This window comes from Vanessa tameamea, chromosome 23, assembly GCF_037043105.1.
Source record: "Vanessa tameamea isolate UH-Manoa-2023 chromosome 23, ilVanTame1 primary haplotype, whole genome shotgun sequence".
Taxonomy (NCBI): Eukaryota; Metazoa; Arthropoda; class Insecta; order Lepidoptera; family Nymphalidae; genus Vanessa; species Vanessa tameamea.
In genome coordinates, this window is record NC_087331.1 from 8,134,187 (window position 1) to 8,278,365 (window position 144,179).

The 144,179-nt window shown below is 33.2% G+C and overlaps 6 protein-coding genes and 1 long non-coding RNA gene across 10 annotated transcripts; 3 read left to right on the forward strand and 4 right to left on the reverse strand.

The window, feature by feature from the left end:
- Nucleotides 1–263: 263 nt before the first annotated feature.
- On the reverse strand, nucleotides 264–2,583 carry LOC135193981 (uncharacterized). The gene is made up of 3 exons (XR_010309533.1): nucleotides 2,293–2,583; nucleotides 849–1,024; nucleotides 264–492 (listed from the first exon to the last, which is right to left on the reverse strand). It is a non-coding gene; the product is annotated as an uncharacterized LOC135193981 (long non-coding RNA).
- A 1,006-nt stretch (nucleotides 2,584–3,589) lies between these two features.
- LOC113397782 (CUB and peptidase domain-containing protein 2-like) lies at nucleotides 3,590–25,686 on the forward strand. Of its 4 annotated transcripts, none has more exons than XM_026636242.2 (7): nucleotides 3,590–3,926; nucleotides 4,921–5,118; nucleotides 5,439–5,667; nucleotides 5,897–6,006; nucleotides 6,206–6,373; nucleotides 6,645–6,801; nucleotides 7,420–7,732. In XM_026636242.2, exons 1-7 carry the CDS (start codon nucleotides 3,675–3,677, stop codon nucleotides 7,641–7,643), a joined length of 1,338 nt encoding a protein of 445 aa, XP_026492027.2. In that variant the 5' UTR covers nucleotides 3,590–3,674; the 3' UTR covers nucleotides 7,644–7,732. The 4 variants fall into 4 exon arrangements, with proteins under 4 accessions (XP_026492027.2, XP_026492026.2, XP_026492025.2 ...); XM_026636241.2 differs by lacking the exon at nucleotides 7,420–7,732 and adding an exon at nucleotides 25,451–25,686 and having other exon boundaries at nucleotides 3,594–3,926; XM_026636240.2 differs by lacking the exons at nucleotides 6,645–6,801; nucleotides 7,420–7,732 and adding exons at nucleotides 24,834–24,990; nucleotides 25,451–25,686 and having other exon boundaries at nucleotides 3,603–3,926.
- Nucleotides 25,687–27,370: 1,684 nt separating this feature from the next.
- Nucleotides 27,371–34,555, reverse strand: LOC113397785 (chymotrypsin-like elastase family member 2A). The gene is made up of 8 exons (XM_064218591.1): nucleotides 34,408–34,555; nucleotides 33,160–33,431; nucleotides 31,686–31,865; nucleotides 30,859–31,090; nucleotides 29,316–29,425; nucleotides 28,365–28,532; nucleotides 27,774–27,930; nucleotides 27,371–27,600 (listed from the first exon to the last, which is right to left on the reverse strand). The coding sequence occupies exons 2-8, from the start codon at nucleotides 33,412–33,414 to the stop codon at nucleotides 27,386–27,388; spliced, it is 1,317 nt and encodes a 438-aa protein (XP_064074661.1). The 5' UTR covers nucleotides 33,415–33,431; nucleotides 34,408–34,555; the 3' UTR covers nucleotides 27,371–27,385.
- Nucleotides 34,556–41,391: 6,836 nt separating this feature from the next.
- On the forward strand, nucleotides 41,392–42,537 carry LOC113397786 (uncharacterized). The gene is made up of 3 exons (XM_026636246.2): nucleotides 41,392–41,689; nucleotides 41,822–41,992; nucleotides 42,346–42,537. Exons 1-3 carry the CDS (start codon nucleotides 41,441–41,443, stop codon nucleotides 42,388–42,390), a joined length of 465 nt encoding a protein of 154 aa, XP_026492031.2. The 5' UTR covers nucleotides 41,392–41,440; the 3' UTR covers nucleotides 42,391–42,537.
- Nucleotides 42,538–44,488: 1,951 nt separating this feature from the next.
- On the forward strand, nucleotides 44,489–49,608 carry LOC113397784 (chymotrypsin-like elastase family member 2A). The gene is made up of 7 exons (XM_026636243.2): nucleotides 44,489–44,795; nucleotides 45,547–45,723; nucleotides 46,158–46,371; nucleotides 46,905–47,014; nucleotides 48,373–48,552; nucleotides 48,770–48,926; nucleotides 49,361–49,608. The coding sequence occupies exons 1-7, from the start codon at nucleotides 44,535–44,537 to the stop codon at nucleotides 49,591–49,593; spliced, it is 1,332 nt and encodes a 443-aa protein (XP_026492028.2). The 5' UTR covers nucleotides 44,489–44,534; the 3' UTR covers nucleotides 49,594–49,608.
- Nucleotides 49,609–52,019: 2,411 nt separating this feature from the next.
- Nucleotides 52,020–59,745, reverse strand: LOC113403172 (chymotrypsin-like elastase family member 2A). The gene is made up of 8 exons (XM_064218590.1): nucleotides 59,500–59,745; nucleotides 58,729–59,000; nucleotides 57,206–57,385; nucleotides 56,661–56,892; nucleotides 55,546–55,655; nucleotides 53,734–53,901; nucleotides 53,124–53,280; nucleotides 52,020–52,303 (listed from the first exon to the last, which is right to left on the reverse strand). The coding sequence occupies exons 2-8, from the start codon at nucleotides 58,981–58,983 to the stop codon at nucleotides 52,080–52,082; spliced, it is 1,326 nt and encodes a 441-aa protein (XP_064074660.1). The 5' UTR covers nucleotides 58,984–59,000; nucleotides 59,500–59,745; the 3' UTR covers nucleotides 52,020–52,079.
- An 891-nt stretch (nucleotides 59,746–60,636) lies between these two features.
- On the reverse strand, nucleotides 60,637–61,845 carry LOC135193960 (ovalbumin-related protein X-like). The gene has a single exon (XM_064218579.1). It carries the CDS (start codon nucleotides 61,660–61,662, stop codon nucleotides 60,637–60,639), a length of 1,026 nt encoding a protein of 341 aa, XP_064074649.1. The 5' UTR covers nucleotides 61,663–61,845.
- Between the last annotated feature and the right edge of the window lie 82,334 nt (nucleotides 61,846–144,179).

Sequence of the window (144,179 nt, forward strand, 5' to 3'; positions counted from 1 at the left end):
CAATCACCTCGAGATATACACAAAACACCGAGTTTATTTTATTAGTTATTAGATCCGGCGGAATATTAGAACATTTTTACTTTCTAATAGTTAATCATTTCTATAATATGATTTTGTTCTGTACGCCTGAAAATAACTTAATAGCAATTACGTGCATAGCTTACGTATAAGATTTCGAAGTTTGATCGTGAAGGAAATTTAAAAAAAAAATTATTCATTTGAAAATAATAGTTATTTGAAATATAAAACTATTTAGAATTTACCTGTTAAAACTGAAAATTTTGAAATAAGGGTTCCACCACATATGTATTCAAGAGTATCCTTCTTGAGTTTGTACATTGTAATATGCCAAGGCCATTCACCGGATTTTGATGCGGATCCACTAACCAGTAGTTCTGTATATTTTGTATTTATTCTACGTCTTCCACAGAATTTGTCAGTCGCTTGAGGCCAAAATGCTTCAGTACCTGGTTGATATTTTTCAAAATATGACTGGAATGAAAAAAAAATTTAGTTGCTATATGTCTCCCTTCGATACTGTTTTTTTTAGGATAATTACTGATTAATGATTATTTTTAATTTCTTTAATTATTGATTTTTTTTTTGTGTCGGCCTCAAATCCAATGGTCTCGCGCCTAAACTCTCCAGCCATGTCGGATTAACATCTCATCGCATTAAATAAGAGAGAACTGAATTGAGTAAAACCGTTTAATTTACAAAATATTAAACCAGTTTTATCTGGAATGCTGGGAAATTAGAAAGAATGTCTAACATATACATAATAGTCTCATCTAACTCATTATTATAAACAAGAAAGTGATTTTAAGTCCAGATTATTTATTATGTACCCTGTTAGGATTAAAGCAGTTTTCTTTGCCATTGATTTTCAAACTTATCACGTAAGGTGGATGATGAGGTCGTAATTTTCCCTTAACACTGAAGGTAAAATTACGAGAATCTTCGAGTAAAATAAAATTATATATATTATTAATAAGATCTTTGTCGCCTGTAAATCTTGCATCACCTGTAACAAAAGTTTATAATTCAAATATTATACATATTTTTTTTTTATTGATTGGGTTCATTTTCAATTTTCTCATAATTTCAAATCCTAACGTTTGTTTCTAACGTGTTCACATCTCAACAAAAACACAAAAACGGACTTAGAGTACATAATACCTGCTCCTCCCTTGTTCACATTTGGCCGAAGCTGTCTTCGGAAACTAATGGTGTTGCCGGCCTTTAAGAAATGAGTAGGCTTTTCTCTCTCATACGAGAAAGCTCATATAAACATGTGTATTAAAAAAATTACATAGGTTGATTAAAACAAAAGATAACGTTGCAAGAAGATAGGTTGGGATCTAAGATGTTATGCCTTTTTAATTGAATTAGAAATACTCATCCTTCAAAATAGTTCTATAAAATGTTCCACGTTAGCATAAAAGTTCAAGTTTCCTGTTTATCTACAGTCGTATTCAAACATGTTTTATTATGTTATTTACTTCACTTGTTTTGATTTGACCTTGGAAGTTTAAATGTTATAATATCTAATTTCAGTATGAGATTTATAAAATCTGATGTATATGGAAAATTCGTTATTTACTAACATAATTCTTTTAAAATTACAACATCTTCCTTTTTTACTTATTTTGATAAAAAAGTTACTATAATGTTATTTTTTTTTATGACATCGGTAGGCGGACGAGCAAATGGGCCACCTGATGGTAAGTGGTCACCACCGCCCATAGACAATTGCGTTGTAAGAAATATTAACCATTACATACAATAGTTACATTGGCTTACTCACCCTTCAAACCGGAACACAACAATACTGATTACTACTGTTTGGCGATAGAATATCTGATGAGTGGGTGGTACCTACCCAGGCGGGCTTGCACAAAGCTTTACCACCAAGAAAATATACTATAGTAATATTGAGATAGCTATTTCCCAATTGAGTATTGAAATATGACGTCGTTGACAATACTGATTTTATAATTTTCCTTTTATAAGAAATTCTTGGACTTTTGGTCGTTAAAAATTAAATACTTACACTGACTTTAAAAATAATCGTCCGGCTAGAATAATATAATCATATCTCATTTAATATTCATTTGCTTAATTTTTGACGAAGGTTTACATTGTAAGACTTAGATGTGTCGGACGAAATTTTGACACAAGTTTCCACTAATCCGCATTGGCGTTGTCGAAAACGTACTAATCTTTTTCCTCGGTGGTGCATTCACAAACTTAATAAAGCAACTTTTAAATTGAAATACGAATTTTACATACCTATGAATGAGATTGTTCCAACAGAGTCTAGTTTTACTTTTATTTCTATTGAAGAATTTAATTTCTTATTAATCATGACTTTGTAGCCATTACCTAATCCGATATGAGATAACGACACAACTTTTCTATTGTTTTTGCAAAAATATTCTTCAAATTGTGGAAGTCCGTGACTCTGTGTGTTATTTACTTTATCAAAACGTAGCACAAACACAGTAATTAACAGTTTTAAGTTAAATTTCGACATTTTCATTCATTAACTATTAATTAATAATAAATAATTTTTAAGACACATTCATACGAAAAGTATGGTAAATTCGTATACATACGTATACGACTTTACCATTGGAAGTCTTTGTATAAAGTGATCAGAAGTATTGGCTCCTTGAAAAATTATCTCTCAATCCGTCACGTGTTTTTATAAAAAGTTTTGTTTAGGTATAGAGATTAAATTGGCGTGCTTTTTTTGTTCTTTATTTATTTAATACTTTGGAAACAAGTTCTGTTAAAATATTTTAAGCAAATTAAAAATAGCACTATATTAAACCAAATCAATTAGAAAAAGTCGCAATTTAAATGTATTTTTTTTTCTTCTCATTTATAAAAGAATATTTTAAAATATCGTTTTCCGTCTCGCATTTTTAAATTTTATCCGATAATTATTGTTTAAATATTGATAAATAACCAGTGTTTAATCTTTTTAATAAACCATAAGAAAAAAAAAAAAATTTTTTACTTAAATTTTTGCAGTTTAATTTTTGACTTGTTTTGAACAAAGCTATAAATCGTGATAACTTAAAAATGGTTCACTTTTGTATTATGCATATAGGGATTAAAATTGTCGCAAATAGTCACCCCTATTATCTCCTAACGGAAATAAATATATATTACTTTAAGTTGGTAGAGCTTTTGTGTAAGCTTATCTGGGTAGGCCATGCATTCATCATAAATTCTACCGCCAAACAGCAATAATTACTATTCTTGTATCAATTCTAAAGGGTGAGTGAGCCAGTGTAACTACAGGCCAAGGGATATCTTAGATCACGAGGATTGCCGATGTAAAGAATCGTTAAGAATTCCAATAGTTCCAGTATCAACAACTTAAAGATATTAGCAACTAAAACAATTATGTAAACATTCCATACAATTCAATTTTAGATAAAGCTACATTGCTACATAATATATATAAACAACTGTTACAAATAACGTACCGCACAGGTTTCTCGACGTAACACTAAGATCGACGACACACACCCGACGACGAATAAAAAACTTGTAATAATTTTCAATATGTGATTTGACCATAATATTAGTCATCGCGAAGACGTCACGACGTCAAGTCGTATAATTCTATTAAATATGTGTAGTGAATAAAATTAACAATAATGTGTTCGAAGTTAATAAAGTATTGTGTATTTTTAACAATTTTTACAATATGTGTTAAGTGTGTTAATAATACGCCTGTTCACGCTTATCGGCCACCGGAATACGAAGAGTATTTTTGTGAGAACAACACACAGATCAAATCAAGTTTTTTCCCAGGACTATCTTCTGGGTATAGAGTTGTAATAGATAAACAATTGGAAGCGGCAACGGAGATCAAAGTGAAGTTAGATTCTGGTGCAACCATTGTATTTGTAAGTTATACTGTTTCGATTTCGTCGTCATCCTTGACATTTATTTCGCTATTCGTCTAATTATAATAACACTACTAATATTATAAGAACGGAGATTATTAATTGCCTTCAAGCCTCTTTGTGAGGAGGGGAGTAGGCCTCTGCCATGTTGTCGGATAATAGCGGTCCGTTGAATTATTCTGACTAATATTATAAATGCGAAAGAAGTATTTTAATTGGTTTGTTTTTCTTTACGCATAAACGTGATCTATTAGATAACATCTTAGCTGGACTGTGACGTGGCCTTCGATCCCGACAGTTAGCTTGGCAATATAAAATTAATACATACGGTTTTGAATACGGCTCATCCAAGATTGTGACTGCACACCTTGGGAATGAAATGATCGCCTCCAGGCTGTTTCAAATAACTAAAATATAATTATTATTGTACATGCAAAATGGGAAAAAAAAAAATATCCCGCTGAGTTTCTTTCGCCGGTTCTTCTCAGGTCCGAGGTGCTAAATTCCGAACCGGTGGTAGATTTTTGACAATCAATAAGCAAGTGTAAACACTTCTATATTGAATAAAGATTTTTGATTTGATTTGATTTGTGCGTAAAAAAGTCAAAGCGTTTTTGTGTTAAGATTTTTTGTAGTTCAATACCGCGTTCGATTGCGATTCGATCGGATTTGATGGGAGTTTGTACTGTAATCTTGCACCGTGATCTGTTATCGTTCAAAATGTTTCCGGGGCCATGGTTTTAAGTCCAAGGTTGGGTATCTTCCGCTTATCACATTTTATACATTCAAACAGATTTTAATACTATACAATTCAATACTAAATTAAATTACGTAAATGGTCTTAACTATTTTTTTCCTAGGTTAGTTGACCCATGGCCTTCTGATAGCTTAGTCGATCTTCTGATCAGATCGGTAGAATCGTCATCATATTTTTTTCTTTATCTTTTTTTTTTTTTTTTGTGACATATTTAATATATATAATTATAATTTTTAGGGCGACAGCATATACAGTCCAACGAATTCTGCAAAATTTACTGAAAAAGATCTTATCTCTAATATTTATGGTTTTGTAATACGTAAAGATGTGCCTAATTTTACATTCGTAGTAAAGGGAAGACACGCTCCAGAACATCCGCCTTATATACTAAGTCTTAAAATTGATGGAGAAGAAAATTGTATTAATCCTAATAGGGTGAGTAATTTTACCTTTTATAAAATCTATCTTGAAAAATAGTTACACGAATTATTTGTTCTTTATGTTCTTAATTTTTGTTTTATAGGCACATTTTTTTTTCGAGATATATTAAAACGAAAATATCAAATCATATAACATCATTTTTTCTTTTATTTCCGACGGAATCAGGCGTTACAGATATTGAGGTTTATCATTAGGTCTTGCTTTTAAAATATTGTAATTTGTTAACGTTAAATCTATTTTGATATTTTGGAATAAAATATGATTTCTTGTCTTAATAAACATGTATAATAACATTAGTATATTATAAATTACAGACTTATTTTGGAAACAGACATCTAGAAATTGATCCATTTTGGCCTGAAGCTCCTGACAAGTTTTGTGGCAGACGGAAGATCAACAGAAAATATACCGAATTGATTGTCAGCGGTTCTGCTTCGAAGAGCGGTAATTGGCCCTGGCATGCTGCTATCTACAGAAACCATAGACTAAGTGTACAGTACATCTGTGGAGGGTCTCTGATATCAAAACTTCTGGTTCTAACAGGTATAAAATAAAGTTGTAAAAATTGAGTGTCTCATCTTATTGTCTTATAAATTGAAGTTTGCTATGTTTGTAGTAAATATATTCATGAATATTAAAAATCAAAGAGAAATATAAATATACAAATAACATGATAAACATTTTACTTGAGAGGAGAGAAATGTTACACCCTGTTTTGGCTCATTTACGGGATGTTACTTTACTGCTTCCTTGTTTGTTTATTTCGACACAGCTGCACATTGTGTAACAATCAACGAAGTACCAGTAAATCATGAATCCCTTGGAGTTGTTCTTGGAAAAACATCTCTCCTCACTAACGAAATAACTAGCCAAGAAAGAAAGGTTCGTGTTGTTCTTTTACATTAAAAAAAAATTGTCAATAATAAAATTGAATCCGAAATATGGCATATGATATTACTTATTTGCTCTACATTTTGCTGGGTATGTTACAAATTAAAAATATAAGACCACCCAAAGACTCAATTATATCTTCTTGTACACTTTGTGATAACATTTGACATAAAATCAAATAAAATTCCAGGTTTACCAAGTTATTGTTCACGATGACTTTAAAAAGAAAGCGTTGGACAATGACATAGCTTTACTAAAATTGAGTGCTGAGGCTATATTCAATAACTACGTTCAGCCAGCCTGTCTGTGGCTAGACGCTGTGTACGATCAACTGGATTCTTATGAAGTAACAGGAACGGTAAGCATTTATTGTGAATTTCTTTGACTTAATATTCAAAATCCAATTCTTTTTTGAAGTTTCCATCGCAACACGTTTCAAATATAGGAGCTATGATCTTATCTTTGTTGAATTCAAAAAGTTTATCACATCAGCCTCAGTATTTAGAAGTAATGTTATACATTTATTTTCTTATAATAGTCCAAAACATTTTTTCATTCATATTATGGAAAATTGTTATACTTCTGACGTCAAGACTAAAAACTAATCTGTACTTATCTTCGTTATTCAGGTAGTAGGATGGGGTATTGACCAATCAGATTCTTTGTCAAATGACCTTCACGAAGCAACGATACCAACAGTTCCAACTTTAACTTGCATTTTATATGATCCTATTTTCTACAGCAACATACTGAACGAGAAAAAATTCTGCGCTGGAAATGCCAACGGTGAGTGCAATTCTAAGTGCGTTCAGTTATCTGCTGTTAATAAGAGTATTATTGTTTATATTATTTTGCTATTTATAAATCCACTAACAAAATTTACCGTACCATTTTATTTTTATCTTTTCCTTTTTTTAAATGATTTAAAAATGGAGGAAGATTTATATAATGACGAAAAAAGTGTTTTTCAAATAACTTTGTGATTGTGCTTAAAAGATCGCAAGTTCTCTGCAATACAATGCCAAAATAATGAAATTTAATTTAACCTAATGTGAAAACACAAAATTATATATATTCAATTCGAAGCAAAAGTCGTGTCAAAATAAACAACTTGTTTTTTTTTTTTAATTCTTGTTGGTTATCGAATTTTCGAACAGGACTATATCGATTTGAATTTTATTCTAACACCCTTTTTGTCGGCTTGTATACTTGGCTAGATTCTCCGCAAGCGTCTTCATTTTAAGAAGTAACTTTTTTACTAATTCACATTCCAGTTTATAAACCATTCATTTTATTATCGTTTGTTTTATAATAAGTTGTTATTCGTAAATTATTTGGAATATATAATAAATTCAATGTTAAATTTAAAACATGATCAAATCTATCAAAATTTTTCGTATTCAGGAACTGCTGCGTGTAACGGAGACAGTGGAGGAGGTTTTGTCGTATTCGTTACTGATACTAAGGATTCTTCCTATAAAATCGACTATCAAACTGGAGCGTGGTACGTGAAGGGTATCGTGTCGGTCACCTTAGCCAGAAAAGATTCGTCAATATGTGAACCAAACGCGTACACCGTTTACACAGATGTAGCAAAATACAGGGACTGGATCCTGAAGTATATGTGATAAAATGCAATATTGTATAAATATTTTATAATATCGTATACCTAAAGTTTTTATTTATTTCCTTTTTTAAACATTTTACAAGTCCCATACTTTACATTTTTTACGCAAGATGTTTTATATTTTTTTATTTCTAGAATATACTTAGAGTTTCTTACGATATACGATAAATTTATTGGTCAAGGTAAAGTGCAAGTCTTCTTTTTACCAATCCACAAATAATAAAGAATTTTATTCATTTGAAAATAAAAGTGATTTTAAATATAATACTGGCTTGAAGTTACCTGTTATAAGGGAAAATTTTAAAATAAGGGTTTCACCACATACGAGTATGTATTCAAGAGTATCCTTCTTGAATTTGTATATTGCAATATACCAAGGTCATTCACCGGATTTTCGTGCGGAACCACTAACTTGTAGTTCTGTATGTTTTGTGTTTATTTTAAGTCTTCCACAGAATGTCGTAATCGTAGAATAGTGACCAATTTTACAGGGCAGCAATTTCAAATATTTTTTTGTAGTTTTTTTGACATAACTTTTTTTATTACTAAACCTGTTATGTTCAAATTTGGCATACATCTGATAGAAAGGAATCTTTCTGAAATGGAATGAAAAAAAAAACAAATTAATTAATAGTTTTGTAGAAAAATCACATGCTTCATTTTACTACGGAGTTAACGCAGTCGAACAGTACCATCCAAAGGTGTCCTACGTAAAGTTATTTTTGGTAGAACGGTGGATGTTTCGTTACGGCAATGTTCTATCAATTTACGAAAAAATATCTTGACTGATGTGTATATTTTAAAATATAATTTTAAATAACACCTTAGTAAGTTCCTATATATTAATATACCTTACATTACATTAGCAACCTGTAAATTTCCCACTGCTGGGCTAAGGCCTCCTCTCCCTTTGAGGAAAAGGTTTGGAGCATATTCCACCCCGCTGCTCCAATGCGGGTTGGTGGAATACACATGTGGCAGAATTTCATTGAAATTAGACACATGCAGGTTTCCTCACGATGTTTTCCTTCACCGCCGAGCACGAGATGAATTATAAACACAAATTAAGCACATGAAAATTCAGTGGTGCTTGCCTGGGTTTGAACCCGAAATCATCGTTTAAGATGCACGCGTTCTAACCATTGGGCCATCTCGGCTCGGCAATATACCTTACTAGGGTGTAATCTTTATTCATCAAAAAATAGTAATTTGACAAAAACATATTAAGTAGCATTGTTATTATATCACAATAATTCTTACAACTACAATCAGGTTATATGCAATGTAATATATTAAACAACATTTAAAAAAAAATATTCTTAAATAACGAGCTTACAAACAACTGAGACCAAATAGTGACACGTTTTTATAAGAATAAATGAAACAAAAAAGCTGAAAAACCAGTTACTCTGATTCATTGTTAGAACTCCTACTATCAAAATTACAGCACGCATGAGTTATTTTTTTTTAATGTGGTATTTATTTCGAGTTATAGCAGAATCAGAAATACTTATAAGGTCCTTGTATTTATATTATTAGAATGGGACCCTCGTGAACCTAAGATCGGGGTTTTGTAATTTATTTTCGAACGACAAGCGTGATTTTATTACTGTGAGATCCATCAACACAATTTTTTTTTGATTCTCATCGACGTAATTATTTATCTTTATTTTTAACCCAATTATTTTTTTTATCTGCTGCTTAAAACCCAAAACTAAAAACTAATTTACGGTTATGTTTATCTTCATAAGAATCGCCTGTCCATCTTTAACGTAATTCCATGACACACGTCGATAAAAAAAATCTATGAAATCATAAACAACTACTTCGCTTGTCCATGTTTGGTAATACCTCCATCGCACGTATAACAACAGCCCTTTGTGTGAACCATATCATATATAGTATAATTATAACACACCAGTTTTTGTTCATAATATTACTCTGTAATATGTAATATAATATATTTATAAATTGTTTCATTTATTTTTCTGAAAAGACGTTCTTAAAAAAGTCATGTATTATTTTGCATTAGGCGCTTCTGGGAAAATGGTGGGTGACTTTCTCTTCAAGAATTTAGGAACTCCATTTTTAATTTAAAAAATGTAACATTTGAAATAAACTTGAAATGAACATCTGTGATAACTAGTACCAGTACCAGTACCAGTCATTACACATATTTTTTGTGTAAAGCCATGAATAAGTCCAATTTAATTTATTTTTTGTTTAAAGAACGATTAACATACAATTATAAGATTACTTTTCTAAAACTCACTTTGTGCAAGCCCGTCTGGGTAGGTGGGTGGTACCTATTATACTCATCAGATATTTTACCGCCAAATAACAGTACACTGTATTGTTGTGTTCAGGTTCAGAAGGCTGAGTGAGCCAGTGTAATCACAGGCACAAGGGACATAACATCTTAGTTCCCAAGGTTGGTGGCGCATAGGTGATGTAAAGAATGGTTAATATTTCTTACAGCGCCTTTGTCTATGGGCGGTGGTGACCACTTGCCATCGGGTGGCCCATATGCTCGTCCGTCAACCAATGCCATACAAAAAAACAAATATGAAGAATATAAAAAAAAAGGATTTTTTCAAGCGAAAAAAGACGGAGGTTAAATTCATTACGAAGAATAAAGTGAGATTGGCCCATACGACACTTAGATACAAAATTGTATGCGTAATTGTATCGTCGGTTATAATTATTAATTACTCGTCAGTATCGAGTCTATACTCGTAGAAAGGCAGTACAGTTATTTACGTCTTGAAAATGAATATCTTGTCAATATATGACAGAGACTTAACCATTTCATTATAAATAAATAAATAAAAACAAGTTAATGTTAACATTCCATAGAAGGCTGACGCATCTTCACAAGGCGACTTTTTTATTATATCTGTAATTACAACAACCAATGACAATTGCGCGAATCCATCGCGAGCGGGAAGGGTCCTCAAGAAACTCCCGCGCATCGTACTAAGACGCATATATACATTCAAATCCGCCAGTGTGACTATATATCACAAAAACTACTGATTTTTTTTATGTTAATATTTTTTTCAACCGTCACTATTCTAAGATCATGGTGAGAATTTGTCAGGCGCTTAAACGTGTCTACTTAAATAAATTACTTATTAAAAAGTACTATGTCCAAAAAAATAAAAATTATACGTTGCAAGAAAATAAGGTGGGATCTACGATGTTATGCATTTTTTGTCTTTTTAATTTAATTAGAAATACATACTCATCCTTCCAAATCTATATATTTGGTAGGTAGGTTACTTATAGGGTGTAGACATCCCCTAAGAACAGATTTCACGAAACTCCACTCCCAGGGAGGTAAATCGGGAGTTGAAAGTTGGTGTTTCATAAATTTTCACGCGGGTAAAGCAGCAGGTTCAGCTAGTAGTTCTATAAATAATATATTACTTCTTGTTTATCTACAATCATTTTAAAACGTGTCTATATATGTTAGTTACGTTGTTTTAATTTGACCTTGAAAATGTAAATTTATTCAATCTGATGTATATGGAAAAACCACGCCGTTTACTGACTTTACTCTTTTAAAACCAGCTTCAGTTATAATCTTATTTTGATATTAAAACATTAGCTAAAATGTTATGGAATACTCTTATAGTATTAAGATAGCTGTCACCGAGTTGATTATTTAAATTTGACGTTATTGAAAATACTATTTTTTTTTTTTTTTTTATAAAAATTCTTGGACGTTTAGTTGTTAAAAATTAAATACTAACACTGACTTAAAAAAAAATGGTCCAGCTAGAACAATATAATCTTATCTCATTTAATATTAATTTGCTTGTATTAATCTTTTTCCTTGATGGTGCATTCACAAACTTGATAAAGCAACTTTTAAATTGAAATACGAATTTTACATACCTATGAATCGTGAGGAGGAGAAGATGGACCTGAGATCCAGAGCAGATTGGAAGATTGGCAACAGAATCAAGCAAAGCGGACGATTTATGTACCTACTCGTATTATTTTAAAATAGTTTTCGTGTTACTTTATTTTGTTGTTTGTGTTTTGTTGTTGATGATCGACTGAAACTGTATTTGATACGTGCTTGTATAATCAACAATAAAGTAAAAAAAAATAACAATAACAATAAATAAAAAAAAAACTGGTTAAGTGTATTAATTGCTCGAAAATTATTACAAAAAAACTACCAGGATTGCAGTGCGGAAAATGTAACAAGTGGTTACATGCGTCATATACCGGTCTAACTCCTGACCAACTAATAACCCTAAATTCCACTGAATCCATCAACTGGAAGTGTAGGGCATGCTCAGAACGAGTAAAATCCAGGCGCTTGTCATGCATCATGCCTGATATCGAGGATGAAGGCCACGATAACACTGACCACGAGTTCATTATCCCAGATAACAACATGACGCAGAAAATATTACGGGAAATAAGAAAAGAAATAACAGGCATTGTACAATCTGAATTGCAATTTAATATCAAGCACATGTGGCACAACACACGGCTCTATTATCGATCCTACGGAGTATCTGTTGTACGTAAACGACATGGTTAATATCATAGATGAGGACGCTGTATACCAGTTCGCGGATGACACATGTTTGGTAGTAGCCGAAAAAAACGTCAAACAAGCACACGACAGACTGCAATATAATTTTGATCAACTTTGTAAATGGGCTCACGATGTGGGTCTGATAATTAACGCACAAAAGACCAAGTTTATGCACATCCACCCGTCGCACAACAAGACAGATATCAGACCTACTATCGTGGCTCATAACCACTTTTGTTCGCACTCTCCATGTGGTCTGAATTGTTCGTGTGTGGAAATTGAACAAGTAAAAACTCATATGTATATAGGCTTAGTAATCGATGACGGATCCACCTGGGGTCCGCATGCATTACATATTTGTTCAAAGCTAAGATCGGTATTAAGCAAACTGAGTATATTAAAATATAAATTACCTTACAGTATATTACGACTTATGTATGTGGCCTTGGCTGACTCGGTCATCGGTTACAGTATTAGTAGCTATGGAAGATCTTGTAAGTCTAACTCAGAAAATATATACAACCTTCAATTAAGATTGCTTAAGACTATTGTACCTAAAAACATTCTTTTTCGACACAGGGACAGCTACGATCACCTATTTCAGTATTGTCAGGTCATGACTGTGTATGATTAATTTAAATTTTCGATTCTTACTGAAATTAAAAATTCAAACCTATTAAGCGAAAAATTCAGACCTACATGCTTGCGACAACTGTATAGTAAGCATAAATATAACTTACCTGGAACTAATAATAATTTGTATGGAAAGAGAACTGATGACTGCCTGGTGCCTGTCCTTATTAATGAACTGCCTAGGGAATTGCAGGAGTTGTATATAAGTGCCACGAAAACTAAATCACGCTTTAAAAAATATTTTTTACATAAAATAATTTAAGAAATAAAATCGCTCTCTGTACCCAGATAAACCCGTGAGGTTTTCGTGGTACTTAACGTGCAAAAAAAAAAAAAAGAAATGTGTAAATTACTATAATGTATTGGACAATAATAAAAAAAAAATGAAACTGGCGAATGTTGGCTTGAAAATCAGTAGAACGAAGACTGAATACATGTTCTGCGATTTCGGCGGTCTCTTCGATCTTGAAGCCATAGCGCTCTATGGCGTGGCCCTTCCAGTCTGCTCCGACTTCCGATATCTCGGTTCACTCATTCAAGGCGATGGCGAAATAGATCGAACGGTGAAGCACAGGATTAACACAGGGTGGATGAAATGGCGGCGGTTATACGATATTTATTGATATTGGAATCATAGGAGAACCAACCAAATACTACAAAAGTGCACACATACATATTGAAAAGCAATATTCTTAATAAGTAAAACGTAAGTACTGGCTTACTGTAAGGTTACTAATAAGTGTTTATACTGTATCAAAAATATATATAAATATAGCACTGCCTATCTTAATTTAAATAGCAAAGGAATAAATAAAAACATATAAAATAATGCAATCAACAGATAATAGATAATAAGCAGAAAAAGGACTATTTAAAACGTGACTGTGGAACCAGTTAAATACAATTTTAATTCAAAGGTAACTGAAATAAATCAATACTTTGATAATAATAAATATCTACTCGATAAAACTATAAAATGACTGACTGGCATATAAAGCAAAGCCGAGACCTGTCTTTCTTACAAGACGATAAGGTGCTCAGGAAATCCATTTGGGAAATGGGGGATGAAAGTTTATATGAAAATTCGTAATTACTGATGTTAGAGAAATTTAAATCGGTATTTAGACGTCTACTTATAAGTCTAAGCCAATAATAACAGTGTTTTTCAAAATTGATTCCATATGGGGCTAAAATATGGCGGGAGTCGAATTCAATGGGTATGGGCAGTTTAATGTTTAATGTTTATTTGGGCCTGTAATGACTCATAAAGATAAATAAAAAGCAACCCATATCATATCGTATACTAAGATAGACAGCGATGAATCAGGCAAAAGTGGATGTGTTAATTGCCTTATGAAAAGGACAATCAGTAACAAAAGTCAGTCTAGGGCATCTGAGGTTCACCGTTAACCAGATACTACTTTACAACAACAAATTTATAATACATGTATAAGAAAGTTGTAATGTTTTCATTTCCTTATATAAAAAAAAATGGAACAGGAAAATATAATTAGGTATAAGTTACATTTTGCAATCACCTTTTTATCACGTAACATTAACACGATGTTGATTATAATTGACATTTAAATGATAAATCATTTTGACTGACCCCAGAGGCAAAAAAAAAATTACTTGCAATAGTTCGGAATTCATTCCAAATAATTTATATTAAATAATAAGACAATAGAGCTAGTCCCTTTTTGAGGAGAAGGTTTGGAGCATATTCCACCACGCTGCTCCAATGCGGGTTGGTGGATACACATGTGGCAGAATTTCGTAGAAATTAGACACATGCTGGTTTCCTCACCATGTTTGCCTTCACCGCCGAGCACGAGATGAATTATAAACCAAAATTAAGCACATGAAAATTCAGTGGTGCTTGTCTGGGTTTGAACCCACAATCATCGGTTAAGATGCACGCGTTCTAACCACAGGGCCATCTCGGCTCGGCTCGGAACTTAAGGATGTAGTGTGTCTACTTGTTGATTAGACTGTTAAAATGATCTCTGTAGATCTTGGGCGTTTTATTGTTGTAAGCTTATACATACCTTCTAGTCTAGATGAATACTTTTTTTTTGGATAAAGTAACATTAAAATTTCTGATGAACATAATTATAATTATTCGTTGTAATTTTAACGATAATTTATTAAATATATATTTATATTCAAATCCTTATTAAATATTTTATAAAGTGTTATTATTTACAAATTTTGAAACGTTTTGAAAAAAAAGCAATCAGAAAACTATACATTTGTATAGATCATTAAAACAGAGGGTCTTTATACCAGGAAAGGCGGTTCAAATTTTCAATTGAGCGATATTTCATCCTGCTAGACCAACTGGTTTAGGCTGTACGTTGCGTTGAGCTTGGGTAGTACATGTTACCAAAAAATTGTAATCCAAAAGGAAATATTTAAGTGGTTCTGATTAACCCTAGAAAGATAACGTGCGCCTCAGAGGCGCCCGCGAAATACATATTTCGTCGCCATTTTGTTACCGACGCGCGTACAAACTTGTGTTTCCACGCCAATTCAGTCGTCGGTCAACATTCCCGTGAGACGGCCGCTTTTTTCGGTAAGTACCACAGTTTTGTTGTTAGAGCGATGCGTTGCACTCGGGAGGCGCATATTTATCTTTTGTGTAACTTTCGTCACTTTCATAGTGATTTTGTTTTTGTTATTTTTTACTTATTTTTTTACTGGTGAATACTTATTGTAATTAATTGTTTTTAGGAGCGTTTTAACATTATGGCGAGCAGAAGAGTGTTGGATGAAAGAGAAATTGTTTCTTTATTGAATGAAGAAGATGAAGGCGCAGATGACGGCAGTGACAGTGAGATTGAGGACCATGTAAGTGAAGACAATGTGCAAAGCGATACTGATGATGAGTACGTAGATGAAATAATGATCTATGAAAATTCGAATGATACTTTATCACAGAATGTCACTGAAAGTACTGGACATGACCAGCGCATAGTTATTCCGCCTAATAATGTGATCAGGGGCAAGAATAGGCATGTTTGGGCTACTCCGAAAGGAGAAAATAACAGAAGAACGTCTGCGATCAATATAGTTCATTCCAATAGAGGGCCTAGTCGCATGTGTCGAAATATTTTTGAACCACTTCCATGTTTTGAGTTATTTATAACTGAAGATATTATGCAAGAGCTCGTTCGATGGACTAATGTGGAGATATAAAAAAAACGCACTGATACTATGACTTGTTCGACATTCAAAGATACAAATCTTTCTGAAATGAAAGCTTTCTTTGCAATACTTACTCTCAGGCTGTTATGAAAAATAATCATTTATCAACCATAGAGTTGTTTGACAGTTCATTTACGGGCTCGAGATATGTGGCAGTAATGAGCAGAGATCGTTTTGATTTTATTGTCAGGTGTCTAAGAATGGATGACAAGACACTACGCCCTGCTCTTCGTCAGTAAGATCCATTTGCTCCAGTTCGAAAGGTTTGGGTTATGTTTATAGCTCAATGTAAAAAGAATTACACCGCAGGAACCAATGTCACCATTGATGAAAAATTTGATTGGGTTTCGAGGCAGATGTCCCTTTCGAATGTACATACCTATAAAACCTATTAAGTACGGCATAAAAATCCCAATGTGCGATAGTGGAACGCATTACATGATGAACGCTATGCCATATATTGGAAAAGCTACAAATACACATGGCTTACCGCAAGGCGAATATTTTTTGAAGGAGCTATCACGACCAATTCATGGCACCAATCGCAATATAACTTGTGACAATTGGTTCACCTCTATCCCTGCCACAAAGTCATTGCTTCTTGAACCATACAAATTGACTGTTGTAGGTACAGTAAGATCCAACAAAAGGGAAATTCCCGAAGAATTAAAAAACACTCGTTCTCGAAAAGTGGGTACGTCTATGTTCTGTTTCGATGAATGTTTAGCTCTTGTATCATACAAGCCGAAGCCGTCAAAGATGGTGTATATTTTGTCCTCTTGCGATGAAGGCGCCGTCATAAATTCTACAACTGGCAAATCAGATACGATTATGTTCTATAATCAGACTAAAGGCGGCGTCGACACATTTGACCAGATGTGTTCTTCGATGTCCTGTTCTAGAAAAACTAACAGATGGCCAATGACAATGTTTTACGGCATGTTAAACATAGCCTTTGTCAATTCCTATGTGATTTACACTTACAATGTTTTAACAAAAGGAGATAAACCATTGAATCGTAGAGAGTATATGAAGAAACTGAGCACTGAACTGACAGCACCCTGGATGAAAACTAGGTTGGAAATTCCTAATTTATCAAGAAGCTTGAGAGAAAGTATCGAGAATATCTTTCCACAAACTAACCGAGAAATGTCCGAAGAAGCTGATGAAGAGCCTCCAGCTAAAATTCGACGGTACTGTAGCTTATGTACAAAAAAAATAAAAGAATGTCCAAGATGACGTGCACAAAAAGTAAACAGACAGTGTGCGGAGAACATAAAATAGATGTTTGCAACAATTGTCTTTAACCGTTGGTTTTTCCAGTATTATTTTTTTATGTAAGATTATAATAATTTAGTTAATAAGAAAAAACAGTATAAAATTTCTACCTAAGTACAGAAGACTTCTAATTTTTGTTCTTTTTTTTGAAGGGTTTATAAAATCCTACAAATTTTAATATTTAAAAAAAAAAATAATAATAATACATATGTATTTTATTTACTTATTAATAATTCAACAATTTACAGTAGTTAATGAAATAAAAATAATAGACATTCGTAAAAAAATCGGCTATTAAAATAGTGCGCCTCTCAGGCGCATGTTTATCTTTTCAGTACAAAAAAATAACGTTATCTTTCTAGGGTTAATGTTTCCGACGTCACATCGGGAACACGGTTAGTTATGACTTAAAAATATTGTAATATTTCACAGTATTTTTAACATTGAGGCCTTAGCTATATACCAATAAGAATTAAAAATAGTAACCATGTAAATCGTGACTACGTAGAATGGTGGCAAGAATGCTAGCAGCCTTATGACCTATGGAAGCAAAGGCGAATTTTATATTTTTAATGAATATTTTTGCCCTACCGCTCCGAGGTCCATGTGTTTATACCGCAAATGGAAAAAAAGCAAAGGTAAATATTTGGATCGTTTGTTCGCGGTAGTTTATTCCGCGGCCGTTGCGGTTCTTAACATTGTTTCTCTGATATAAGACGGGGCCAGCGTGTGAACATATGTAACCCCACTAAGGCCCGTCCTCGTCCCCAGGGAAACATCAGACCATTAGGTATTTTACCATCATCACCAGTAATTCCACGAGGCGCTACAACAGCTGGAACGTCGATGGTGGTTTCATTGGATCTCCTTAGTCTTTTAGAACTGTTTGGACAAGAGAGGCCATGTAATCGAAAGAGTTCACCTTCTTTGCACACGGGCATCTGTGCTTAAAGCACAGCGTTGTTCCCAGTTAGAGACCAAATTTTTTGTTTAGTGATAATTAAGCTAGGTAATTTCCTGATTGGGCTCGTACGCATAATTTACATTTATTTTGGAACGATAAGACATTATTTTATAATAGCATACGCTATATCAGAAATTAAGATGCTCAATCTGTCGATATTGTCGATATGACTGTATTTTTTTTTTTTTTATTTATATAAAATTTAAAGTCATTGACTTTTATTCAAAGCAGGGTTAAGCTTGTATGTCTAGCAGAATAAAAATGTGTAGCATTTTTTTTTGGAACGTGAGGCCGCTTTAAGAAAATATTGTTTAAAATACACCACTTGAAGGGATTAAATTGAGGATGAAAGTTTGTAATTAAGTATGCCATTTCTGATATAAGAAATATGGAAATTGGTAAAGAAGATAAAGAGTTAGTTATCCTTACAGCGCAATGTCTAAGGGCGACGGTGACCAAAGTGTGTAATTGTGGTAAAAAACGACGTTCTACGTTGCAAAAAACTATTAAATTTACATTAGAAACATTACAAAAGTGTATAAACATTTTAGAATATCGTCGTAGCAAACCGGTTCTCCGAAAATCCCGAACAACATACAATAATCTAGACCTTTCAATAGATTTTTTTTTTTTAAATTTCTAATTGTCATATTAGGCGAATCCCTTCAGATAATCGTCAGATTATGAGACAGCACGTCTAGGGCATAAAGATGAACCATACATATCTTTATCTGATACGCTTGGGTATTTATATAGGATATTTTTTTTTGCGTATTCTAATAATGGCCCCGAGTTCACATCCAAATCGTCTGATTATTATATAAGAGCTTTTCTTAGGTTTGCTTAACATCCACTTCGAAAATCGGATGCGCTCGATTAATTTTTTTTTTCATTTTCTACCCTTACGTACGGCCATCCCCATCATGAAAACAGTCAGATTAATATACGTACTTTTTTAAAAATACGTAGGGCATGGATGATGTCAATACCTGAAGCGCTCGAGTATGTCCATATAACAGGTTTTTTTTTACATTTTTGGAAATCCATAGCCGCTTCCCCCCCCAATGAAAAAGTATATATTATATGACATTTTTTCTTTTTATCAACTAAGCTTCGCAGTCCAATACGTCTCGGTGACGCTCGAGTAAATCCCCCTCCCCTTCCATAATAATTCATGAGTAACACTGGTGACTTCGGCTTGTTCTACCTTTAATGTTCTAAGATTTACAAATATTATAGATATTTGAATTTTGGTAATATTTCAATAATATATTGTTTTATTATTATATTTGTATTAAACCGAGACTCAATAAAATTATGAAAACTTCCAAAATATGATTGGCTCGTAAATTTAGTAATCGCGAAGACGTCACGACGTTAAGTCGTCTTATTAAGTTAATTATGCGCAGCCAAGCATATAATTGATAATAATGTGTGTGAAGTTACTGAAGTATATTGTGCTTTTAACAACTTTAACAATATGTGTTACCGGTGTTGATGATACGCCTGATTGGCAATCAATGAAGCACAAGAAGTATTTTTGTGAAAACAATAGAGAAATTCATTCTACATTTTACCCTGGACTACATTATGGGTATAAAGTTATCATAGATAAAGAATTAGAAGCGGCAACCGAGATTAAAGTGAAATTAGATTCTGCGGGCACTATTGTTTTTGTAAGTCTATAACATATTGACGTATATAATAAAATGACTGGTGTCTCGGCGTATAAAATATTTATTCTGAGAGTTCAATACTTTCATGACTCTTTCAATGAATTTAAGCTTAAACAATTAGATTATCTCTTATCCAAAACCGTATACAAAGAATAATTTCATAGAATTGTTAATTAACTAAAATGGAATAATTATTTTTATTTAAAAGCTATTATAATATATCTTGTTAATTATGATTTTTTACTCAAGTACTTAAATAATTTATTACTGTAATATTATGTTATTAATATTATTATTAATGTACTTGTTTTTGATGTGTATGAAATGAAGGTGAAAAAAAGTAGAAAATTTTTGTTCACCTTTATTGTATTGAATTGTTTTAACATGTGAATTTTTAGTGTGTTTAATAATGAATAAATTAATAGTACAATATAACGCCACAATCCATTTCAAACACGTTAGATTTAAAATGTTTATAATATCAACTTAAATATTATATTGTATGTTATTCAAAATTGTTAAACGTTGGATCTATTTTTCAACTCGGTATATTTGCGCATATCTAAAACTCTGAGGAATAGTAAAGAAATGTCTTGGATATAATTTTTTTGAAAATGTATACAGCATCATAGGCTTTTTGAAAATTTTACATTCCCTACCCTGACATGGTTTTGAAAACCAAAGATTGACAAGTCCATTCGTTAGTCTCGCAAATTATAATGAAATTCTGGGAAATAATGACATAAATGGAAAACTCGAGGAAAACGCTAAACTAGTGGGTTAATCCAGAATTATTCGACGAAATACGAATGAGTCGAACAAAGTCTAAATTATTAGCACAAATTCACGTAATGTTCTTTCTTTTATTTCAATTATTTACAAAAGACTATCACTGAACCCTATAACCTAAGAGATCATAAAATTTAAAATTAGAACATAATGTTGTGAAGATAATCTCTCTCTTTCTCTCGAACAAAGAACGGGTAACGTATGAATCACAGACATAATCGTATAACTTAAAAATTTGAATCCGGTTATTATTATTTAATTATTATTTGTCATATATTATTACTGCCTACAATTTTGCCTTACTAGCCATCGAATCCTATACAATAATATAGACTGTTTACCCCATAGTTTCTGGTTTAGCCATCCACGCCGAGTTCAGAATTTCAATATCTGATAATCTTTGACATTGATGTCACTATAAATCACTAACATATATTATAATGAACTAAGACCTCACCTTGGACGGACACTGACACTGGGGTTTCGATGAGCATTTCGAGCGCCTCGTCCCTCGGATCTTCCTAAATCTGCCTGCCTAATCTCGAGGAACCGAGAGAGGAAAGTCGTCGGTACTGGTGTCGTACAATCGATGACCCTCTATGGAGCATGAGTTCAGTTACACAGACTGTCCACCGATGCAGGACTAAGATCCAAAGTTCACAGCGGAGAGTGGCCATCCGCTTGTGGGAGGATATCGCACGATTTTCAAAAGGCAGCTTTCCGCCTTTTGAAAATTTTGTGTAGTAGAACGGCATAAGCGCGCCTCTTCTGAGTGCGCTCGAGGCGTTCAAGCAGCAGGAACAATGGGGCCCTAGTGACGCGACGTGACCGTTTGAACAGTATTCTCATAGTATTCTATTGCTAATTGTAAAAGTTTTAATACAAGTAATTACAATTTTCAGGGGAAAAGTGTACGCAGTCCAGTAGAGAAAAAGAAATCGAAAAAAATCAAAGCAAAATTCACACAAAGGGACCTTAATTCTAATATTTATGGGTTTGTATTGCGTAAAGATGTGTCTAAGATTAAATTCGTAGTACAAGGAAGAGCCGCACCAGAACATCCGCCTTATGTACTAAGTATTAAAATTGATGGCGAAGAAAATTGTATTAATCCTAATAGGGTGAGTAATTTTTATCATTTTATGTTTGTTCAATTATTTTTTTCTTAAGTGTAAGAGAAGATTTATAGCCTATTTCAATGGAAGTAGGAAAAAAGATATACAAACCATAGATTTACATATTTTTAAGGCGATTTGCTAATAGCTCAGCAATATTGTGCACTGATAAGAGTTTATGATTAATAAATCTTTATATATAACACAACACTATTAGACTTAACTACTTATTTCCACTTTAATTTTACTACCAAAATTTCCATTTTAATTATTCGCAAATCCATTGTGAATATCATTGATTTATTATGAATTCCAATTTATGAAAGTTGATTCAATTTTAAACTGCTGGAACAAAATATGATTTATAGTTTAAGGAATATGTATAATGTCTTATAAATTATATTAAAATTACAGACGTATTTTGGAAATAAAGAACTAGCGATTGATACATTTTGGGCTGAAGCTCCCGACGAGTTTTGTGGCAGGCGGAAGGTCAACAGAGAATCTACCGAATTGATTGTCAGCGGTTCTACTTCGAAAATCGGTAACTGGCCCTGGCATACAGCAATATACAGAAACCATAGACTAAGTATGCAGTACATCTGTGGAGGGACTCTGATATCAAAACTTTTGGTTTTAACAGGTATGACTTGATATAAAAAACTCTAAGCAACACCTTGATTACATTCAAAATGAAATATCTCCTTTTATTTATAATTAATATAAGATCATGTTTGTGTGCAATAAATATATTCATTAATTTACAAATAAAAATACATTCATTTTAAACCCTTATACTGTCCAGTATAAGGGTTTAAAATGAATTTATTTTTGATCGAATATTGCCGGCTATTTTGTATTTATAAATATTTCGTATCGAGAAAGGCAAATGTCGTGGTAAAACTTCTACTAGTCAGACAGAATTCTGCTATGTACACAAAATTATGTATTCATGAAAACGCACTGGAGCGACAAAGCTCTATATTTTGTAAGTTCCAAAACTTTTACTTAATAGGCGAGAAGTCCTTCGCCCAGCCGGAGGTCATTTACTTATTTAAACTTTGCTTTTTCCTTGTTTGCTTATTCGACACAGCTGCACATTGTGTAACAATCAACGCAGAACCAGTAAATCATGAATCTCTTGGAGTCGTTTTTGGGAAAACATCTCTCCTCACCAATGAAATAACTAGTCAAGAACGAAAGGTTCGTGTTATTATTTCTTAATTTGAAAATATGGTCATCGAGAAGTGTAAATATAATAAAGATCATTATAAATTGAGTCTGGGCAATTTCAAATTCCGAGATGGCCCAGTGGTTAGAACGCGTGCATCTTAACCGATGATTTCGGGTTCAAACCCAGGCAGGCACCACTGAATTTTCATGTGCTTAATTTGTGTTTATAATTCATCTCGTGCTCGGCGGTGAAGGAAAAAATCGTGAGGAAACCTGCATGTGTCTAATTTCAACGAAATTCTGCCACATGTGTATTCCACCATCCGCATTGGAGCAGCCTGGTGGAATATGCTCCATATCTTCTCCTCAACGGGAGAGGAGGCCTTAGCCCAGCAGTGGAAAATTTACAGGCTGATTATGTTATATTTATGTAATTTCAAATTCTGTTAACATCAAAAGTATTTTATCTTTTAACTTCAAAATAAAGCATTTCATATTGTCAATGTTTATTATACCACCGTTTCGAAACGGCAATAAACTCCTATAGTTCATCTTTTCAATAACCAGATTTATAATTATGTTAGTATTTACAATTATTGTTCTCGATGTCCTATGTTGGAAAACGAGCCTTTTAATGAATAAAAACATTTGTAGATTAATTTCGTTGTCAAATTTTCTTTGATACATTGTTGTTAATCTTTCTTTCAAGCTTAAATATAAAAGACGTATCATTTGAAAACAAGATAATGTTGCAAGTTTTATTACTAAAATAAGGTACATCGTTTACATATATTAAAAACAACAGAGGTCCTAAAATTGAACCCTTTTGATCATCATTGAATTAATTATAAAAAAGAAATATATTTATTTATATTTTCTCTCGTAATGTTCAACAATTCTAAATCGTATAATGTACCTAGAATCATACATACGTTACATTTCATATTTTTTTTGTAAAATGCTTGTTTGTTTAATAAAAAAACAATGAAAAAAACTATCCAAAGATTAATTCGTATTGTAAACGACGCAATCTTCATCATGGTAGTAAAAACATTTTTAACATATAAACTTAATAAAATTCCAGGTTTACCGAGTTATTGTTCACGATGAATTTAAAAAGAAAACGTTGGACAATGACATAGCTTTACTAAAATTAAGTACTGAAGCTATATTCAGTAACTACATTCAGCCAGCTTGTGTGTGGCTTGACAATGCGTACGACCAACTGGATTCGTATGAAGTAACAGGAACGGTAAGCTTTTATTGAAAATTTATTTAGATCGAAATAACGCAATTATCGTTAGAATTATTAATAGTTTTATTTACAGCATCAATAATCTCCTCTTAATTGAATGAAAATATTCCATAATTGTAACTTTCCTATAAATGCCCAAAACATTTCTGTAAAAACGACACATTGTGGGAAATTTATTTAACGTCAAAACAACATTATCATTGAATAAACTTATTTCAAAATCAAAATATACTTATTTATATTCGAGTAGACTTTTGAATCGTCATTTAACAAACTATTTTAAGTAAAGCTACCACCGGTTCGGAATGTAGTTTCTAACGAGAAGAAACGGCAAGAAACTCAGTAGTTACTCTTTTTCAACATCTAAAAATACAGTCATGTTAGTTAAATATAATTATATATATATGTTATATATCCTGCCTGGAAGTCAACAAGCATTAACTCCACGCTTTTTTATCATCTATATAATCTTGTATCGAATAATATGCCTTCTTTACCGATGTATTTTTTACAAATGAATTTATATTTATTATCGTTATTCAGGTTGTAGGATGGGGTATTGACCAATCAGATTCACTAGCGAATGACCTTCACGAAGCAACAATACCAATAGTCTCAACTCTAACCTGCTTTTCGTATAATCCTGTTTTCTACAGCAACATATTGAACGAGAGAAAATTCTGCGCGGGAAATGCTAACGGTGAGATGAAAATTTAATACTTTCGGTTTGCGTTTTTTTAATTTTCTTCTATAAATAACCTGATGGGACCAATATTTCTCGTCTGTTGTATTATCTATCTTTTATCTTTTAGATGACACTTGCTTTAGTACCTATAATAATCAGTTTCATACTAGCACGCAAATTTATTTTTAATATTTAATAATATTTTTGACCTTACATTTTGTAATAATAATATTAGTACCCAGTTTAATTTAAAAATAAATATGTTTTATTAAGTATGCTTTTCTTCGAAAAATCAATTCAATATTTAAAGCAATAATAAATATTGGAAAAAAAATATCCCTTTTTTGTAGCCATTATCATGTCTTTTATATCTCGAACATTTAAATATTAACTTAATTCATTATTTAAATATGATATAAAAATTACAATATTTAAATAAACTTTGAATCATTATAAAATGTGTCTTTTTATTTAGGTACTGCTGCGTGTAACGGAGACAGTGGCGGAGGTTTTGTCGTATTCGTTAGTGATACTAAGGATTCTTCCTTAAAAATCGACTATCAAACTGGAGCGTGGTACGTGAAGGGTATCGTGTCGGTCACCTTAGCCAGAAAAGATTCGTCAATATGTGAACCAAACGCCTACACCGTTTACACAGATGTAGCAAAATACAGAGACTGGATCCTGAAGTATATGAATTGTAATTGAATATTTCGTATACTCGTATTATATTGCTATTTTTTTTATTAATTTCCGTGATGTTTTAATACAGTTCACAAATTCATCCATTATTCATGTAAACTCCTTAGTTGATAATAAATATTGATGTTGCGTTGGTTTATTTGTTGTTTTAATTTTATCATACCCTTTAATTTTCACCCGCGCGTCCATTCCCTTGCCATGTCCAAGGCCTTCAGAATGCGCGAACTTATTTATATGCTTGTATCTAAAATGTCCGGAAATATTCTATTTAAGTGTTTGAATTAAAAACTGAGTAAAAAAATCTAAAAAAAAATCAAATTTATGGCCGCAGCGACTATATTTGTATTTTTCCAGCCATCTAGCGCCGTCGTCTTGCAGTAGGATATAAACTTACGCTCTATTTTAGATACCCCTCCTACGTATAGATGACGCTACTTACCAAAACAAAACGAAGTATTTTAATGAGAGTGATCAATTATAATTCTTTTAGCTTAAATAATTTTACTAAAAATGTTGTGATTTTCACTTCTGTTATTTGATCTCAGTACATCTTTTTTGTATTGCTAATATTATACGAATGGTTCTGAAGAAATGAGATATGATAGATATGATAATAAAAATGATAATGAGCCCAAAGCGTTGTTAAGTTTTATTAGTACTCCGTCCCTAAATACATGTATGTATGTTTAAGGTCCATCGTATTATATTATATTTAATAATTGTATCCTTATTGTATTTCTTCGACTTAGGAACCATATTAAGGTAATCCCAATTTTAAATCATGAAGTTCTTCAGATCCTATAATTATAGACCCAACTCTGTTTTACTTACTCTTAGTTTGATGGTAGCTTTACATTCAATTCAGCACTGTAACTTCCAAACTTTTTATATGAGCCTATTTGAATGGCTTTGTAAATTTTTTACTAAAAACACACACACAAATTGCTACGTTAAAAAATACCGGTCGCTTAAAAAAATATTTTTAGTCTGGCTAGAGATGTTATGCGATTTATCTTAAGCATTTGATTATGTGCCACATGAAACAATTATATGAAACAAGAGCTTCTAGGCTATTTCGTCTAAAAAAATAATTTAGTTAATGTAATTTAAAATAATTTTTGAATGTCATAAGAGAAATAAAACGCCCATGAAGTTCTTTATTCTTTCGTCAGTTTTTCTCAGACCTGTGTTTGTTTTCGAACCTGTTGTAGATTTTTGACACTGAATAAGTAAGTCTTATATTGAGTAATATTTTTAACATTTACTTTGAAGTATGGGTGACATGCGACAGGAGTTACAGTTTTTGGCGAAAAGACAAAAAAAAAGCGTTAAAAGCTGAACATTGTTATAAAAATAAAACAAAAAGGTTTTATGAAAAATCTCTAAAAGTAGCTAGATTTTTTATTGTTAACTATCCAATTTTTCTTTCAATAATCTATAGTATTATGACTGTAAATCAAAAAAATTAAAAGAGTACAAGGCATTTTGTGACTATTTTATGTAGAGAAATTTTATTATTTTATGTGTTTAATCAAACACAACCCACAACCAAGTGTGATGTAGCTTAGACTTTGAACTCGATTTAATTTGTACAAAATAAAATAAAATTTTACAATTTTTGCAATATAATTTTTTAATTTCCTTCTTAAGAGCTTTTGAATTTAAAATATACTTCCATAATCATATTAATTGATTCATGACTTAATATTTAGTTATATTTATTGATCCAATGTATGTATTTTCCCACGTCAGTAAACACTACATAATATTCTGGATCGCATATCGCCACGTCGGTCCTTGACACGGTGAGTGAGACGATGCCTCGAACGAACCAGGCTCCGATCGTTTTGTTTTTATCCTTTGCTACATCTGGTACAAATACTTGGAAAGCGCTCCCACTATCTCCATTACACGCAGATGTTCCTGTAAATTCAATTTATATATAGTTAATAGCCCCAAATAAGACAGAATGAGGAATATAAATAGGAATGAACGATGGAATGAATGGAAGACTCAAATAGTCTTCGCATTTAAAATTGGGGATCTTCAAAAGTGTTTATGCTTATTAATATTTTTTTATAGAAGTCTAGACTTACCGTTTCTATAACCGGCACAGAATTTATTTTCGTTGAGGACGGTTGCGTAGAAGAGAGGATTACTCTTTATGCAGGTATTCTCTGATACAATCGGCATTGAAGCTTGATTTAGCTGATGTGACAAAGAATCATTGATATCGAATCCCCATCCCACGATCTATAAAAATACATAACGTCATTTATTAAATCTTTTGCACGAATCTTCAAACGCTAGTTCTGGTGGAAGCGTATAAAAGGCAAAAATATTTTTATTGGCCCAAGCACACATATTGTTTTGTAAAATATAAACTTTAAGCCCCGAACATTATTTTTTTCGAAAAACCAAAACTATTCTCTGAGTACTAACATTTCTATTCGTTTCAGAAATTATTTTAAATGAGGGTTATAGTCATAGGCTTATAGGGTTATTCTTATAGTCGAGCTTATAATAAATTATCAATTATAAAAAAACAAATTTTTTAAAAAACTTCCACGACGATCTGAAGAACTAGTCGATTTGGGCTTTGAAACTAGGGAGCATTGCAGGATAACAACCTTATAATAAAGCTTCACCGATCGTCCAAAATGTCAATAAAATTAAAATATACTTACAGTACCTAAAACTTCATTAGTCGGTAATTTTTCAATAGCTTTGTCGTACCATAAGCAGGCTGGTTGGACGTAATCAGTAAAAACAGCTTCTGTTTTCAATTTAATCAAAGCAATGTCGTGGTCGAGATGCCTGTAGTCAAACTTATCATGCAGGATTATCTGATGAACCTGATAGTACGAAATCATGAAAAACGCTTTAATTTAATGGTAATAATAAGAAGAAGAGCCGAGATGGCCCAGTGGTTAGAACGCGTGCATCTTAACCGATGATTTCGGGTACAAACCCAGGCAGGCACCACTGAATTTACATGTGCTTAATTTGTTTATAATTCATCTCGTGCTCGGCGGTGAAGGAAAACATCGTGAGGAAACCTACATGTGTCTAATTTCAACGAAATTCTGCCACATGTGTATTCCACCAACCCGCATTGGAGCAGCGTGGTGGAATATGCTCCATACCTTCTCCTCAACGGGAGAGGAGGCCTTAGCCCAGCAGTGGGAAATTTACAGGCTGATTATGTTATTATATTTTAATAAGAAGAGAGAAATTTATATTAATTAATTAAAAGTTCGTGAAGTGAAGGCATAAGAGTGTCGTCATCATATCGTTTGCCCTCCCGGTATCGGCCTCGCCTCCAATGCTCTAATAGATATTACACATCATAAAAAACTCATTACCTAATTTTTACCAATACTAAATGAATGGTACTAGTGAGATGACGTCCGACAGAGAAGTATGGAAGAAGAAGACATGCTGCGCCGACCCCGAGTAAAATTGGGATAAGGGCAGGAGGATGATGACTAAATGAATGGTAAAGAAACATTTATTAGCAAAATTTAGCCAGAACAAATTAACTAAAAACATTGCGAGTTAAATGAAATCTTGTATATATTTTCACCCTCGAGTTTGTAGAATAAAAAACCACACTCTATTATCTTACAATAACATACTTCTCTTTCTTGAGTTCCAACATCGCCTCCGATTAAATTGAATTTTCCAAGGACGACGCTCAGTACTTCTGGTAACAGCTTTACGCCTCTCGAAGACGCACAATGTGCAGCTGTAAAGCGTTAAAAGAAAGCGATTAATCTAAGGACATCTTAGTACTTCGAAAATCATAATTTATATATGCATTTCTTAAGTTAACCCTCACAGTGTTTTTAACCTGAGGTTTCGTTAATTTTCATGACGTGGAATTACGATACTACAATTAAAATGATAAAGTAAAATATCGTAATAAATAAGTTTAAAAAACAAAAAAGATGTGTTCTTTGTTTAAATTTAATCTGTTATTAATTGAATGAATAATGAATATTGTGGTAGCATTTACCGATTTCGTTAATACGATTGCGTTTATGTAGATTAAATTAATATCATTATTATATTTTTTATTTATTTCAGCTTAGAGAGACACGAGAAATTGACACAAGACCATAATGCAAAACACTATAAAAAAGACAAATAATAATTTTATATTCTACTGAACTTTTAGATGACAATATATCTTTTTTATGGCATAGGTTGACGGACGAGCATATGGGCCACTTGATGGTAAGTGGTCACCACCGCCCATAGACAATGGCGTTGTAAGAAATATTAACCATTCCTTACATCACCAATGCGCCACCAAACTTAGGAACTAAGAAGTTGTGTCCCTCGTGCTGCTGAGTCCTGTTATTTGGCAGTATAATATCTGATGAGTGGGTGGTACCTACCCAGACGGGCTTGCACAAAGCCCGACCAAGTAGTTTAAATGCGAAAGCAACACTGTCTGTTACGTTTACTTTGCTTAAAGTGCTGGTCTAATTTAGAATAAATTTGATATGGAGATAGTTTGAGTCCCGAGCATTGGCTACGTTTTTAATTCACCCCCCAAGAAGGTAAAATTGGGGGTGTATTTTTGTGCTAGGTGAAGTTTTATAAATTTTGCGAGTGTAAAACCGCAAAACCAATAAATTATATAAAATTGATGTATATAATAATAACATATACTGGTTCTCACTATTCATGATGCTAAGGTTTTAGCTTAAGTTTTTGGCCACCTGCCTGACACCAACCCTCCTTGGGAATACTATTGTGGTGGTTTACCCACCACCGAGCGGGTAGTCCAAAGAGCAGATGATATGCACTGGGCCTTAAATACACTTAGTCGCCTCTTACAACACCCACGGATAGATTGGGGGAGGTCCTATTCTAATACGGGACCATCATGGAACGTAATGGGCATGTTACGCGGAAGAATGATGACCATGTTGTAAGGAAGGTCTTGAGCATGGACGTGGATGGATATAGAGGAAGGGGACGACCAAAGAAACAATGGGTAAAATGTGTGAAAGATGATATGGCTGGAAATAATGTTACTTGTGAGATGACGTCAGATAGAGAAGTAAGGAAGAAGAAGACATGCTGCGCCAACCCCAAAAAAATTGGGATAAGGGCAGTAGGCTGATGAATTATAATATATACTATCGCTCAATACTGAGCTCTTACTACCTGTCAATACGAAGTGCTCAGAGATCAGGGTGCCACCGCAAATGTATTTTATAGATGAACGGTCGAGTTTATATAAAGCTACATGCCATGGCCAGTCTCCAGGTTTCGTTGGTGCCGCGCTGACAATCAGCTCAGTGTGTTCTATTTTACGTCTTCCACAGTTCGTCATTGGTCCTGTAATTGGACTTTCAGCGTGACCACGGCGACCTTCTATATAATGATCTAAGTATCCCTAGAAATATAATGTTTTGCTATTAATATAGTATTTATGAAAACAGAGAAGTAAATATAAATAATGTTAATTGGGAACATTTGTCCAAGCTGACACTGAAACCGTTATGAATCATTTCTTACAACCGTTAATGCTCTACTGACTATAGGATCTAAAATATCATGACCCTTGTGTTTTTAATTACACAGGATTTATTAATGTGTTCCATGACTATGAGAATAGATGACCTTAAGATTAGGCTACCGATAGACGGATCAAAAAAAATTAAACATTTATAATATGGTTTGTTATCGGTTCCGTCAAATGATGAATGATCTCTGAAGATTACACTTTTTTGTAGGACTGTCACGTAGAATTTTGTTAATGGTCGTAAAAATGTTGAGGTACATAAAAACATTTAAACTCATGAAACGACACAAGCACATTTATCAAAAAATTATAATTTATATTTTAGAAATATTATATCACCTTAGATAGCTTGCACATTAAAAACATTTGAATTTCGTCGGTCGGTCATGGGAATCCACTGACCCGCATTTGAGCTGCGTGGTGGAATTCACTCCAAAACTTCTCATAAATATTACATATTACTTACCACAAGAGGTTTATTGCAGTATTCTTGAGTATTAATATTGACACTTTTAAAGTAAGGAACTGTTCCTTGTCTCAAACCTTTGACAGTAAAACTAATATAATTACTTGGCTTGTAAAAATGTATATCGAATGTATTGCTTTCATATGTACTTGCAGTTATTCTTGCAAAACTCGCATCACGCTGTGAAAAAATATATTATGATATAAGTTACAACCAATCTTCGCTTCGACACCATTTTCCATCCCCCTTTTAACTTTCATAATATTAGATAATTTAACAGCTGTTTAATTTTAATACCTAGTAATTCTAATTTTCTTCAGAATTACTTCCATATCCATTTAAATAACACGTGCGTTTCAGTCGTAGCATTCATTTTATCAATTCAGAATCTTTAATTCTTCAGTAAAATTCCTAGTTTCCATTCATCATTTTTCTTAACTTCAAAGCTATATGTTTAACTTTTAAGAAATAATCTATGTTTCATCACAAGACTCATTTTGCAACAGTTGATTTTAAAAATAATTTTGTCACAGTGTCCCGAATACTCTTTACTAAATCAGATCTTTCTATTTTCAATGAATGGTGAGCGGAAAACGGTATAAATTGGCGCGCAAGAGACGTGACATATGTTCCAAAATGTATTAATAATGACTTAATTGTATGAAAGTGAAAGACTTAACTCTTACGCATATATTAAATACTAAAGCACATAGAACACACCACACAAAAAAAACTAACAGGTTCTTAACAGTTTTTACATTTAAAATTTTCGTACCAATATGTAGTGTCCTATTTATTGAATAAAGGCAGCCAATGTTTTGCTTGTAACAACTTTTAGGGCAAGTAATCCTGATTAACATAAAATTCACACCTCTAACGTCTAGCATTATTATTTTGGTACACCTCAAACACACAGCCCAAGGTAAAGTTGTAATGTCACAAAAGATTGCGACCTGTTCAGCTTCATTTATTTAAATAAACATTATGTTGAACTTTATTGTGAAAAAATACATGAATACCAACTTCAATAGCAATATTATCACACAAACGTTTTAATCAAAACTCACTTTTAAGTTTTCTTGTAATCACGCCCAAAATAGTGACACAAGTCGGATATATCAGTCACCATAAATAAAATGGAATAATATTTTATAATTAATTATTGATAAATTGGAGAAATAAGGGTAAGTTAACATGTAAATAAAAATCCACGATACATTTTAAATCAAGGAACTTTCATCACAACCGCTCTGTGGAACCAGCTTTCGCCGGCTGTTTTTCTGAACCGATACGACTTGGGAACCTTCAAGAGTAGGACGTACTCCTTCCTTAAAGACTGGCAACGCATCTGCAAGCCCCCCGGTGTTGCAGACGTCTATGAGCGGTGGTAGTCACTTGCCATCAGGTGAGCCTCCTGCTCTTTTACCACCTATCACATAATAAAAAAAAAAATGAACAGAAATGGTGAATTTACCAATGTAACGCTCGCTTCTGTGTCAAATTTTAATACTATTTTGCTGTATGTGGGAAATTCCTTCCTTATATTGACAAAGTAAGTATTTTCCTCTTCTGGAGACAGTCCTGGTTCATAAGAAGAATTTATATCTGTCGAATCCTTACAGGGATAAGCAGCTAGTAGTGGATTACCAATTAACGCCCATCTTGTATTATTATCACCAATTACATTTACTAAAAGTGTTATAAAGACGTAAAGGAATTTCGCATCCATATTTATGATTCCAGAGTCTGAAAAATACAATTAAAACATATTATATTCTTTTATATATACTTTTGTCATTAATAATAATAAGGTTATTATCTTCCTCACTTTTCGGGTTTTGGAACCATATAGAATTAACTTCCTAAGTCTTATTAGCTATGAGTAGGTATAGCGTGACCTAGGCCTTCTCCTAGGCTTTAGCCACCTGTCAAAGAATCATTAAGGTATAAATTTAAAGATATCAAGATATTAACTATTGCTTCTCAATATATATTCTGTAATGTTTTGTATGTACGGAAAAATATTAATGATTTTATGAGAAAATTTGATTCTTATAGCATTGGTACAAGGAACAAACACAAACTTGTACCTTGTACTTGTAAACAGGAGTACCTGTTACTCGACTGCATAGAGTCAGTAACTCTTTTGTGGGGCAACGTATATGGTTCTACAACAGGATCCCAGAAAGCGTTCAAAATGCTTCTGTTGCCAGGTTACTATACAGTTAGTGAGTTTATGATTGATAGCACACCTTGGGAATGAAACGATCGCCTCCTGGTTATTTCTATTCATATTCAATGTATGTATTTAATTAGATTGACAAAAAAAAAGACCCGCTGAGTTTCTTTCGCCGGTTCTTCTCAGGTCAGGCTGTTTCCTTTTCCGAACCGGTGGTAGTGTTTAATTTGACTATCAATAAGTAAGTGTAATGCTTCTATATTGAATAAAGGAATTTGAGTTTGACTTTGAGTTTGTCTATACCTAGTAATACGACAATAAAACACTATTTAGCATCAAATAAAACATTACAGTGTTTGTAATTTTATTTAGTTATTTAAGACAGTTTCTCGAATTATCTTTGATGATTACTCAACAAAGAGCGACATAGTATTTAGATGTACATTTAGTAAATATTATTGATTCCACATTAATTCGTATTAAAGCCTACTTTGGTTTGATTGTTTATAGTAATTCTAATATTTGTGTTAACGAAACCCTTACCTTTGTCATATAAATGTTGATTTTCTTTAAAAATATTCACAAAAGCACAATATTCGAAATGTTTTTCCGTATACGTTAGCAGTGCATGAGATAACCCGTTGCCTCCGTGATCGTGGCTCAACTAGCTTCGTGTTTTAGGTATTAAAATCCGCCGCATTCATGACTTTATAAAACTATAATCATACTATAAAACTGTAGCCAAGCCAATGACGTTTAATAAATATAAAATATATATATATGATTATAGAACATTCTAAATTATAGACAACACAAGAATAATATTAAATTTATCTAAGAATTACATTAACGTAACATACATTAACAACCTGTAAATTTCTCACTGCTGGGCTGAGGCTTCTTCTTCCTTTGAGGAGAAGGTTTTAAGGATATTACACCACGCTGCTCCAATGCGGGTTGGTGGAATACACATGTGGCAGAATTTCGTTGAAATTAGACACATGCAGGTTTCCTCACGATGTTTTCCTTCATCGCCAAGCCGCTGAATTTTCACACAAGACGAATGTATCAACATAGTTTAATTAAAAAATTCGAAAACTAGATATTATTTTTTTTTATTTTAATATTATACAGAACGCAATTGGTAAAAAAAATTTAAGTAATCAAGTAAAGTTAAAGATTTACACATATATCACGATAGCCCTCAGTTCGATCGAAAAATATAGATTTTTATTTGTGTTTATTACTAATTTATGGTTATCTTATCTTATTGTTTTTATTAATTATAAATAATAATTGAAAATTATATAATAGTTAAAAAAAAATATTTTAATTCTTATCTCTAATCATTGATTATGTTTAATTTATATTTTTAATACATATTGTGCAACGTGGAAGTGCATGGCGAGACTCCCTGTAAACAGTAGAACATCTGCCAACATAATTTTGAAATGTATTTTATTTATTTTGATGTGATATTGCTTCTTAGAGAGGAAAGTATTCGTTTTTCAAAGAATAAGTTTTCAATTGGTGATTGGGCTTTGTGTATGCCCGCCTGTGTAAGTAGCACCCACTCAACAGATATTCTAGCTTAAAGGCCGAAGATAATATCTTAGCTTCAATATTCATGTTATTTTTGACTCTGGGAGAGTCAAGTTTCGTAATTATTAATTATTCACGTAATTTGAATTTAAATAATTTAGTTGAGGCACTGACAAAGTGAATGTAATAAAAGGAACTTATTGAATGTTCTTTCAAACAACCTTTGCCTACAATTGTGAATTCCAACAGACGCCCAAACATTAAACGTGAGAAATGTGCTTAAATTAACTATCTCAGAAGTCAGCCGTATAATATAGCTAGTCTATAGTTCACCTTGACAAATTAAGGTCATAGTCTTTAATTAATATATCTTCTCTAGCTATTGGAATTCAGTATCACCATATGTGTGATCATTAAAACCGGTTTTTGCCTTTAAGTTATCATACACGAGTTGTTTTATGCAATTGCATCGTATGTTCCTTTTAAAACTGGTTTTATATTTTTGACTGTTATAGCTTACATTAGTATCAACTGCAGGTTTTTTAGATTATTTATTTAATACTTATTTTATACACCACAAATAAAACAGATACACTGAAAATGGCAATAGAGTACTTTTATTTGGTGGTATGGTTTGAAGGGTGAGTGGACCAGTGTAACTACAGGCATAAGGGATACCAGATAAATATCACAACTATGTTCTGGAATTGTCTAGTGGAATACGCTGCGTATTTTCTCCCTAAGAAAAGATGATGGAGGAGGATAAGGGATGCCCTTAGCCAGCAGGAAGGCCTTTATAAGCAGATACCTGTCACCATTAAAATAATGGCAAAAAAAAACAGTGGATGTAATTCGATACACTGTGATCATTAACAGACAGACGGACGACTGACTCTTACTCAGTTGGTTCTTGGAGTCAAATAAAGAGTGATTTTATCTGAAAATTATATCTCGATAATATTCTTTAAACTTCTAATTGTACTTAAATAACTACCAGTTGACAATCAGAACATTTGTAAAATCATTAGCAAGTTTTCGCGTCAGAGTACTTACTGTTCCGACCTCACATAGATGGAATTAAGTCAATTGAACGACCATGGTGAGATATTTTTTAAATTGTTAAGTTTTATAAAAATGTCATCATATTAGCTTCATAAAGGTATCACTTCACTAAGCTATATCTTTAAATATTATAATTTTCTTTGACTGTTTATTTATTATTATTATTTAATATTTAAATATATAAATAAAAATCTAAAAAAAAAGACATTTAAGATTAATTTTCAGGTTTATAGTATACTAATTTCAATCTTTTATTATTGACATATATTATAAAGACATTCAGAAGATTGATCTAGTAGCTTTTAATTTTTAAAGCGCAAGTAGGTTTACGATTGTCTGTTTAAATATGAAAAAAAAAATCATAATTATTTCAACATTGCAAAGACGAATTAAAACAAATTACAATACCACATAAAAATATCGACATAAATAAGGTTTATTTTGAAGACTTAATGATACAATAAATGATTGTAATGTTATGTAGTTTTGTTATTGAAAAATAATTAAGATTTAATTTATACATCAATAATTTGACAATGTACATTAATAAGATCAAAATTCTACTTGAGGTTAGGTTGTAATTGTGTCGTGGGATAGTAATGTATACGCTTTTATAACAAATACTAGCTGTTGCCCGCGGCTTTGCTCGCGTGGAAATTGATTATATTACAGAGTAATTTAAAATATTACGTTAATTTAAGACCTCATTTGTGGTTCGACTTTCGTGGGCTAGATTGCTTACAAAGCTCACTCTCGAACAGGCTATTTAGAACTGTCTATGCGAAAAACAGTCTTCTCTGACTCCGACCATTTTAGGATTGTCATGGTGAAGCATACTTTAAGCGCTAACTGTACTCTCTTGAAATTTAAGGGGTATTCTGGTGGTATCAAAGATATTCTTGGAATATACACTATTTCTCCTTTAGTACATCCAGTGATAACTGGAACCTATGACATTACGATAGAGAACCCTTACTATTAGTCTGGTGCCGTTGCATAATTTTTGAGGTCTTAAATTCTTCAGTAACATTATTGGCGCGCCAATCTCCTCGCCTACATTTGTTATGTTAAAAAATGACGGGCTTCAAGGCTAACCTATTTCAATCCTTAGGGCTAGAATATCCTGAAACGCTTAAATTCATATCTACTAATTTCTCATCAGTAGCCCAAAAATAAAGATTAATGCTTACAACTTCAAAAATGACGGACTTCCAGACTAACCTCTATACGAAATTTCAGCCCTTTTTTTTGTTTTACGAGGAGGAAATGCATTTACGCATGCCGCCCGGTCGGGGGACCGGGACGGGTATGTGGGACTCAACTGGGATCTAATGCCCCGTGCCACGCTAATGCTAATGCCCTGTCCTACCCACTAAAACCATCCTCGGGTTTCCACCATGCCGCCGAGTGGTGAGGCCACGGGATCGCCAAGGGCACGCATCCGTGACCGTACCAGCTGCAGCCGCCGTAAGGCGGCTGAATATTTCCTCTTCATCCACGTGGGAATGTGGCGAACTCCCCCGAGTCCGCCACTTGAGGCTGGGCGTCAACGAAGCTGACGCCCTGCGGCGAATAAGATGGTAGGCTCCGCCGCTGACCACCGGTGTAAAACACCTGGGAGGCCCGAGTAGCGAGCCCTCCAACTCCCTCCTAGCCAAAGAGGCCAGTCACATGGTCCGCCCTGACGCCGATCAGGGACGTACGAGGAGCAGCCCCGCGGCATCCCTCCCGCCAGTCTTAGCCGTGGCCGACGAGCAAGCTCAAGCCGTGCCCGTTGCCCAGGGTAGATCACGAGGAGGTGACTGACATGTACCCCAAAAATTTCAACCCCTATTTCAACCGTTAAATACGTTTCTAACGTTCAACCCCTATTTCACCCCCTTAGGGGTTGAATTTCCAAAATTCCTTTCTTAGCGGGTGTCTACTCAATAAAACAATCCTACTCACCAAATTTCAAGGCCCTAACTTTAATAGTTTACGCTCAGCGATGATGAATCATAGTCAGGACTTGTTATTTTATATATATAGATAGATTATATGACCAAAAATAAGTATTGGCATAGAATTTTATAATATGTACAAATATCACGTTTTTTAACGTTTGTCGATGGATATTTGACCATCATAGGCACTTGACTTTTAATATAGGTATTAAGTTGATTTGGTTTAACCAATTTTTGCTTTTTGCAGTACCAATGTCTATGGATAAAGGATTATTAAGATGAGGAAATTGATCATTTATATTCGCGCAAGCTTTGCAAATATAAATAAAAAAGCTATATTGGAAGCTGGTATCTCTTCTAAAATTAATATTCAATCCGTTTTTGTTGCTATAACAGATATACAAGCCTCAAACACAAGTGTTATAAAGGTCAAGGTAAAATTCATTTTTTATAATATCTCAAAATTTATTCAAAGTAAATATAAATCGTACTCGGCGGCGAAGGAAAACTTCGCAAATAATCGCTGGATTAAAATGCTAGATGAAACATTAAGAAAGTAATATCAATAAATAAGCAAGACAAAAAGTCCAAAAATTGCTCCTTGTGGGACGCCTATATTACATTTAAAGTCCCCACGGGCTTATTCTTGGTACTACAAAGAGTTCTTTGAATTTAATAGATTAGATAAAGAATATAAGGTCGAGCACACACTATCTAATTCATCATAGTGGCATATTTTCATGACTAGATTTTCATGTTTAACACATTCTGGATAAGTCGCAGAATATCCCTAAGGTATAATGGTCCTCCCAAACTTCATAGATAACGCAATCGATACCATGATTTTATTTGGCCGTCGAGCGAATCTTTATGACCCTGTATCTTTTACTATCAAGAAAAAAATGTCTGTCAAACTGAGAATAAGAATGAAATTTATCTGTTTTTATTTTTTATTTAAGCATCTGTGTAAATAAGTTTTTGGTATGGAAATAAAGAATATATATGTATATAAGTTAAATATAAATAGCTATATACTTATTTAAATATATTATAACTTATATAAATAAGTAGCTAAAGCACTTGTGTTATGGAAAATCAGAAGTAACGATGGTACCACAAACACCCAGATTCAAGACAATATAGAAAATTAATGAACTTTTTCTACATCGACTCGGCCGAGAATTGAAAGTTTATAAAATGGATGTTTTCTTTTACGATACATTAATATTACATTAACAGCCTGCTCCAATGCGGTTTGGTGGATACACATGTGGCAGAGTTTCGTTGAAATTAGACACATGCAGGTTTCCTCACGATGTTTTCCTTCACCGCCGAGCACGAGATGTATTATAAACACAAATTAAGCAAATGAAAATGTAGTGGTGCTTGCCTGGGTTTGAACCCACAATCATCGGTTAAGATGCACGCGTTCTAACCACTGGGCTATCTCTTTTACGATACATTTTAATGAAATAATACTACCATTTGACTTCAATGATGACAGGAAGGCTGGTTCATTAACCAGAGGATCGGAATTGTGAACATTCCACGCCATGCCATTTACAGCCTGATGGTAATTGGTCTTCAACATCCGTTATATTGTAAGGAATATGAACTACCTGAGCTGAGATATCACGTCCTATATCTGTCACAGTGGCCTAACAACTATACAATGTATTGCTGTTTGGGGAAAGAATAATTTGTAATAAATGGGTGTTAGTTACCCAAAGAGATTAGCAACATTTCAATATGGAATTCGGCGATTTACAGTTCCTAGTACACAATGTTACTTACACTTTGAGACTTTTGACTGTATTTTTTCTTAAAAAAGGAATATTTTATTAGTTTATGTGTATATAAGTAAACTTTTATTTAATATAACATTGGTTACGACCCTTCACAAGTTTTGTTAAAAAAAGTGTTAGATTACAAAGTTTTTATTTTACACACGATTTTAACTGCCTCTGTATATAACATAATATTTCTTGATTATAAAGAACCCAGTGGATATTTTCCGTATAAGCTTGCTCTTTGAATTAAATACGATTACCATGACTCTTTTCAATTTTGTCCATCACCCCCAGGCTTGTGATGTAAAAATTCCTACCTGAAAGAAGATAAACATAGTATCTCAGGTAAAAAAGCAGGACAAGAATTGATCCTTGTGGGACCCCATATTATATAAGGTTCCAGTGAATTTTTTTCGCCTTCTACACTGACTTTTTCAATTAAATATGAGTACCACGTGACTCTAAATGAGAAATAATAAAAAAATGCAGTATGCTATTGGCTTCCAACAGTCTCAGCCATCAATAGGGACAATTATTGACGATGTTGACGTATTGTTGAACATTAATGCAGGCTTTTTTTTACAAGTATACTTGATATATAAATGAAAACTTTTTTGGATCTTTATAATGCTGTCGTAGCAATCCTTTTAAAATCTTACGAAAATACACAGACACCCTATGTGTCTATTGTTTAAATAAAAAACGAAGATTTCAGCCTACGATTTTGTGAAAAAAATTGATCGTATATAATGATTCTCAAATAAGAAGTGACTGCATACTATACTTGCTAGTTACCAAACACATCATTGCTTCAAGGAAAAAAACCATTACATAATTTATGTAAAAAACAAAGCAAATACTTTGATCAAAAACTGTTAGTAGAGCAAATATTATAATTAATTTTCATATATAGACGGAATAGTGAGTGCTCATCTCTCAGTAACGCAGTCTACATCACACGGTACGGTGTTCTTAACATACAATATACCTATTTCACATAGTTAACCTTTGATTGATTATCTCATTGTTTAGGCAAAGTAGTTTTTCGAGTATTGAATTAAAATAAAAAATAAAGATATTTTTTTTATTACTTCATTATAAAACTTGTAATGTAATTATTATTATAGAATCAATGTATCATGTATAAATAATTATAAATTGTTTTTAAATATTTTTCTTGATGCTTGCAGGTTGGTGGTGTTTTAAAGATTTCGTTGGATCAATATTTCAATAGTTAAAATGATGAAATGGATGATACTGACTTTAGTCGTTTTTATTGTAAACGCAAAGTGTGATCATTCCGAGGTAGTTTCAGGAAATCCACTTATCCATGTTCATCCTTGTATTGGATCAGATCATATCGTAGTGTCATATGAACCAGGTCTGGCACCAGAAGACGAGAACCAATATGGAGTTTACATTACTCATAATTTTAGAACTCAATCGAGGATTGAAATAACACTTGACGCATATGCAAATGTTACTCTGGTAAGGAAAATGTTTTTCTAAACACTGTTTTATGTACAATTATTTGTGTCAGCGTTAAAAATATGTATATATTATTACAAAACGATATTAATTGGATTTTTTTATTTTTATCACAATGAAAATTATTTTCAGAATGACAAGGATTATGCAAGAGTTTTCAGGAATGACGAAAACTACCAAATTCGTTTTTTCAAAGATCACGATGATATCGGTTTTAGGATTGTAGGAATACCATTTTCCAAAGTACCTTACATTACGAGCATGAATATAAACGATCACGAATTCTGCAGTCAACCATTACATGTAAGATAAATTGTATTTATTTCTTAATTTATAATAACAAAACTTACGTACAAATAGGACAATTGTTGGAAATTTTGTACATAGCAAGGTCATTATATATATAAATGTATATATATATATATATATATATATATATATATATATATATATATATATATATATATATATATATTTATATAATTATATATTATTATAAAATATAAAACAAATTACGTAATACAATTAATAAATTAATAAATAAATTCATTGATACTTGATACTTCGTTACAGTCTTGATACGAAGTAATAACTTATAAGTAATTTATGATTTGTATTACGTAATAATTTTATTGTAAATTCTTTCTTTATTCTAGGGTTACCTGGACGAGTACATATTAGGTTACAAGGATCATGCATAGTCTAATTAATTATTCAATGACAACTTCTGGAATCTGCCAACTAAGAGACATTGCACCAATCACTGATGAAGCTTATGTGGAAGTGTCCTTCATTATTCTGACATGTTGTCTTCATTATTTGGTTGAAATATAAATTAAAAAAATATATTATCTCATTTATTTCTATATTGTCTTTATCAGGTGTATGGATGATGTTAGGATATTATATTTTTTAGTCCTTCGAGTTGGATACGATAAGGATCAGTTAGGATGACTATTAGAGTGTTTTGGGTAATCCACTTTGCGCAACCCTTTATTTTATCTCAGTCACGGTAAATTATTTGTTTAACTTTGTTAACAAAAAAAATTGTCTGAATTTCCCTCCCAATTTAACCACCTCAAGGACTGAATTATCAAAAGCGATATAACGACTGTCTTTTACTTATAAACGCAAGATTAAATTTCCATTAAAAAAGTGATGAAATTTCAGGGCTGATGAATTTTCATGTGACCTTTAGCAACTGACCTTAACTCATTAGCAGAAGCGTCAATAACAAATTCCACATTTCTTTTAGAAATAAGGAATTTCCATAACAAATTCGATCTGCTATTCAATTTTGAAAAAACTTTTACTAATAAAGATGCCTATTTATTTATTTATTTTAGTAGGTCAACCAATAGAAGACACAATATCATATATTAAAATTGAAACTCTAAAAATTCTGCTATTTACCATTTTAAAGGATAAAAAATTGTTATTGTGTGTTATCCCTAAGAGATAGGTCCTATCCATCACGGCCTTTTTTGTTGACCTTTTAAGGCGTACAAAAATGTTAGATTATTTTGATCTATCTCGTAGGGTTCAGCCAGCGTTTGCAATGTAAGCGCAAATAAAGTGTTTATTTACAACATAACTTTAGAAACCTCTAAAATTATAAGCGTTTATTTACTATATTGTGCATGTATTATACATATAAACCTCTATCTTTTAAAAAAAAACGTATCAAAATCCGTTGTGTAATTTTAAAGATCTAAGCATACATAGGGACAGACAACGGTAAGCGACTTTGTTTTATACTATGTAATGATTCAAATGTTCAAATATTCACCTCGTTAGACTCACCGATTCAGGCTGTTTGTCAATCAGTCATTTTAATTTTTTTTAGTAAGTAAATTGTTGCCCTGAATAGACGGGGTTCAATTCAAAAATATCGTTTAGAAATTACATTTGAAATTGAGAGTTTTTAATAAAAGAAGTGATGCATTGTATTATATTTAGATATATTTACTACGGAAGTTATTTAAAGCGTTACGTATGTACTAGTGGACTATTTTATTAAATTATATTCTTTTACCTTGAATTCGTGGTAAATTGTTTGGTGGTAAAATATCTGTTAAGTTGTTATTACCCATCATGTTGCATCAAGTATCGCCAACATCCATTCTCAATCAATCTTTATCGATTTAGCTAGTGGTTTATAAGCCATAACTTAAAAATACTTTAGGTAAGTTAATATTTAAATTGGGATATTAGTGGATGTCAGAAGAATGATTTATATTGCAGTGTTTTCAGTTCAACGGAAATAGTTGCCCTAATACTTAACCTACCATTAAAGTAAACGAAGTGGAAGAGAATATTTGATGCAGATCAATGACGTAAAATGCCTAAATATACCAAAATTTTATTTTTAAATGTTACTTTTTTTCGATTATCATTGGATTACTCCATTTTCCCACTTATTATACTGCTTATAGAAAAATATGCATTAACGTAATTTGATATAAAAAATCATTTGTCAGCCTAAAATGCCTCATACTATTTGATTTTTTTTTAAAACAAAAGCACAAATTTTCAGTAGGAAAACTTTTTTATTTATGTTATCAGCTAAACATTACATTTTTTTATAATTTTTTTCATCCACTGTAACAAAAATCCGAGTTTTGTATGATTTTGACGCTTTAAGCACTCCAGTATATTACGTTTATATATTTTATCGTATCCAATATGTTCGTAGCCTAACGTATTTTACACAGCTTCGGGTATTGTGGTTATTGGTTAATCGTTCAATTTTAATTGAGACGTGTAAACATATCCAACGTTTAGTAATAAAATATATTTTTAATATTAAAAATTATTACCAATTAGTTTAATTTGATTAAAAAATATGATTAAACTAGTATGTGTTTTAATATTTCTTCTATTGAAAGTGGAAGCCGAGGAAAGTAAGTTCGATCCAGTTGGGAGTCCCTTGCTCGTTGAATATCCTTGTCAGGATTCCAAGGACATTGTCACTTGGTTTGACCCTGGCTTGCCACCGAGGGAAAAAAATAGATATTATGTCCTGATGAATAGATATTTTCCAGCAAATTCTGTAATAGAAATGGCCTTTGATTTGGATGTGAATATTATGCATAGACACGAGAAAGTAAGTTTTATTTTTTCATCTTATATTTTGATGTTGCATTAACTGAAAAATTCTAAGCCAATACATGTTCATAAAGCCTATCTAAAGACGCAGCTCGTTTCAGAGAATGTTATCTCCTATTCAATACTTGCTTTAAATTTAATTCAACAGTGTGACACGACGATTCAAAAGTGCCTTTATGTTTAGAATATTTTGATTTTGATTATTATATACAAAAGTAGATGCGCTTAGTTGTTTTATTTATATTTGACTATTGATCTGGCATGCATGTTTTTGATTTTGGTTTATCATCAAAAAAGTATTATGGAAATATAAGTAAAAATGGCCTAGTTCTAAGAAGCAAGCACATTTAAGTACCTAATATTATGTACTTGTTTGTGCTCACTGGTGAAGAAGAACCTCATGAGGAACCTGCTTTTATCGGATGATTTTCTGCCACACGTATATCTAGCGTGGGGGCAGATTTGTGAATAGGCTTTTTAAGAGTTTTTTAAGTGTAAGGGTATTATGCAAGCCCGTTTGAGTAGGTGCCATCATCATATATTCTACCGCCAAACAGCAGTACTTTAACATAGAAGTGAGTCAGTCTTCAGGCATAAAATAGTTTCCAGGGTTGGTGGACATTGGAAATGTAAGGAATGAATAATACTGCTTAAATCACCAATGGGCGTCCACATCAGGTGGTCTATTTGTCTGACCGCTCAATAAGTTTATCTGTATTCTCAATTGAATTTAATTTTTACAATTTTAGAAGAAAAATGGAACGCTTACTAAAATTTTTGTAGGTAGCAACGAGTCCCTAAAGCTAACTTTTGTTTCCGATCTCATTGGATTTGGATTTATTGTGAAAGGCGTCGTTCCAGGAACAAATCCTTATTTTGATAGTTTAACTATAAACGGTGAAGAAGTCTGCAATCAACCAAATGTGGTAATTTAATCAATTTAATATTCTTCTTAAATTAAAACCAAAAGTATCTTAGATCCTGAAAGCAAAAATGATATTAAACTCTTATTAGAGAAGACATAATATTTTCTAGTGTCCAAAAATTAAATCCGTATTAGATGATGTTAAGTGTTACTTTTCTCAATTTTGGATATCTCATTATTCTTATATAAATTGACTTTCTATACTAAATTTAATTGTATTTTATTTATTATTTGCAATAAATAACAACAACAATTCTTGCTAGTTCTTCTCAATAGAATCTACATTCCGAAACAGTGATATCTTTACATTTAAAATTATCCTGTAAACTGATGATTCAAAAGTGCTTCGCCTATTCTTCTAAAATATATTTTGATTTAATTTCAATTCTAGTTAATTATCTTAATAGTCAAATCTAATATGTAAAATTATATAAGGGATACCTCGAAGGATACATAGCAGAAACATTGGATAAGGGCCCACAGAGGAATTGTGGACATCGGAAGATAGATCACACGGAGTTGATAGTCGAAGGAACTAGTACTAAGCCCGGGGATTGGCCGTGGCACGCGGCAATTTTCAGGCTTAGAAATAAAGTTTTGCAATATATCTGTGGCGGAACATTGATATCTAAAAATTACTTATTATCAGGTATGTAGTTCTTTAATATTAAGTTCTCTTAATATCTTTTTCTTATCAGTAATTAATAATTTTTAGTTTATTATTTTTTATAGACAATATAATAAACCGGTTGGTTCACTGGTAGTAATTAGTGCGTGCCCGCCTGGCACCAACTCTCGGTATCTCGGTTTGAAGGTTGAGTAAATCTACACTCGTCAAAAATATAACATCTTAGTTCCCAAGATTGGTGGCATGTTCGGGATGTAACGGATGGTTAATATTTATTAACGTGTCAATATTTATATGCCAGGTCGCTTATTTTTAATAATAAAAAATACGGCTGGGACTGAAATCACGAAACATAAACTCCATGTATGTGTGTTGTGTTAAGGCATATTAAATATTATGTATTTTTACAATTTATAAATAAAAAAACTTTGATAAAATGCATTCCAATAATAATATCTAAGAAAGAAATGGTTAAAAAAAAACTGGGAACTGGAGTTAATTTGGGGTCATCAGAGCATACAATTTGATAGATGTTTTTCTTATTATTATTTCAGCTGCTCATTGTGTTACTATAAGAGGAGTACCAGTTCGATCGGGTGACCTAAATGTTGTTCTTGGAAAGTATAATCTGATTGGAGGCGATGCTGGAACACAAGAACGAGCGGTATGTACCTAATTTACTAATCTACTTCATCCGCTAAGATCACGAGGGCAGCGTGCACGACCACGTGCTACTGAAAAATACTTATTCTCGTGTTTTGCTTCAAAACCTGAAGGATGACTGAGCGGGTATAAATAGCCAGTCGTATTATGAGAGTTACGAAATAGAGCCACTTGGTTATAGGCTTCGTCATCTAGTCATCAGATATTTCACCGTCAAAAAGCAATACTTATTATTGTTGAATGATTGTTGAAGAATGAGTGGGTCAGTGTACCCAAGGTCGATCGTATATTGACGATGTAAGGGTTGATTAATATTCCTTACAGTGCCAGTATGTATGGACAGTGTTTACTTAACATCGGGTAGCCCGTTTATCTGTCTGCTTGTTTTAAATCAAATAATAGTTGTTGAATAAATTACAATTTATTTTCTTATTTATTATATTCGAAATTTAAATCTTATCGAATTCATTTATTTAAGTTGTCAAATCATTTGAACTATTTAATGTTTAATGGTCTAATGTGAATTAGGAAGACTTTTTTTGACTAAAATGTCCGCCTAACTATGATACTAACTTCTTATACACTATTCCAGTCGAGGAAGGAGTAAATATAAACAAATCTTCTACTTATACCAATATTTAATGCGATTTGCTAGCTTTGTTATTTCACACTAGGACAGTTCCTGATTAATATACCTTTATTTATAATAAAACATAGTTTGTTATTTTGTATTCATCCATCCTATGGTTGAAAATAGTCATAGATACGTCTTGGTTTAATGAGTCATGTTAATTTAATTATGGTATTTTGGTTCTGGTGTGGTTTTCCTTAAATTTGCCAACAATACTTTGTGATAAGACTAATGACATTGTATTCTATTTAGATGAATGTCGGCGTATTGTCTTGGGATTTTTAGGTCTTTATTTATTGTATCATAACTGCCCTGTTGGCTTAGTGGCAATACAGAGACTACAAATCATAAGCTCCGCTTTTTAAATCACAGGTTTAGCTAATAAAGTATATGTTATTGGATTTTTCTGAAAAGAAATTAGCAATCAAAGCGTAAATTTGGTATATAGTAATGGTTATAGTCTCGTGCCTCGTGAAGCTGTAATTCTATTGGTTCTGTACCTCAACTCAGGTCGTAATTGACGGCTTAATGGCCCTGGACTATGAGGAACGAATATTATCCAAGCTAGTCAAGATTGGACAATCTATACTAATATTATAAACGTAAAATTAACTCTGTCTGACAGTTGTTTTTCACGGCTATACGCCCGAACAGATATTAAAAAGAAATTTAGTATGAAGTAAGCTTGAACTCCAAGGAAGGATATTTTTACTATCGTTAATTTTCAGGTTCACAAAGTAATTGTACATGAAAAATTTAACTATATGAATCTAAATAATGACATTTCTCTACTTAAATTTAAATCTGAAGCCATATTTACTGATTATGTACAACCTGCTTGTCTGTGGTTCAGCAACGCTGATAACAACGGAGACGGTCATTTGGAAACAGGACAAATTTTTGGAACAGTAAGTTATGTAAAATGATAATAATAAAGTTGAATAAATAAAGAAGGATTACACTTACATATTGATATAAAATTACTATTTGTTTGGAATTAACTTGACCTTAAGAAAATTATGTATATTAAATTTTATCATAAAAATTCGTCAGATTTCTATTTGAGGACGTCCCATAAAATATATAACGTTAGAAATGCAATGTTACATTTGTTCCATATTTTAGATTGTAGGTTGGGGATATGACAGTAAAGATGCTTTAACGCGCCAGCTGCGTCAAGCGAAGATACCCATGGTGTCAGAAAACACATGCATTAAGAGTCATCCTCTATTTTACGCAAATGTTCTAAATGGCAATAAATTCTGCGCTGGGTATCACAATGGTAACGCGAACATATGCTTATATTTTGATATTTCTTTTTTAGTTATATACATATAAAGTAAAAATAGATTTGCTACACAGAGATCCCTCAGGATTGATTAAAAAATCCCTCTTCGCTTATTAATCGATAAAATAATTGGAAAATCATAAAATAAAAAATGTGACTTATTACGCCCGAAATTCCGCACGAACTGCATTAACGAATATTAACAAATTAAATCTCGCAAGCATCACGTCTCATTCTGATCACATGTGGATTATATATAATAAATACTTTTCTAAATAATTATAGATCATAGTCCAAAAAATGTGACTAAAGATTCTAAGATTAGCGCATTCAAACAAACTACCAGGCCTATTAAAAATAAATACAACCAAGTGACAGTTTCAAAGTCTACTGTCTTGACGCCAAATCTCACTCTCCTTTTGTTATAGGTACATCTGCATGCAATGGTGATAGCGGTAGCGCCTTCCAGGTTTTCGTTGCTGACAAAAATCACGATCGGAATTTAGTCACAACTGGTTCTTGGTACGTCCGTGGTATCGTGTCTGTGACAGTTGCAAGAACAGATCAACCTATATGTGATCCGAAGCATTACGTCGTGTTCACTGATGTGGAAAAATATCGACCATGGATTGATGCATATTTGGAAAACGAAAGAAATTGAAATATTTTTTTTCATTAAGTAATTGTAATTGTTATTAAAATAAATTTTATATACTACATGTTTTGACCGAGCTTCACGGGTCACATGTCAGGGAGGAGGGAAGGTGCTTTTTGTTTCAAGTGTTATGTACAGACACAAGAAATACAACTTGTTAGTTCGAAATAGTGTTGGTGTATTGATGAGGCGTTAGATTGTTAAAATTTCAAAACGTGGTATTGTCTAAAGCCAGTGGTGACCACTTGCTTCTTTCGTTTTTGCTTTCTTCGTCTTTTATAATAATATAAAAAAATAATGAAGAAAAATGAAATGAGAAGAGAAGAATGAAAAGAGAAATGAAGGATAAGATACTTTATAAATCTAATCGATTGGTCCAGAATGTCGCTTTACTAAAAAAAGATTTGAACATTTTTTCTTTATTCATTGACTTTGTTTCTATAAGCTATGTGGAAACCGACTGTCATGGTATGGGCATGTTATGCGGAGGAATGAGGACCATGTTGTGAGGAAGGTTTGAGCATGGATGTGGATGGATAAAGAGGTAGGGGACGACCCAAGAGACGATGGATGGATTGTGTGAAAGACGATATGGTTAGAAAGAATGTTACTAGTGAGATGACGTCCGACAGAGAAGTATGGAAGACGAAGACATGCTGCGCCGACCCCAAGTAAAATTGGGATAAGGGCAGGAGGATGATGAGACAAATGAGGCAGTCAAAACTATAAACTAATATAATATATAAATTATATATTAATCGAATTATGAGTTTTTGTGTGAATACGTAACGAAAATTATAATGAATAAAATTAATAAATAAATAAAAATAATTAAATAAAAATTACTTCTTACAATATTTTTGGTATCATTAATTCCTGTGAATGTATACTAACTTTGTGGTATTGAATTAATAATAATAGTCTTACTCACCAAAAGTAAGAATACCTTTAAATGAATAATAATTAATAAAAAAATCTACATTTGTATAACTCACAAATAATATGTCCGAAGCACCCAAACTTCTCATCGAAAGGCCAATCAGGTGATAGGCGAATACGTGTTCTGTTTTTTCTTATAGTATTATTCTATAAGGTATCTCATTAGGTGACGAGAATAATTAATTCTTTCAATTTTGTAATTATGCACAGAAATGTCTAATTAATATCAACATATTATTGATTAATTCAAACATAAAATAGAACGTAATATTAGCAAGGGAAGGACCGCTGATGCGCTTTATCGAAATTATCGTGCAGCCTTTCTGATCCATGTCGAAGCCAACGCAATAATATTGGTTGGTAATAATCACACATTAGCCGGTAGCCAAGGTATCTGGATGTTTTGCTGCGTGAGAAATACTATGACACATTGTTATGCCAGTATATAATTGGCAGACTTCTTTTTGAATTTATTCTCTATTGCACATCAAAACTCAAATTAAAATGTACATAAGGAAATAGAAATTACATAAGGAACGACGAAACTTGCATGATTTGAGCAGGGGATTGATCATAACAAATTACATAGCTCCGATCCTATATATGCGTATAAAGTGGCACATTAATAAAAACTATCTCTAGTGTATAATATAGGAGAGCTACGAGCAAATCTTTAATATTTCTTCCATTGAAATTCCATTACATAAATGTAATAAATATGTCACAATTAAGCACTTACGGCTTTACCTACAAATTTTGTAAGGGGGTAATTGATTAAATAATACTGTCTTCTTTCTTTGAATACCCTATCCATCATGATAGAAAGAGAGAAAGTGTTTAATTAAGTAACACTAAATAATCTTTATTAGTAAGATCCTTCATCATTTAGTCGTACCTATTGAGTAGATAGTCTGTTAATGCATAAATATTTATTTATATACTTACATAAAAAAATAACATTAAGTCATTAAAAATATACAATTATATTTATAAAATAGAAATAAAACAGAATAAGCTAGATACATTTTAACGATATATCTTTATTAAAAATATTTCTTTATACACTGAAATAAGAACCAACTTAAAAACTCGAGTATGCTTCATTACAAACTTGACGATGTCTACCAATAAAATTACTATCCGGAACCAAAACAAAAAAAACCGTCAAAATCATATTATGTGACGAACATAAAAACGTCTACGAGATAACACAGACGAATTTCTTTAAGGCGGTTAAAATATGTTACAATATTATAGCTTACGTGGACTAGTTTTACAATCATTCGTTTCTTTTCGTTTTAATTAAAAAAAAAAAATCAAAGCAAGTTCAATAATTATTTGGTCGGGCATTGTGCAAGTAAAAATCTACTACTAAATAGCTATACGTAGTGACTAGTACTCATTTACCCGTGAGTAAGCTGCAATAATAACAGGTACAAATAATTTCTTAGTCACTGAGTTTGGTGGAGTATCGAAGATGTAGGTACGGTTAATATTTCTCAACGCGCCAATGAATACGACATCTCCAGCGCCTAGGCATTGATAACCACTTGTCAATTTTTTTTCATGTTCTTGTTTATCCAATGAATGTATTTCCCCACGTCAGTAAACACTACATAATATTCTGGATCGCATATCGCCACGTCGGTCCTTGACACGGTGAGTGAGACGATGCCTCGAACGAACCAGGCTCCGTTCGTTTTGTTTGTATCCTTTGCTACATCTGGTACAAATACTTGGAAAGCGCTCCCACTATCACCGTTACACGCAGATGTTCCTGTAATATAAATAAATAAATAAATAAATATTGGACAACATCACATACATTACTCTGATCCCAATGTAAGTAGCTAAAGCACTTGTGTTATGGAAAATCAGAAGTAACGACGGTACCACATACACCCAGACCCAAGACAACATAGAAAACTAATGAACTTTTTTCTACATCGACTCGACCGGGAATCGAACCCAGGACCTCGGAGTGGCGTACCCATGAAAACCGGTGTACACACTACTCGACCACGGAGGTCGTCTATATAAATATATAATTAAATGATATTCACACTTTTCACGTCAATAGGCAAATCCAGCACCGTATGTTAACAGAGGCCGTTTATTCCCTGTACGTTAAAATTATTAAATGTACTTTCCTCCTCAGTGTTATGTCCTTATATATTTATATGTATATTTTGCAAGGAAGCAGCTTATCTGTACCGCTGGCATTGCTAATATAAAATAATATCTACCTTCTTAGAAATGTACTGCATTTTTTTGTATAATGGTATAAAAAATCCTCCTCGTTTTTTAGTAAAGATTACAATATAAAAATTGCTCCAATTAAGAGTTACTTAATAAAATTTTAATATTACTGACATACATACTGCGCACAGCATTCAGCGGCTTGTTAAGGATCATACATATTTTGTACAGGATACAAACAACATAGGTGAGCCAATCTGCTTCTCAGTCAAAATTGAATAATTGGAACCCCAACAATGTTACATTCCGATTAACATAAAGAAGGTTACGATATTTCGGACAAGGCACAAAAAAGTGTCTATAAAAAAATTTAAACAAAGAAGAAAACATAGACTTACCGTTTCTATGACCGGCACAGAATTTATTTTCGTTGAGGACGGTTGCGTAGAAGAGAGGGTTACTCTTTATGCAGGTATTCTCTGATACAATCGGCATTGAAGCTTGATTTAGCTGATGTGATAAAGACTCGTTGATATCGAATCCCCATCCCACGATCTATAAAATTCGAAATACAGTATTAACATTCACACGTTCTAGCATTAGTTTGATAAACATATATGAAATATCTAATACAAACAAACTCAAATCTAGGTGAATTTGTCGTTTTTTGGTGAAAAAATTGTGAATTGACAGATTTTTCTGTTTTTACTACCAACTAACGTAATTTTAAGTATAACATTAGTGGGCGGACGTCTAAAGGGCCAACTGATAAGTACAAAACTAAAAAATATATAAATAAATATAACTAAATACTGCCACAGTATTGAGAAATATATACAAACTGAAAATTATTATCTTAAGGTGTAAATCTCATCTGAATTAAAACATTATTTATATACAACACTAAAATAACAAAAAAATGTATTCGATTATTTACGTAAAGGATGTGACAAACAGACAGGAGGGGAAACTACCTTATATACCTGTTAAAAGTTTAATAATATTTACCGTTCCTAAAACTTCATTTGTAGGTAATTTCTCCTGAGCTTTGTCGTACCATAAGCAGGCTGGTTGGACGTAATCATTAAAAACAGCTTCTGTTTTCAATTTGATTAAAGCAATGTCGTGATCTAGATGTCTGTGTTCAAACTTGTCGTGCAGAATTATTTGATAGACCTTATTATGAGAAATCAAGAAAATAATCGTTAAATTTTATAGTAGTTTCAACGGCATGTAAATGTTCATACTGTTGGGCCAAGGCTTCTTTTATATTAATTATAAAGTTTGGAGCTCTATTGCTGATGGACATGATGTTTTCCTTCATCACTTAGCGCAAAATAAGTTGTAGATACGAATCAAGCTCAAGCACAGTATACCGGAGTCAGTGGTACTTGCTCAGGGTTGAATCCACAACATTAGGTCTTAAGATGTATGTGTTTTAGACACTGGGTCATCTGAGCTCCTAATTAGTAATTGTCAAGAATTAATTTATAAAAATTACTGAGGAATTTCGTACAATAAGATGTGTAATTATGTTAGACAATATACTTTAAAAATATGAAGAGGTATGTAGATGACGTATTTGCCATCATAAAGGGGGACAGTGATAGTGCAACGAATTGCTTAAATCACTTGAACAGCATCCACAGCAAAATTAAATTCACCTGTGAAATGGAGAAGAACAGAAAAATAGCATTCCTTGATGTTGAAATTGGAGTACGTACGGACGGCTCTGTGAGCCACACTGTCTATAGAAAAACAACGCATACCGACCGATATCTTCGTGCTAACTCACACCACCATCCTCGACACTTAAACGCTGTAGTAACATCTTTGACCAAACGCGCATACGACCTTTGTGATGAAGACCACATACAATCTGAGCTAGCACACGTTGAAAAGGTCCTACAGCGGAATGGATATAAAGTGGAAACACAGCTACACGGGATCATAAGTTACTGCGACAGTACAGGGTTGAAAGACAACCAGCATTTATGCCATATGTTAAAGGAGTGACAGATAAGATAGCTAGAGTCCTGGGCAAATATGCGGTGAGGACTATCTTCACTCCTTTCAAGAAGATAGGGCAAATGTTGCGTTCACCTAAAGATAGCTTTCCCCTGGAAAAACCCGGAGTTTACAAAATCGACTGTAGTTGTGGTAAATTCTATGTTGGACAGACGAAACGTACGGTATCTTGTCGTATCAACGAACATATCAAGGCGGTAAAAAACAATGATACCAAGAAATCAGCCATCGCGGAACATCTTCTGGAAGCCGGACCGAACCATTGGATCGAGTTTCATAATGCTCAGATACTCGCGACAGAACGCCATTACATACCCCGACTGGTACGAGAGGCCATTGAAATTACTAAATATAGTAATTTCAATAGGGAAGATGGGTTTCAACTGTCAAAAGTGTGGAATCCAGTGATAAAGTTATGCAAACCCTTGAATAATAATATAAAAAATTCGCGAATCGATACGGTGAGTTTCGTTTGTAAAACACGGGATCGAGTTTCGAGTGTAAGTAAAACAAATAGTAGGGGTAAAAGTGACAGTGGTAGTGGTAACCAGTGTTTACGCAGCCAACGTACGAGAAAGGAGGTAGTCCGATATGGACACTTCTAATGCCGTCAACATCTACCCGCAAACGTCAGTCTCGTGAACAAGACATTCGTAGATAATGTCGAAATATCGAGCTCCACCAAATAAAAATTAAAAACATGGTAAATATCCCGTTTTAAATACTGTTAGTAATAAAAATAACCATGTTAATTTAAAATCTTATACTTTAAAAATGTCCTTATAAACCTACTTCTCTTTCTTGAGTTCCAATATCGCCTCCGATTAAATTGTATTTTCCAAGGACGACGCTCAATACTTCTGGTAATAGCTTTACGCCTCTCGAAGAAGTACAATGTGCAGCTGTAACGATTTCAAACGAACATTAGTATTTTATTAAATCTTAAAGTTAAACTTTTAGAGAAACAGATTGTTTGCACAACATTTATTATATCAAGTATTCAAACTGTAACGGTTTGTTTTTATTATTGAGATTTTTTAATATTTCTAGACCGAATGTTTAAAAAGTTAAATAGTGAAATTATTCGTGAAATTAAACACAAAACAAAAGAATCCGTATATTTTTGTCCAAAATAGTTGAAACACACGTAAAGTAATATTAAAAAAATAAAATTTTGGTAATATTAACTATTATGCACCAATATAAATAGAATGTTGAATGAATATTAAATATTATAATATAATATTTTTAATTTATTAAGAATTCTTATTTTATTCATTTATTATCTTAACTGATTAAATAATTAATCTGAAATAATAATTAATCTTAATCTTAAATAATTTAAATGATTAAAAAAATCGTCTATTCTCTCTCTCTATCTATTATTAAAGCCTATCGTTTCTACTCTGAATTTATTTTTCTTCTTCAACGCAAGGCATTAAAATATTTCTCAATTTCTTTACAGTCATGTCATTACATTTTTCCTCGTTATGTAACGTTATTTTAGTATACATTTTAAGGTACTCTTGACTGCTGACTTTCTGGGTGTTGTCCCGATCCACAGCACATTGTCGATGCACTGTCGTCTCTTCGTGCCTGATCTTACCTGACCGGTCTTTACCTGCGTATATATGACACTATTTCAATTCGGTCAGAACGTCAGTGGACCTGCCATTGTCAATGTCGTGTCGTGTTAAAAAATATGGAAACCGCACTGACGCAATAGAATTAGCGCGGGGGCTCGAGCGTGGAAGGGGTGATCCAGCACGGTCCACAACTATTTCGATCTACGTATATATACGTAAAAATCTGCCCGACCTGATTTGTCTGTATGTCACTCTTCTGGTCATTCACACATTCTGTTAAATCGATATTACATGTCATTTAAGACCTAGCGACAAGAGTACCTGTTAATACAAAGTTCTCAGAGATGAGGGTTCCACCGCAAATGTATTTTATAGACGAGCGCTCTAGTTTGTACAAAGCCACATGCCATGGCCAATCTCCAGGTTTCGTTGGTGCAGCACTGACTATCAGTTCAGTGTGGCCTACTTTACGTCGTCCACAGCTCGTCGCTGGTTCTCTACTTGCACTTTCAGCGTGATCTTGGTATCCTGATATATACTGATCTAAAAATCCCTAATAATATTTAAATAAAAAAATAGTAAATATTTAATTAAAAAGTCATAATTTATGAGATTTTAAGTTATTTATGTACCAAAAAAATCGCTTTTAGTGTCTGGCTTTTATGATTCTTTGTCGGAGACACCATACACAGCCGTTAGATATATTTTTTATTTACTGTCAATTTTGCATCTCGGTAAGTTATGAAACAAATCCTTGTGCGCAAAATTAAATAGATATAAGTAAATATAAGTTTTAGTGGACCTTAATTGTATAACGCTACCGTAATGGGCACATTATTCCAGAATTATACACTTTTTACACTTACCCCGAGTGGTTTTTTGCAGTATTCCTTTGAATTAATTTTGACATTTGTAAAGTACGGAACTGTTCCAGGAGTTAGACCTTTGACAATGAAACTAATACCGTTATGTTCCTTGAAAAAAACTATATCGAATGTGTTGCTTTCATATTTACTTGCGCTTATTCTTGCAAAATTCCGATCTTTCTGTAAAAAATGTTAATAATTGGCTGGATTATTATTTTCAGGTATTTGTGTCAGTTTTAAATTTCGAATGGAGAGAGACGTTGACGGTAGACTTTGCTCTTGTGATGCAATCTATTCTAATAAATTAGTAGACGTTTTTATGCAATGCCTTACTAAAAAAAAAACTATAAAATCTTTATATTTATACCCAACAACAGTACATTTTGGATATTATATATATTCATATAAAACTATCTGTGTATTAACAGTTTTACGTAGTTTAAATTAGAAATATTGACGTGACGAGCGTGAATTTCATTTTTTTGTATGTCATATTATGTCTTAGTAATTATAATAATGTCACACGTGACTGTTTTTTGAAACTTTTGAAACGTTATATTATAAATATGCCTTCACGTAAAGTTATTAACAATTCTGGTTTTTGTCTATCGAGAAAAATCCAACAAAATTCAGTCAGTAGTTGTAACTATTTGATCTGTGTTTATACTGATAAGTATTAATATTAAAGCCTGAAGCCTTAGCATGACATTGGATAAAAAATAACCTTTATTTCCGATAATATTTCATCATATTTTTTTAATATATGGTGTCAGTTTGACGGCAGATAAGCACGTCGGCACTGACACTGCATGAAACTTTTTCATACATCGGTGTTGCTTATTACCTATATATTTTAAGATGTTATTTTCCCAACACTGACTAACTCGTCGTCAAATAAGAAGCACATATTTTTTATAATATAGGTACAGATGGGCCACCCGAAAGTTACTTGTCATAACCTCCTATAAGCAATGGCGCGGTAAGAAATATTTATCATTTCTTACATCGCCAGCGCATCACCAACTTTGGGTACTAAGATATTATGTTCCTTGTGCCTGTAGTTACACTGGCTCACTCACCGTCAAACCGGAACACAACAATACTGAGTACTGCTGTTTGGCAAAAGAAAATATGTCTAAGATGGTACCTACCCAGTTGGTCATGCATTAAGCCCTACCACCAAATAAATACATAGCAATACAAAGAATTATAGTATATTATAGTATAAGATTTTAAATTAACATGGTTATTTTTATTACTAACAGTATCTAAAACGGGATATTTACCATGTCTTGTTCACGAGAGTCTCGTGAACAAGACATTCGTAGATAATGTCGAAATATCGAGCTCCACCAAATAAAAATAAAAAACATGGTAAATATCCCGTTTTAGATACTGTTAGTATTATAGTATAATCTTATGGATTTAATGGCTTCGTCGGCATTTTTCTTTGTTGAAATAAAAACATGATTTTGACGTTTTCTAATAAATAGCAAAATTACTATATAAGATAAAATATTCACCAACGTAACGCTCGCATCTGCATCGAATTTCAATATTATTCTCGAAGTTTTTGGAAATTTCTTTTCTATAAATACAGTGTAAGAATTTTCCTCTTCTGGAGCCACCCCTGGTTCAAATGTAACTGATATATCAGTTGAACCATTGCAGGGACGAGCGAGAAGAATCGGATTACCGATGAAGGTCCATCCTGAATCGTTATCAGCATTTACATTTAGTAAAAGTGTTATAAAAACATAAATCAGCTCCTGTTTCATATTCAAGATTCTAGAATCTGCAAAATGCAATTAAATTAAATTATATATAAATATAGCTCATAATTTTTTTTATTAGTTTTTTATTTATTTTTTTTGCACACAAATCCTTAAAACTAAATTAAACATTTGGATTAAAAAAAATTGCATGAGCTGCAACAGACAATTTTAGGCAGAGTACCGATCGTAAAATAAATGTAGGAAGGGGTATACTCTTTTTTATTTTGGTGTATAATAATACACAATACACACGTAACTTTAAATATATTAAAGCGACAAATTAAAGTATTTAATCATATTTTTAAAAACGACTAGTGATTGAGCCTATATAGCTAAAGGTAATGAATTCCAAAGTTAAGAAGAAGACGTAGAAGAACAGTGAGTCATTATTATAGATCACTATTTACTTTATTAAATAAGAATGTTTTTTTTTTTTTCAACTCTAACTAGTAATACCGTTTTATTTTTATTTCCTCAATTTTATTCTCTTTTTACAAATTAAATATAAAAAAATCTTACCTTTATAATATAAAGTTATTAATTTAATTCACGTCAATCACAAAGCACGATAATTTATATGATTTTCCTTATGAGTTTACACCAAAACAAAGTCACTGACACTTGATAACCTGTTTCCGTCGTATACTATGTATAATAACCTTGATTTCGTCTCAGGTTGTGTTGTCACATTCAAAAAAAGAACCCAACAAGCGTCAGCAATCAAATAAAGCAGCGTCTTATAATTGTAATCAATTATTTCTTCAAAATCTATTTGAGATTGATATTACATTAACGTTATAATAACTGTTCTTTTAAAAAAATATCTACATTTTATCGCAGCGTTAAAATATAACCGTAATATATGCTAGTGTTGCCAATTTAATAAAAACAATTTACACGGAATATAATACCTTTTTTTAATGTAATAATAATAAATGATTCCTTAATTATTTAATTTGATTGATTGAATGATTTGATTCAAAATATTTAAATCGAATGGAAAATAATATGTTTATTTCGTATATTTATTTATAATTAGTTTTTGTACACATTTTGCTAATTTGACATATTCCGAAGTAGACAGAATGTTTATATCAGAATGACATCTATTATTTATTGATATCTCTGTACGTATGGAACGCTTATCAGTTTTGAATGTTTCTAGGAAATAAATTTACTGTTCTATATAACCAACATTTAATCTATTGAGTTAGACATGGAGATTTCCTTACATTCTAACCACAGGTGCTCTAACCATTGGGTTATCTCGGCAATATAAAATTAGTATACAAACATTTTTTTCCGAATCGATACGACTTAGGAACCTTCAAAAAGAGAGCCTATCTTTTAAATGTCAGTAACTAATTTGCAAGCTTTCCCGTGTAGCAGATATATATCCATGAACGATAGTAGTCACTTCCTACACATAGGATATGATAAAAATTAAAAAATAACACCACGATTGACTCAGGTAAGTGTTTATTTGCAAATTACATTTAGCTAACACTAGTCGTGGTTCATTTTATTCCTGTTTCTGAATCACGCTATCCTTTGTCAAAGGAAATTATATAAGACTAGGAATACAAGTTAATAAACTGTCTTTGTTTTGGGAACGAGTGGTGTTTTATTCACACTAAATTAAAAAATCTATTAAGATCACAATGTATCGTCCAAACCTGTTTTAGAATAAAATCCACCAAATAATATAGTTTGGGTTGATTTCTCTACTATGTAGAAGATAAAAGGTTGTTCAGCTTCTAACTCAGGAATATAATTACAATCAAGTCCTATTGTTGCTGCACCTGCTATAACTCCTGACTCTGTACAAAATATAACGGCTCTCTGTTCAACAGATGAAATGTATATTCCTTCCTTTGTTATGCCCCTAAAATTATCTAATCCAGGTTCAAACGAATCGAAAATTCCAAAATAATTAAGCGGGTCATTCAAAAGTACGCTGCTTTTTATTCTGAAACTCGGCAAGGACAAATCTATATCCCTTAAACCGAATTTATTCACATCACTTTGAAGTTTACCGAATATGTCTTTAAGTGATACATGATTGAACTTACGATAAACTCCCTTGATATCTGTGTCATGGTACGGTATGATCAGTAGTAAACAATATTTATCATCATCAACAAACGCTAATTCTGAAATATTAGCGTTCATAGAGTCCATGTTTGAATAGGGCAAGTTTAACCTTTGACGCATCACCTTCTCTCTATAAGATATGTTTTTTTTGTAATGAATCTTTTCTTTTGTGTGAGATGCATTAAAAGTCGATTTCCATTTGCCGTTAAAATATATTACATTATTTATGATCATTGTTGCATCTTTAAAATCATTCTGTTTAAAAATTATTTTTGTGTTTGTGTGTTTTAATTGTATATATGTGTTTGCTATTCGAGCTTTGTTTGGATCTTCAAAGTCTAATACTTTGATCGTTGTTCCGAAATACGTCACCACCGTTTCTCGGAACAATGATAAGACACTCAAATCTTTATTAATAAAAATGAAACTACTAAAATCGAGATCCACGCCATCGGATTTTTCGCCGAAAATTGTTGTTTTTAATTTTGAATAATTAGTCAGAAATTCAGTGTTGTTTTTCGGTAAAAGCAGTGCTCTTGATATTACCTTACTTGAATTGCCGGAAGTGCCCAAAGCAGCTGCTGCCATCAAACTCCATACAGTAAAAGGTGCAATGATAACGTGGTCAGAATTAACATAATATACTAATCCTATACTAATATTTCTGGCTCTTGAATTGAAATCAGCTAAACCGTGACATGAATCGATAAAAAAAATACAATAATATAAATGGAATCACTCCGGCCTGTATCTTATCGACTTAAGCAACTGTCAAACTTTACAGCTCAAAACTTAATGAATCAGTTGCAAAACTGGTTTTATATTTATGTATAGCTGTATGATTTTCCTTAATACTTTATATTTTACGAATAATTCAACCTAATTCAACCTAAATATATTAAATTATTTTATCTTTTTTGTTACATTTAAATGAAGTATTTATTGAGCTTTGTGTTGAAAAATTAACAAAAGCTAAGTAAGCCGTTTAATGCACCAATTTAACTATATATCCTAGCAGCACATATTTTTCTAACGAAGCAGTTAACATTAAAACAGCTAAAAAGAAATTACCTCGAATGAAAATAAATATGAACATGACCAGGCTGACTAGTAGGTTCTACCAAAGAATGAATCTCTACATAATATAAAATAAAGTCGCTTCCCGCCGTCTGCACGCATATAATTATTTTTTAAACTACGCAACGGATTTTAATAATATTTTAATCAATAAACAGAGTGATTAAAAAAAGTGAGAATTTCAACTTTGCAGCCGGAAAAGTACAAGATATTTTACTATATAATTAATTACACAAGTAATTAATTACACAAGGTACAAGATATTTTACTAAATAATATATAATCATACAGACGGAATTGCTATGAAATTGTTTAAGGTGTATATTGGAAAGTCGATATCCGTGAAAAATACACAATTTACGTTATAATAATTAAGATTTTTTGGAACACATATACAAGTCGCTTAAAATAGACAACTCACACTTTTCGCAAAGGTTATTTTATTAAAAATTTAAATTTTGAATGTTTAAATTCACACATTTCTTCAATGCCATATTATATTTGGGATATTTATATAAATCAGTATAAAATACATAAAAGCGCCATCTAGTGAGATATCATGAAACATCTTCATGCTGTATCTAAGTTAGTTAAGTTATCTTAGAGTTAAAAATAAATACGACTAGATCTAGATGTCGCTTGTATTTTAGAAGATAAACGAATTATATAATATATATGTATATATAACTTTTACCCTATAGTACCTAAAAATAACATAACTTTCTACCAGTGATTCTTTTTTTGAATTGGTCTATATTTCTAGAGTTTATCCTCTACAGCAAACTAATATTACCTGTTTATAATATTAGTAAAGATGTTCACTCACACTACAATAAACTCTTCCTTAGATCTGGTTGATACTCATTACCTCTATGTGGGATTTCAATTAAACGCAATGTTCCAAAAATGCAACAATTATATTGTTATTGTCGAAACCCTATATACATTGGAGTGAAGCAAACGCAAGCGCGATTTAGAAACCAGCCCGTTCGTACATATATTTAGTACAAACATTCAATGATTTTATTTTTACGATTTAACAATAGTAAATTTTTATAAGGTTTGCCAATATATGTGTCTCCCCTTATAAATGTATTATTTGTTATTATTTTTAATTCTGTCATAATAATAATTCTACCGAACAAATGCCAAGATTCCAAGCTTTGGATATTTCCACTTCAATTATTTATCGAGCTTTATAATTACATTTATAAAAAAATAATTTAAATTGATGTTTGTGATTTCAAAATAATTTCCTTGTTTTAAGTTAATATGATTGTTGAAAATACCAAAACTAAAGCATTACTTTTATTTCTGTCTGTGTATTTGTCATTTTCAAAACATACTAACTATTACATTTTACAAAGTTTACATACATATTTATTGTATGTATTTCATTAATTTAACGCGGGAAAACCATGGGGCACAGCTAGTTCAATAACATACAATTAAGGTAACATATCTTATAAGTATATTTAAGGATTATCATATAAGTACTTCAAGTGGTTAGAACGCGCGCATCTTAACTGATGATTTCGGGTTCAAACCCAGGCAAGCACCACTGAATTTTCATGTGCTTGATTTGTGTTTATAATTCATCTCGTGCTCGACGGTGAAGGAATACAAAGTGAGGAAACCTGCATGTGTCTAATTTCAATGAAATTTTGCCACATATGTATTCCACCAACCCGCATTGGAACAGCGTAGTGGAATATGCTCCAAACCTTCTCCTCAAAGGGAGAGGAGTCTTTAACCCAGCAGTGGCTCATTTACCGAAACATCCGTGCCCGGTAAGTATCTGCGTCATCCTGAACGTGAGTGTGCCACGTTTCCTCTTGACCCAGCGACTCATGTGGGGACGAACCGCCTCCACTGTCGCCAGGCCCGCCGTGGGTGACCCCAGATTCTCTTCTCATCGGACGATCAGGGCTTGCTGGGCTATGGCCCTGATCCGCCCGACCTCCGTGTACCCTAGACGGACGCCGTCGTTCCACGCCTCCGCCCGGTACACCTCTGCGAGCACCTCCGCTTCGAGTTCCCAAGGTTGATCACCCGCGGAAATGTCACCGCAGTCCACGACACCGTACGATACCCTCTTATACCTCACCGCTATGACCCTCTGCGGCTTCTGCAAGAGGGCCCAATTGCCAGCGGTGAGGGCGTCTATCCAAATCGGGGCACCGTACAGCGCTATCGACCTCACTACTCCGGCATATAGTCGCCGGCATAACGATCCTGGGCGTACTACACATCCTGGGCCGGTGCGTGTACAACATACCCCCCCCCCCCATTTTGTGTGGGAGAAACGTTTTCCCGTTTTAACAATGTTTCCAGCGAGATAAAAAGGGGACTATACCGCTGGACTCTGTAGTAATACTGTAAACAATAACTAAACAAGACTTAGGACTGTGAGAGATAATTATAAACAAACAAACAGATGCATTAATTGAATTGGATACTAAAACTTTGTACGGAAAATATTTGTTGTTTGGAAAGCTCGAAATAATACAATAAAACATTATGTTTGAAAAACAAATCCTCTAGTTTAACCATTCTAGAAATTTTAACTCTCAGAGATTTTACAGTTCACTGCGCCATTAAGTACAAACGAATAAACTGGAACCTCATGTATTTTTATAATTTAAACCAGAAAAAAACATAAAAATTAAACCAATTTTAATATTATCACATACATCAATCAGCTATAAAAAAGATATGGATCTATCCACTAAATAAGAATGAAAATGCCGGTTATCGTAGTGGATTTTCAATTACCGGCGTTATAATTAAATAAGCTTTAGAAATCTAAACTCATTTGTATTTTTCTGCTGTCTCTACACTTGGTCGTTTACACGCACACTAACAAACACGAATACACACTAAGACATTTTGCAAACACGAGCTTCAGTCATACTAATGCATGATACGCATTATAATATTTTTATTTTTTTTTATTATATCGGTAGGCGGACGAGCGAATGGGCCACCTGATGGTAAATGGTCACCACCGCCCATAGACAATGGCGTTGTAAGAAATATTAACCATTTCTTACCTCACCAATGCGCCACCAACCTTAGGAACTAATGTTACGTCCCTTGTGCTTGTAGTTACACTGGCTCACTCACCCTTCAAACCGGAACACAACAATACTGAGTACTGCTGTTTGTTAGAATATCTGATGAGTGGGTGGTACATACCCAAACGGGCTCGCACAAAGCCCTACCACCACAAAGTTAAAAATACCGTCGCGTGAAATTATGACTGAATATGTAGAGAATTAAACACTAGTGTTTCTTCATTAGTCAAAATTCGACCGCAATAATTATCATTATTGAAAATTTGAGGAAAACATATTACACGTGTTTGTCTTTCGTTTGTCAACTGCCATCCTCCTAATCATATTTCGCAAGTCAAGTATAACTCGACTAAAAAAAAAAAGTCTACTATTTCCATATATGCGTAAAAAGTGATTTTATTCATACATTTTCCGTGTATATCAAGAAATATATGGTTAGTACAAAAATAATAAGCGTTACGGTGCGGTTGTTTTGCGTCCAACAATTTTCAAGTGTTCGTTAGCCTTTGCAATAGTCGAGAGTGCTTGGCGTGACTCAAATCTGCTCTTGTTGGATACACAGACCTCACATTTATTCCAACAACGGTGTAACAAGTTGGAACAAACACTTCGTTAAACTTATTACACTGTTTGATATTTAGGGACTGATTAAAGGGTATGGCTTAGGTACGATACGTTTAGTAAACATTTCTAAATTGCATGTGATATAGAAACTGTACTTATTCGTCGAAAAGGGCTTATTTAAAATCTCATAGCTTAAAATTTTAACCAAACATATATATTTTTTTAATTACAAATAGGTAAACTGGCATATGAGCCCCCTGATATTAAGTGGTCACCATCGTAAACAAAAGACCATCGTAAATAGTCAATCTGCCACTAACTTTGGCAACTAACATGCTATGCTGCACAAAAGATTGTGCGTGTAGTCACACACTCACTTACTCTTCAAACTGGAACACAACGATAATAAGTATTGCTGCGTGACGGTAAAATACATACTCAAAGCTTACCATCGTGAATAATCACAGTTGTGCTTGATTGATATTTTTATACATTACATCACAGTGTCAATAAATCACTTCGAGTATATAGTATAAAACAAAGACGCGTCCCGCTGTCTTTCTGTCCATATGTATGCCTAGATCTTTAAAACCACGCAACATATTTTGATGCGGTTATTTTAATGGATAGAGTGTTTCAAGAGGAAGGTTTATATGTATAATACATGCATAATAAAGAAGAGAAACAATGATAATTTTAGAGATTTCTAATGTGATGACGTAAATAAACTTTATTTTTTGCGCTTACATTGCAAACGCTGGCTGAACACGGCGAGATAGATAAAAATAATGTACTACAGTATTGGACACCTTAAAAAGGTCTACAAAAAAGTCCCAGTCTCTTAGGGAAAATCCACAATAACGATTTTTTATCCTTCACTTTTTACAAGAACAATGTCTTAGTTACGAAGCGATTTTAATCAATACAGCATTAATCCTTTTCCAATTAAGTACCTTAAATACATTTTGCATTTAGTATAGATTAATATGGCCCTGAACTGACTGAAAAAGCTGTGAACGTGTAAAGACAGTTCTAATCGGTAGTATATGTAGTATCAGCATTGCACCCGTGCGAAGCCGGGGCGGTTCGCTAGTACAATATATAAGGAAGAAAGAAAAGAAGTTATATACCGTTTAAATATCGAAGACGTTCCAATTCCAATGTAATGAAATGCATAAGGATAATTTAAATAAATAATCATATTCGTGAAATAATAATCAATTTACGTTAACAGATAACATTGTTCTGTGTATATGACAGACGAAGTTTTATTACACTCAATGAATTAATGATTGTTTGTGATCATTAATTCTTGAGATTAACGTGTAATTCAAGAGGAAGCTTTGTTTAAATAATGGTCATGTCTTGCAGCAATTTAATTACAATTTAAACTCGTGTTACGTCAAAGCGTTAGCCTCATGTTTTGTATACCATTATTGTGTCCTGTTCATAAATGTAAACTTACTGAGCTAATTAAAAAGTAATATTGTCATTGAATTATTTTTATTATAATTTTTTTTTTCTGGCTTTTATTTGTGCCAAGAGGGCACAGATTATTTCGTCAATGTCACGTGCGATGGAGAAGACACGATGGAGATTGAACGGTACGGTCAAGAATTTTTGAAAATGAAAATATTTCGGCTGTCAGATATGACGTTTATAAAATGAACTAAAATCGTCGAATTGTTACCGACTACATAATAACATCAAGAATATCGAAATTTGCATACACTATAACTAGAATTACACTATGACGGCAAATTTTGGCTAACGTGCCCCACCTTTGTGCCCCAGATGACGTTCAAAGTGCATTCAAATAATTCAATCAGCTACCGGTGTATATTGTTCAAGAGTATAGTCTATGATAGTCTCCACAACAACAATCAGCTATATTATCAGCTCGTAATCGATATTTCTGGATTGTATTATATTGTTTAAGTGATTATTTTATATTTATCATTCAAAGATGAAAAAGATTCTGAATTTTTTATTATTCCATGGAAATATTTGCACTCCTAAAGAACGGAACTATTTATTTATGATGGCCTACTGAGCCGAGATGGCCCAGTGGTTAGAACACGTGCATCTTAACCGATGGATGCGGGTTCAAACCCAGGCAAGCACCACTGAATTTTCATGTGCTTAATTTGTGTTTATAGTTCATCTCGTGCTCGGCGGTCAAGGAAAACATCATGAGGAAACCTGCATGTGTCTAATTTCAACGAAATTCTGCTACATGTGTGTCCACCAACCCACATTGGAGCAGCGTGGTGGAGTGTGCTCCAAACCTTCTCCTCAAAAAAGGACAGGAGGCCTCAGCCCAGTGGTGAGAAGTTTACAGGCTTTTAATGCAAAAAAATTAATGCAATGATGCCCTACTGTATAATCAACTTATACACATAGAAAATGTTTTCTTAGCGTTATATATTCTTAGATAACTTTCTGTAGAGGTGAGCGTAAACATTAACAAATGGTCTCATCGGGTTTCCATGTGAAATCAGAACTGTCATCTTTTTTGACATTGGTTCCAGGCAGGAGACATAACATACATATATAATTGTATTTAACTAACATGACAGTATTTTTAGATGTTGAAAAAGAGTAACTATTTGAGTTTCTTGCCGGTTCTTCTCGGCAGAATCTACATTCCGAACCGGTGGTAGCTTTACTTAAAACAGTTTGTTAAATGACGATTCAAAAGTGCTTGTAAAAGCCTACTTGAACAAAGTATATTTTAATTTTGATTTCATTATGTTGCTAGTTGTTAAAAATCATTTTGGACCAATTATCCAAACCCCAGCGTCAGTCGTTTTTGAAAAATATGGGTTGATACCTACCTAATACCTAATACCCATCAACCTTCTTCAACAAACATATAAATGCAGGGACTCGGATAATTCGACCCGAAATCCGACATTTTCCGACTATTACAACCGTACTTCATCGACATTCGCACGAAGCGTTTTGCTTTCTCATGCGTACAGACAAATTGTGGTGTGTTTGTGTCTTCCGGTGCTTATGTTTCCTGAAAATTACATTTGGTTATCTTTAATGCAAGAGTAAATAGGATCTTCTATATAAGGGTATACTGTCTTAGACTGCATCCGTAATTGCCATCAGGTATGATTGTGTGGCCAAGCGAAAGCGTAAAAGTCAATATAAAATCTACATCGACATCAGTTAGTATTCTTCTTGTAACATAATATTCTCCAGATATAATATATTCGTACCATAGTTACCTCTCACCTTCGATAAAATACAATAATCTAGCAACTATAATGATTAAATACCTAAGATATACAAGCATTGTTAACGATGTGTACATTTCGGTTGAAATATTGGACTTAAATGAACAAATAAACATGCAACTATCGAATACATATCTCAAGGGATTTGAAAATACACGGGCAGAGAAAACAGACAAGTGAAACCAGGTAATGTAACAAGGTTACCACTACCACTGTATTATGTGGAAATATAAATAAATAATATTATTATATTAGGTTAAGGTTAATTAAAAATTTATATAAAACATTTAAATTTAACGATTACTAATAGTAGTCACGTAGGAGGATCGATCTTGACCCCTTGGACAATTGTCGTCCCCACTCCAACACAAGCTCTAAATGAGGGGGAAATAGGAATATTTGTATATCCTTAATAGATTTTGGGCATTGCAACTATACTTTTTTTTTAAGTAATGTGAATTTGTAAGTTATAAAATTTTATTTGTCCAAAAATGTTCTGTATTATATCCGAAGTTTGACAACTTGACAGTACTTACACTCCCTTGTCTCGGAAAGCATGTCAAGGCATTAACTCAGTGCCTCTATCTACTCGGCCGTATATAACTGACGTCTTATTTAAGTTTTATAATTCATCCCGCGCTCGGCGGTGAAGGAAAAATCGTAAAATACGTTGCACATTATGGTGGAAGATGAATGCCACATGTATCCACCAAACCGCATCAGATCAGCCGGCTCACTCAAACCCAAACCTTAACACAACAGTACTAAGTATTGCTGTATGCCGGTAGAATATGTGATTAGTGTGTGGTACCTACCCAAATGAGGTTACACAAAATCACGTAACCTGTCACCACGTAAACATCATCAAGCCTCGAATGTCTCTCCGGGAGCATTTGTCTGTATTAAATATGTGAGTGAGAAGAATCGGGCAAGTCAGTGTGCAGCCTGTGATGTTACATCAGTGACAAAGAAGAAACGCATTAGAGTATAAAGAGAAATGACTCGATTGCAAATTAATCCTCAAAATCGAATCTTAGATTGTCAAAGGCGAATGCGAAGTCAGTAAGGCATTTAGTAACGTAATGCTCAAAGTCGAATCTTAGATTGTCACATTCCAGGGGAACGCTGCCAGTAAGGGACTGCCCTAACATTGTTTATAAGACGAGTTTATAACTCGATCGATCGAGAAACCAATGGTAATGACTATTTTGATTGGTTTATTCGCATGCTCTTTGAGTCACGATGCTGGCTACGGGTTGTGTAGGTGGCCAGAAATTACCCGAATTACTGCATAGTATTGACTGTGAATGGACTCAAAATGCAGATGACAGTTCCGTTTGCGCTTCCTCGTTTCGTATTTGTTGAAATTCTTGTCGTAATTGTTTTCAAATAGTGCAAATTCATCGTTAATTTATTCTTTAAATTCTTTTTTTTTAAATTGTTTTAGTGAGTTAAGTTTATGGAAGGTTTAATTTCCGTAAACACAGAAATTTGGGAAAGTTTTGTTAAATTTTGTATTGCTATTTTATTATTATTGTTCCCAAAGGAGTAAAAATTTTATATACTATTGGACGGGTAATATGTGCTGTGGTAGCCACTTACCATCAAATGGCTACCACTACATATATAAATTAGCACTGTAAGAAATTTTAAACATTGCTTACATCACTAAAACTATGTGTGGGAACGAACGCTGCCTGATAAAATATATTATGTAAATAGTAAATGATAGACAGACTTACAAAAATCCCCACCAAGTAAAGTGTTTACTAGTCGCGTGATATATGTCTTAGAATTCATCAAATAAAACATTTTTTTATTTAAGCCTAAAGGAAAAGAATTTCTATAATGTTAAATCAAATATCTGTCCACATTTTGTCCATTGTTATGATTGTTTGGAAGAAACGCCCCAGCAGTAACGAGTACTAGTTCGAGTCCCACCAAGGACACTCCACAGTCGCAAAGGCTAACGAACCCTTGAATATTCAATGTAAAACAAGTCTAACTGAACACTTTCAACTCTTTTACACATTTTTGTAACGTCTATGTTCGATAAATGAATATACTTTTATAAATAAATTTTTTGATGTAAGGAAAATTGTAGGAAATGAAAAAGGTCTCCTGAGTCGAGTGTAAATACGTTAATGTCTGCGCGCAAACTTACTTTTAAGTGAACTCTCACAATACGATGGCACGGAAACTCGACGTGACTAGAGTGAGTTCGGGTGCAAAACTAATCGATTCTTTTGTTTTCGTTTTTTTCATTTTTCTACAGGCACGTTCCTCATAAGTCTTGAGATACATTGAGTTTTTCTTAACAGATTATTTTGGAAATGTGTATAGTTGTATACTTTGCAATACGTAAATCCGTAGGTCCTCTTGTTAACTTTGTCATGTCGCATTTGACATCCCATAGGAATATTCGCTATCATTCGCGATTTCTCCCCTGTATCCCATTGGATACATGTATCCCTACCAGTATTAGTGCAAATAAGGGTGGATTGTTAGTGGAGGCGCATTGAGGGGAAAAAATTAGTCTGATCTCCTTTCGACTTGTCTTGGACTTAAAACGTCGAAAGCCAGAGGAAATTTTTTTGGATGGTTTTGAGAGAAAAATGTCTTAGTCAAGCAGGTTAGGCCGCCTATCAAATTCACTCTACACCTTCCCGACGCAGCAATTCCAGGACAGACAGTCTCATCTGTGAAAGGATAGTGCACATATTATGCCCCAAGCACAATTAAACCGTCTTTGTCATAAATTCTCTTGCCTTATACCATTCTACATTCATGGCCAACACTGCCATTGTAACATAACACAATTATTACTATACAATGACATTTAATAAGAACTTAACGTAAAAATTGACGCATAGACTAACCTTCATTTCCTGAACTATCGACCGATTTAAGCTGGAAGCATTTAAGCTGGCAATATAACTCGGATAAGCCGTGTACACAAGGATTGAACTGTGGAACGCAGTCAATACTTCAAGAGCTTTGTGTTCCTAGCACAATACGGATTACAAAGCAATTTCTATGTGTATAACTATACAAATATATAATTATTGGCTACAAAGTTTGCGTATATCTTTACATAGATCTTAGAAATATATGAATTTACAGACCGATCTTAAATATGCATTTTAATAATTAAATTGATCTGCCAAACTCTTTATTTCATAGCTTATTTTAAAATCGTTATTCGAAAATTAGTAATTATTATAGATATTCTGAATGGGAAAGCCGAGATGGCTCAGCGGTTAGAACGCGTGCAAACCTAGGCAAGCACCACTGAATTTTCATGTGCTTAATTTGTGTTTATAGTTCATATCGCGCTCGGCGGTGAAGGAAAACATCGTGAAGAAACCTGCATGTGACTAATTTCAACAAAATTCTGACACATGTGTATTCAACCAACCCGCATTGGAGCAGCGTGGTGGAATATGCTTCAAACCTTCTCCTCAAAGGAAGAGGAGGCATTAGCCCAGCAGTGGGATATTTACAGGTTGCTAATGTATGTAATGTAAAAGTCAACATCCAAGTCATTGGTCCGACTTTAAAAATTTTAAAATATTACCGAAAATTTTAATCAATTAAAAAATAACCTGACCTAAACCATATTATACAACTCACCCTCAATGCTATGGTGGATTCGTGTGACTAATTACAATTTACCTGAAATGTAATTTTGTCTAAACAATTTTTTTTCGTTTTTGTATCCATACGTAAAAAAAATAATCGATCTATTCAGACCTTTTTTTATAGTAAATTTGATTTCTATTTTAAATATATATTTTTAAGCTGTTGAGTCGTGATATTACATAATTATATGTAATGTAAATCAACATTCGGTTAAAATTATCCATTAGATATTTCAGTCACCTTAGTGACAGGTAAAAAAACATAAAATATATTTAGACTAGAAATACCATTCATATTTAATAATAAAAGTTAGCATAATTGCTGACCAAGACATGAGTAATGAAAGAATTCATCAACGTTCATCCGTAGATGTTCATCCATAGATGTCCATAGAACACACAAATCATATTGGCATTATACCAATAAACTCGTAGAGTCTAACTTTGTAGGTATGAAGTCTTAAAGATTTAAATTTTAAAAATCGATTATTAGTTCGATCAGTATTGGCCGAGGGATTTTTGGCCGATTTGTTGGTTCCAAGATTTGCAACAAGAGTTAAATTTTAACATTTTCAAGGTCTTATAAGAATTTGACTGTCTTATTGTTTACTAGATTTACCATCAAAATATTTACTCAAAACGGTTTGCAGATGAAACCATAGTCTAGCTAACCAAAGCTATCTAGTTTCATAAATAACTAAATACCTACTTTTCGATAACTGGGTCATAACCTAGAACTATTCAGAACTAATACGATCATTATCGCACGTATTCAAGTAATATGTAATATAGAAAAGACAAAGTAGAGGGCATAAAAAAGTATAAAACTGCATTACCTGCTCAGCTCCAATTTGAATATTTTACGTTAGCTTGAAGGAATCTTGCGAGAAAGAAAGGCGTATTAGTATGGAGATGACTTTTGTAAATTTTACCATTTTTTAGAATGCATGTTTATTATCTTGAGTGAAATATAATGACGATTCAAAAGTGATTTTATGAGCTCACTAAAATAATTTTGATTTGATTCGATTTGACGATTAAATGTCAAAGACCGAATTATAGTAATGAGCCATATTTATTTATTTATTTATTTATTTATTTATTTATTTATTTATTTATTTATTTAATATGGAACTCCAACACAGGTACATATGTAATACAAAAAATACAAGTTTAGACAATAAAATATTAAATGTACCTCCATTTATAGGAGAACACAACATGCACTTATAAAGTATTGAACTCTAAAACAAAACTTAAGAAATAAAAATAAAAGAAAGAGAAAAAACTAAAACTAATAATTACAAAACAATGAAATAAAATAATTTATCGAAAACTATTTAACAAATCTAAACTAAACAAAATGAAAATAAGTTCATAAACAAATTATAGAAACAAATTATAAAATGCTTATTCTTTTAAAATTTTAGTGCCTAGTTGAAGATACCTAGTTCTTTGTCATGATTTGAGTTTATTCTTGCAAATTCGTTAAAAAGGCCCCAGTGTAACGTGTGTAGTACATTTTTGGCAAACAACCTTAAGAATAAATTCTGTATACTCTATCTCAGAGCGAAGTGCCCAATGATGATGTCTAGACTTACAAGTGACGAATCACGCTATTACAAGCATTTTAAATGTATTTTAAGGATGCCAGAGAAGAAAATTAGCGTCATGCTAAGTAATCAGGTTCACTTCACAATTATAACTTTTTAAAACATCAAAGAGCTGTTAACCAGGATCCTTGGCTCTGTAATTAAAATTGTTCAATTACAAAGAATTGCTGTTGGACAGCAGAGTATATGATGAGATACACATCCAGACACGACTGCACAGATATGTCAATGTTAGCCTTTATATACGTCTGAAACGACGATAAAACTTTTGCATATATATTAAAGAATACAAGAAGCTTCCCTTTACTTTGTTAGCATCTTGTGCTCACGAATGTATATATACTATTACCCAAGACTATGGCTTCAAATAGCTTAATTACGCTCCGATGGCAGATGCTCAGTCTGGGCGATGTCTACAGACTTTCTAGTAATTATGTGAAAATTCTCTTTAATGGCTTATTGGAGCAATGCCGATCTTAATATTTAATTTTTTATATTTGAACCGATATGGGCCAGTGGTTAGAACGCGTGCATCTTAACCGATGATTTCGGGTTCAAACCCAGGCAGGCACCACTGAATTTTCATGTGCTTAATTTGTGTTTATAATTCATCTCGTGCTCGGCGGTGAAGGAAAACATCGTGAGGAAACCTCCATGTGTCTAATTTCAACGAAATTCTGCCACATGTGTATTCCACCAACCCGCATTGGAGCAGCGTGGTGGAATATGCTCCATACCTCTCCTCAAAGGGAGAGGAGGCCTTTAGCCCAGCAGTGGGAAATTTACAGGATGCTAAGATTAAAAAAAAAAATTTTTTTTTTAATTTATACACCCGATATTTTTCGGTAGTTTTAATCTATCCTTTTTAGATATTATCTAGTAGATTTTTTATTTATGGTGTTTTGGGATGAGTTCTTTGCCACTACAAACACTACTACCAATATAAATTATAAAAATACACTAAATATATATAAGTATTCGTATCTGGAGTGATATTGTGTAAAAACTCATTTCGTATCACTCTTGACATATTTGAAGACCAAATAACTGTGATATGATATTTTGATGTATACTTTATATGTTATAATTATTACAGTGTCGCTTATCACCTTATAGAATTACATAATCATGTTTAATTGTGCGTTTCGAGTTTATTCTTCTATCTCGACTTTAATTTCTATTTAAGGTGTTGATTTGATATGAGATTTATATAATATTTATATTTATAGATATATTTTTTATTCTCTGTTGCGTCTAGCAGTGAAGTGAGTAATATTCAATTCCTGTTTTCATTTGAGTTTTTATTTCCGAGGTTAGCGGTAACAAACGAACAGATAAACAGACAGAAATTCTGAAAATCATATTTATCTGATATATTGCCTTAAAAGATACCCCGAGTAATATTTTTTCTCAATTATCTTCCATCTACAGATTTCGATCAGTTACGATTTTGTTATAGGTATAGATTTTAGACAATCATTCGTCGTTAATCTTGCACTTGCATCTGTTTTAATGCAAGATATCCTCCTATTTTTTTATGTGAAACATATATTTCATCTTGTGGGCAAGACCGACGCGTATACCGAGACCGCTAACGGTACGATGTGCCTTGGCATCCCTCGGACGTAGCTCTCTACTCGTGTGTGTGTGGTGCGTATACTATACTTCGTTTCTATGTATTTATATCATTTGAAAAATAAAATGCAATGGTTTCGTTTAATTATAAATTATATCAATAATCAATTTCGATATTTCCTATAGGACGGCAACCAGAGCATACTTCCTCTTTTAACAAGAGACTGTACTGTACAGCCTAACAATTTTTTTTTAATGGTATATGTAGTCGGACTAGCAAATGGGCCACCAGATGGTAAGTGCACTGCCCATAGACAATGGCGCTGTAAGAAATATTACCCATTACTTACATCACCAATGCGCCGCCAACCTTGGGAACTAAGCTGTTATGTCCCTCGTGCCTGTAGTTACACTGGCTCACTCACCCTTCAAACCTGAACACAACAATACTGAGTACTGCTGTTTGGCGGTAGAATATCTGATGAGTGGGTTGTACCAACCCAAGCGGGCTTGCACGAAGCACTACCACCAAGTTAATATATATTATTAATATACTTAACCAACTAATATTTATTTATATGATTAAGACAATATATTGCCATGTTAATTTTTTTTTTTTTTTTAATAATACGTAATTATTTATGACACTCATATCTATCTATCTATTTATTTGTATTCTGTAACTCTTGTGTCATCTGTCATTTATATGTGTACAATAAAGTATTTTAATAAACAAATAATTATTTTCTCTTATATCTAAAGTCTTGTACACATTGATGTATTATCAAGGCAACTTTAAGTTTACTTAGTCTTAAGGCGAGTCTACAAGAGTTACAACCAATTTAGAAGAACAATAAAAAGGCATTTTCTACAGACGAAGCCAAAGTGTTATATAAATATTAAGCTGAGGCCACACTTGCGCAAACTATATTAAGCTAAGAGAATTTGTCGACAATACCTTTAGCTTTGTTTACATTACATTTTTACATTAGCAGCCTGTAAATTTCCCACTGCTGGGCCTCCTCTCCCTTTGAGGAGAATGTTTGGAGCATATTCCACCACGCTGCTTCAATATGGTTTGCAGGTTGCAGGTTTCATCACGATGTTTTCCTTCACCGCCGAGCACGAGATGAATTATAAACACAAATTAAGCACATGAAATTCAGTGGTGCTTTCCTCGGTTTGAACCCGAACTCATCGGTTAAGATGTAAGCATTCTAACCACTGGGCCATCTCGGCTCAATAGCTAAACACATAGATTAAAATATATTTTATTCCATTATAGTATACTAAGTATTTTATTTTGATGGATGAAAATTTACAGCATAAATAATAAAATCAATTTTGCTATTGAAAGATTAAATGAAAACCGGCTTATATAATTCATAAACATTCTAAATATTAAAAAAAGTATAAAATATATTTCGGAATTGATTATTATTCATAATTACAGTGAACACAACTATGACTAAAAATATAAAAAAAAAAAACCACTATAAGAAGGTAGACTATGAAAGCCAATGATAAACTTTATATTGGTCAAACATTACACTGTCACTATGACACTAAACACGAGAATTAAAATGTTATGAGTCTTATGCCCATTATAATTACACTTCTTTACACCCCAACCAAACTGGAACACACCAATGTCATGATAAATTTCGCATTAGAAATGTTTTACTCAAACGTTACACACAAAACGTTGCACCTCGAAACAAACGTTCGACGTTGAAACAACTCCCATCACCCCAAAACCACTTAAATAAATAATTATAACAATGTACAAGTGTAGCGTTACCTTTAACAAGTTGCAGGAAATAAAGGATAGTGTCTATTTAGCGTGCAGTAAAATGTATGGCTCTAATAAAACAAGTGTTTGCTTGTGTGAACCGAGCTTTAGAATGATACAAAATTTGTTGATATTGTACAAAGACAAATTAATATGAAACTTTTTGCGCGGAGCAGTTGGATTTAAGTTTTAACTTTTGTGTTATGGCGGATATATTTTAGTATTACACTAGCTGTGCGTTCGACTTCGTGCGCGTTGTTTGAATTTGGATACTGTAGCGTGATTTTATTTTTATTCTATATATAATTCTAAAATAAAAGTAGCCTAAGTTACTCCTTATTACATCCGCTATCTGCGAGTGAAAGTCCCGTCGAAATCGGTTCAGCCGTTCCAGAGATTAGCCGGAACCAACAGACAGACAAAAATTGTAAAAAATGTTATTTTGGTATATGTACCGTGTATACATACATATGCATTTAGTAAAAATATTATTAATGTTATTTTAATATTACAAACAGACACTCCAATTTTATTATATCTATAGATAAGATATTGTGTCCAATAATCCCACGTGTAACAAAAATAAAGTCACGTCCAATTTACAACGACGAGTTCGACTAAAAAATTCTGTCTTTACTCAACTGAATGGAAACGCAGTCGTTACCGTTCACTTGTCCTATTCTATTAACACAACGATCCTGTTGCGTCCGGTTGAAGTTAGATCAGCATAGAATCGGGGACGTGAAGTTATATATTAGTATATTTGACCTCGACTTTTAATGCAGCTGATTTAAATAAATAAGTATACTAGGCACCCAGGTACTTAACAGCAGTAAAACCATACCTACCTTCCATAAACATTGTTGAGAGTACAAGAAAGGACGTAGATTCAAAGACCCCTCCCCAAACCCCTCGTGTACGTGCAATATAAATAATAATAAATAAATAAATATTGGACAACATTACATACATTACTCTGATCCCAATGTAAGTAGCTAAAGCACTTGTGTTATGGAAAATCAGAAGTAACGACGGTACCACATACACCCAAACCCAAGATAACATAGAAAACTAATGAACTTTTTCTACATCGACTCGGCTGGGAATCGACCCCGGGACCTCGGAGTGGCGTATCCATGAAAACCGGTATACACACTACTCGACCACGGAGGTCGTCATAATATCGCGTTCGGGTTAACAGTGATAACTTGCTACTTCTATGATAAAACAAACTATTCTTTGACTAGTTTTATTGAGGCAATTAAACAACCTGAACATTTATAGCCTAATCAAAGCTTAATGCTACTGTTGGATACTTTGTTTAGTAATGGAACGTATCAAAATAAACTCTTACGATGTGATATATTATTTCTATGAATAAAATTAAGGAAATAGATGAAAGTTTATTAATATAAAAAAATGTGAAAAAAAACACGTGTAAACAAATCGCACATTTGATAATTACGAGGTCACTAATATTAAGACCTTAAATATTCAAATAGAAAATAAAAATCGTTACTGTACAAATAATGACCGCGCGGTATGGTGGCAAGAATGCTAGCAGCCGTTGAATTGTAATTCCGATCTTCTGGATAAAAAATGATCTAGCGCTCACTTCACCAGTGGAGGAACTTATTTCCTCAACTATATAATCAATAAAACACCTATGTTTTACTTTTAACAAAAGTTTTTGCACTATTATTCCAAGTGCTTCAGCAGTTTATTTTCATAATAATCATGTACGTATGATGTTGACCTACCACAACATACGGTGCTGAAACGTGGACACTGACTGCGGTATTAATACACAAAATCATGGTCACTCAGCGTATGCGACCGAGCTATGCTCAGTGAATCATTGTTAGATTAAATCAGAAATGAGGTTATCTGGAGAAAAACCGGACCAACATTACTTGTATGATTAGCAGGCTACATTTTTACCTAGGTAATTGTTGTAGGATTGATGGGTGGTAGGACAGACAAGTGCCAGAGTGGAGACCGTGGTTCATCAAATGCAGCGTAGGGCGTATGCAGAAATTTGAGAGTCAGGAGTTGTGACGCACTTTGGAGAGGCATATGTGCAGCAGGGGATTGCGATTGGCTCTACGATTGATTAATTATGATGGTGAAGGAAAAAGTATCATTTTTTAAAGGCCGAAATCGGCAACAGCAAACCCCAGCTGTTGCAGATGTCCATGGGCAATGGTAGTCACTTTACATCAGCTTAGCCTCCAGCTCGTTTACCACATACAACTTAAATAAATCCCATAGTTTGATAAGGATCTCATTGTCTCTTGAAGTAAGTGTCTGGATCATATTCCAGCGCCGTGCTCCAATGTACTTGGTGGTAGGGCTTTGTGCAAGCTCGTCAGAGTATCCACTCATCATATTATATTCCACCACCAAACAAATTGTTGTTAAGTATTAAGTATATAGTACAAGTTATTAAGTATTGACTTAATACTATTGTATTCAAGTTAAAAGGATGGCTCATCTAGTTACCTATATGACGCACAAAAATAAGATGAGTTGGTTATCTTTTACTTAAGATTAACCTTAGTGAGACAGTAAGGTGACTCGGATTTCTAATTTAATATTGTTTTATAATGGCGGTAAAAATAGACAAACATTTTACTTGCATTCAATATGTCCTCTATATATCTTTGTTCTTTTAACAAACAAACAGCAATATTAAGATTGTTGTGTTCCAATAAAACTTTAGGGATGAGTGGGGCAGTTGCTCCCCCCGCTGTAAGTATCACCGGGAGTAGGAGGAGTTCTCTGTACCCTGGGAACTCTTTTTGTTTGGAGACCCACAACAGCGGGCTAACCATCGGGGTGTCATGGCCGTGATGCCCCACCTGAAAAGACAGAGTGGATACCGCTGGTTTTTTAGTCTAGTCGCTTGGAGGAAACGCGTAAGAGCGTTTTTTCAGCGAGAAAAAACTACAAGCGCAAATTACATAACATCTTAGCTCCCAATATCAGTGGTTCATTGGCGATATAAGCCATGGTTAATATTTCTTACAGCGGCAGCTCTTATGGACAGTGGTGTTCGCTTCAGCAGGAGGCCTATTTGCAAGTCCGTCTAGGTAGACGACATTTATATTCCATAAACAGACCGAAAAAGCTATCAGTGTTTTATGGAACGTTGTTTTGGATTAATGCCGCAGATATTAAAATTGTATTTATTCTACAGAAAAGAGCTCTCCAATCTATTTATAGTATTCCTTCTAGGACATCATCATGTAAAAACTAAATACACGATATGTTTGTAATAATATAATGGTTAGACGGAATAATATATACATATTATTAATACAAGAAATAAAAACAAACTTTTAACTCCTGATGTCCTCTTGTATACGGTACAGAGAACGTTTGTTTTTGGGCAGTGGTATAAGCATATATAGTATCCAGAAAATAATATAATCATTTTACTAATTAATAATCATTAAATCTAATTCATTGTAAGAGTATTTTTTGGATTTAGTTACAATAATTGTTAATACTACATAATGGTAAATCTGGTTATTTAAAAGAGCAACTATGCAAGTTTTTTGCCGTTTCTTCTCGCCGGCGATTGCTTTCTGAAACGGTGAAATATTGACGATTAAAAAAAGTTTTCTACAGTAAAATACATTTGATTTGATTTGACTGGGCAATGGTTTGATTTCCAGCATCAACGAAAATTCCTTACCGATAGACAGCGATAAGGTTTTATGCTCAGATTATAAATAGAAGGCCGATGAAACGCACATAAAATTATATCAAGTGAAGCAACAAAATGAGACTACAATAAGAATTTTATTAATACGTCAAAAGTGCTCTCACTTTGGAGCCGACTATGCCGAGACGGCTCAGTGGTTAGAACACGAGCATCTTAACCGATGATTTCGGGATCCAAACCCAGGCAGGCACCACTGAATTTTCATGTGCTTAATTTGTGCTTATAATTCATCTCGTGCTCGGCGGTGAAGGAAAACATCGTGAGGAAGTCTGCACGTGTCTAACTTCAACAAAATTCTGCCACATGTGTATTCCACCGCATTGGAGCAGCGTGGTGGAATATGCTCCATACCTTCTCCTCGAAGGGAGAGGAAGCCTTAGCCCAGCAGTGGGAAATTTACAGGCTGTTAATGTAATGTAAAAAAATGCTCTCACTTCAATTAACAAATTGTTAATCGCTACACATTATAGGTAATTTGAATTCGCTTTTGTTTTTGTATTCACTTTAATATTCCACGCACTCCGTCTTTTTATGTAGGGTTTGTATCAAGTAAAACAATAACAACATTAAAGAGGACTAAACTGCTATGGACAGCTAAAGAATATTTATCTGTAATAAAAACACAACAGCTTCGAAATCGCGAGACAGATTCGACCACTTAACCAGACGACAGTAAATACGAATGTATACTAATAAATTATTGTTGATCGTTAAATATGAACGGAAAGACAGCACCGTAAACTTGCCTGTCTCTCAATAAACGAGAGAGGCTATAAAATTGCTCCTGAACTGATGAGCATTGTTAATGAACGAGAAAGTGTTTGGAAGAGGTTCTAAATATTATTAAAAATAAAGATTGTTTAATCCATATGGTTAATATAGGTTAAAGATTTTGGGAGAATAACTATCAAATTGAAAAATTTTTATTTTAACAAAAATCCTGGAAAAATCTGGCAAAATCCCACCCACTCAGGTATTCTTCCCTCATAGAGTAATACTTAGTACTGTTGTGTTCCGATTTGAAGGGTGAATGAGCCAGTGTAACTGTAGGTACATGTGACATAACCGTTTAGCTTAGGTTAGTGACGCGTTGGTGTGATGTATGGAATGGTTAATATTTTTACAGCGACGATGTATGCAGACGGTGGTGACCATCAAGTGACCCATTTACTTAACTTATCTTAATAATTTACGCCAGGCAAAACTAGTGAAATATAACTTCTATACAATTTAAACGTTACATAAGAACATACGTCCAAAAGTATGAAAATGTCGCCGTTTAATATACACTCTTTGGAAATGAAAGAGATGTTCGTATCTTTATAAGAATACTTCTGAGTGAATTTAAATTTTTCTAAAGCGAACATCTTAGTTAAATGTATGAAATGTGTGCAGTTTCTATATTTGTTTGCCTGAGTTCTACCACTAGCTTTGTGCATCTACCATAGAATCTCAGTCACCACGCCCTCATCAGTTTTTTTTTTAAATACATCTTACGTTTCTACTCTCAGTTAAATTTTTTAGTAATAGTTTTGAACTATATATTAAATTAAAAATGCAGTGTTTTATATCAATAAGATCATTTGTTTCTAAAACTTTTAATTGTAATTCTTAAATTTAGCCGAGATGGCCCAGTGATTAGAACGCGTAGCCCTTAATGATGATGATTGCGGGTTCAAACCCAGGCAAGCACCACCTAATATTCATCTGCTTAATTTGTGTTTATAATTCATTTTGTGCTCAGCGGTGAAGGAAGATATCGCGAAGAATCCTGCATGTGTCTAATTTTAACGAAACTCTGCCACATGTGAATCCACCGACTCGCATTGGAGCAGCGTGGTGGAATAAGCTTCTAACCTTCTCTTCAAAGGGAGAGGGAGCCCTAGCCCAGCAAAAGGAAATTTACAGGTTGTTACTATTATATATAGTAATTCTGTTTATATATTATTTGCTTATAATGCTGTGTTCTCCTATAATCCTATAGTTGAAGAGCTCACGACTTGTTAAACTTACACAGATTCATTATAAGAATTTGCGTTTAGTATCTTTTGTTAGAGACTCGCAAAACAAATAAAACAATCCTTATTATTTTTAACATCACGTTATGTCATAGTAATAAAACTCATGATTTATTGAGACATTTAGATCATAGGCAAAAAAATAATCCCTAAATAAAAATTGTCATTACAGTACTCACAGGTAAATAAATAACGCATACGTCATGGAATATAAATTAATTAATAATTTTGTAAATAAGTGATACGATATCATTATAACCATGACAGTAGTCCGTTAATTTACCAAAAAAGCCATCAACGCTTACTTTGAAAGAAGTAAACATCCAATTTAGTCTTATAAAAAACTGTAAAATATGATTACAAATTTATTTAATGTGAGATACGAAATAAATTTGATAAACAAAGTCGAAAGAGGAACGTTAAAGGAAGCCGTTCATATATGGTTCCGTAGCATTAAAACTCTATATTGTACTAGCGGCACGCCCCGGCTTCGCACGAGTGCAATACTGATACTAAATATACTACAGAATATCATTATAAACAAAATTCATACCTTTTTGTCATTAGACAATAAAAACCGCTATGTCCCTGCATTTTAAATCTGTAATATCTTCGAAAATATTCATTTAAATTACGTTCTGTAAAGGGCCATATTGATTTATGTTAAATGCACAATCATTTCAAGGTACTTAATTGGATAATGATTAATGCTGTACTTCTTAAAGTCGCTTCGAAAGTAAACCATTATTTCTCGTAAAAAGTAAAGAATAAAAAATAGTTATTGTAAGTTATCCCTAAGACATAGACATATAATATCACGGACATTGTTGTCGACCTTTTTAAGGTGTACAATACTGTAGTACATTATTTTGATCTATCTTGTTTCAGCAAGCGTTTGCAATGTAAGCGCAAAAAATATGTTTTTTACCTTATACACCTCTAAAACTATCAGTATTACTCTACTATATTGTGCATGCTACTATATTATACATATAAACCTTCCTCTTGAATCACTCTATTTATTATAAAAAACCGCATCAAAATCGGTTGTGTGATTTTAAAGATCTAAGTATACACGATTACACATGGACAGACAGGCAGCGGTAAGCGAACATTTATGTACTATTTCATTTGTAACTCGCAGCTGGATAATCCGCCAAGCTGCCCAATTCGCTTTGGTCGAAATTAGACACATGCAGGTTACCTTACGATGTTTTCCCTCACCGCCGAGCACGAGATGAATTATAAACACAAATCAAGCACATGAAAACTCAGTTCTACGCTGTTAAATCGATCGATATTTGCTATACACACATGCTGCCATTCTCTATTAATATTATAAATTATGAATTATTTTATAGCTCCGCATAGCAATGTATCGTTTTTATACATCACAACTGAACTCTAATAGCGAAGAAAAGTTGTTTTTTCGCCTCGACGACTAATTTCGCTCCGAAACGCGAAAGTTTACAAAGAAAATATTATTTTTCGCGTAACGTAATATCTTGAAGACGTTAATCAATGTTCCTTGTTTATTTTGAAATATATTCCTAAAGAAATAAGCTATTAATATAGAGATGCGAAAGCCGAGATGGTCTGCTGGTAAGAATATGTAAATAAAAATAATTTGATTCAGATTTCGAGTTCAAATCCAAGCAGGACAATCTGTTAATGGCAAATAATTAACCAATAAGATTTTAATCTTAACTTGAGTTGATAATTCATCTATATTTTATATTTGACGTTAATTGCTAACTAGATCGTAAATATTATGAGATTTTAGACGAATACTTTTTGCTATAAACATAAAAAAAAACACTAAGTACCATATCATATCATAGGTATCTTCAAGTGAGAAGTAGGGTACAATTTCATCAGCGGTACGAAGCCTCGAAATCTGAACTTTATGACCATCAGATGTCTTGTGTTTTACGAGCACTGTTGAGCCTTATAATGGGGTCAAGTCTAAGTTGTAAGAGAGTTACATAATTTACATCACATTGTACTCTAATGACCATTTGTGAACATTCTATTTGAATAATATATTAAATTGACTGATTTTCGGAAATATATAAACTGGCAATCGTTGGACTACCTGAGTATATAAATATACCCCCTGGCTCAGAAGAGGAAAAGCTGCAGCGAATTACACGTTTGAGTTAAATAATAATAGAAAATTTTAACAAAAGACCGCCTTCAAATAAAATATATAATAAAATAAAGAAAATAAATTAAAAAAACAAAGTTTATAAAAAATGTTGTCTCATATTTCTTCACCCTTAAGGGTGTTATTTATTCTTCAAATTTAAATGAGAACAAACGAAAAGGATACAATCCTAAACAACAATACAAGAATTATATAAATCGGCTTATAAATGACAGAGCTCTGGGAACATGAACATGAAAAATAAGACTGAATCGAATTGATAAACTCCATTTCAAAGTGGTTTGAAATACATCAACTTTCCCGGTGGGGGTAAAATTTGTAGGATGATGTTGTCTTGTCATATTTCGTTCACGGCGGTAATGTTCATGGGACAGCAGCTAACTATGCAGGACATATTTTAGTGCGCGAGTGGGTGCTCAAACACAGGCGACTCTCTATTCCTTCACTCTCATAACACGTTCATCATTCATTCATGAATGAATCATAACACGTTATGGCGGAAATTCCAACATGACCGGAAAGAGTTCAGGCGACCAACTGCTTAACGTGCTTTCCGAGGGACTATATTTCTACAAAAAAACCCAAAATTTTTCTACAAAAAAAAAAATACCATCCATAAAAAAGGCACATTGTTTTAAATGAATTGTTCCTAAAAATAGAATACTCCCAAAAAGGGGTATCTTATTCAAAAAAAAATTCAAATAGAATTATGTCTTTAAAATCATCAATTTATATACTTATACTTTGTAGAAGGTTCTTACGAAAAGTATAATTGAAAGGAAATGTGCAGAAAAATTGATATTTGCAGTATTTAGTTAAGCGAAAAGCTATTCATCATGGGCTCTCAGAAACTATATGTCCAATTGACTTGAAATTTAGAATAGTTAATTTAATATAAAGTTTTTTTTAATTTAAAATTAAAGGGCTGTGAAATGGGAGGCATTTGTATGTTTTAATTTTATCCCTAAAATGTTAAGGATATAAAAAATACTTAAGAATATGTAGACGACATTATGCCCAAAAATGATCAATAATAAATGATAACATTTGATACCATATATTTTTCAGTACAATAAGCAATAGCGAAGTAAAAAATCGCTTCCTCTCGTTATATGACACACACATCTGGTCATAGATGACCTTCCTACCAATCTGAGGAATAAAAAGGGTTTTATGTGAGAATTCCTAGAGCTGTGTCTTGTCCACTTCAATATAAGATGCGTAGTTTGGTCGTAACGAACAGAAGTTGTTTATTTTATTTATCAAATCTTTTCTTGGATACTTGATAGTATTATAGTTACTGTAGTGTACTTGTTGACTTTTAGGGAGTATATATGGACATATACTCATTAGAACTGGGTGTCGAATTAGGTCTAAGTCTTCTCCTCTAAGGGTGATAAGACCTTAGCCCAGCAGTGGGACAGGCTGTTACTTTAATAAAGAACTGATACAATAAATGTATACATAATTAGATATCATTCAAGATTTCTGTGTTGTATTAAATATATATAAAATTATGACGTTTAGATTTACTTTCTGCCTCGCACAACCACTCTGTGGAACCAGCTTTCGCCGGCGGTTTTTCCGAACCGATACGACTTAGGAACCTTCAAGAAAAGAGCGTACTCTTTCCTGAAAGGCCGGCAACGCACCTGCAAGCCCCCGGTGTTGCAGATGTCCATGGGCGGTGGTAGTCACTTTCCATCAGGAGAGCCTACTGCTCGTTTGCCACCTCTACCATAAAAAAAAAAAAAAGATAAAAAAAAAACAATAACAAAAATGTTTATTCTTTACTACAGTATACATACACAGTATATTTAAGGTTGGGTCTCTCTAGTAAGCGTAATACATACTTGTGTCAGAGGGAACCACTCTTCTAGTTTGTTATATAATCAACTAAAGAATAAAAAAACTTTCAATCAGTTAAATAAAGAAAAGATTATTGAAATTAATAATAAATTCAAATTGCATGTGTGTTTGTGCGAAGCGAGTGTATATACGACCTCCGTGGTCGAGTAGTGTGTACACCGGTTTTCATGGGTACGCCACTCCGAGGTCCCGGGTTCGATCCCCGGCCGAGTCGATGTAGAAAAAGTTCATTAGTTTTCTATGTTGTCTTGGGTCTGGGTGTTTGTGGTACCGTCGTTACTTCTGATTTTCCATAACACAAGTGCTTTAGCTACTTACTTTGGGATCAGAGTAATGTATGTGATGTTGTCCAATATATATATATATATATATATATTTAAATGTAGCTTAGACAATGGATACTATTTAAGGATTATTCTAAGTATTTGATAAGTTTATTTCTACCAACTCGATTTTAATTCTGACGATAACTGTAAAGACATATCTGTTAATATTAAACAATTGTTTGTATAATCTTAAATATACATACATAAAGACTATTAATTTGCTTCATTGTTTATCCTTGATTTTCTAGAGATTATTTCGTTCCAACACTTCTTAGAAATCGTATCAATCAGACCACGTCTAACTCAACATCGTCCTCTTTCAAATAATGTTCTGCCTTATGCTGTAAAAGTACTCCCACAGGAAATACATTTAAGAAGCAATTAAAAGTATGAGACATCCTTGAGGTTTAAGCTTACTTACTAATTTATTTTACCGTGAAAACGTAACAGACTTTCACATTTATGATATTAGGGTTACCCCTTGGGTAATTATTTACATTTATTAATTTCTTTATTTTTCAAATATAAATTGTTTCAGTGTTAAATTTATTTTTAATTTACTGTTATTCATAAAAGCTCTATTTTAAAAACTAATAATTTTGTTGTTCAACAGTGGAATATCTGATGAGAGTTACTTAACAAGACGGGCCTGCACTGAACTGTACTGTGAATCCATTTCCTACGACTACGACATTTGTACTAAAATAAAATAAATATATATCTATATAATAAATAATAAAATCCCGCAAAACAAGATTCTATCGTTGAACATGATAATAACAATTAAATGTAAACTTATTTTATTACACCGTCCCGTGAAAGCCTTCAAAGCGATAAATATGGCGTAAAATAATTTTCATTTCGACGGATTGCGAAGACTGTTTATAGTATCAATAAAATGTGTAATAATGATGAAATTATATTGAATTTTATCTTTATTATGTAACAACGGATCACTTCGACTTGGTTCAACGGATTCATCATTTTAATTGAAATATTTGTAGACGGCGAAAATTTCAATTATACAGATTAAAAATAATATAATTCTTACTAACTCTGTGAACCGAGTTGTTTGTGTTATTATTCAAAATTGTTAGGCAGACTGTCTTTTACGTTATATGCTAAGTGTCAATCGAACATTGACATTAATAGAAATAATAATAGTTAAATCATCACTGCATATTCTTTGGGAACTAAGATGTTATATCAATCGTCTGTAGTAAAAACTGGCTCTATCACCATACAAACTAACAGTATCAAGTATTGCTATTTGGCAGGACAGGCATACTTGCACACTATCCTACCAGTAAGTAAGAAACTATCGTTCTACAACAAGAATGCACCTTTATCTAATTAGAGATATAACAATTCTTAAGACAAAAATGAATCTACTCTTATGGCAATGAGTTTAGTGGAATCAATGACAGATATTGGTAGTTCCAGGATAATTAATCATTCCTCGTATAGTGACCACTTACCATCAGGCTGTCCATTTACCAACTCACCTACCTATATGACCTAAATATAAATATATTTGGTTATTGTACGGTTGATATCAGTCAGGACAACATTATTCATGGATGTGCTTAAAGTTAAGTAAGTGTTAGGCTAGGGCTAGGCCCTTTATTTGTTTGGCACTTAAACTTAAACCACGCTGCTCGAATGCGGGCTGATATACTTGTGGCAAAATTTTATTGATATTAGACACGTGCAGATTTCGTTACGATGTTTTCCTTCACCGCCGAGCACAAGATGAATTATATAGACAAAAGCACAAGGAAAGATTTACGCGTTTTAACCACTAGGGCATCTCCGCTAATGGATGTAAATACGACATTTTTCATTCTTAAGACGCCGAAAGCTTGTGATTCGTTGGCTTTATTATTTTCTACCAGAAATATTTCCAGGAAATCTAGGACAACCTTTTAACTGCCTTCACAATATATATTAAGAATTGACGACCTCCATGGTCGAGTAGTGTGTACACTGGTTTTCATGGGTACGCCACTCCAAGGTCCCGGTTTCGATTCCCGGCCGAGTCGATGTAGAAAAAGTTCATTAGTTTTCTATGTTGTCTTGGATCTGGGTGTTTGTGGAACCGTCGTCACTTCTGATTTTTCATTACACAAGTGCTTTAGCTACTTACATTGGGATCAGAGTAATGTTGTCCAATATTTATTTATTCATTATTATTTATTAGAATCCTTTAAATTAAGCATTATATTTTAGATGATAAATAAACTGATGCAGACAAATAAACACTCGCTGTTTATTGTGCTATAGGTTTATATCAAAGCAAATGTCCGAAAGTCGTATCTTAAGTGCAAAGGGAATATATAAAGGGGCTTAAAAATTCACTATTCGCCGTTTCTGTAAAAGAATTTTCAAACTAGTTGTTTGAGAGATCGTCTGCATACCGAAATGGATACTTTTTATTTTTTAAAAAGTATCGTTTGCGTGGGTTTCGTGAGTAAACGTGTTCATTATCCGCATAGACTTTTTTAGGTTATATTTTAAGCCGAAATTATTGTTGGTAATATCCACAAGCCGAGATGGCCCAGTGGTTAGAACGCGTGCATCTTAACCGATGATTTCGGGTTCAAACCCAGGCAGGCACCACTGAATTTACATGTGCTTAATTTGTTTATAATTCATCTCGTGCTCGGCGGTGAAGGAAAACATCGTCAGGAAACCTGCATGTGTCTAATTTCAACGAAATTCTGTCACATGTGTATTCCACCAACCCGCATTGGAGCAGCGTGGTGAAATATGCTCCATACCTTCTCCTCAACGGGAGAGGAGGCCTTAGCCCAGCAGTGGGAAATTTACAGGCTGATTATGTTATGTTATGTTATCCACTACACGTCACTGCAAGTCATTTGGTCGTCAGTCGTCGGTCAGTAAGAGGGTCGGTATTTACACTATTTAGCAGTAAGTTCGTTCCATTATTAGTGGTTTTTCGTTTTATTTATGTGTTTGTCATTTTGAATATTAATGCTTGCTTGTTCCCTCGAATTCGAATTATAAATCGAATTATTGTTAAAAATTAAGATAATTTTTAAATAAATGAGTTTTAGGTTGTTTAAATTGTTTTTTTTTAATTATTTTCCCTTCTGTTTGCTAAAAATATGTTAATCTTAGCAATTGATATTTGATGCATAGTTTATTTATAAATAGTTTCACTAGATTTCTCTGTTTTTCCCATCATTGATTCAATACGCGAAAGAAGAGAACAGTTTTGTTTAATTAATTACCTCAGTCAATCAACTAAAAAGTATTTATGAGTATATAAGATATAAGATATTTTATATGGAAATTTTACATGTATGCTAGCGGTGCAATTTGTCTATTCATAAATCGATATGATATATATATATCATCATAAACTACATCATATTATATGTATACGGAATATTTTTCATAATTTTCTTACACATTTACAAGTAGCAAAAAGTTTTTACTTCTTATAACTTTTTTGTTTTTTAAACGCTATAATCACAGGATCTATAGGTTATCTTTGGGCGTTATAACATCACACTTTTATACGCGATTGTCTCGTTAGTCTAGTGGCTAGCCCCAAATCCCATGTTTCAGCAACCAACAGTGTAGGTAGGATAGCTCATAGAATATGAGATGGGTGGTGCTGTAATAATAAATAAATAACACGTATATATAACTAAAACTAATAAATAAATGTAAATATAAAATATACAAATTATATATCAATAAATAAGTGATACTATCAATACAATACATACAAAATATACTTGTTTGTACCCGTGAATTCGTATTTAACCGTGATGGTTGAAATACGAGTTCATATGTGTTTATATTAGTTTATAAAAGGCGGTCAAGCTCTTGATATCATAGGCAGTTACTCCATTCGTCTAGGTTTTTAATAAAACCGTTTTGACTATATGTAAACGTACTTCAAGTACTGCACAGTTGTTAATATTTCAAAGTCACAGAGCTGTCACTATTCTAAGCTACAAGCATGCATTTGTCTATCCCGGTCTATTGTGAATGAATGGAGACACCGTTAGAACGACTACTTGATCAATATTTCATTCACCCTTCGAAAACGAATGATGTTTGACTTATTGTGAGTAATTTATTTATTCATTGGCTTGTTTATTTTACAATTTTTTACTTTATTTCATTTAAAGGTAAATTGAGTAAAATACTCTATGTTCCTATAAAATTTGAAAATAGAATTGGATTGTGACGTTTGAGTGAAACTTTTTGATACGGAATGGTTTCGCTTCTGGTATTTGTACTGCGTGATTATCTAACAAACATTTAACGATACAAACTTCTATAATATTGATAGTCTTATATGATATTATTATAATTGTGATTAAAAATACTCACACATCCACAAACTGACAAAAACGTAATAAAATATTATCTAATGTTGAAACCTAATCCGATAAAACTACACAAGATAATCATTTGTTTCCATAGAATCAATCAGGTTGGCGTATGTTTGTCTAATTTGCATGGTGGCAGCCAACACTGAGCCAATGTTTGTTCAAAATATAGTCCAGTTAATAAGGCTGTTTACAAAAGACCAAAGACAAGTTATTTGTAAGAAATATTTTTAATCAAATTCTAATCTTTTTATATAATCCTTAATTATATCAAAATGTAAAGTAATGGTATGTAATTTTTTTAATAATACTTTAAGGTTATACAACCCTTATCAGCCAACATTTTGGCCTTCACTAAAAGAATAAATCGAGTCAGAATTCTAAATGTTCTTTTACACGACCTCGATGTCTAAAAATCCATATTAACACGATTTCTAAAGCATTTTTTGCCTCGCATAACCGTACTGTTGAACCCACTTTGAAACGTGGATACTACTTGAGGATATTCAAGGAAAGACTACTATAATCTTAAAGGCCGGCGTCGCAACTGTAAACCATCCGGTATGTCCAGGTGTGTTCGTTACTTTGGTTAGGTTGCTCCCTACGAGTAGATCGTACGTATACGTAAAATAATATTGGTATGGCAATATTGGGGTTGCAATTGATAGTTATAAGAAGGATGTACTGGCCCTGGGTATACCACCTTCAGTTATTTTACCACCAAGCAGCCCATTCTTAGTGACGAAGAGAAATATCGTGAGAAAGTCTGCAAACAAAACTGACTATCACGACATCGATCGTCTTTGTTTGAAATAAAACGAAATCGCTAGTCTGTAGTAACCCTTAGATGTAACTGAGACGACAATTAATCTATTGTGTTGACGTGAACATCACACTGCCTCTGGGCACTACGTTATATAGAGTGATAAATATCAGAAAGTCACTTTCAAACTGTACAAATATATTCATAAAATATGAAATTCACTTGTCATGTCAATAGTCTATACAAACGGATGATACTAATAAGTGCAGTTAATTATATAATAATACTAGATTTTGCCCGGGTCTTAATTCGCATTCATATTTGTCAGGTATTATTAACAGAATATCTTTGGAAATTATTATATACGAGAAGCTATGTGGAAACCGGCTGTCATGGTATGGGCATGTTATGCGGAGAAATGAGGACCATGTTGTGAGGAAGGTCTTGAGCATGGATGTGGATGGTTATAGAGGTAAGAGACGATCAGAGAAACGATGGATGGATTGTGTGAAAGACGATATGGTTAGAAAGAGTGTTACTTGTGAGATGACGCCCGACAGAGAAGTATGGAAGAAGACATGCTGCTCCGACCCCAAGTAAAATTGGGATAAAGGCAGGAGGATGATGATAACCCTTAGCAATTATATCCCACGTGTTATTCTTATGTATAAGCTATATTATTGTAAAGTTTAATTAAAAATAATTTAGTAGTTTTTGCGTGAAAGAGTTACAAATAACCGTACATACAAACTTTCGCCTCTACAATAATTATATTAGTAGATTATGTACTAAAACCTCCGAGCGCATTGTATTTGATATAGATTTTATTTATTTTGTTTTCGTTTTTCATTCAGTTTCAGGAATTACAAGTCTTCTTATTTATGAGTACAGGTTTTATGTAATAAAAATATAATTGGATTAATTATTTTAAATTTTAATGGGCATATTTCGATCGACATACGTAGATTAACAATTTTCAAACAATAATCGCTCAACGCAAGTTCGGCTTCAGTCGTTGACAGTCTCAGACTTCGCCTTGCGAATTAAGAGCGCTTGTTGAGCCTTATAAGAATTTGTTGACTATTTTGTGTAAATTGAACGGGTTCATTTTTGGGTTCATTTTATTTTCAGCTTGAAAGAACTGGAATCCGAAGCGATATACTTGAACAAAAAGCGGTACCGCTCACGAGACTTGGGGAATCCCCGAGACATCAATTATTCATGTTTCATTCATCTGTCATAAAACTTCTAAGCTCGCATAGGCAGTAGTTTCCTATCAAAGTAAAATTTCCATACATAAGTGTTTAATTCAGTTCGTTAATTTTAACACTTATTTCTTGACTGAGAAAAAGTCATTGTACGTATATTTGACGAAAACATACGAAAAACTAAATCATTGGTCCAGAGAATATCATACATCTATAAAAATATAAATGCAAAAGTAAGTTTGTCTGTCTTTTACGCTTTTACGGTCAAACCACTGAAGCGATTTTAATGAACCTTGGTATTAAAACCCAAAGAAGGCCATGGGTTCGTTGAATCTCTCTTGTCGTGTAATATATTGGTCATACCTACATTTGTGAACTATATAACTTGCACAGTACTGTAAAAAATATCCCTGAAAAAATAAATTACATACTCTTTGACTAAACAGCAATACAGATTAATGTTATTGTATATATATAATATTTCATACCAATTATCTTTGGCTATGACTCTACTACATATGATGAAAAATTGGTACTGGAGTCCAAAGGCGATGACTAAAAACGATTTAGTCCCTAATTTTAAATTTTGTGGCACGTTATTTTTAAGACTAAAATTGTTTCGTTTCGTACTGTGGTTCCACATCCCTGCCAACGTGTCTGATGAATAAAAATTAATGAAAAAAATTATAAAGTCCCTGTGACAGTGTTAATGAATGAAAAAGGAAAAATTAAATCACAGGGTGGTTTCCGCGCGGCTGGTAATTATGTTAGCCGAAGAGAAGTCGAGCGCGAACCACAGGCTGTTTTTAAAGTTACGTAGCCAAAAATAAAAAATGAACTAATAATTTCGTTCCGTCTCTCTGTATGTCACTAATTGACGACTTTTATATATACGACCTATATACTTCATCTGTGTGGTCACCACCGCCCATAGACAAAGGCACTGTAAGAAATATTAACCATTCCTTATAACACCGATGCGCCGCCAACCTTGGGAACTAAGATGTTATGTCCCTTGTGCCTGTGATTACACTGGCGCACTCACCCTTCTAACCGGAACACAACAATACAGAGTACTGTTATTTGGCGGTAGAATATCTGATGAGTGGATGGTACCTACCCAGACGGGCTTGCACAAAGCCCTACCACCAAGTGACATTTTCTTTCACTAACAAACACGGGTAGAATCCTAACCACATTCATTCAGAAAATAATTATTGAGTTTGACTCGATTGCAACCCGAAATTTTCAGTTAAGATTCACGTATTCCACAGAGCCATTTCGGCTCGATACACCATATAATCTAAAAAAAATCATAAAATAAAACAATGATTTGATGTTCAAATTATGCCATCATAATCCCTCCAAATTCAAAGTGGATGACCTCATAATTATGGGTTAAAAACAATTTAAACTTCGCAGCACGGCTTACCCCATTCATAATAAACTTTTAAATGTACTCCCTAATTTATAAAAGCCCCAAAAACTCGAAATAAACAACAAGTTTCATATAATAAACAATAAAGGACAGGATGGACTAAAACAGACATACAACGTGGCTACAGTACGTAATTTATTTATAAAGAAATAAGTGATAAAATTTTGTAATCTGTGCCGCTCGTCGTACGTAATTCGAGTCGCTGAGTGTAAACTCAGCAAATAATGTTTTAAAGCGACATCTATTCATTTAATTGTATCCGCTCTCGCCTTGTTTTGAAACTGAAAAATTCGGGTTCTTAGGTAAACGCATACATTATACAATATTACTTTGATATGAATTCTTATGTGTCAAGATGCTGGTGTCTCACCAATGGAATGTCAGAATAATATATGCAACCTTTATTATAATATATAAACTTATTTTTTAATAATTTTTTTTTTTTGTATTTTAACTCTCTATACGTGTCGAAACTACATACAAAAACATTGATTCTTTTTAAAGTATATAGGGGTCAAAATAGCATAACTCACTTTTCAACGAGTGATATCCGAAGTGATCGAATTATAGGACCAAAATGAGAAATTTATTCTAAATCCAATTATGTAGTTTTTTTATGCCTGCTATAAACGTTTGTTAATTATTGATTAAAGCTAGATATACATACATTTTGGCATGTGTTTGTTTGTTTTAGGAAATATTGAGATTTAATTTTTTTTTCTTATGTTTGTATGTATGTACGATGAGAGATTATGTACAGAAATAAACATATATCCTAACACTTCATTTGCTGAAGTAATTAACAGCTTTGCGGTCGCATTATCAGTCAATTGATAATTCTACGTCCTAACTTTTTTTTTATAAACACAAAATATTTTGTCAAAAGTCCGTCGCAAATCTGCACAGTCTCTCAATGTAAATAAGGACATTGTAGACATTTACTTAATAGGTGAAGACGTTTGGGAAAAATAAGGGAATGAAGGCGTGATTTCTTGGCTCAGATGATGCGTTGAGATATCAAATTACATTCTAACTTCCCACATATGTTTTAAATTGCATGCATTCAGTTACCGAAGTGTTTTTTTTTTTATTGTAGCGTTGAGTTTGTCTTTTTCATTAGTCTTATTTATTACTTGTCAAGGTTTTGCTTAGGCTTAAATTATATGTAAATTACGTAATTACGTTAGTTTTTTTTCCAGCAAGAGCGAATTTTTAACAAAATCTTTTGAAGAATACTTCAACGAATCCCTTTTTTATATTAATTCTTATCTACCATCACTTGGTGGTAGGGCTTTGTGCAAACCGGTCTGGATAGGTACCACACACTCATCAGATATTCTACCGCCAAACCGTATTTTTGTTTTCCGGTTTGAAGGGTAAGCGAGCCAGAGTAACTACAGGCACAAGGGACATAACATCTTAGTTCCCAAGGTTGGTGGCGCATTGGTGGTCTAAGGAATGGTTAATATTTCTTACAGCGCCATTGTCCACCACCCGGTGGTAATCACTTACCATCAGGTGACCCATTTGCTCGCCCGCCTACCTATATTATAAAAATAATAATAATACATATATTTACATAAAATATATTGAAGTCTTAGCCTTAAGTGCTTAGCTCTCTAAGCCTTAAGTAAATACGAATAAAAATTTATGTAATAGTATAATATAAAATATTTATCATAAGTATTTTTTATACACATGGTTTTTGGTCGTGTGACTTGAATTATTTTGAATGCGAAAATAATTCACAGCTCCTGCAGAATGGTTGCAATTAAAATTGCTTACTTAACAGCAGACATCGACAAACACCATTTAAATACATTCCTGATTGACAGCTGATTATCTGGTTAGTTGGCGATAATTACTCAGATGAACTTCCATTAGGATTTTCTATCAGTTCACTTTCATTATTCAATTTAAAGTTAACGCATTTATTCGCCACAAATAAATTTATAACGTTACATTCAGTTCTGGTAATCCGTACAACGTCAGTTCAGTCGAATCAAGGGCTATTAATCAATGTCTAACAAAACATTATTAATGAATACGGCAATCTCCATCGAAGTACACGTGATGAATATTCATACTGAAGTATTTGTTGACTCAAGATTTCTTTAATAATAAAAGCATGTTAGTAATGTTCAAGCTAAGTACATCGTCGATGTGTGCTTTGCACATAAGATAGAATTGGATTGCATTGGGCGATTACAAGTTTACAAACGTATTGTGATTTTTTTCTATTAAGACATGAATATCTTGATAAATACAACCGTTATGCATGAAAAAGATTGTTGGGGTGGCGATCACTATTATTAGCTCTATATTTTTCCTCTGATTTCTCATACCTGACAAAGTGTATATGGTCTGACCAACTTATATGACAATGTTATACGACATTTTCGAACTTTTCAAATATTTCTTAATACTTTAACACTTATGACAGCTTTTAGATATTCGAAACGAAGCCTCAGATTATTACAGAGGTTGGTGTTTTTGGTGGTAAAGCCTTGGGCCGGTTCATCTGGGTAGATACCATCTCATGATATATTCTACCGGTTTAAAGGGTGATTGAGTCAGTGTAACTAAAAACATAAGGTATTTAACAACTCAGTTCAATTTTGGTGGTGCTTTGGTGAAATGAGGAATGATGATTATTTTTTGCGGCGACAGTTACCACTTACCATCACGTGGCTGATTTGCTAGGCTTATCTATGACATTAAAAAATGACTGACTTAACATTATACATATAGGCGTAGCCAGGGACGGATATTATTATAAATAAATAAATAAAGCAGGAAAAACTTATGATAGTTCAAATTAAATAAAAAGAATTAAATTGCCATCTGGTTGAAGGATAATAACCAGACTTGTTTTCTATTGTTTATGTAGTGGTTGTGTTGGTTCTTTGTCTTAAATGCGAAAGCGACCATTGACTTTCCTTATTTAAGATCGCAGACGAAATCAAGGAAGACACAATCTGTAAGCGGAACTTGGTCGTCTTAAATTAAAATAAATGCTTAAGATATAAGCTTTGAGAGATAATCGCAATGATACAGAATGAATTATTCAACTGGACGTGGAATAATAAAAGGGAGTCTCGGCCTCGGTTTTAATGAGAACTAAGAGGTATATAAAAATTATCGTTGGATTGGAGATTCCTTAGCCGTCCTGGATGGTATCTTCCCAGTCTTTTCATAATGGGAACGAAATGTATACTTTACATAAGAACCTATGACTGATTAATTCTTCATATTCTAGTTTTAGTTTATTTTATCGTAACTTCTGTAATTTTAAATTTAGAAATACTTTTTTTTTTTTTTTAAATAAAATTCAATTTTGATTTAACTGTATTCGATGTCTGTAGTTACACTTCGTTTTATTTTTTTTAATTGAATATTTAAGCCAACTATGAATAAACAATATTGTAATTATACATTTTCTCCAATAATAATCCTGTAAATTATTAGTTCTATAATTATATAAAAAAAAATAAACATCAGATACTTGGACCATACACCCTAGTTCATCTCAGTTTAAAGGAAATTAGGTTAGCGTCGTTAATCAGCGGATGTGACGCAGGGCGACTTCCGTTGCGAGGCTTTGGGTGCGATTACACCTCAGAAGCCTTTCAGTTTTCTTAAGGTTTCGACGTATTTATGGGTTTTGTCGCTAGGGAATTGTGGGTAGGGGTAAAATGGGATAAATTTAAGGTAACAGTATGGAAAAAAGTTTTACGCTCGGAAAAGTGTTTTCTTTCAATTTGAACATATATTTTATATTTATGCTTCCTCTCTCAACGCTGTTCTATTTTTTAATATAATTTTATTTTTTCACATAAAGGAATATTTAAAATGTTCTTGGGTTATTTTAGTATGCCGATAAAATAATATTTATTTTTTATAAGCTTGCACTTACGATTTATAGGTTAAACAATTATTTTCATAACTCGTTTTCTTACATAATTTTCATGTCTCTCCTTCTATAATCAATACTACAAAATAAGAGAACTTTAGTTCAAGTATTCTTATTACTTTATTGTGATTTCTGGTAAGGTCACCACTGCCCATAGGAACCGTAAGATTTTTTTATTTTGTTACATCGTTAATGCGCTAAGCCATGGGAACTAAAATGTTATGTCACAAGAGCCAGGATTTACATTGGCTTGCGCATATGATGAATGGGCGGTCCCTATTCAGACGGGTTTTCACAAACGTTATTTTGGGTATGGTTACTATATTATTGTAGGACAGAGTTTGTCTCAATTCATTTGTGTATATATTCATAGTCATTGATTTCATTATATCAATACTATGTACTTCTGAGATTCGAAGAAATCGTTGAGAGGGCCACTAACAACAAACAAAGAATAGCATTTGAATTCTCATGGTAGTTTGTAGACAATATAAAGAGTAGTTTATACTTCTAACTGCTACCGTCAGTCTGAATTGCTCGTCTTCCTATCAACTCTCACGTATTGAAATACAGCTGATGATGACTTTGATAATGATGTCCTAGCTGACTTACATAAATGCACTGTGGATTCCCTCACTATCATAATCCAATGGGACGGCGAATTCGACATGACCGGAAATAGACCACGAGTAGGAACAATGGGTTTACGTGCTGTCTGAGGTACGGGAGTACACTTCCAACTTCTAGACTGTTACTGAGAATTGTTCGATTAAATAACCCAATAATATTCCTTGTATCTAACAGCAGTACTCAGTATTGTTGTGTTTCGGTTTGAAGGGTGAATGAGCCAGTGTAACTACAAGGGACATAACATCTAAGTTCCCAAGGTTGGTGACGCGTTGGCGATATGAGAAATGGTTAATATTTCTTACATCGTCATTGTCTTTGTGCGGTGGTGACCTCTTACCATCAGGTGGCACATTTGCTCGACCACCAAACTATACCGTAAAGAAAAGAATCTAGCCACTAAAAAAATGAGATACTTTATTATTACATACTTTTGAGAATACTGTAAGACCTCTTTGATGATGGAAGTCAATATTATGAACTATTTTTAAACATTTTAACTAATTTCTCTTTATTTGAAATGAAGGGATTTCGGACACCGTCGATAATGATCAAGTTAGTCTTATTACAAATCAATTAAAAATCCAAATTAACAATTTAATCGTTTATAAGCCACCCTCAATTATGCGGTTAATTTCCATTCGGACGTAACCGATGGAAATGGGGTCTAGTTGTCGTCAAATTCACAGATCAAAAGCGACACAGGAAATGGTATCGAAATATTATAATTAATATCACTTGTCTTTTTATTTTAGTCGATTATTAAGGTGGTGACTGCCACTGTTTCAACACAAGATTATTAAAATACTTGTTGACTTCTTATTATATAAATTTAATTGGATGTAACTGACATATTTTGTATTACATGTGTTGAAAAGGAGTAACTACTTAGTTGAAACCGATTCTTCTCGGTAGAATTTACGTTTCAGCTTTACGTTTCATATCCTTGTACAATCTCGATGAAAAGTGCTTGAAAAGTATATTTTGATAATGTTTTTGATAATTAAATCCTATGGTCACTAACAGTCACGTACACAGCACTGAAAGCTTGCGTTGGAACTGAAATGCCTTATGTAGCTCTTAATTTGCCGACACAATCTGACTAGCTAAGTAATTTAAATGTAACCTTTTTAAATTTAGAAGTTACTTGTTACGTTTTATTTAGTTTTATTCGGCTTATTTGTTATTGGAGCGATGATCTTATACGTCGCTTACAGTAGAGTCACTTAATGAAAATCCGTTATGCTGCAGGCGGCCTTTCTCTCTGTTTCTGCTTTTCTTTGTATTATAAACATTATATTACATTAACAGCCTGTAAATTTCCCACTGCTGGACTAAGGCCTCATCTCAATTTGAGGAGAAGGTTTGGAGTATATTCCACCACGCTGCTCCAATGCGGGTTGGTGGTTACACATGTGGCAGAATGTCGTTGAAATTAAACACATGCAGGTTTCCTCACGATGTTTTCGTTCATCGCCGAACATGACTCGAATTACACACACAGATTAATTTATAATATAAACGGTTTTATATAAAATTATTTTAATTATTGTTATAGTTCGTATGGGATATTTAATAACAGTTTTACATCTTGTAATTTATTTACTATGGTGGTGTATTTGTTTCATATATTCAAAGCAATAAAAATGATATACAGCGAAAACTACTTTATTCCAATCAATAACAAATCTCTTTTTTATTTATTTATAAACAGTTTATGCTCGAAGGAATGGCTCACTGAATCTTAAACAACAATTGCGTTCATACCCGAGCAACCAGCATTGAATTTACAAACTTGAATACTTCCAAAGAAAATTGACCACTTTTATTTACAGAATGTTTTACCTTACTTTTATGTCATAAGAAAGGCAAATGATTTATTTATTATTTATTGCATAGCAATATTTCAAACTAAATTTAACATTTGAATTAAACAAAAGTTGCATATGGTGCAACGGTCGGGTCTTCCAAATAACCTTTGGGCAGAAATCTAATTGTAAAATAAATGTGGGAAAGGGTACAACTATATTGAATTGCTAATAAATATATATACGTTTTAATAATACACAATACACACATCTCCCTTTTGTAAAATAAAAACAGATTCAATAACCGTGTATATGCATTTAGTAAAAACCAAGTTTAATATTACAAACAGACATTCCAATTTCGATATACGTATAAATGAGTAGCGAACTCTTGAAATGTGTTTAGGATTTCTATTTTCCCACGTTCTGTGGTCAAGTTATACTCTACCAACCATTTACGCCCCTGATTCGACTCGATACGTGTTAATGTGATATGGCTTTGGTAAAATTGTCATGATTACAGAGATAATTAGACAAAAGACTAGCTGTGTTCGAGTATAATTAGGGGACAGATATTATGTGTTGTATAATTAAGTAGTTGAATAATATACTATGTTATAATGTAATACTTAAATAGAAACTTTTTCTGAACATAATTGACGGTTTGTTGCTCCTTTGCGTGGCGTATTTAATTGATTATATATTTTGGTGTAAGCGTTTTAACCCCCTTCTGAACGCAATTGGAATTTGTAAAAGGCAATATATTCTTATATTTTTTTTAGGAAAACTTTTCACTCCCAAGGTGTTATTTCTAAATGATTCTTCTTAACCTAATGTTTAATGTCATCCAAAAATACAAAATATAACGCTGTTAAATTTTTCCAAGCTGTGACTTGATAGGGCTTTGTGCAAAACCGTCTGAGTAGATACTATATACTAATCATATTTTCTATCGCCAAATAGCAATACTTAGTATTAATGTGTTTACTACTCACTAACCCTTAAAAACGGATTGAAGGGTGATTGAGCTACTATAGGCGCAAGAGACATCATAATCCCCATGGTTGAGGAGCATGGTTGGTGGTGTAAAATTTTTCACAGTGCTACGAGCGGTGATCAGCGCTTACCATCAAGTGTCGAATTGCCTGTCCACCAAACTGTATCATAAAAACAGTCCTGTTCTCCGATACTGGTCAAGGCTGTTTATTATTTAATTATTATTATTTATTTATGTGATACATAGGTGGACTGGCAAATACTGGCTGGCTCATAGACATTGGCGCTGTTAGAAATATTAACCATCGCTTACTTCGCCAATCTGCCACCAACCTTGGCACACTGGCTCACTCACACTTCAAACTGGAAAACAATAATACCAAGTATTGCTGCTTGGCAGCAGCCTATCTGATGAGTGGATGGTACCTACATAGACGGTGGTACCTACCACCTAGTAACGTTATACATCAATAAGGATACACAATTCTCTAATCGGCAGGCAATCATATCCGACCGAAGAGAGTTCATGTACAGAACTAACGCCTGCAAGCGCTAACTTCCAAACTCCGGGCTGACGCAATAACTTTTCATCGGTTCAATTCGCAATTTAAATCTGGGACCTCAAAATCTCCAGCCTTAATTACTACTAGGTTAATGAGGCAGCTATATCTTATTACGGGCCGGATCCTTTAACCGAGTTCCAAGAATATTATCCTACAATTTGAAAACCATTCTGTTATATACATACATGTATAAAATATTATAATCTATCATTAATATGTAAATCAACTGGTGTTGCCATTATAACATTTATTATTTTTTAAATATAAATAGATAGTAGAGTTACCTTATTCATAACTGATAAATATTATATAAAAACAAAATATGAATACGCAGCACATCACGAGCTATTAATATTTTTCCGATATAATCTTGACTACTTTACATTTAAAAATATTTATTTTTAATTATTTTATTTCAAACACATATTATCCGTAATACACGCACATTTAAAGTTGAGTTTATAATTTTTTTATCGTCTAAATTTAAATAATAAACTTTGCAGTTCGAGTCACAACTGCAGTGAATTAATTGCAGGAATTCTTGCTATTATTCTTGCAGAACTATCGCCCTGGATAATAGGTTTAATTCTTGCAAGATTAACTAACTACCGTTTTAAGAATGTTAAAAGAGAAATCTTTTCCTGACTGAATAAGCTAACTTAATAATGACTCGAAGAGATTTCTTGACTTTAAATAACATTTTATCCTAGAACTTATAATGAAATTTATTGAACCTGTCATAATATTTACTAATTTTTGAACCAGAAAAGTTTTTAAGGCTGAACGCGCTAATTACAGGAACTGTCAAGTCTTTTTGATAAATATCTGTTAATTGAAGTTGAATGAATTGAGTTGAACCACTGGTTAGAACATACGAATTTTAAAATAAAGTTGCTGCTTCAAAACCGAGTACTGACTATTTATTGAGTTTTTTCTAATCGACTGCACACGGCGACCTGACGTTCGAACACGGCGGGAAAAATCCAAGTTTCACCCGCACCACCTAGATGTCCGAAAATCTACAACAGCCTGATTTTCAAAGCATTTTCCGCCTCACAAAACGACTCTGTGGGATCAAGCTTTTCATGGGGGGTTGATAGAATAGGTTACTTTATTTTCTGTACCCCTGACAACGTGAACAATGAAGTAACATGTTCATGACAAACATTGATCATGTCAACTAAACTTTAACATAATAGCTAGAGTAATTATGTTGTGAAGCGTTCATTCGTAACCCACTACTGGACATAGGTCTGAACTCCCAATTCACCTCGTTCCACATCCAGTCGGGTCCACTTGTCTGAAGACCGCAGTCTCTATTACAAGATTTCTCTGATCCAATGGTCATCGATCCTTCGATATATGCGAGTAGTGCACTGTCACTTCAGTCTGCTAACCTTGCAAGCTATGTTAATAATTCCAGTACTTCTCAGGATAACCTAATTTTTGATTTTCTTTGAAATATACCTTGAGCTAGCATAGCTGGTGCCACGGCTCGTTGAGCGACCTTAAGTTTGAAGACTAGTATCGCAGTAACTGTCCACATTTTGGCACAGTATGTCTTGGCAGGTAATATGCATTTATCTTTATAATTACTCTTTCTTTATCTTTACAATTACGAACTCATTATACCATTTATAATATTAAGATAAAATTAAAATTTAGTGTTTCGTTAAAATATTGGACAAAATATATATATTTTGTCCTGATGAAACCTTATCTTATCTGATCTGCTAAAATAATTATCCATAACATGCATCTTGCACTAACAAATAAAAAGGTCCTATATGATTCAGCTGGTTTCTAAGAGACAGTCCTTTTAAAACTAAAGACAAGTTTGTTTTCATCTTTAAACGGGGTTTACATTATGTAAATCAAGTAACCTCAAGAAGAATGTCCTTGAAAGCGGGCAGGCAAACTTCGAGCTATCGAAGTGTAGTAAACACTACCTTATGCAAGCTATGAGATCTCAGTTTGTTACTTCCTGATAGGGCTGCGACTGATATTTATGTTCCTATAATGATTATTCGTATTATCCCGGTATCGTGAATTATCTGCACTTAATTACCAAAATGTATGTACACAAATGATATTATTCGTTTCAGATATAACACGTTCCAGGAATATAATGGAAATATATTGTCAAGAGAAAGATTACAAATGTCGCTTTTTTATGGTAGAGTATAGGCAGACGAGCAATTGGGCAACCTGATGGTAAGTGGTCATCACCACCCGCTTAACGCTGTAAGAAATATTAACCATTCCTTACATCGCCAATGTGCCACCAACCTTTGGAACTAAGATGTCATGTGCGTTATACCTGTAATAATACTGACTGCTCCTTCATACCAGAACATAACAAAACTTATTGCTGTTTGGCGGTAGATTATCCGATGAGTGGTACCTACCTATACGGGCATGCACAAAGCCCTAACACCAAGTGACCGATCGTCATTGAATTTTTCATACACGTTTTCTGGGATACATAAAATGACATAGGGTACCTAACATCTCCCACTAAAGCTAGTAAACTTATATAAAGCCATTACAAAGTTTACACCCTGTTCGTTTGTGACGTTTACTTTTAAGAAAAACGAAACTAACACCCATATTATATTACATAATTTATTTCGACACGTGGAGGTTTTCTCACGATTTTTTTCCACCAACGCCATGAGATGCATTACTGTAGCGATGCTTAAGGTATTATCATTAAGTGTTACAATATACTTTAGATAAAATATATTTTCTTTAAAGATTTTAATCAGTATGCACAAATCAAAGTTATAAATTGCTCATTTACAAGAGGCCGGAAGAATGCCAGCAAAATTTCCTCATTGAATCATTTCGAAGTGGAAAATTAACCTCCTGACACGGTAGGGGCAATAAGAAGGACTATTGTAATTTTTAATGTTTAATAAAATATATAACACATTTTTAAGACTAAAATATTCAAATTCGCTTGTCGGAACTCACTTCATTTCTCCCTCGTGAAATGATGAATCATTATGCTGAGTCTTTTGATTGTATCCTTTATATATACTAGCTAACAGGCCAGGCTTTACACGGGCATAATAAGGGTTTAAAACTTTTTGAATGCAGAACAAACATTAAAAATAAACATTCTGTTTTTTCCAGCTAGTTAAAAATTTCAGCTTAGATCTGCTATACTTGCATGTATGCATGTATTATACACGTACTTCCCCTTGAATCACTCTGCTTATTAATGAAAACAGCATTCGAATATGTTGCGTAAATTAAAGCAGCTTAGCGTACAGACGGAAAGCGACTTTTATAATACGTAAATATTTTTATAATATTTATTTATTTATTTGTACTTTATTGCACCCAAACTTAAAACTAAAAATTACAATATTGCAACACAAAGTTGCATGAGGTGCAACAGGCTTACAGTTCACATATTATACTATTTGATATTCCACAACATTGCACGGGTATGTCCTATAGGAAATATGAAATTAAAGAAAAATATTATCACGATAGTATATTATTGTGTATGAGATCCGAGATGGCCCTGTGTTTGAAACGCGAGCATCTTAACCGATAATTGCGATTTCAAACCCAGGCAATCTACTGCACGACTGAATCAAACCAATGAATATTCATGCTCTTAATTTTTTTTTAATAATTTTTCTCGTGCTTTTCGGTGAAGGAAGACATCGTGAGGAATCCTACATGTGTTTAATTTTAATAAAATTCTGTCACCTGACACCATTAACCACCCAGCATTGGAGCAGGTGGAGTAAGCTCCGAATGAACTCCGGAAAGGTAGAGGAGGCCTTAGCCCAGCAGTAAGACATTTACAGGCTGCTATTTTTATAATTTGTGTACATTATATTTATTTCCTTAAAAGTTTAAATAGTAAAGTATGCTATGGACAGGAAACAACCCTAAACATCTTATTTAAGTTAAGTTGGTCGATGCTTAGTTTCAAACTTTTGTGCAATTAAACGATACTTTGTCAGTATCTATAGGAAATTCGCTTGTCTTGTCCGTTCGTTGAAAGGTTATTGAATGCGGAGGGAATAATGAAATAAGTGATATTTAATGACAGTGAGTCGAACCCAGTGGCTGGAACACGAAGGGGTTCAAAACACTGAGTCCTCTCGGCTCTATTAATGCTACTAGCGATCGATCCCGACTTCGCACCGGTAAATTTAATACAGAATTACTTCTCCCATTCCCCATTTTGATATTTCCTGTTTCACTGTTTTTATTAGATAAATTAATTTATTTATTGCTTACCTACATTCTAATATATAAGGTCGAGAACTATGTATTGAGTTATTAATATCCTCTAAAGGAGACTAACCATAATGAATATAAGTTATTTATGCAAGAAATTAACATAAAAATAAATGTAAGCAAAAAAAAGTTAATATAATTATAGAATTTAAAAATTGCGCGACATCTAGAAGAATATAATTATATTCTTCTAGAAGTAGAATCTTAATTATGTATCGTATCGACTGAAAAATAAGATGTTAATATCTAAACATTCGATAATACCCTTAGAACTTTAATATTAGTTTATAGTTAATTGATTTATTAGTGATAAATTTAATACTTTGTTTTTAGCGTGTAAATATCCTACTTATTCACGATCGTATTCAGCGGTGAGTTTCGATTTTACTCTCACAAAATACAGCAAGACGGTGTGACGTATTAAGGCTCATTTCATTTGTGTGCGTCACGATTTTAAAAATGTATAAATTTCTCGGAATTAAACTTAAAAAATTACCATGCGAACTCGGTAGCCGCAGCTAGTGAATAATAAAAATCTAACAAATTTTGTCTTAACATACATTGTCATGAAAAAAGTTCTTTAAAAATTTTAAATGTAATTATTATCCTTCTTAACAAGCACTTTAGCATTGGTAAAATTACAGACTGTATTTTTTACTAGAAAGAGAGGCAGCTATCGCTCATACCCCTTTAATTGAGCAAAAACTTTAAATTCTAAGAATACAATAGTCATATAGACTATTATTCTTAGAAAAAAAATTTAAAGAAATACTTAAACACAAAGGCATCCATGATGTAATATTGACGTTGATCTAAAATGTCTTCTTAAACAATGAATAATGTTATCTATAACTAAATCCTACCTTATATAATTTGTTATGCTTCCTCGTCGTAACTAGTCAACGTCAAACGTCATTTATCATTATTTTTTAATGCAAAAAAGGATCAAAAACCTCAAATATGCGCGAGTGAATCTGCGAGCGGAAACTAGTTGAACATTAATTGAATATTAACGAAAACCTGACGATTATAAAGAAATCATTATCGTATTATTTTTAAGGTCCTCTGAATAGTAAATCTACTCAAAAGAAATAACTTAAATCCGACAAATGTACGTCCATTTCGTTTCCCCCACAAACCTAAATTTAACTAACCAAGTGGGATAGTGACCGAATGAACGAGCAACATTTTAGAGATGAATGAGAACTCGTTCATCCTACTTGTTTCCGGTCCCATTTTAATTAATCGCGACGCGTAACTGCTCTGCGGTGAAAGATTTTAACTGACTCTGTTTTAGATGAAGACTTATGAATAGTTAGATACGACTTTATAAATATTTAATTTTTATTTTTACTTAGAAGACACTTGAAATAATATTGAGAGGGGAATAGTGAGTATTGTAATTTTATTACGCACGGTTAGTTTGAAACATAAACCCATTGAGAAATTTAACATAAAAATAATATTTTAAAATCACTTAAAATGCAAGTATATTATTTCTTGACTGACTGACTATCAATACATAACTTAAGCTTACAAAACATAAACATAAGGACTCGAAAATCTTTTTTTTTTATGATATCGGTAGGCGGACGAGCAAATGGGCCACCTGATGGTAAGTGATCACCACCGTCCATAGGCAATGGCATTGTAAGAAATATTAACCATTCCTTACATCACCAATGCGCCAACAACCTTGGGAACTAAGATGTTACGTCCCTTGTGCCTGTAGTTACACTGGCTCACTCACACTTCAAACCAGAACACAACAATACTGAAATATAGAATAATAATGAAAATAGAGTGAAACTTTTGTTAATTAATATACATAGAGGCACATTAAGAAATAAAGATTTGTCGATTTTTTAACGAGAATTTTGGGCAAAGTTCGCGGCCCCTTGATCTGTGACGTCATCGACAAAATAAAATGACATTTTAATCAATTTAAATACACAATCTGCATGAAAATCTATAATATAATTCTATGCTTTATTATCATTTATGTATATTTTTTATACATAACGTAGGTTTGGTTTTAGTCACATTATAAAAAAAATATAGTTTGGCATTTCTAGTAGTTGTTAAGCACTTCTAAGTATTAAATAACACGGGACGGGCGTATCCGGCGCATTCGGTGGCGTAAATTCAAAGTTCAACTTGGACTTTGCGTTGTTTTCAACCGTTTTTTTATTTTAATAACAAACTTCATAACAATAAGGTGAATATTATCTCCGTGATATTTTATGATAAACTTGACAGTTCAAGTTATGATGAAAAAAAAACGCACAATAACATTTTTTGTCTCAATTCCTTCTGAATGAAAAAAAAGGAAAAGTATATAATGAATGGTATAATTTAAAAAAAATGTAAAAAGATAAATAAATAAGAGAACAGAATTAATTAATGACTTGGAAACAAATCTATAATAAAGAAAATAAATGTTATAATATAATTAATACATTTTTGAAATAAAGCTTCTTAAAGTGCGACTTGAGGGTAATTCAAATTACGTAAAGAATAAAAAAAAAAAATCACGAGTTTTTCGGTGGTTTGTCTCAGGTCAGGATAATTTCTTTTCCGAATAGTTGGTAGTGTTTAAAGTGACAATGAATGAGTAAGTGTATACGCCTTTAGAAAAAAATCTCTGAAATCTTTCAAAAATATTCAACTGTAAAATTTAAAAGTTAAGGAGAGTTTGTGTTCTAAATAATATTACGAAACTAATCATTTTTGAGACGATTGTGTTCTATTACTATTTCAAATTAAAAATATATATATATATTAAAATATTAATTTAGAATTGTCTTTGAAATGAGAAAAAAAAGGTCTGAGGTATTTATTTCCGAATCGGTGGTAGATTTTTAAAACATATTTTGACTGAGACTTGAAATCATATGTTATAAGAACCCTAACAATTAAGTCTTATTTATTTAAGTATATGTTGATTTTTACACTTGACAATCGATATGTATTTATTTTGAGAAAATTAGCAATAAAATTCACATTTAAAGATTTACTTGACCTTGAGTTGCCAATTCATTTGACCTACCAGTCTGAAGTACCCATCCCATCTGCACGCAGTTTAAATTAATATCTTATACAACTCCGTGTCATATGACCATATGGATAATAATTAATTTCTGTTTAACATTCCAATGGATTTTAATTACTGGAAAATAATAATTAATGAGTTTCTTCGTTTCGCTTTAAATTTCGAGGTGGCTTTACATTCAATTTAATCTAACAAGACAAAAATAGCCTTCTGGAATGAAGAAGGGCTTAAGTGTACGCATAATTTAAATTCGGAACCATCACATTATGCCGGAGTGGCAGTTCTTTCACACACATATGCTCCTTGTATGTGTATGAGAGAACTACTAATCGAAATTGCTTTAAGATTATTTTTATTTAATATATTTACTTAGATTTGCAAATGGTAACTCGCCATCACGGCCTTTAGCCATTGGCACTGTGAAAAAAACTAATGATTTCTTTAAGTGCCAATACGCAATCTTGGGAACTAAAATATTATGTCCCCTGTAAATTGTTGCACTAGCTCACTCAACTTTCAAACAGGAACACAAATACTAATTATTGCTGTTTGGTGGTAGAATATATTATGAGTGGGTGGTACCTACCCAGACGGACAACCATAAAGCCGTAACGCCAAGTGAATTTCGTAAATAAATAGTTATTCAATCTAAAAACATATTATTGAAATTTCGTTTCGGTGTGATTGTAGCCAAATTTTAGCGTTAAATGCCGCTTAAACTAAATAGCGTAAATTTAGTTTTACGAAGAATATAATTAATGCACGAATGTACTGTACGAAATTTTGAATTTAGCCGAACAATATTGGACCGTGCCCTTGTATTGGCTCTAATTAGTTCCATTTTAATGCAGATAAATTCGGACAACTCGAATTTTGACACGAAGTCGGGTTGGGTAGCTAGTATATTATAAAATTTAAACTATACGATATATATATAGGTAGGTAGATAAAGATGTGTGATATTATCCATCAAATATGACCCATAAAAAAGTGGGCGCTAGCTCGGATTTACGCCAACGACCTTTGGTTTCACGAGCTCTATTAACTGGGCCATCTTTGCTCTCATATATAATTGTACGATACTACCTAAAAACCTGACTTTTTACGGTTAAATAAAGGTTTAATTTCGAGATATAATAGAGACATAGGATTATTATTATACGAGTAATCCAATCAATTTAACATAGAGCTCAAATTACCGCACGGCTCACGTCTTTCATTTTTATGGATTCTTTCAATTATATACAGGAGAATATGAATTTTTCACATAAAACGGCTTTCATATAAAAAGGACTGAATTTATAACGGGTAAAACTGCGATATACATAATAGATAGATATTTTTATTTTATAACATTTACTTGTCAATAATATATATAAGTAAATATAAATAAATATTGGACAACATCACATACATTACTCTGATCCCATTGTAAGTAGCTAAAGCACTTGTGTTATGGAAAATCAGAAGTAACGACGGTACCACAAACACCCAGACCCAAGACAACATAGAAAACTAATGAACTTTTTCTACATCGACTCGGCCGGGAATCCAACCCGGGACCTCGGAGTGGCGTACCCATGAAAACCGGTGTACACACTACTCGACCACGGAGGTCGTCGATATACAGTTTATTTTATAATATATTATTTACTAAAACCTTGTCCGAAACACGCTGAATCTTCATGCAGTATTTCTGACTTACACCAGAAGTATATATGTTTTGTGTATGTCGATTTAGAAGTAGTATTACAAAGAAAAACATATTTTCTTTAGTTTCTTTTTTTGTATTATCCATACTAATATTATAGATGTGAAAATAAATCTATCTGTTAGCTCTTTACGGTTAAACCACTGAAGCGATTTAGATGAAATTTGTCCCGGAGATAATTTGAATCCCGGGAAGAACATAGGCAATTTTTTTAATTCACAAGCAAAATGGGGCCGACTATTGTGTGATATAGGTACGTATATATGTTTCATAAATTTCGTGCGAGTAATGCCGCAGGTTTAGCTGGTAGGTAATATAACTGGAAAATCATGTACAAAATGGTACATGATTTTCCAGTTATATTTGCTTACATTGAATATTATTTTAATTATTTTGAAGAAATATCAATATAGGATTTTCAAATATATTATGCGATGGTTGGATAAATATATCATATTTCTCATTTCTCTAGTGGCTATTCTATTAAGATTCTATATAAGATTCCTAAGGTCCTGGATTCAAAGCCCGTAAAGTACCGATAAAGGTCATTGAGTTTTCTACCAATATAATCTCGGTAGTAGCCGAAACCTGGCGCTTTATAAATACTTTGAACACAAAGAAAAGACATTCTGTGTCTCAACTTTTTCCGGACAAATATACAGACTGTCTAGTCTGTCGAGTGTCTTAATGCCAATGCCTATTTGCCGTGACCACTTACCAGATGGGCCTTTTGCTCGTCCGCCAATCTATATCATAAAAAAATTGTTCGTATTAATTGCAAAACACCGATTCAAATTGCAAAAAAGAACAAAAAATCGTATATATTATAAACTTGATAAAATTGTTACGTATCGGTGTAAAGGAGGATTCGCTAATCCGTGTCGCGTACTAATCCCCAGCCGTTATTCCGCGACGGATTTAGCGTGGATTTGGCGGACGAAGGGCTTATTCAATTAGGTAACTCACTGCTGAAGTGCTCATCAACAAAATAACGATATTTCTTATACAACAAGTTCTTGAATTAAGAATAAGTTTTTATTAGTATCATGAAAATTTTACATAAGAAAAATTAGGGTATGTTTACTGGTGGTCTTGAACAGTAATGCTTTGTACTGGTGTAGCAACTGTGCAAGCAAAAAATAACATGATCAAAAATTTAAACAACTTTTGACACAATAAGTTATGAGCCCCAAGATGTTATAATGTTAAAAATATTTTTCTAAAACGCTCACGAGGATATTGTGCAAAATACACTCTCGCATCAAATAACCTTCTTATTTAATATAGTGTGGTCTTATGAAATCCATATTAATGGCCTTAGACCCGATACCACACCACGGGGCGTATATTATATAGCAATATTTTCAACATTCTTGGAAATTATTAAGTATTTGCCATTAATCTTAGGTGATACCAATATATATCAATCAACGAAGAAATATTAGGTATAAGAGACGAGATGGCACGGTGGCTAAAAAAGGGGAATCTTAGCCGAGGATTATGTGTTCAAACCCAGTCGGACATCACTACATTGTAATAATATGCTTATTTTGTATTTACATAAGAATTATTTACATTAAGTTAAATATGTACAAATGTGAATTAAAAATACCTAGTTACTGTATAGATCTTGACCGCGTGAAATGGTGGCAAGAATGCTAGCAGCATCTCTCTGTTGAATCGCAATTCCGATCCTCTGGGCAAAAAACGAACCAGCTCTCCAGTCACCAGTAGAAGCAATAAGGCGCGGTGTTATACTTTTAAAGAACCTTTATCACTACTCCAAGGGTCAACGGTGTTTCGACGGCAAATGGGACAAAAAACTAATTTGACATAAGACACGAATATTTTGATCGTCTTTTTTTGTTTTAGCTTTTTCCACAGCGTCACCGGATTTATTTTATTGTATTTTTTATTTTTTATGATATCGTTAGGCGGACGAGCAAATGGGCCACCTGGTGGTAAGTGGTCACCATCGCCCATAGACAACGGCGCTGTAAGAAATATTAACCATTCCTTACATCCAATGCGGCACCAACCTTGGGAGCTAATGACCCTTGTGCCTGTAGTTGCTCTGCCTCATTCACCTTCGACCTGGAGTACAAAAATTATTAGATTTGCATGATTGGTAGAATATATGGAGAGTGGGCGGTACCTACCCGGGGACAACAATAGACTACCGACTTACAGTAATACGTTATTCTGATAAGTGGGTTCTATTCATTTTATAATTATCATAGTCATTGCATTTCAAATTCTGATATGTCACGCTCTTGCTCTGCGGTGAGTTGCGTGTTTCCTCTTACAAATTACCTCATAGGTAAATAAAATGACATGCATTCATGTTAAAATAACCAAAGCCGTTCAAAGTGGTTACGTAAATTAACGAAATAAATGGATGCAAAATAAAATAAATGGCTAAGTTATAAATAAACAAAACTAACGGAATGGAAAGGAAGATGAATGTTTGCATTTTGTTAAATACGCGGATCTAACACACATTAGTGTGAGTGAAATTCTTCGTATCTCCGTACGAATACTAAAGTATCTTTTATTGCTCGTTATATTACAACGGAAATATCTAGAACAATACAAGGATGCAATTGTAAGACTAAGTTGCCATATCTTAAGCCTTAGGGACTAGACACTTGAACGAGAGCAACAAAACCTAATACACTATTGATACGAACTATGACGTCATAAACCTTTGCTGTAACACTAAATGGAAATATTAACAAAGTTACATCCATTGCTGATTTTGTTAGGCCATATTCTAAGCATGTTATTATAGAAGACGTATTGGTTATAAAATTTAACGATCGATTTTATTTGATCGATTTCGTAATAATTACTCAGTAAGCTATCAATGATTGTGGTTTAACGCAGCGATATTGAAGTATAGATTGCCTCGTTTAATTAAATTCTAACATTTTATTACGTTATAAGTAATTTAAATTTTATATGGAAGTTCACTTTAGCTATTCTTAATATTCTTTAAGTAAAGTGTAACATGACGTTATAATGACTTTGTGCTTGCTTATGCGAGAGTAAACACACGTATACATATTAAAAGGAGTTTATGAGATAAGTATGACCTACATCCATAGTTATTTTATTTATTCTTTATTGTACACCATAAACACAAAATACAAAATCTTAAAATTAAAATAGTATAAATTTAATGTGTTGTACAATGGGCGGCCTTATGGCTAATTAGCCATCTCTTCCAAACAACCCAAACGAAGAGAGGTTCATTGAACTTAACCTGGTAGTAATTATGCATCCATGTGAGAATATTCGAAGGCAAAGAGAAAAATATTAAGCAAAGTCATGAGGCGTCGTGTCGTATGATGATAATATCGTCTTAAGCAATATGCTCGAGGCGGGCAATCTCAAGAGAGACCAGACAACTACGCAGGACATATAATGGAGCCCAAACACAGGTAGACTCTCTATTCTTCCAACACGACCGGAAGAGTTCAGGTGCAGGACCAACGGCCTTATGCACAACCCGACCGGGTGTAAACACTTTCAACTTCCGGTTTTTGACTTCAGGTTTTTACTGAGTATTTTCGTCAGAAAAACCCAGAAATCAGAAAGAAAAGAAAGAAAGAAATCAGAAAAACCTTTTGTGTTTGGGTTCAAAATTTTAAATGTTGAAAAAGAGTAACTACTGAGTTTCTTGCCGATTCTTTTCGGTAGAATCTACATTCCGAACCAGTGGTAGCGTCACTTAATATATTTACTAAAATGACGTTTGAATAGAGTATATTTTCTTTTTTTATATTGACATATTATTATAAGTCAAGCGAATGGCATCAGACTTGTACTGATTAGTAACTATTTTATCGGTCTACTGGCTAGCTTTAAAGTCAAAGAACCTAAAGTACTGGATACAAACAAGTGGTCGGGTTATTAAAAGGTTATTAGAATTATTCTGAACTAGAAATTCAGTGTTGCAATACAAAATCTGGAATTTTTTAGTGCTTACTCTTACGTGATTCCGATAGCACGTGATTCCGTTGGTCCTGCGGTTGACGTTTTATCGTATTAACCACTCATATTGACTACTTTTAAAATTATATAACCATATTTATAATATGTCTACTAGCTGCTCCGGCTTCGTCGGGTTGAAATAAAAAATATATTTTTTTCACCCGGGCCGCAACTTACTGGTTCCAATCTAAACCATACAGAAGTTTTGTTTATACATGTATTGACGCTGCAAGAAATAATATATGCATATATATTTATATATAGAAATATCACTCATCACGAGATCTCCAAAACTATAGGTCAGATTGACTGGACGAATTTAGCACAGTCTCTCGCGATGGAGACGCTTACTAAGGACTAGGGATTGCAATCCGGCGTAATTTTCAGTCCGACCGGATTCCCATCGAACTGGCTGGATCCGGTCGGATCCGGTAAATACGATTTGATAAATCTGTCTAATGAGTGGCACAATTACCACAATGATGAGTTTGTTTTATAATTAAAAAAAAATAGTTTCAACGAATTACGGTAAAAAAAAAAATTGGTTTTTAGCGGTAATCCAAAGTAAGGCGTTATTCTTTACCTGTTTCGTCTGTCACCTACGTTTGCAGTTACATATCGTTTTAAGTAGACAATCTTTTGAAAAGCTTTACCACGTTTCGCACTTATTGAAGAAACTCATTGTATCTAAGAATTACTTCTGCCTTAGAAAGATAAGGATGACGGGGGTCAGTTGTTGTAACTGTAACCTTGTTCATCATCATTCGTTGTGTTTTCGTCATCTGTATCTGATTCATTTGATGTTGTTGGCGGTGTTGCCAGGTGGTCATCTGCCTTCTCTTCATTATTTTTATATAAAATATCGACCATAGCTAATCATAGCTAATGTGCGAAGCACAGCTGTTCATAACAATTCATAAGCTTACCTACTTTGACCATGACGCTTGAATCTTTTTAAGCGGTGCTGATAGTATGTTCTGCAGTACATTAACGATGTAATTTAATCAAGCCTAGATTAAAGAGTTTTTAACAATTAAGCGCATTTAAAGTGTCTACTCATGCAACAGTTCTATCATTTTGCCAAAATTGCTAGCACCGGATCCGGTCCCCGGATCCGGTATATTGGTACCGGATCCGGTAGACGTATAATGATGCCGGATCCGCCGGATTACCGGATCCGTTTTTCCGGATTGCAATCTCTACTAAGGACTTTGCAATTTTCAACTTTAACACACAAACAGATATTGTGTATAAGGTTTTTTATAACAAAAAACCTTAAAGTATAATAACGATCAGAGGTTAAAAATGATGAAGCAATTTATAAATTTACTCCTTTGCGCACGTTGCCATGGCGACGATCCCGTTGCTGACTCCGCAGATTTGGTGTGAGCCTTTCTAAGTACGGGTTTGGAGATATAAGTTTTATATAAGCTACCTTTTAGAAAGGTCATGCCCTAGTTTCACTGGTAAAATTCTATCATAGCTATTTTAGAGGTAAGCAAATGGGCCAGCTGATGGTAAATGGTCACCACCCACTCACCATAGACATGGCAATGTAAAATAAACTGACCATCATGACCTCGTGTTTTATGAATGCGCAAACAAATTTGGAAACTGGGGCTTAAAGTCACCTGTGGTTCTAATTTCACAGGACCACCTGACCTTCAAACCAGAACCCAAAAATACTAAATATTGCTGTTAATATTACGGTTGGCTATGGAATATATGATGAGTGATTACTTCTCTAGATGGGCTTACACGAAGTCTTATAAGCGAGTCGGGTCGAGCCAAGTTATCTACACTGACTGTCTGTTTGTGGGTTAATGCGAGTCAAGCCACGGGGGACGGCTAGTTATTTATATATATGTCGGAGGAGCAGGTTGCCGAACAGTTGGGTTCGGGGATTGATCCGACATTTGGTAGAATCATAATAATATCAAAGGATTACAAATAATTCATCTCGATTAAGAGCAAATGGGTTTGCAAGCAACCATCGCATTCGAGTAGCTTGTCAAAACATAACGACTCGCGTTGCCATGACACTTACAACTCCTTTCGGGGTTACCCGCCAACTACTCGATTCATTAATTATCCAAATCAACAACCAAAGTAACCGCGCCCCGTTATTTTTTTATATATATATATATATATAGTGTAAACATTTATTTAATGTCACACATATATATATATTATTTAAATTCCTTCTGCGAAACATTCAATTACACAATCATTGAAATAACGTTAATTAACAAGACATTAAATAAATGTTTACACTTAGTTGTTTTGACGGATATATCGTTTTTGTCAACATTCACGCACGAAGCGTTGCTTCTTGGAAATTTGGCCGCAAATCATTTTATGGGAGAACAGTGAGCGTTCAATGTGATGTAACAATGATGATTACGTCACATTTTGCCTATTAATATACTACCAATTACAAGATAATAACAAGTCTTAATAATTTTAATTCCTAATATAAAATGTTCTACCATAAGTAGAAAAGAACGTCAAGCCTGTTCGCATTAGCCAATCGAAAAAGATGGCTTACTTTTTGCAAGCCCGTCTGGGCAGGTACCACCCACTCATCAAATAATTTATCGCAACACAACAGTACTGTTGTGTTTTATTTTCAAAAAATCCGATAAGAAATACATTTAAAACACAATTTTTTCACGAATCAAAAACGAATATAAGTAGTACGAGTATATTACCATCAAATACTTCGACCGATGATGTCGCGGCAAGTCAATGTCAACGTCGATAATTTGTCCTTACATTATTTGTGGTCAGGATAAGCTATAAATGAAGCAAAAGTGCTTCTATGATATCATTCATGTCGGTCGACGCGCAAAAGATTAGATATTCTGGCATACCTTGAATGGTTTTCTCCACATTTCAAACTTCAACTCCAATAATTGAAAGATAATGGTTCAGTTTTAAGGAATAAAATAAAGGTTAAAATATTTAAACGTTTTACCAAATATTACATTGCCTTGATGATCTTCTACATTTAATTTGTAATGCAAACAATAAAATTTCAAATTCAATTAGATTATGGTGCGAGGTAAGGCCTTAATTAAAACACCAGAGACCTTTGCATTCTACAATGGCCACACTTCAAAGGGGATTTGATGTCTTAAATTAAATTCCTATTAACAATACAGATTTGTATTGTTAGCGAAAATAAAATCATTCTTTTCAAAAATAGTTTTTCAATTTTTACTTTACTTTACATTACTCTTGTTTTTAAATGGTTTATAATCAACCATATATACATGTTCATGTCTTCGACAGAACTCAACGAATACGAACTTTATTTATTATTTGTGTACTCATATATCCTGGTATTATTTTATAATAAACTAAGCTTAACCTATTAAAGTTTTTTAGTGTATAACAATCTCTTTCGTTTTTATATACTCTGAAGGTGATTTCGTGAAATGGGACGGAAATGTGTAACAGGATGCCGAAGAAGTGCGCGCTATTTGATTTGACCAATGAGCGCACGCGGTACTAGACTTAGTCGCCAGATGACACCAACCACAGATTTAGAGTAGGCTAGATACCACAAGCCATCCGACCAAGTCCGAAGTTTGTGCTATAAACTAACTTCGTGTACCGTTATGAACTGCAAAAACTCTTCTAGGGGTAATAAATCGAAATCAATGAAGTTATTACGTACCATCGATTAATAATTTTATTGCTCGAATAGCTGTAATTAAATTTAAAATCATTTATTATGATCAAGTATGGCTGTGACGTCATCGTAGGTATAAACAAAGATGACATGGTCGGTTTCCATACTATCTTAATTTGCGGTATCTAGCTGTATATAAATCTGATATAATGTTTTTTTTGTGACTTTTATTTGTGCCAAGAAGATTATTTCGCCAAAGGATATAATGATTATGTTGCTTATTACTACGGAAATCGTCAAACATCGAGCGACCGTATGTCTATTTATATAATTATTTTTTTAATCTACAGAATTAAAGTCAAGCCATATGTACAAATATATTGAATATAGATTAACTCTTGCGTTTCTCGCATAATGTTTCTAGTAAATAATCATATACTAAAATGTCATGATTTTTTTAAAACATAAACGTCCTCCATGTGATTGGTTAAAAGGTTATAATATAAAAAAAAGATTTTTCTATACGGCCGTCACTTAAACCTTTTCTAGTGTAGCCTTTTAGTCCACATATTGAAGACGCTATTATCGATGGAAGTGTAGGCACTGGACCAAGGGGCTTACCGCCAAATTTAAATAGAGATGTATATTATATTAATCGATATAATACGATTTAGTTTCTTTTAATGTTAATTTTTTTCAATCATCTATTGTATACCGTTTTGTTAAATTTTATATGATTATAAATAATGTATATTAATATATTATACTGCAAAAAATATATATAAACAAACAAAATATTTAAATAAAACGTATTGTTCCAATATTGTATATTATGTTATGGTATCACGTTTATACGTACCGACGAGAAACTGTTTCCGTGTTTGAGTCGGTTTTAATAAATACTCCTTCTCGATCTCATTTGAAAAGAGTATTTTTGTCTCCACACATGCGAAAAAAAAAAATACAACACTATACCACTTAACTACTTATATCGACTTTAATTTTACTTTCAAAGTTCCCAAAACAGTTTCATCTACTATATATTATTTATCCAGGAAAATTGGTCTTTAAAATAAAAAAAAATGGATCTTCATAAAAACATACAAATCCTTCAATTATCTGCCGGATGTAGGCCTCTCCCAAGGTGCGCCAAGACTTCCGCTTCAACTCCATCTACATCCAGTCGGGTCTCTCTACCTTTTTGAAATCATATTATGTCTAAATATATACGTTTGCACTACATATAAATATTCATATATAATGAACGGGTAACGCATGAATAAAATAAAGTAACTTCTATGCGACCTCCGTCTGTAACTTTACCTGATCACAGTTAAACATTCCATTAACTAAAATTTCGTTATTCCACATTTAAAAATATTAAAAAAAAAACCATTCGTGAGATATCTTTTATCTATATAAGGGCGATAATATCATGACCCAAAATTGTGTTCGGAAATTGATTTTATCGTTTAAAGAATACGTAATACGTGTTGATGAAAATGACTTGTTCATTTTTTATTTACAATAAATGAATTAACCATAGCCTTCTCGATAAAACCAAGCCGTTACGACCACAAAGGGCAAGAATTATTTATTTCAATTATATTTTCTAATTTAATTATCTTCCCTTCAAATTAATAAAAGATCTAAGAAGATCCAGTGGATTATGAAGCCGACTTTCGAAGCACGTAAATACATTGCAGTTCAGATAATAAAAGAGTATAGTCAGAGCACTTACTTTTTTTATGATACCGGTAGGCGGACGAGCAAATGAGCCACCTGATGGTAAGTGGTCACCACCGCCCATTGATAATGGCGTTGTAAGAAATATTAACCATTCCTTACATCACCAATGCGCCACCAACCTTGGGAACTAAGATATTACGTCCCTTGTGTCTGTAGTTACACTGGCTCACTCACCCTTCAAACAAAAATACTGAGTACTGCTGTTTGGCGGTAGAATATCTGATGAGTGAGTGGTACCTACCTAGAGGGGCTTGCACAAAGGCCTACCACCACCTTGTTGCGTACACTATAATATATATCGAACATTTGGCTGGTTTATCTTGAGAACAGTCGCTGTGCTAATCAGTCAAGAGGACAAGTTGCACTGTGCTTGTATGTACGTATTATTCATCTTATACCAAAACGAAAACATTGCGAAGAAACTCTCATGTCTGGTGAAGTTCTTTCAGGTGTGTTGTATATGACCCTTACTGGAGCGTCATGGTTCAATAATTTCCAAATCCTGAACCTGAAGAAATAAGGGACAATTACATTTTATTTGTTTTATTTTGTTTGCAAAGATGGTAACTCCAGTGGTAAATAAACAAGAAAATAAACATAGCTTTCAATAATATAAAAAGTGACTTAGACTCACTAGCATCTCTTGAAAGATAACATTTTTAAAATTATAAACATACCCTACAATTTACATTTAAACTAAAATGTCACAAGAATAAAACACTTCCGTAACGTTAACGTTTAAATACAACAGAGTATCATAATTCTGTCAATAATAGACGGTCTATAAAAAAAGGAACAATCAAACAATTGCGTTTCTTCCTTAACAGACGCGTTTTACCATAATTCATAATTCAATCAACTATTGTAGGCAATAATTAAATTAATTTTCACATCAATACTGTCGATGTAAGATCGCTACGTCCCTAAATGTGCACTGGAGCGCGTAATCAAGTGACTGCTGTCCCATCTGAATAACGAACGCGCCACCGAGTTCCGTCTTTTGTGCTATTTCGAATGTTACGAGTGTGAAAGAACGATAGCATCAGTCTAACAAACCGTACCTTTTTTCACAAAAGTTTTGCTACCGACATAGAATTCTATATTTAAAAAAAAATATTTTGTACCAAATGTAGATTTATAGGTACTACGTATCATTCATCATTATGTTATTATACATTGCTTTGCTGTATTTAATCTTCTTAGTGGTTTTTTAATTACAATAGTTAGAATGAGTGGACTACTTGATGGTTAGTAGTCACTACCGCCCAAAGACATTGACCCGTAGGAAATATTCCGTTGGCCACTAAAATGTATTATATCTCTCGAAAAAAATTCAAGGTAACCAATCTCGGAAATATTAAGCCGTTAGTCATGTTTCTGTACATTCTCCGCGTTTTAGCAAATTGTGATATCCTCATAATAGCTCAAAGCAAAATTAGATGAAAGCATAGGCTTTAGAGTCATAGCTGGCATCATCAGTCATAGCATCGGTAGGCAGCCAGGAAAATAGGCTCCTTGATGATAAGTTGTTATCACCATCCATTGACCTTGGCACCGTATGAAATCTGTATCGTTTACACAACCAATGCGCCACCAACCTTTAGAGCTGAAACATCATGACTGTATTTACACTCGCTCACTCACCCTTCAAACTAAGTATTACTGATTGGTGGTAAAATATATGTATGCCGAGTTGTTGTTAGCTAGACAGACGAACTTGCACAGGACCCAACCATCAAGTATGATCTAAAAGAATGCTACTAACAACATAAAGACTCAGGGCATTTTTGAACTATTTATAACTAGCTAACTGTCCCAGTTTGATACAGGTAAAACAAGGGGCTATTTACAACTTTAAGATATATGTACAAACATAAAAATGAATATATTATTTTTTCAGGCCAAGAAAATTAAAATTCTTGTCTTTTCTGTACTATAATATGCATGTATGATACATAAAAATCTTCCTCTTGAATCACTTTTTGATGAAAACTGCATTAAAATCCGTTGCATAGTTTTAAGGCACACACAATTGACACGATTAAACTGGATTGAGCCAATAGGTTAGCACATGTGCACCTCGTGTGGCAGCTGTCAACCGAATGACGGCCGCCATTACTCGAGGCGATACCCACTACTCTATTCGGGGTTACCCGTTCATATTTTTAATACTACCGATAAAATAATCGACTAAAACTAAAAAAATATTGATAAATCGAATTTTGATTAACAGTAAATCGTAATGTAATCATTTTAAAAATCCACAACAGCGCGATTTTTACACTTTCTGCCTCGCACAACCACTCTGTGGAACCAGCTTTCGCCGGCGGTTTTTCCGAACCGATACGACTTAGGAACCTTCAAGAAAAGAGCGTACTCTTTCCTGAAAGGCCGGCATCGCACCTGCAAGCCCCCTGGTGTTGCAGATGTCCATGGGCGGTGGTAGCCACTTTCCATCAGGTGAGCCTCCTGCTCGTTTGCCACCTATACTATAAAAAAAAAAAAAAATTGCGAAAGTATAACACCTCGCCTTATTATCTCCACTGGTGACAGGATGGTTGGTTCGTTTTTAGTAACTATTTTTAATTCATATTCGTATATATTTAAGCACTTAATGTTATCAATTCTTATGTTAATAAATTTAATTAATTGTTTTAACAATATATAAATTTAAATCTCAATTTGAAGGAAATATATTGAGTTATTTATTTTCACATAATTTAAAGTTGAAAGCACACCGATACCGTCGTGTTAGGCTAGTGTCAGGCTAGTGTCCGTGTTCTTTACACTGTTTATATCTGTTTTGACAATGTACATTGTTATTGTTAAATATTTGATATTTAATTAATTGATTAATTGTAAATAATTTTACAATTTCATTTTGACCAAAAATTTTCTCTACAGCAAAAAATAATTCCATTTTTCCATAAGAATAATATTTACCTCAACGGCTCGGACAAAAGTAAATTAATTCAGATACTGACGAATAAAGTACATTAATTAAGTTTTACTTTAAACATAAATTTGAAATTATTTTTAATTTGGTAAATTATTTAAGATTTTATAATTTTGCGGTTCGGACTACATTATTGGAATATTTTAAAACTAGCTGGTGCTCGCGACTCCGTTCGCGTGATTTTAAGCCTCAAAAGTCGGGGTATTATGTGGTTAACGTATCTGTGTACCTTTGAGTCTATCCTGGCTTTGTAGTTCCCAAATGGATTTTTTTTTTGTTTTATAAATAACTTTTTTGAATAACCATCGAAAAAAATCAAACTACAAACAATCGAACTTTTTGAATTTATAATTTATTCTTGTAATATTAAAAAGTTGTAATGTCTAACTGCGTAATGTATATTACACGACATTACACGTAGTGCCGTCGGGGATTAAGGCATAGAATTTTCTGCAGTTGCGAACACGTGACAGAACCACAAAGCTAACAGTGTGCACTGGACTCGCTTAAAAGTAAAAACATTTATTTGGAATGAGAACGGGTATAAACATAAAATCTTCTGCGCCTTACCAATACCAATTTATATTTATTTTCAAATGCAAAGTGATGATGTAACACAACATCTCGATTTTAATAAAACAACTACAGTATAAATCAGTGAAAACTGCATCCAAATCGATTAAACCGACTCCGAGATTAGCGGTAACAAACGAATAGATAAATAGACAAAAAATCATATTTTTGTAATCATATTGCCTGAAGTAAATACCCCAACTATTTTTTCTGAAATATTTTCTTTGTAGAGTTTACGATCAGTTACAATTTTATTATATGTATAGTGTTATCAATTAACATATACGGCTAGTTCGGGTACATCTTGATGATCATTTAATGAGTATAGATTAAAACTTTTGTTCTAAAATTTAATTAGTAATTTCATAATCAAATAAATAGTTGATTCATATTTCTTTATACTTGGAACATTTTATTATATATTATTCTATTCATTAATGGCGCCTTCCGTTTGTCAGCTTCCGGCACAATGAATAAATAGTGCTTATTGTTATTTATATTTTCTCAAATTATGTCGATTAATTAATGCTATAATCATTTTGTTTTATTATGTATAATGTAAGGATTAAGCTACCAGAATCTTATTTTACCGATCTGGCTAGGTATAATCTCTGCTGCTTATCAACTTCCGGTGTAATATATTAATCTTTAATATTTAATATTATTATTATATAATGAATTATAAACAAATTAAGCACATGTAAATTCAGTGGTGCCTGCCTGGGTTTGAACCCGAAATCATCGGTTAAGATGCACGCGTTCTAACCACTGGGCCATCTCGGCTCTACTAATACTCTACTGATACTCTTTTTAATTCACCCCGTGATTAATCGTTGAGTGGTATTTCCCTTTTATATATACTTGTAGATTTAGATTTATGACCAAAAATAATCCTTGCATTTATTTTTTTCATATTCAACAAACTGAGCATACTTTTCATAATTGTAAAACTGCATTAAAATCATATGTTGTTCATGGATGGAAAGTTTTGTGGCTGCCGAACAGTAATTGTATCTATTGTAGCATGTACTTCCTAGCTACATGGGAAATGTCCCATAAATAATGTTTTAAGCGGCAAGTAGTTACTTCATATACGAATTAGTTATGTCATCTATCTGGATTAACTATCGCATCACTGAAAGTCGACTAGGGCCTCCGTCTCATCAAGGCACGGAACACTGCTAATCAGAGAAGGTCACCTGTATGCTATCACCATCACGTCAGTCGTTAACCATAGCTGGAAAACACTCCGAAGAGTACCCCGAATAGAAGAGTAGATGAAATGATATAACATGATCAGCCTGTAAATTTCCCACTGCTGGGCTAAGGCCTCCTCTCCCGTTGAGGAGAAGGTATGGAGCATATTCCACCACGCTGCTCCAATGCGGGTTGGTGGAATACACATGTGGCAGAATTTCGTTGAAATTAGACACATGCAGGTTTCCTCACGATGTTTTCCTTCACCGCCGAGCACGAGATGAATTATAAACACAAATTAAGCACATGAAAATTCAGTGGTGCCTGCCTGGGTTTGAACCCGAAATCATCGGTTAAGATGCACGCGTTCTAACCACTGGGCCATGATATGCATTATTTAAAATGAAGCTTATCAACTACAACTGGTCAGTTCAGATCGGTAGTCGATTTGATAGATGTATAGCTGTTGTATGATTCAATGTATACATACTTACATATAGCATACTAGTATGTTAATTTTAGAGAAAATTTACAACAGTTTAACGAGTTACTAGTAAGTATCAATAAATAATACGTCAGCTGTATTTGGGATAAAATATACATATATATTCAAGAAGGCACACAAAAGTACTTTTGAATCGTTATGTTACAGTGTTGAATTATCTATAAAGCTGCCACCGGTTTGGAAAGTAGATTCTACCGAGAACCAGCAAGAAACTCAGTAGTTACTCTTTTCCACCATTTTAATTAAAGTGTACATGTCAGTAAAGAACAATTAAACTTACATATATCCTGTCTAGAAATCAATAAATACTGACTGTATGCTTTTTTAAAAAAATACTTTAATATATGCACACACAGACATTAAACAATAATTGCATACGTACCATATCAAATGGGATACCACACAAGTGACAGATTTGTATCTCAAATGTGATTCGATTGTAATGCCGTTAATAGCATTAGGTTTCGAAGCCTTATAAAAGTTTCGCTGATCATTCATGTCTGTAACAATATATAAGTTATATTTATATATTTTATTTACAAAAGGACAGATTACAAATACCCCACAGCTGGATAAAAGCTTTTTCTATTCTTGGGGGGTAGATTTATTTCAATACGCTGTTCCAACGCAAATCCAATGGCTCGCATTGTTCGTAAGCAGCTTTTTATTCAAAAATAAAATTACCTACCTATAAATATGTAATGTATATGACGAAGTGGCTTGTCCCGGCTTGTTATTAAAAAACATGACGTCAGCATTGCTGACGTCACGAATGTCAGGGTTTGGATTTGTATCCATCCACGAAAGTATGAAATTAAACTCAGGAAATATTCTTCTCTGATTCATTCCAAACTGAGGAGGTCCGATCGCTCCGACGGCTCGAACAAGCCTCCTGATACCGGCGGGCGTTCGGCCTTTTATAACAATAATGGACGGTGAAATATTTCAAACTAATTTAACATCTCAAAATTCACTAAATATTATTAATTTAATAATCAAACAGTTTTCCATTATTAAAAATAATTAAAATAATAATTTCCGGGAACGTGTTTTTCTTAAATACGTGATTTTCCGCCGACATATATTTAAACATTTCTAATTATTGCAGATTATGTATATATTTTAAATGGGAATTAATTATTGTAACTGAAGTTTTACTCTAGTAGAGACGATTGATTCGCAATTTGCATACAATTTTAGTGATAGATGATTTAGTGATAGCTGTTTGATGGTCACAGCCCATTGACGCTGTAAGGAATGTTAACTATGCCTTCTATCTGGAATATATATTTCTTTTCATTTTTTCAAATATGTTTTATTTTTGTTTTGGCTTAAAATCAGTCTTAAGTAAAGAGATATTAGGTTTATAATTCTATTACATATTTTCTCAAACTGCGAGCGACAAACGTTAACGCTTTCAAAAGTTTTAATCACATCCCGCTGTTCTCTTGTCTTGTATTTTCTCGTTGCTATTTTAATTTAATAGAAGCAAAGATACCCCAATGGAAATACGTGAATCTTAACTGAAGATAGTGGGTTCAAAGCTGGAGAAAAACCGTTGGTTTTATACGCTTTGTGTTCAACAGTTCATCTCTTGTTGTTGAAATAAACAACTGAATCATCCATAACCAAATTCTAGAAAATTCGGCGACATCTGTATCCTCTCACCCGCATTTTAGCAGCATGATTGAATTAGTTCCAAGCCGTTGAATTTTGGTGTCAAGAAAAACAAAAATGTCCCAGTAGTATGAGTAGAAAAAGAAAAGTTAAAACATGCATATTCATATAAAGTTATTTACAATCTTCATATAAGGTCCTCATGGTCTCATCTCTTGATCTTTGTGTCTATGCTCAAATATAAGTTTATTTGGTGGTTGGGTTCTCATCATATATTTTACCGCCAAGCAGCAATACTTCACATTGTTATGTTCCAGTTTGAAGAGTAAGTGAGGCAGTGTAACTACAGGCACAAGTTATAAAACGTCTTATTTCCCAAGGTTGGACGTTGCCAATGTAAGGAATGGTTAATATTTCTTACAGCGTCCCATCAGGTGGCCCACATGCCCGTCCATCTATCAATATAATTAAAAAAAACTGTTTATTTCTGTCTTCCAATGGGCGTCTTACAATCCAACGCGATCAGAACGAGATCAAATGCGGGTCCAATAATGTAGCAACTTTGCCAAAATCAAAAAACCTTAATTCTACTTCAATTAGGCCAACTATCCAACTATAGCCAACTTCCTAACACCAGCCTTTTACTCATAATTGCCAGAAAATCCCAATTACTTTTACAGATCCAATCGTATTCAAACACAATACGTCATAATCTGCAGCTGAACTGACCAGTCACACGAGTTAAAGACTAAGAAGCAAATGATAGTACAGTAATATACATTTTATTTTTCAAGGTATAGTTTCGTTATATCGAGCCACTGGTCATAAATAAAATTAATGGCGATTCCCATGTTGAAAGTTATGACGTAGCCATAAAAATGGTTCTCTATCATGTTTTATTCTTGTTTTGTGAAACTTGTTGTTACCAAACATAAAATATAACATTTAAGGAGACAATGTAATCAGTATAATATATAAAAATCGATGTTTATTTATCTGTGCATGTAAATTTCATGAAGCGTGTTAACATCATGTGTCTAATTTCCTTGTCCATCACGGGGTCATAACAAAATGTGGTTATTAAACTTCGACTGTGTCACAGATCACCAAGAAAATGGTCTACATGTTTGTATTATTTCTAGTTTTTTTTTTTTTAGTAATTTTAGTGCAAATGAGCAACCAGATTGTAAGAGGTCACTGCTCATATATATTCACGTCGTAAGAAATATCAACATTTCTTACAATGCCATTGCTCCGCCTACTTTAGGAACTGTCACTGTAGATGTCATGTCCACTGTGCTTCCAGTTACACTGGCTCTGGTTTGAAGGGTGAGCTAGTGTAACTACAGGCACAAGGGACATAACATATTAGTTCCCAAGGTTAGTGACGCATTGGTGATGTAACGAATGGTTAACATTTTTTACAGCGCCATTGTCTATGGGCGGTGGTGACCATTTACCATCAGGTGGCCTATATACTCATCCGCCAAACTACGCCATAAAAAAATTATCAAATGTTTAAAAAATATATAAAGTGTTTTATTTCATACCGCCCTGTTATGTGAGCAGTTTAAAGTGAAACGGACCATTTTAAACCACAAAATCCTTACAGATATCATAAAAGCGATCGTATGTCTGTCTGTTGTTTTGCTTGCAAATGGATTGCTTTTAATAAACATAAAACGGAGCTTAGCATAAAATTTAAATAGATCAATCACTGCATATTGAAATAAGAAAATGTTTACTGAAGAAAACTAAAATTTTTATTTAAAAAAAATATTTCGTAAATACTGTTTAATTTTAGGCTTGGCAATATTGTCTTTAATAGCTTATTAATAATCAGTTTTAATTACTTCATTCGCATGTATTTAGGAAATTAATTTAATTTAAAATTAACGTTCCGTTTTTAAATAAGTAGACGTAGAACCTCAAACACTTCAGACTATATTCAGTTTTTCACTAAAAACTTCTTAACGATATTTTTCTAGAAAACTCTTCTGACTTAATTTGAAGTTCATAAAATTCGACGTAAATTAATATGTAAGATGTTGTGCATTTAAAATATATCAAGTTATAATATATGAGTTTAAAGTGCAACTTTGTACGGTATATTTAGAAGCAAATTGATATATTCATTTTTCTTGGAGGGGCTTTGTGCAAGCCCATCTGGGTTCATCTCAGCTACCCACTCATTGTTCTGTCGCCAAACAGCAATATTTTGTATTATCGTATTCCGGTTTGTGGAAGAGTGAGCCAGTACAGGGCATAACATCTTAGTTGCCAAAGTTGATGGGGCTTTGGCGATATAAGGAATGGTCAAGATTCCTTGTAGTACCAATGTTAAGGGTAGTGTTGACCACTTAACAACAGGTAGCCCATATGCCGGTCCACGTACTTACCCACGACCCGCCTCGGCTTCGCACGAGTGCAGCTGAGTATACTACAGAACATCTTTATACACAACGCCCACAGCTTTTTGTCATTAGACAATACAAACTGTTATGTCCTGTATTGTAAATCTGTAATATCTTCGAAAATATTAATTTAAATTACCTACTGTAAAAGACCATAACGATCTATATTAACTGCACAATGTATTTACGGTACTTATGTCCAATATGTATGTACTCTGTGGAACCAGGTTCCGCCAGCGGTTTTTCCGAACCGATACGACTTGGGAACTTTCAAGAAAGAGCGTACACATTTCTTAAAGACCGGCAACGCATCTTTAAGTCCCCTGGTGTTGCAGATGCCCATGGGAGGTGGTAGTCACTTTCCTACAGATGTGCCTCATGCTTGTTTGCCACCTAAAGAAAAAATATATAATTCTGTAGTTTTTTATGAGTTCATCGCGTACAGGGAGATAGACAGATAGACCCGGCGGTGCCTTTGTATCACCGTCTCGTAATTTAGTCCTTGTGCCTCATGTATTGTAAGAGTATTGAATCATTCTCCATTGCAGTACCCTTAGACTTGTAGATATGTTTTCTTTGCTTGTGTTTATGTCACGTATACAGTCTTAGGCTGGGTTTACGGGATAAATACACTTCATTATCTCAATACGCCACATAAATTGAGCATCTGTGTGTGAACGACAGTTATAAGAATTATTTACGAACATCATATACTCTTTCACCAACGCACCACGTAACTAGCACAATTCAATAAACTTTGCCTCAGTTTACTAGTGAAGCAATAATATTATAAATTTGACGCGTATTTCTGAAGAAACAATTATGAGAGTGAATTTTTATGGTGCGTGCGCGAGGTGACATGGGAACTGCGTGATGTGATGCAGTTGATCACTATTTTTTTTTTTTTTTTATGTTAGAGTTGGCAAACGCTCTGTCAGCTACCTCCACTAAGCTGCCAATTAAATGGTAAATTGGCTCAAAATAACTTCACCTTATCTTATTTTACAATGTTAATTTACCAACGTACCACTAAGTAATTTTTAAAGTAAGAGCGTCTTAAGAGATATGAATGGCTTATATCTGATTACTATATCCAATAATCGGTTCTTGTTGATTACGGATAGTAGAATTATCTTCTAAACACAATTCAGAAGAGTCTCAATAAAAAACGTCACGTTTAGTTCGAAGACGCATTTTGTGACGTAACTATTGGCACGATAATAAAACGGCGTTACTTATAACTAACTACTGATTCATGTAATTAAATTCGATCGTTTTGACTGATTCGTGAACTATCCGTTCCATATTACTAAAAAAAAAAACATTTTAACATAAAACTATTTACAAGAGAACCCACGCCAAAAACTAGTATCATATGGATATATTTGCTGAACGATATTTATTAGAGAACCACTTCCGATTCCGCAGCGTGATTTAAAAGCGCTTTCCGGTGCATCAGTGGACTTTCCGTTTAACATTTGTAGCGTTGTAAATATAGTGTCTGGGCGTAGTAAATATAGTGTATAATATAGTGCCTGGGCTTGAACCCGAAATCATCGGTTAAGATGCACGCGTTCTAACCACTGGGCCATCTCGGCTCTAACAATCTAAAAATTATCATAATCGATAAATCTCGGCATCTAAAAATTTACATCCTATATACAAAAAGCATACATTATTAATGGCAAATAACACAAATTAAATCTGTGCTCTTAACAAGCACGATTTTATGAGCATGCTCATTTTTATGTAGCACTAAAATATTTAAACGGTTTTAATATGAGCTTAGCGTAGTTTAAAAATATTGAGCTCACAAATAGTTCACATATGTGCAATTAGCATGAGTGTTATCTGTTTCTCTCGTTTGTGTAGTGGCTACTTTATAATAACCTGAGTTTCTGGGTGCATATCCCGGGTTAAACCAATAAAAATATCATTAGATTTTTCTATGGAGAAATTCTTAATACCAAAATCTGGAATTAGGCAGTGTTTACGGAAGCACGTTTGAACGTTTTGGAAAGCATGTAAAACCGTCCTGCGTATGAACAATTTCTGTTCAGGTCAAATTTGCCGTCTGATCTGATTATGAGAGAATAAAGGTGTATTTTTGTTTGCGCACTTTTATACTGCACGCTAGTAGCCCGCTACAATTGCTGCCCAGGCCGTAATCATTTAAAATGAGGACATCGTTACACATGCACTTGAATTAGCACACAAAGCTACTCATCAGAATAATCAGAAGCTACTGTTACAAGCCAATATAGTACGCACGTGGCAGATTAAGTAAGAAATTATTAAATAATTAGATGATTGCAAAAAAAGTTTACGTTATTTATTTATTTTTACTGCCAATAGGGACATAACATCTTAATTACCAAGGCTGGTAGAACATTGCATTCCACCCTAACTATATGACATAAAAAACACGACACATAAATAATTTGACTTAGTTTAATTAGTATAAATATAAAATAATTTAAAATGTATTTGGTTAGGCTTGCTCATAACGTGCACTATTGCCAAAAGCAATACTGTATGTGTTGCAGTCTGAAGGGTGAGTGTAATTACAGGCGTAAAGGGCATAACTTCTCAATTTATAAGTTTGGTGGTCCACCGATGATGTAAGGGATGGTTAATATTATCAGTGCAGTATCTATGAGTTACAGGGGCCACTTACCATTAAACGGCCCATTTGGCAGTCCACCTACTTACATTAAACAAAAATAAATCAATAATCAGTTAAATATGTTATGTATTCAGCAATATAGAAGTGTAATAAGTTTAGAAAAAAATATGTAGAATAATATAGAATAAATACATCTTACATTTATAAGAAAACAACATTCAAACACACAACAACAAAACTATTGATATATTTTATTCTTACAACAATATTTACTCTCAAATCGTTTCTACTTCCGCCGGGTGATTTAAAAGCCTTTAATTCCGCATCACTGAACCTGAAACTGCATTTCATATAACGTTTTAATAAAATAATAACAAAACAATGACATTTGTTATCTAATCGAAATATATATATTACAATAATAAAATAATATGAATGTTAACCGATGATTCTAAGCTCAATAAGAGGCGAGCATCACTGAATTAATGTGCTTAATTTGTATTTATAAGTCATTTTGTGCTCAGTGGTGAAGGAAAACATCGTAAGGAAATTCGATGTATCCATGAACCCCCAATACAGCAGCTTGATAGAGTAAGTTCTAAAGCTTCTTCTCAAATATGAGAGGAGGCCTTTGCCCAGGCCTTTGCCCTTTGCCTTTGTGGAATATTACCACTCATTACTATTATAAAAATATACCTTTTATTATAGACTAGCTGTGCCCGCGACTTCGTGCTCATTTGAATTTAACAAAAAAGTTATTATTCAGTTCGCAGATTTTACTATTTTAATTATGTATTAGGCAGCTTTTGTGATATTAAGTCGTTGGTGGCATTTTTAACTTTGCCGTTTCATAAATTCAAATCATTTGTAAATAATACATTGGTAAAGAAGGCATATTATTCGATACAAGATTATATAGATGATAAAAAAGCGTTGAGTTAATGCTTGTTGACTTCCAGGCCGGATATATAACATACATATATAATTGTATTTAACTAACATGACTGTATTTTTAGAGGTTGAAAATAGTAACTACTGAGTTTCTCTCCGGTTGTTTTCGGTGGAATCTACATTCCGAACCGGTGGTAGCTTTACTTAATATAGTTTGTTAAATGACGATTCAAAAGTGCTTGAAATAGCCTACTTGAATTAAGTATATTTCGTTTTGATTTGATTTGAGTTGGTGGGAGGCACTTGACGTGACGGCGGAGTGGTGGCGTGCGCGAGGGCTGCGCGCGCTACTGGACAGTATTTGGACATTGCAGCGTAACTTTATTATTATTTTATACATAATTCTAAAATAAAAGTAGCTAATTTACATATTTTATTACATACTTTATTACACCAGCTATCTGCCAGTGAAAGTGTCCTCATAATCGATTCAGTCGTTCTAATTGTCGTAATCGATTTTGTCGTTCTAATACATATGCATTTAGTAAAAATGCGCTTATTTCAACATTACAAACAGACACTCTAATTTTATTATATATATAGATACAAGTCTAATCTTACTGAATGTGATGAAATTAATGAAAAAAATGTAGATGAAAACACGGGCTGCGTTAATTATCCAGGGGATCTTATAAATATACCAGTATAAAACACGGGCCGTGTTAATTATCCAGGGGATCTTATAAATATACCACTATATATAATGTTTGTCTCGTCGGTAGCCTAAATTTAAAGCGGGTCAAACAGCGTAGTTCGTCTAGTTATTTCGATTCCCGAGTTTCTGTTGTACATTTAAGATTTTTTATTTTACGGCATAACGAGCAAGTTCACTTAATGGAAAATAAGTATCACCGACCGACCGTATGGACCGACTTCAAATAATTAAAAAAATATATATTATATCAGAACCGAGATGGCCCAGTGGTTAGAACGCGTGCATCTTAACCGATGATTTCGGGTTCAAACTCAGGCAAGCACCACTGAATTTTCATGTGCTTAATTTGTGTTTATAATTCATATCGTGCTCGGCGGTGAGTAAACTTGCATGTGTCTAATTTCAACGAAATTCTGCCACATGTGTAATCTACCAAACCGGATTGGAGCAGCGTGGTGCCCCAAATGCTCCAAACCTCAAAGGGAGAGAAGTCCGCAACCCAGCAGTGGGAAATTTACAGGCTGCTAATGTAAAATATATATATGTATATATTATATCATATATATTCACAATAATATAGATAATTTCGAAAGAAACTGTGACAATCATTATATAGATACGAGGAGAGAAGGTGAACTAATAACTCCAAGTTTCGAAATTTCGAATTTCGAAAAAAAAAATACAATAAATAGGTATATCTAAATTGTTTTTTTTTCACATGAATCGAGTGTATAACAGGTGAATTTCGTTTTCTATTAAGTGTGTAAGGTTTCGCACTGTAATAACTTCCTGACGATACAGTGCGTGGTTAGAATAGATTTCGCGTTCGAATTTATTGTAAGGTACCTTATAAGGAAAACATAGTACGTACGATGTTTGGGGACGGGTCAGGACACAAAAAAGGTATACAAAATTTTCTCTTTTGTGCGTAATTTTTGTTACAATAGGTTTTAATATTCGACATTTATAACGAATTGAATTGAAACGGAAGGTGGTCCAGGACAGCGAAATAATTGTTGTATTGTTATAAACAATATTTATTAAGCCGGCAGAGTAACCTCCCTGGTCAAGTTCGACGATAATTATAATCGTTAATTGTAAATACATCGCAATTTATATAAAATTCAAATAATAATTAAGGTTGGTAGACGGTAGTTGTAAAAATCATATCACGAAATTAAATAACATAGAAACAAAATTTATAATCAACTTAACTTAAATAAATATAAGGTTCTAAATATAAATACTAAATTATACACGCGTTGGTCGTAGCGATGATTTTAACTCCCATTTTCGGCGTGAAACCGTTTTGCAGAAACGACCAAACCAGGGCTGGGACTGGCCACCGATGGGGACCGTGAATGCCCAGAGAGGATTCGCCCAGAGAGGGGAGCATGAATGCCCAGAGAGGGATTCTCCGCCGCAGTCGCTGATGGTCCTGGGGTAATAAAACCAAATTCTGCACAACCATTATGTTTTGGGAGGGAGGGGGATCGGGCCTCCGGGACTCTCACATACCGGACGAAACGCGGTAGCATATCTACCGCTTTACGCCGTTTTTAAGTGAGATAGTGGTACTTCCCCGGGCGTGCCGGCCCATTCGGCTGCAACCCGAAGGTATGCAGTGTGGCACTACCACTTACTAAAAAAATATTAAAAAATACTGTTGGCAAAAATTATAACACTAACTTAAATATATTAATTTTAGTATTATTTATTGTGCGATTTATTTGCCAGAATTAATAATGCTTTATATATACATATATTATTTCATTTTTAATTTGTTTTATTTGAACTGTAATAAATTTCTATATATTTTTTTGTGTTTCTTTATATCTGAAAGTCTGAATAGCGCAATGGCGATTAAGAAGTGCGATGTGAAAATTCACAGGATCGATCTTGTTTTGATTTTGGGCTATAGTCCTCCCCACTCCTAACACAAGCTTTAAGCTCAAATGGCCCACCCATTTGAGCTTAAAGCTTGTGTTAGGAGGAGAGTAATGGGTATATTAGTAATTTCTTAATTAAATTAAGTTCATTGATACATTCTTTTATTTTTCAAAAATATTTTCTTTTTTTAATATTATTTTTTTACTATTTAATATACGTCAATGCTAATGATAAAAAATGATCACAATCGAATGAATAGTTTAAGAACATTAACAAACGTAATATAAACATAACATAAACATTAATATTTATTAACTAAGAAGAGGAATATAAAGTTACCACCTACATTATAACCTTACTACACTTCGTTGAAAAAATATTACAAAACATCTAATTTTACTATTTATATTAAAGTATAGCATTTATCAAAGAACTAAGCGCAGGATTCCCTCGCAGTACAATGAAAAATTTCAAAGGTTCGTAGCAATACAAACGTTTACAAATGGCCTTTATATTTCAAGTGCAACTGGTTCGCTGGATATGCCCCGCATTAAACTCCCTTCAAACGGTTCATTTTACGCGCGTTTTATTCGTAATTCATCATTAGTTTTAGTTATTTAAAATTTAACGTAATGTATTTGATTTGTCTTGACCGTAAAACGTACGTGCTTTTTCAGACTATATATCTCTGTGCCAAACTTCATTTAGATATTCTGAGTTAGATTAAGGTTGCCTCAAAGATTCCTATTATCTTGAAGATACCTGGATTGCCTCAATTGGATTTGATTCATGCCTAAGAGACAGACGACAGAAAATCTTCTCATTATACAAACAATTAATAGTTCATGTCATCATTGTCACGAATTGCAATACAATATGAACATCATAAATTTTAGCGGAAGATGTTTCGTGTGAATGCACATTTACACCCAATTCCGTGGAAGGTTTTCGAATAACATGTGCGGAAATAATTCACGCCTGTTCTACTTTAAAGGGAAGTAAACTTTAGTGGATATACAATTTTATTGTCTTGCAAACACATACATTCATAGAATCTTATAATTAACTAATATAATTTACTAGTTATTAATGATTTTAATGTAATTTCAACAGGATTTTAGGGGAGGGCAACCGGTGCAATTGCCCTAGGGTCTTCACAAGAGAGGAGAGCCCGCATAATATAGATTCAGATAATTCAGACGAGTTAACGTTTTTAATGTAACATATATATGTCTAGATATCTAGATATAGTCAAATTATAATAATGTTAAAAAGTACTGTTTTGAAATTTACTGATAAAAAAATAAACATAATTATGTATTATTGACAAACCTGACTGACACAAATGAATATGTTCAAATTATTTGTGAAATAATAATAATGTGGCCCCATGGCCTAGAGACCTTTAAATCCTCTAAATTTCAATGATATTTCCCGATTGTTTTCAAAAGAACTAAATGTTGTTAATCTTTCAGTATTATCACAGAATAAAACAGAACAAAGTTTAAATAGACAGAAGTTGTGACAGGACGTTCAAAAACAGAGATTCCCTTAATATATTGGAGAATATTTGTAAAGTTGTCATCAGTTAGGCCACCATGGCGATGAATTGGGGACAAGAATTGAATCCATAATCAGATGAGGTAGGGATGATGATATCGATGAGTGCTTTGTCACGATTGGATAGAATATTAAGTGAGTGTATAAAAAGGGTCAGTGCTCAAAACTAAATAGCATGACCAAACTGAATAAGAAAATCCGAGTAATGTTGATAATAAACAATTAGTATACCTTCAAGCAAGTCTTTCTAGAAAATAGTACTCAATAAAATAATTGGTAAATTGTCAATGTCAATATTTCATAACCTGTGTTTCAGTTCGAGAGAGAACATCTTACACTGGAACACCTTGTCGTGTCATTAGTCCATTATCGTTTCCATCTCTGCTGTAAGAATACTGATGTGGAAAAGGATAAGACTGAACTTCATTATATTGGGATTAAATTCTACATGATTTTCAGTATTGAAGATTGGCAAAATCGGAAAATCTAGATGCACTACTACATCTAGATCATCAAAAAACAAATCTAACATGCTCTTGTCTTTGTAAAATTGATATATTTTATTCACACCCCAACCAATAGCATTTCCTGTCTGTCAACATTAAACAAAGTAATAAATTTTATTAATAACTTAGAATTTACATAGAAGAGCACTAAACCACTTAATAAATTTTAATATATATTCATCTAAAGAAATAAATTCATCACGGAATAGGAAAAATACATAAAAGATTTCAAATTTCACATCCTCAGAACTTTCTTCATAAAAATCAGAACTCCGCAGAATGTTGAAAACTTTTAAACAAAAAAAAAAATGGAATCGAGCCACTCCTGTATTTTGATATTTTTTCCGCGTTTCCAAATTTTACCAGACGCAGATGTTTTTATGTTAATGCAAAATAAAGTGCGATTCGTGACGTTGTCGTTGTATGGTTTTAATATTTATTACTAATATTCATTATACAATATTGGACAAAAAGGCTTTTTATAAGTTTTACATGAATATATTATATTTTGAGCCCGCATTGGCCAATTTCATCTAAAATATATCCAAAATTAATAATGTTTTTATTGGTAAGATTCACGCGTTCCTAGAAAACTTCCCGTAGTAACTTTACAATTAAATTAACCGTGTAAAATTACAATTTAAAGTAAGTATAACTTGCTCGTCTAAAGTATATTTTGAAGGAGCCGATACTACTCACTTCATTACGTTCAACCAATTTTCTTTAGATAAATATGACAGATTGTCAGGATAACCATTTTTTAAAAACTATTTAACCATTAATAAAGAAACTAAAAAGATCAAATCGTCCAAAAAAACTGCTCTCAACAGTCAGACTTTTTTAATAACAATAATATCACTAATATTCTTAGTCTGTATGTGTTAAAGATAGCTCTTAGCAACGAAAAAAATATTACCAAACTTCACAGGGGAATCACCACTTATCTTGACAGTATACATATAGAGATTTTAAAAAAAAATAGATACTATGCAAATGTGGCGAGGATCGGCGTACGACCTCAATCCTTTAAAAAATGGCTTAACTCTTTATCTGGTTGACTCAAACGATGACAGGCAGTATGTCCATTTTTTCATCATATATATATTTGTGCAATCAATAAGAGCTAGCAAGCCTAACATTTCAGTATATCTTCAGGATAAAATACAAGGTACGAAATTATCGAGTACATTTTAAAGTAAGGACTTCTGAACCTCAGTTTAAAATCTACTTTTTAATCACAATCAAACAGCCTTAAAATAAACGTACATATATTTATAATAACTCTAATGTTCCATTCTTCATATTTAATATTTTCAAACCTCCACAGCGATTGATAAAATATACTAGCGGGTCTCCCGCGAAACTTCGTGTTTATTCAAAAGATTTTTTAGGACTTTAGTATCCTTTTTCCTATCTCAACAATCCTCTTTATTTTCTGCACATGTACGGCTCGAGCTCTTTAAAATGAGACCATAAACAATTTTTTATGTACAACTATCGTCCCATAATAACAGAGTCAAAAATCGGCTTACGTTATTAATATATAATATACTCGTATATAATATTCTTAGCAGTCAAGTTTTTTCTAATTTTGATATTATCTGTTATCCCAATTGATTATCACATCCTACCAATAGTAGCTGTTTGATATTTCTTGGTGGTAGGGCTTTGTGCAAGCCCGTCTGGGTAGATACCACCCACTCATCAGATATTCTACCGCCAAACAGCACTTAGTATTGTTGTGTTCCGGTTTGAAGGGAGAGTGAGCCAGTGCATAAGGTACATAACATCTTAGTTCCCAAGGTTGGTGGCGAATTGTTGATGTAAGGAATGGTTAATATTTTTTACAGCGCCATTGTCTATGGGCGGTTGTGACCACTTAACGTCAGATGGCCCATTTGCTCGTCCACCTACCGATATCATAAAAAAAAGATATACGCTTATTCGATGTGTATAACGGGAGTTTTTTTGATATAACATAGCATTTCTTTTCATATACTCGGTAAAGGATTTTCGGTTATTAAATTCTCTCAACTGTCTAAGGTATAATCAGTTTCATACTAAACGATTAATAGTTTCCGATCCGGGATAGAAATTGTGCGTGTTTAAATAAATTGGTGTAATAACATAATCTAAAATACGTTTTTTTTAAAAGTTCATCGAATTCCGTTACCGTACTTTTTTCGGCATCAAGTCTTAATGTCATAATAACGGTACACATATGAACCAGAAAAACATTACTTAATCTCATGATCCTCTTTGGTCAATTAACTATTTCTAGCATAAACGAACAAATTTCGCATTTTAGAATTTACTAGTATTCACACGGGGCTTTGCTTACTTCTAATGAGGCGCATGTTAGGTATAATAGGTCTATCCCCTGACAACATATAGGCGAAGTTTCATGATTATTAATTGATTGTTAAAGATATAAAAGCGTTACAAATAAACTGGTAAATAAACTCACTTTAGTTTTCATAATACAATATTAGTGAGGATAATATTAGTACGGATTAGAGAATTATACAGGGTTATTGGTAATTCGACGTATTCCCGTTAGGAGGTGATAGGGGTGACTATTTGCGATAATTGTAACCCCCATATGTATGATGCAAAGGTGAACCATTTTTGAGTTATCACGTTTTTTATATTTTTCAAAATAAGTCAAAAATGCAACTTTAAAAATTTATTTAAAAAAAAATATCAATTAAAATCTATTTTTTTTCTTCTGATTTATAAAAACGAATAAACACTGGTTATTTGTCAATATTAAAACAATAATTATCGGTCCATATTTAAAAATGCTAGACGGAAAAAGATATTATTTCAATTTTTTTTAATTTTTTTTTTTCCACAAAAATGCCTTAATTTTGAAATTATTCTGCATCGTATTTGATCCGCTTTTTTTATTCTTATTTTGGGGTCTACCGCGGATGATACAGGCGAGATGGTGTATACTGGGGATTTCATGTGACCCCAGACAAAGAACTCAACCGGCGTTTAGACCGAACTCGTCGAATTACCAATAGCCCTGTATAATATGTTATACAAACTCCTTTTCCTAATTCCTATCCCATAGAACCTTTTAACATTAACCAACCCAACAATTTCGATATAACACCTTACGCACTCAAAAAGTTAATTTACAACTTTTCCATGTGTTTGATGTTTCTAATTTGTTCACACGAGTTTAGCTAATGAATCGTGTACGGTACCGTGTGGCGTGATTCAACAAATCCTTGTTACATACTGGTTTCCTTGTGTGGAGTACATACATCGTATAGTTTTTTAATTACAACTTCATAAATATTGTTATATTTGATAGTTCAAAATTTGGATGGTTTAAAAAAATCTTGATTGTAATAAAAGGAGTAGTTATTAGTATAGTGCCATATAAATAGGCAAAATTATCATCCTCCTGTCCTAATCCCAATTTACTTGGGGTCGGCGCAGCATGTCTTCTTCTTCCATACTTCTCTTTCGGACGTCATCTCACAAGTAACATTCTTAATAACCATATCGTCTCTCTCTCGTCACACAATCCATCCATCGTTTCTTGGGTCGTCCCCTACCTCTTTATCCATCCACATCCATGCTCAAACCTTCCTCACAACATGGTCCTCATTCCTCCGCATAACATGCCCATACCAAGACAGCCGGTTTCCAGATAGCTTCTCGGTTACCGGTGCCACTTTCAAACTTCCTCTTATGTACTCATTCCTTACTCTATCCATTCGCGTAACATAAGCAATGATAATTACAATAATTATTGCTCTGCTTAAAGGTAATTAAGACAGATCGCTTATTCATTCGACTACCCAGAACATATAATGGCAAGTACTGGAGCACTCTTCATTACCACATTTCCAAGATGCCATGAAACACTATAAGTTCAGATGTAGGCAGGTTTTACACAACACTAACCTGCCACTGCGATTTTAGTCTCAGAAAAAAGCCACTACATTTTTAAATTAAAAATTTAAAGCATTTGTCAAAACAACATTGATAAATAATTATATTCAAGATAAAAAAGCGTGGTCTTAGTTTTTATTATTTTCTAGTCAGGATATATAAGAATTTAATTGCTCATGACATACTCTGTAATTAAAATGATGGAAGAGAGTAATTACTGAGTTTCTTGCCGGTTCTTCTCGGTAGAATCTACTTCTGAACCGGTGGTAGCTTTACATTTAATTCGACACTGTAACATGACTATTCAAAAGTGCTCTTATGAGCTTTCTTGGATAAAGAATGTTAGGATTAATTGATTGAATGACACGTACCAGAATTTTAACACATAACTTAGGATCTGTCTTATAAGATAAGCACAAGATCAACGAATTAGTCAGTAGCTTATAATAAAAACGGACATAATGAACAGACATTGTATGTAACAGCGTTACAGAACTATCGATAGTTTGACTATCGATAGTTGACCTCGAAAACTATTCAGGATATCGATAGTACTATCGATAGTATCGATGACTCTCCGTGAGCAATACTATTAATTACGGCAATACTATTGATACTACCGATAGTATCGCTAGCTCTCTGTAAGCAATACTATTGGTTGCAGCGATACTATTGACACTATCGATAGTATCGATAGTTTTGGACTATCGATAGTTTAGGTTAAAAGTAATGGTTTGTGCAATACTTTCGACAGTATTGCTCGTGGGGAGCTATCGATATTATCGATAATATTGACACGTGACAATACTATAGATAGACTATCTATCCTATCGCTAACACCTTAACTATCGACAGTCTATCGATTGTGGACTATCGATATGCAACGCTAGTATGTAATACCTAGCCCAGTACCAGTGATGTAATTGTTCCATCAAATTATCATATGAAG

Coding starts and splice junctions, on each gene's coding strand:
- LOC113397782 (XM_026636241.2), top strand. CDS start 3,675: ATGTGTTCGAAGTTAATAAAGTATTGTGTATTTTTAACAATTTTTACA. Junction 3,927..4,920: donor CTGGTGCAACCATTGTATTT/GTAAGTTATACT, acceptor TATAATTTTTAG/GGCGACAGCATATACAGTCC. Junction 5,119..5,438: donor ATTGTATTAATCCTAATAGG/GTGAGTAATTTT, acceptor TATAAATTACAG/ACTTATTTTGGAAACAGACA.
- LOC113397785 (XM_064218591.1), bottom strand. CDS start 33,414: ATGGATGCGAAATTCCTTTACGTCTTTATAACACTTTTAGTAAATGTA. Junction 29,426..30,858: donor TGAGCACTTCGTATTGACAG/GTAGTAAGAGCT, acceptor AACGCTTTACAG/CTGCACATTGTGCGTCTTCG. Junction 27,931..28,364: donor CTAATGAAGTTTTAGGTACT/GTAAGTATATTT, acceptor GTATTTTTATAG/ATCGTGGGATGGGGATTCGA.
- LOC113397786 (XM_026636246.2), top strand. CDS start 41,441: ATGATGAAATGGATGATACTGACTTTAGTCGTTTTTATTGTAAACGCA. Junction 41,690..41,821: donor CATATGCAAATGTTACTCTG/GTAAGGAAAATG, acceptor AATTATTTTCAG/AATGACAAGGATTATGCAAG. Junction 41,993..42,345: donor TCTGCAGTCAACCATTACAT/GTAAGATAAATT, acceptor TCTTTATTCTAG/GGTTACCTGGACGAGTACAT.
- LOC113397784 (XM_026636243.2), top strand. CDS start 44,535: ATGATTAAACTAGTATGTGTTTTAATATTTCTTCTATTGAAAGTGGAA. Junction 47,015..48,372: donor CTGGAACACAAGAACGAGCG/GTATGTACCTAA, acceptor GTTAATTTTCAG/GTTCACAAAGTAATTGTACA. Junction 48,553..48,769: donor CAGGACAAATTTTTGGAACA/GTAAGTTATGTA, acceptor TCCATATTTTAG/ATTGTAGGTTGGGGATATGA.
- LOC113403172 (XM_064218590.1), bottom strand. CDS start 58,983: ATGAAACAGGAGCTGATTTATGTTTTTATAACACTTTTACTAAATGTA. Junction 57,386..58,728: donor CAGATGCGAGCGTTACGTTG/GTGAATATTTTA, acceptor CATTTTTTACAG/AAAGATCGGAATTTTGCAAG. Junction 55,656..56,660: donor TGAGAACTTTGTATTAACAG/GTACTCTTGTCG, acceptor AAATCGTTACAG/CTGCACATTGTACTTCTTCG.
- LOC135193960 (XM_064218579.1), bottom strand. CDS start 61,662: ATGGCAGCAGCTGCTTTGGGCACTTCCGGCAATTCAAGTAAGGTAATA.